This window comes from Zea mays, chromosome 4, assembly GCF_902167145.1.
Source record: "Zea mays cultivar B73 chromosome 4, Zm-B73-REFERENCE-NAM-5.0, whole genome shotgun sequence".
Lineage (NCBI taxonomy): Eukaryota > Viridiplantae > Streptophyta > Magnoliopsida > Poales > Poaceae > Zea > Zea mays.
In genome coordinates this window covers 5,019,789-5,162,678 of record NC_050099.1, presented here as the reverse complement: position 1 = coordinate 5,162,678, position 142,890 = coordinate 5,019,789, and the positions used below count along the sequence as shown (strand labels likewise).

General features: G+C 44.8%; 6 protein-coding genes, 2 long non-coding RNA genes and 2 pseudogenes across 22 annotated transcripts in view; 3 read left to right on the top strand and 7 right to left on the bottom strand.

Annotated features, from left to right (window-relative positions):
* LOC103654575 (long chain base biosynthesis protein 1a) overlaps positions 1-947 on the bottom strand; it is a 2,860-nt gene extending 1,913 nt beyond the window's left edge. The window contains exons 1-2 of the mRNA XM_020551782.2: positions 735-947; positions 466-649 (exon numbers count right to left, since the gene is read on the bottom strand). Coding sequence (XP_020407371.1) covers positions 466-649; positions 735-947 — 397 coding nt within the window. The remainder of the gene's footprint in view (positions 1-465; positions 650-734) is intronic.
* Positions 948-32,846: 31,899 nt separating this feature from the next.
* Positions 32,847-41,438, top strand: LOC109945468 (uncharacterized). The gene is made up of 7 exons (XR_004857663.1): positions 32,847-33,728; positions 34,696-34,874; positions 35,041-36,394; positions 37,750-38,106; positions 39,132-39,225; positions 39,351-39,495; positions 40,702-41,438. It is a non-coding gene; the product is annotated as an uncharacterized lncRNA (long non-coding RNA).
* A 12,307-nt stretch (positions 41,439-53,745) lies between these two features.
* Positions 53,746-55,352, top strand: LOC109945459 (probable LRR receptor-like serine/threonine-protein kinase At3g47570; annotated as a pseudogene).
* A 25,851-nt stretch (positions 55,353-81,203) lies between these two features.
* On the bottom strand, positions 81,204-82,486 carry LOC103652742 (fumarate hydratase 1, mitochondrial). The gene is made up of 4 exons (XM_020552431.2): positions 82,340-82,486; positions 81,916-82,026; positions 81,754-81,837; positions 81,204-81,291 (listed from the first exon to the last, which is right to left on the bottom strand). Exons 1-4 carry the CDS (start codon positions 82,481-82,483, stop codon positions 81,229-81,231), a joined length of 402 nt encoding a protein of 133 aa, XP_020408020.1. The 5' UTR covers positions 82,484-82,486; the 3' UTR covers positions 81,204-81,228.
* A 3,526-nt stretch (positions 82,487-86,012) lies between these two features.
* On the top strand, positions 86,013-89,237 carry LOC103652741 (uncharacterized). 3 transcript variants are annotated; one of them, XR_565037.4, is made up of 3 exons: positions 86,013-86,521; positions 88,301-88,402; positions 88,736-89,237. It is a non-coding gene; the product is annotated as an uncharacterized lncRNA (long non-coding RNA). The 3 variants fall into 3 exon arrangements; XR_565038.4 differs by having other exon boundaries at positions 86,026-86,521; positions 88,810-89,237; XR_004857662.1 differs by having other exon boundaries at positions 88,301-89,237.
* A 4,022-nt stretch (positions 89,238-93,259) lies between these two features.
* Positions 93,260-107,731, bottom strand: LOC103652739 (LRR receptor-like serine/threonine-protein kinase EFR). Of its 3 annotated transcripts, none has more exons than XM_035967162.1 (3): positions 96,737-97,263; positions 94,015-95,201; positions 93,260-93,882 (listed from the first exon to the last, which is right to left on the bottom strand). In XM_035967162.1, exons 2-3 carry the CDS (start codon positions 95,153-95,155, stop codon positions 93,476-93,478), a joined length of 1,548 nt encoding a protein of 515 aa, XP_035823055.1. In that variant the 5' UTR covers positions 95,156-95,201; positions 96,737-97,263; the 3' UTR covers positions 93,260-93,475. The 3 variants fall into 3 exon arrangements, with proteins under 3 accessions (XP_035823055.1, XP_035823056.1, XP_035823057.1); XM_035967163.1 differs by lacking the exon at positions 96,737-97,263 and adding an exon at positions 96,070-96,731; XM_035967164.1 differs by lacking the exon at positions 96,737-97,263 and adding an exon at positions 107,650-107,731 and having other exon boundaries at positions 93,266-93,882; positions 94,015-95,022.
* On the bottom strand, positions 97,370-109,684 carry LOC103652740 (nuclear pore complex protein NUP107; annotated as a pseudogene). 9 transcript variants are annotated; one of them, XR_004549377.1, is made up of 25 exons: positions 108,985-109,200; positions 108,697-108,861; positions 107,755-107,828; positions 107,412-107,481; positions 106,999-107,111; positions 106,825-106,856; positions 106,589-106,714; positions 105,499-105,657; positions 103,171-103,263; positions 102,922-103,089; positions 102,685-102,783; positions 102,395-102,600; positions 102,260-102,317; positions 101,402-101,493; positions 101,184-101,315; positions 100,348-100,470; positions 99,971-100,069; positions 99,673-99,864; positions 99,348-99,519; positions 99,070-99,226; positions 98,609-98,811; positions 98,274-98,415; positions 98,037-98,197; positions 97,787-97,915; positions 97,373-97,693 (listed from the first exon to the last, which is right to left on the bottom strand). The product of XR_004549377.1 is annotated as a nuclear pore complex protein NUP107, transcript variant X6 (transcript). The 9 variants fall into 9 exon arrangements; XR_004857660.1 differs by lacking the exons at positions 108,697-108,861; positions 108,985-109,200 and adding an exon at positions 109,364-109,511; XR_004549373.2 differs by lacking the exon at positions 107,755-107,828 and having other exon boundaries at positions 108,985-109,504.
* Positions 97,484-121,843, bottom strand: LOC100272594 (uncharacterized). 2 transcript variants are annotated; one of them, XM_035966737.1, is made up of 47 exons: positions 121,555-121,843; positions 120,853-121,223; positions 120,032-120,101; positions 119,616-119,731; positions 119,442-119,473; positions 119,206-119,331; positions 118,116-118,274; positions 115,796-115,888; positions 115,547-115,714; positions 115,310-115,408; positions 115,020-115,225; positions 114,885-114,942; positions 114,027-114,118; positions 113,809-113,940; positions 112,963-113,085; positions 112,586-112,684; positions 112,288-112,479; positions 111,963-112,134; positions 111,685-111,841; positions 111,224-111,426; positions 110,886-111,027; positions 110,649-110,809; positions 110,399-110,527; positions 109,880-110,305; positions 109,522-109,750; positions 107,412-107,481; positions 106,999-107,111; positions 106,825-106,856; positions 106,589-106,714; positions 105,499-105,657; positions 103,171-103,263; positions 102,922-103,089; positions 102,685-102,783; positions 102,395-102,600; positions 102,260-102,317; positions 101,402-101,493; positions 101,184-101,315; positions 100,348-100,470; positions 99,971-100,069; positions 99,673-99,864; positions 99,348-99,519; positions 99,070-99,226; positions 98,609-98,811; positions 98,274-98,415; positions 98,037-98,197; positions 97,787-97,915; positions 97,484-97,693 (listed from the first exon to the last, which is right to left on the bottom strand). In XM_035966737.1, exons 1-24 carry the CDS (start codon positions 121,674-121,676, stop codon positions 110,228-110,230), a joined length of 3,300 nt encoding a protein of 1,099 aa, XP_035822630.1. In that variant the 5' UTR covers positions 121,677-121,843; the 3' UTR covers positions 97,484-97,693; positions 97,787-97,915; positions 98,037-98,197; positions 98,274-98,415; positions 98,609-98,811; positions 99,070-99,226; positions 99,348-99,519; positions 99,673-99,864; positions 99,971-100,069; positions 100,348-100,470; positions 101,184-101,315; positions 101,402-101,493; positions 102,260-102,317; positions 102,395-102,600; positions 102,685-102,783; positions 102,922-103,089; positions 103,171-103,263; positions 105,499-105,657; positions 106,589-106,714; positions 106,825-106,856; positions 106,999-107,111; positions 107,412-107,481; positions 109,522-109,750; positions 109,880-110,227. The 2 variants fall into 2 exon arrangements, with proteins under 2 accessions (XP_035822630.1, NP_001306905.1); NM_001319976.1 differs by lacking the exons at positions 97,484-97,693; positions 97,787-97,915; positions 98,037-98,197; ... (18 more) ...; positions 107,412-107,481; positions 109,522-109,750 and having other exon boundaries at positions 110,027-110,305; positions 121,555-121,753.
* A 2,467-nt stretch (positions 121,844-124,310) lies between these two features.
* On the bottom strand, positions 124,311-125,947 carry LOC100383237 (Leucine-rich repeat (LRR) family protein). The gene has a single exon (NM_001175899.1). It carries the CDS (start codon positions 125,815-125,817, stop codon positions 124,618-124,620), a length of 1,200 nt encoding a protein of 399 aa, NP_001169370.1. The 5' UTR covers positions 125,818-125,947; the 3' UTR covers positions 124,311-124,617.
* Positions 125,948-129,036: 3,089 nt separating this feature from the next.
* LOC100193232 (putative protein kinase superfamily protein) lies at positions 129,037-132,517 on the bottom strand. Its single transcript, NM_001138382.1, has 5 exons — positions 131,948-132,517; positions 131,452-131,864; positions 129,973-130,188; positions 129,604-129,768; positions 129,037-129,489 (listed from the first exon to the last, which is right to left on the bottom strand). Exons 1-5 carry the CDS (start codon positions 132,429-132,431, stop codon positions 129,247-129,249), a joined length of 1,521 nt encoding a protein of 506 aa, NP_001131854.1. The 5' UTR covers positions 132,432-132,517; the 3' UTR covers positions 129,037-129,246.
* Between the last annotated feature and the right edge of the window lie 10,373 nt (positions 132,518-142,890).

Sequence of the window (142,890 nt, the reverse complement as noted above, 5' to 3'; positions counted from 1 at the left end):
ATAAAGAAGTTATCTATAATTTTTATATATAACACTTTCACAGAAAACATGATTCACTTCACTAAACTAGCTGCATAATTAAAACTGGACATGCAGTCCCAAACAACAAGCATTACATTCAGCTCCTATTTGGTTTCTACAATTATCATGTTCTTAACACCTCAAATACTCTAACACCTTAACTTAAATTAGAGCTAAAACCTTCTACTTCCCAACCATAAATATATTCAATTCACATTACTTGCAATTTAAACTCAGAGATCATATCACAACCGAAGACCCACTTTCATGACACTATGCATATAATACCTAAACTCCATCATATATATATAGTGTCTATATTAATCATGAACGCCATTATACTGCTGCAAATGATAATATATAACAACAAACACTTTACGCACAACCAGTATATTTATCTAATCCATTCATCAAACTAAATACAAATACCGTGAATCAGCTCACCAAATCGAATCGACTCGATATATTCTGAAACGACGACGACTTTTGGTTTGGACCTTTCACCGAACACCTGGTGTGTGATGTGCTGCAATATTCCACTCCATCTTAAATACCCTAAGTGCCACACAATGGAAGTAGCAGAGGTGACCGGCAACCAGCAGAGAGGGGGCTGGGCGAGCTGGGGCGACTATGAGGTGAGGGCTGGCGTCCATGGGAAGTGGCTGGAACAGGGAAGGGGTATTGGGCAAGCAGAAATGCAGGGGCAAGCTCGCCATGGAGGGGATGGAGACAACCACCAGTAGGAAGCAGGAAGTGCCGCCATGGAAAGCAGGGGCGGCGGTGGCCAGGCGCCATGGCTGAGGGCAGGGGCGAGCTGGGGCTGGAGGGCCATCCCGGTGCGCAGGAAGCTGCGCGCGTGCACCTGGTGACGAGGGAGCAGGGACGCACGGAGAGGGTGCGCAGAGGGAGATGCTCGTGAGCTCCATGGCTGAGGAGGTGAGGGCATGTGCCGTTGGGGGCAGGAACGGCAATCGATTTGGGCGAACTGCTGCTGGAAGAATAACTGAGGGAAAAGAATACGTGGGTGAAGGAAAGGAGATGGCAACTTCAAGAAATTTCCATGGACGTGGAGGATAAGGAACAAGCTAGGGTCTGAACCGGGTATAGTTAAATCGGACACAAAAATATCTGAACTCCAAAACTAGGGTCTGAACCGGGTATAGTTAAATCGGACCATCATGATACGGGTCAACAATACTTGAGATATGATTTTAGTGAGATGTCGACAGATCCAACCAAACGACATCAGAGTCGATATATATTTTAAATAAACATTTAATTTAGTTGAGCCTAGACGATTTCGCCGCTATCCGAACATCTATCTAGAAAACAACTCAATTTATAACTCTATGCCTGATTTTTCTTGGATTCGGATTGTGGTCGAATTTATAAAATCGAATTCTCATATTCGCGTACTAGATCGATCCAAATAGCATAGGTTCAATATCTTGAAAGATTTATCAAATCCAAACATCTCTATAATTTTTGGACGGCTTAGATAGACAGAGACAGATACGATATCAAAATCGCGATAACAAAGATGATTAGAATTTAGTGTCCATTTTATTTTCACTGATATTGCGTGCTTAAGTCCATAGTCGATGTCGAACGGGAAATAAACACCTGGGGTGTTACATCTAACACATGTCCAGCTACGGAGGCATTCTGCAGGCCATGAAACGAGAGTGTGAGCCCATAGGGATTGCAGTTTTAAGAAAGTATACTAGCCGAATTCATTATTTACTACATTTTTTCATAGTACGTTTTACAAAAAATATCATATAAAGACGGTTTATATTTAGAAGTATCTAGTATACCCACTAACATCTAAGACAGTTCTTATAGTCTAGACGACTCTAATAATATCTTTATTTCAGATGGTTTCATATACAAAAGTGTCTAATATACTAACCAGAATCTAAGACAATTCTTGCATTCTTAATGACTCAAAAGGTATATTTATTTAAGACGTTTTTCAATAACAATCTGTCTTAAATCAATATAAGACATTTCTTACGATGAAACTGTCTCAAAATACTTCTTTATTAAAGACATATCTCAAACAAACCGTCTTATCTTACTTATCACTATATGATAAACGACGCTTCTATAAAATGCACTGATATCCATCTTAAAATGTGCGTCTTAAATAAGCATATCTCTACTAGTGTATTTGACTATAAGATGGTGGAAAACCGTCCTGTAGTTGAACAGGCTCATGAAATACAAGCACTGCTAAAGAACTCGAACAATTCCCATGTGTCTTGCCTGACAAGTTCGTGGCCGGCGGTATTATCGCTAAACTGCCACCTTCTTGGACGGACTTTGCTACCACTCTAAAACATAAGAGACAAGAGTTTAGCGTGGCTGAGCTTATTGGTTCTCTTGATGTTGAGGAGAGGGCGAGAGCAAAAGACACTCGTGGAAAAGGAGTTGAGACTTCTAGTGCCAATATGGTACAAAAGAAGAACTCCAATGCATCACATAATAATAAAAAGAAGAACAAGCAACAGAATGCCACGAAGCCCAAGCAGGCAGCCTCGTTCAAAAAGAAGAACAAAGGAGCTGGTTGCTTTGTTTGCGGGAGTACTGATCATTGGGCAAGCGCTTGTCCAGACCGCAAATTTAAGCAAGAGAAAAAACCAGCTCAAGAGAAGAAAACAGTAAACATGGTTGTTAGCGAGACTGCAGAAGGAACATCGGGGTATGGTAATCTTTTACCTACTGTTCTTTCAGTGTGTCAATCCCCTGAGTGGTGGGCTGATACCGGTGCTAATATTCATGTGTGTGCTGATATTTCTTTATTTTCTTCTTATCAGTGCAAAGGGACTGGAGCCTTGCTGATGGGGAACGGATCACATGCGCGTGTTCTTGGTGTTGGTACAGTCATTCTGAAGTTTACTTCGGGAAAGACGGTGCTATTGAAGAACGTGCAGCATGTCCCCTCCATCAAAAAGAATCTAGTTAGTGGCTCTCAATTGTGTCGAGATGGCTACAAAATTGTCTTTGAGTCTAATAAATGTATACTGTCTAAGTATGGAACGTTTGTTGGAAAAGGCTATGACAGCGGAGGCTTGTTCCGCTTGTCTTTGCATGATGCGTGTAATAAGTCTGTGAACAATGTTGTTTCGAATGAGTCGTATATTTGGCATTCACGACTTTGTCATATCAATTTTGGTTGTGTCTCGCGGTTAGCAGATTTAAATTTAATCCCAAAATTTGATTTAGTCAAAGGTTCTAAGTGCTAGGTGTGCGTGCAATCTAAGCAACCTCGCAAGCCTCACAAGGCTGCGGAGGCGAGGAATTTGGCACCACTAGACTTAATACATTCCGATTTATGTGAGATGAACGGAATATTGACTAAAGGAGGCAAGCGATATTTTATTACTTTTATCGATGACTCTACTAGATTTTGTTATGTGTATCTCTTAAAATCAAAAGATGAAGCTTTGCATTATTTTAAGACCTACAAAGCTGAAGTTGAAAATCAACTCGAGAGGAAAATTAAACGGTTAAGGTCTGATCGTGGTGGAGAATATTTTTCAGGTGATTTTTCTGATTTTTGTGTGGAACATGGTATTATTCATGAGAGGACACCGCCATACTCACCACAATCCAATGGGGTTGCTGAAAGAAAGAACCATACTCTAACTGATTTGGTTAACGCCATGTTAGAGACTTCAGGGCTATCTAAGGAATGGTGGGGTGAGGCGATCTTGACGGCGTGTCATGTCCTGAATAAAGTTCCCACAAAGAACAAAGAAATCACACCATTCGAGGAATGGGAAAAGAAGAAATTAAATATCTCCTATTTGCGCACCTGGGGTTGTTTGGCTAAAGTGAATGTGCCAATTAACAAGAAGCGCAAATTAGGACCGAAAACTGTTGATTGTGTTTTCCTTGGGTATGCTTTCCACAGCATTGGATATAGGTTTTTAATTATAAACTCTGGAGTACCGGACATGTTGGTTGGTACAATTATGGAGTCCAGAGATGCTACGTTTTTTGAGGACGAATTTCCCATGAAAGCTACACATGATACGTCTAATGATGAACCAACGATACCCCATGAGCATTTTATTCCGGTAGAACACACTGAGGAATCCCATATACATAATCATGTGGAAAATGACAATGTATCAACTCGAAAGAGTAAGAGACCAAGGATTGCAAAGTCCTTTGGTGATGATTACATTGTATATCTTGTGGATGACACACCAAGTACCATTGAAGAGGCATATTCCTCTCCTGATGCTGACTTTTGGAAGGAAGCAATAAGGAGTGAGATGGATTCTATTATGTCTAATGCAACTTGGGAGGTAGTTGAGCGTCCTTATGGGTGTAAGCCCATTGGAAGTAAATGGGTGTTCAAGAAAAAACTTAGGCCTGATGGTACTATTGAAAGGTACAAGGCGAGGCTTGTAATTAAAGGCTATTCACAGAAGGAAGGTGAGGATTTCTTTGATACTTATTCACCTGTGGCTCGATTGACCACAATTCGTGTGCTACTTTCTTTGGCTGCCTCTCATGGTCTACTCGTCCATCAAATGGATGTTAAGACAGCATTCCTAAATGGAGAGCTAGATGAGGAAATTTACATGGAGCAGCCAGCTGGGTTTGTAGCAAACGGTCAAGAAGGCATGGTGTGTAAATTATTGAAATCTTTATATGGCCTAAAACAAGCACCTAAGCAATGGCATGAAAAGTTCGATAGAACTTTGACATCTGCTGGTTTTGTTGTGAACGAAGCAGACAAGTGTGTATACTATCGGTATGGTGGGGGCGAGGGAGTAATTTTATGCCTATATGTTGATGACATTCTAATCTTGGGGACGAGTCTTGATGTGATTAAAGAGACAAAAGACTTTCTGTCTAATAATTTTGAAATGAAAGATTTGGGAGAAGCTGATGTTATTCTTAACATTAAGCTACTGAGAGAAGGCATTGGTGGGATCACACTTGTGCAATCCCATTATGTGGAAAAGGTTTTGAGTCGCTTTGGTTTTAGCGAATGTGAACCTGCTCCAACGCCTTATGATCCTAGTAAGCTATTAAAGAAAAATCGAAGGATAGCTAGGGATCAATTGAGATATTCCCAAATAATTGGTTCACTCATGTATTTAGCTAGCGCTACGAGGCCTGACATCTCATTTGCTGTGAGCAAACTTAGTCGATTTGTTTCAAATCCGGGAGATGATCACTAGCGTGCTCTTGAGAGAGTTTTGCGCTATCTAAAGGGTACTATGAGTTTAGGCATCCATTATACCGGGTACCCAACAGTTCTGGAGGGTTATTGTGATGCAAACTGGATATCTGATGCTGATGAGATATATGCCACAAGTGGATATGTGTTTTCACTTGGAGGTGGTGCTGTTTCATGGAAGTCTTGCAAGCAGACCATCTTAACGAGGTCGACTATGGAAGCAGAACTCACAGCATTAGATACCGCTTCAGTTGAGGCTGAGTGGCTTCGTGAACTCCTTATGGATTTACCGGTGGTTGAAAAACCTGTGCCGGCTATTTCCATGAACTGTGATAATCAGACTGTGATAATTAAGATAAACAGTTCTAAGGATAATATGAAGTCGACAAGGCACATAAAGAGGCGTTTGAAATCTGTCAGGAAATTGAGAAACTCCGGAGTAATAGCGTTGGATTATGTCCATACGTCTAAAAATCTGGCAGATCAGTTTACTAAGGGGCTATCACGTAGTGTGATAGATAGTGCATCAAGTGAGATTGGCATGAGACCCACCTAAAGTTTATCATAGTGGTAACCTGTTCTATGTGATCGGAGATCCCGTGAATTAGAATGGTGAAACAAGCTAGTGGTAGACTGAGAGGAAAGACCCTTAATAAGGCTCATTTCAGATGCATATCTTTCCTTACTGTAAGGTAGGTTGGTGTTTACACCTTAATATGTTCCAAGTGGCTTTGTGAAGCAAAGATGTTGTCCTACAGAACATCTTTAGAGGAACATACCTATATGGGTTAACTGCTAGTCACAGTTTATGAGATCTGGGTGGTTTCTAGATACCCATGAAAGGCTATGGAGTTTGACTTATATGCTCCAACCAGAGGGGATGCGTTCAGCAATCTAGTACTGGTAAAGAGTTTAGATGAAACTCATTCCACGCAAAACTGCCAATTCAAGGCCTAGTCCATTGTGCAGTTGTGGTCAAGTGTAGTCTAAGTTCTAGGTGGATGTTCAACTTAACAGTCTCCATCGAAACACCAGTATATCAAACGTTTGAGATGATGAGAGCTTTTTTGTGTGACTTAGCATTTGGTGGGGATTGTTGGATTAATGTGGGCTTGGCCCAAATTAATATTCAATAATAGTCAATGCTAATGGCCCACTTTAATGCTATGGTGTACTAATTATTTAGTACCATATTGGAAGTTCAAAGGACAAATCAATCAACTTAAATAGGTGGACCATTGGTGCATCTATTGAGAAGTTGAGAAAAGGATGAAGGACTGCCACACGCGCGCGCGCGCGCCGCCGCCGCCGCCGGCCGTGGCCGTGGCCGTGGCCGTGGCTCGTGGCTCGTGGTAGATCGGACCTTGAATATTCCTTTCAAACGGTTGCGCATTTTGCCTGGAGCGATGACCGTCATGATAACCGTTTGTTTCCTGTCTTATGGCTAGTAACGGACGTCAGTTACTGTCGTCAGTTTCCAGTTCTAATGCGCGACCGTTTCTGTCCGTTGTTCTTCTCCCTCCTTCTGACCGCCTATAAGAATGGAGAGGGAGGGCTCTTCCAGTCACGCGAATTGCAAACAACACATTCCCGTCCCATCTTCTGCGAGCACAGAGAGAGTGGGAGAGCAGGCCTCCGAAATCACCGACCGCACAGATACACTTGCACGGGTGTGCGGGCGATCAGATTTTTGGGGAGCGTCTTCGCGACTGCTCGCGTGATCTGTTTGTCCAGCTGCTTCGTTCACAGCTTGTTGTTCGTCGTCTTCCCGAGTTGACGCGTGCTGCTGTTCTTCTTCCCGGCGACCGTTCGAGGGACTGCACAGCGTACATCTTCCTGCACCGACTTCGTACGGCTACATCGAACAAACACACGAGATGTCTCGTGTGAATGGAGCCACTGGTGCCTTGAGCATCGGTCCCTCCGCTGGGTACACTCTGTTCTTCGTATTTGTGCATGTTTCATTGCTGTTTACTGTTTATACGAGTAGTTATACACACATGCACATACATGTCATCACATATATCGCATTGTTTTCCTGGATTAAATTAAAACTAAAAATGCCTAACTTTCTAACATAATATACTATCCAAAGAACTCCTCGGTGATTTTGAGCCATGTGCTAAACTATTCATCCCGGTAATTTAATGAGCAATTTTCTATCTTGCCATACACATTTTGAAATAAACCTAAGATGTGTGGATTTTCAGATGCTTTTTAAGCTTGTTGTCATAACCGTGCTTGTGATCGCTGAATCTGCAGATACATGCATAAAAACTGTAAGTCATTTACTCATTTATGTTTTGTACTTGATGATGCATTTATTTTACCTCTTTGCTAACATGGAATATTTTGCAGACTCTACAGAATTGCAAGGTTGGTAGGATTCTTCCTCGCATAGTTGACACAACAAAGAATGACCGGAGTGCAATCCTCCGTGCAAGGTAAATGTGTTTGACTATTTTCACATTGTCCATTGGTTTCTTTCCAGTTTTTAAGTTTATTTGTACTATTCCAGGTGCTGTGAGTATGCACTTCTGATACTGGAGTATTGGGCAGATGCCTCAGGGATACAACGTTCAGCTGATTTATATGAGGATATGATAAAATGCTACACTGTAGTAAATGCGATGAGCTTTTCTTCCATTGGTGCTATTTTTAGCCTATCACATATATCATTATTCTGAACTCAATCCCTTCTTGTACGTCCATAAATCCAACACAACATACACATTTTCACAACATTTATCTACTAGTGGAGGTACCGACCATCACTTGTTACTATAACTCGATGGTGATCAGCGGTCGTGAGCTTTTATGTTATGTGTTCTGATACTTGAGACTTTTATTATGACTATGTATAATATGTTGTCTCTTATTTGTACTGGATGAGATGTGTCTTATTATGACTATGGATGAGACTTGTGTGATGTAATTGATGAGACTATGGATTTAAATATTGTTATGTAATTGTGTGTGAGATGTTTTATGTGAAAATATGTTGTGCTATATAGCTGTTGATATATTTGTTATGTTGTGGAATGTGATGTAAAATAAAAATAAATAACATTTGTAATGCTGGTCAAATTAACTTCCTAGAGGCTAATTGGGCCGTAGGAAGTTAGCCAGCTAACTTCCTAGGGGCTATAGTCAGCCGTAGGAAGTTAGCCAGTTAACTTCCTAGGGGCTACAGTCAGCCGTAGGAAGTTAGTCGTAGGAAGTTAATCAGCTGACGGCGCTGACGGCGTGAAGCTACTAACTTTCGAGAACCTACTAACTTCCGAGAGGCTTCCTTGGCTGTAGGAAGTTAGCTAACTTCCTAGAGGGCTATAGGAAGTTAAGCTAACTTCCGACAAAAAAATTCCGAGAGCCAAACTTCCGACGGGATGGCTTTACTTCCGAGAGTTTAGCTAACTTCCTAGAGTTTAGGGCTAACTTCCTAGGGTTTAGGCTCTAGGAAGTTCACTATTTTGGTGTAGTGGGGCGACGGCGTAGTGGTCGAAGGTGAAGGCTGGGCCCGTCACTCCGGCGTACTCCACAAGTCCAGGGAAGTGTTCCCTGCACAGCAGGCCGAGGATGTTGTTGGGGGGCGACGATGACCCCCAGCATAATCCAAAACCGTCCAAGACCTGTCCAAGTGATAAATAAAAAGTATTAGTTTATATTATGATTTTGAACACATAATATGAACAAGAATGAAGAACATAAAGTTACATACCTCTCCCCTTCCGGCCGAATCAGCGGCCGTCTGTCCCGAAGTATGGGACGCGGCGGGAGACTCGCGGGGCCTCGCAGGTAGATGCTCCTCGAACTAGAGCCACCTGAACCTGAGGCGTCCTAGTGCTGGTCGTCGTCGTCCTGCTGCTGGTCGTCGTCGTCCTGAGGCGCCGCCTGCTGCTGCGCTGCCTGCTCTGCCTCGTCCTGTTGCGCTGCCTGCTCTGCATCATCCGCCGTCCTACTCCTCCTCCCCCTCCTCCTCCTCAGGAAACCGCCCACCATATTTGTCCAACAACCTGCAATTAAGAGTAAACAAATAAGCACATATAAAAAGATGTATTTAAAAACAGGTGCGAAATAAAAAGTCATATAGCATTACATCGATTAAAAATAACCAGAGTTTACCTCCATAAACCTAGACGAATTACACTTGGGACAGTACTTTGCCTCCGCGTATTCTTTCCTAAATAGCACGCAACCCTTCGGACAAGCATGAATCTGCTCATACGTCATCTTGAGTGCACGAAGTAGTTTCTGTGCCTCGTACATGCTCTTTGGCAGAACGTGATCATCCGGAAGCAGACTCCCAATAACCGTCAACAAGCCATCGAATGCGTCTCTACTCATGCTGTACTGCGACTTGAACGCCATTACACGCCCAATGGCATCCAGTTGAGAAACCTTTGTTTGGCCGTGAAGGGGCTTCTGTGCCGCGTCGAACATGTCGTAGAACGCCTTTGCAGTCGGCTCTGGCTCGTCATCCATACATCCTCCCGTGTACTGTGCCTCCTGATAGTCGTTCAACATATCCGCTACCCCCGCATCCGCGTCATAATCCTCGACACGTTGTCTCAGCACCTCCTCTCTCGTACGATGCGCTTCACCATGAAATATCCACCGAGTATAGCCCGACGTAAATCCATTCTTCCAAATATGTTCTACCATGGTCTTCTTTGGTTTTCTTTTCCGATTGTCACAATTGCTGCACGGGCATGGGACTAGACTCGCTCCTTTAGCAGCTTCGCCGTATGCCCGTTCCACGAAATCATCGGTCTTTCTAATCCATTCAGTGGTGACATCGTTTCTTCCTCTACGGCCCGTGTACATCCACTCACGGTCCTCCATCCTATAACATATTTAACCAAAGTCTATCAACAAAAAAATCCGGCAGCACCTCCCTGCATGGGGAGGTTTTCAAAGCCTGTAAATATAAGTAGCAGCACGATGACTGACATCCACACATATACATATCCACACATATACATTAATGTCTAAATAACCACATAAACATATTTTGTGCAATTAAAAGACTTACCAAATGCAAGCAAAGTGACCATTAGAAACCTAACTCTATTTCACAATACACAATCACACACAAAAAAAACTAACTCTATTTCACAATACACAATCAAAATGAGTTTGTACCTAGTTGCTCGGCGTGGACGGTGCACGACGGCGAACGGGCGTGACGGCGTGGAGGTCGCGACGGCGTGGAGGGCGCGACGACGGGCTTGCGAGGGCGTGGAGGGCGCGACGGCGGCGAACCGGACGGCGAGGGGCGTGTCGAGGGGCGCGACGGCGGCGAACCGGGCGGGCGCGGCGGCGGCGAACCGGACGGGCACGGCGAGGGGCGCGGGCGGGCGACGGTCCCGGCGCGGCGAGGGCGACGGCGAGGAGCTCGGGCGGGCGAGTGCGACGGCGAGGAGCTCGGGCGGGCGAGGGCGGGCAGCCCCGGCGCGGCGAGGGCGTGGGCGGGCGGCCCCGGCACGGCGAGGTCGAGGGCGGGGGGCGCGGTGGCGGCGAAACGGGCGGCGAGGGCGCGGTGGCGGCGACGGTGAGTGAGAGAGTGAGAGTGAAGTGAGGAAGAAAGGCTAACTGGCGGTATGTATACGGTCTTTGCCGAGTGCCCGCGATCTGGCACTCGGCAAAGATTTTTTTTTTAATTTTAAAGTACGCTTTGCCGAGTGCCCTAGATGTGGCACTCGGCAAAGGCGACTTTGCCGAGTGTCAACCGGGAGACACTCGGCAAAGATTCTGTCATTACACTTTGCCGAGTGTCACCCTTTTGACACTCGGCAAAGCCCTCTTTGCCGAGTGTCACCTTTTGATACTCGGCAAAGTGTATTTTCATTTTTTTTATTTTGTCTCCCAAACTTTTTGTGGTATGTTCCTACACTATGTAGACCTACATGTATCATTTGTGGACAGTTATAACATAGTTTCCATAGTTAGTAGATTTAGTTCGTTTATTTGAATTTCTTCGGAAAATTCAAATTTGAACTGCAGGTCACTCGAAACTTGGAAAACCGTGCATGAAAAAATGATATTCATGTTACTTAGCATAAGTTACGACCGATTGCAGAAGCGTACCGGAAACTTCGAGCAACATGCTCACTAAACATGGTCGTGAACTTGACATCCACATGTTTAAAAATTGTATAAAACACAAACAAAGTCAGAAAATCATGAAACTTGTCCACGTGTCATGATATCATATGTACAGGCTGTGATAAAAATTTTAGAATGTTTGGAGAAAGTTGTGAGACACTATGTGTAGAAACCTAAGAGATCCACATTGAAACTCTTTGATTTCACATTGAAACCCTTGTCTTTGTGGACACACGGTATAGCATCATCGTTCCTGTAATCCGTGCGCAGGTACAAATACAGTTGTTGTGCATACAATTTGTTGGTGTAAATAATGAACATAGTTTTATAGATCTGCTCCGTGTGAGGACTTGTTCGGTTGCACAAGGATTGGAAGGGATTAAGAGAGATTAAATCATTTTCTATTTAATTTTAACTAGCTAGAAAGAGATGTAATCCCCTTCGGGCCTTGTTTGGATACTCTATTATCCACCTCCATAATCCACATGCATGTATTGAAGTGGTTAATTTACACCATAATCCATCTTAATAAATGTAGATTGTGGTGAATAATAGAGTATCCAAACAAAGTCTCAGAGCCTGTTTGATTAAGGGTGAATTGAAAATTGAATTGGAAAGGATTTACTCTCCATAATCCTTTCAATCCACCTTTAACCGAACAAGGTCTCAATCTTCTCCGATCCTAAGCAGTATCCTTTCTATGGCTAGCTAGGGATTCATGTGGGCCATTGATAACCTTTGTTTGGAATAAGATTATGAACTTCACTAACTACTGAAGCTAGCAGCATACATGAATTAATATAATGTTTGAAGGTAGGATTACGCTACATATGCGGGCCTCTCTTCTAATAAAACAGCATAACTTTGTGAAGGTAAGAAGAAAATTTTGTAGCGGCCCCCTGCTGTGTTTACAGTTAAAAAAACATAACAAATTATATATATATATATATATATATATATATATATATATATATATATATATATATATATATATATATATATATATATATATATATATATATATAATGCTATATTTACAGTTCAAAAAATATAACGAATTCCATTCAATTCATAATCCAAAACTCCTACCCACACCCTATATATATATGTAGGGTTACAACTCAGATCCCGATGGATTGTACGTAGCCGTTTGGTGGTACATGATCAACTAATCCTGATGCTAGTAAGTTTCCAAGCTCCGATCCATACGCCTGGTTGCTTGTTGTTCACCATGTCTGAACGACGATCATGCATGCATGGTGCAAGTTTAAAGATGCATGCATGTACTGTACTTCCTCGATCAGTAGATGCCATCGATGAGGCCTTCATAGGCATAGGCATATCCGACGCCACCATGCACGAGCGTCGTCCTCATTACGCTGTAGATGCGGCACGCCGCGTGGCTCTTGGGACCCGCGAGTCTCGGCGGCGCCGGGTGCAGCTGCGGCACGCCGAGGACGGCAGCCACGGTCCTGAGCCCTGCACCGCACAGCTCCGGGCGGCCGCAGTGCTCGGCCATGCACTTTGCGTCGAACACCGAGCCACGAAGCAGATACCTCGCCCGTGCCACCAACTCTTCTGGGGTGTCGGGCAGCGGCTGCCCACCGGACAGCATCTTTACCATATAGGCGAAGTCGAAGGCGCCGCCGAACGCCACCCACGTCGGCGGCTGGCACCAGTGTGGCAGCCTCGCCAGCACGCCGGCGAGCCAGTCCGCGAAGTAGGCGGAGGGGACGCCGTACTCACGTGCGACGTCGAAGTGGAAACCTTGGGACATGAGGAATCGCACGGACTCCGGGGCGTGGCGGCCGCGGGCGATATCAAAATCGCTGAAATTGAACTCCCAGGCAAGCTGCAACGAGCCGCCTTGGTCGTCGATGGCCTCCGGGAGTTTTCCGCCCTCGTCGCAGAGGGTCAGACCGAGCTGCAGGGCGGGGAGCTCATCCACGTTCGCTTTCACGAACGCGTAGTAACGTGCGGCGGTGGTGAGCGCGGGCCCCGCCGGCGCGCCGTGCAAGGTACCCGGGTACTCCGTGTCTATCGCCACATATGGAAACATCTGGAGGAGGAAGCCGATGCGGTTCAACTCCTCGATGTAGTTGCTGGCACCCACGGACACGATCTGGAGGCGGCCCACCACCGTCGCGGGGGCCGGAATCACGGGCGGCGGGATCGGAAACATGGCGGCGTCGGTCGTCGTTGCGACGCGAGTTGGATCGTCGCCGAGGAGCACCCAAGGGCTGCGTGCGGATGGAGAGGCGAGGGCAGTTGCTCGATCGGGCTGCTGGTGGGCGGTGGCTGGTGCTGTGGTCTGCGAGGTCGTTGCCCTGATGCGTCCTCACTTATATAGATAGCAGGTTCGGAGTCCGGCATGCGATGAGACATCCGTTAAGTTGGATTGTGCTCATCCGATCCGGTTCGTTCCTACACAACGACCCAATTTTATTTCCAAACGGTAAGCTCACAAAAAGATAGTATTTAATTAAAAAGAAATCTATTAGTAGCTAGATGACAACTTCGCGTACATGTCCTTAATTAATAAATATTTATGTCATAATATTCGCTGTGTACCCCTATACATGTCTAAGTGATCCTGCTGAGGGGCACATGACGCGAGCACAGCATGATCCGACCCGACCCAGTTTTATTTTTTTTCATAAAAATTTCTATATTATACCTGAGTATATATAGAGTACAAAAACATGTATACTGTTCTTATGGTTAGGTAGATACACTACCAGAATCAGGTGCTTTGCCGAGTGTCTAGAGGTGGTATGGGACGAAGGAGGCCTTGACAGTCCCGTGCATGGTCCGCCGAACGGGCTGCTCTCGGGAATTTCAGCTTCTGTCTGCTATAATTCATCGGACCGTCTGCACGGAGCATCGGACAGTCCGGTATGCCAGCTAGCCAACGTCTAGTGGCCACGTCGGCTGGAGGACAATTGTCACATGGAGCACCAGACAGTCTGGTGCCACCCACCGGACGGTCCGGTGCCCCCCCAGAACAGGAAACCAGCCAATCAGTTGATTTGTAGTCGTTGCACTATGCAGTGTCCGGTGCGCACCGGACAGTCCGGTGCGCCTGCGGACAGAAAGGCAACCAGGGACTTCCAAATGGAGCTTCAACAGATTCTAGGTCACTTAGGGCTATAAAAGGGACCACTAGGCGCATGGAGCACAACACCAAGCATCCTTTGAACATCCTACGACACCGAGACACTGCGACCACGCTAGAGCATTGATAGTTTGAGATTCGAACAAGTGTTTGAGCAGTAATTCCGTTGTGTTGTCTCTTGTGCTCCTCTCTCAACTTGTGTGCGTGTGTTGCTTTGAATTTGTCTCTTGTGTGTGTGTTTCTACTCCCCTTACTCATGTGGTTTATTTGGAATCCACTATGTAAGGCGTGAGAGACTCCAAGTTGTGGAGATTCCTCACAACGGAAAAAGCTTGTGATAAGAAAGAGAACCATGGTACTCAAGTTGATCGTTGGATCACTTGAGATGGGTTGAGTGCAACCCTTGTCCATTAGGACGCCATAACATGGAGTAGGCAAGCATTTTACGCTTGACCGAACCATGGGCTAAAATTGTTGTGTCACTTGTCTAAGTTACTTTACGTTATTGTGATTCTACTCTTTCTAGCACTTCTCTTCACTTACAATATTGTTTAAGTTTAATACTCACCTTATGAGAGCTATTAAGTGAAGAAGTTCTCTCCTCTCATCCTCTTCATTCGTACTTGGTTTTTTATCAAACTAATTCAATATTAGACCAAGTTTGTTTTGTTGAGCTATTTTTACAGGATCACCTATTCATCCCCCTCTAGGTGTCCTCAATTGGTATCAGAGTCGTTCTCTTCTTCAAGGGACTAACGGCCCAAAGAGATGGATCCTAAGGGCAAGGGGACCGTGATCAACGACAAGGAGAAATAGATTCTCAATGTCGCCGAGCCAAAAGGTGACAAGATCACCGACTTAGGTTCGAATAACAAGAGGAAGGACAGGAAGAAGAAAAGGCACATCAAGAAGATCATCTACCACGACAGCGACACCTCCTCTTCTTCACTGAGGGACGACGACGATAAAGACTCGTCTACAAAAAAGAAAATGGTTAATCAAAATTATTCGTTTGATTATTCTCGCATTCTGTGCAATTCAAATGCTCATTTATTGTCTATTCCACTTGGCAAACCCCCTCACATTGATGGGGAAGACTATTATTTCTGGAGTCATAAAATACGTAGTCGTTTATTTTCTCTCCATCCTAGTATTTAGGAAATAGTGGAAAATGGAATGCAGTTTGATAGTAGCGATAATCCCGTATTTATTAATGATCAAATTCATAAAAATTCCTAAGCTACTACTGTTTTGTTAGCATCTCTGTGCAGGGATGAGTACAACAAGGTCAGTGGCTTGGACAATGCTAAGCAAATATGGGACACCCTCAAGATTTCTCATGAGGGAAACAACATCGCCGTGATCACCAAAATGGAGTTGGTGGAAGGTGAACTAGGGAGGTTCGCCATGAAAAGGGGAGAGAAGCCAACTGAAACCTACAACAGGCTCAAGACCCTGGTGAACAAGATCCGAAGCTATGGAAGTACAATATGGACAGATCATGATGTTGTTCGACTCATGCTAAGGTCATTTACCATTATTGATCTTCATCTTGTAAACCTTATTCGTGAGAATCCCAGGTACACCAAGATGACGCCTGAGGAAATCCTCGGAAAATTTGTAAGCGGGCGCATGATGGTGAAGGAGGCAAAGTACGTTGATGACATCACCAACGGACCGCTTCCCCTCTATGAGTCGTAGCACGTTCTCAAGGCTACAAGCATCAAGGAGGCGCTACCTAACAAGGTTGCACAAGTGGAGGCTACCGAACTCAACGAGGAAGAAATGGCGCTTGTAATCAAGCACTTCAAGACTGCATTGAAGGGATGCAAAGAGTACCCCAATAATTGCAAGTCAAGGGGAAAGCGATCTTGCTTTAAATGTGGTAAGTCTGGTCATTTTATTGCACAATGTCCCAATAATGAAAATGACCAAGGACAAGAAAAGAAATGGAAGAAGGAGAAAAAAAGAACTACCAGAAGGCAAAGGGCGAGGCTCACATTGGCAAGGAGTGGGACTCGGACTGCTCTTCATCCGATTTTGACGATGAGAGACTTGCTGCTTCCGCCTTCAACAAGTCCTCCCTCTTCCCCAACAAGCTACACACTTCTCTCATGGCTAAGGAGAAGAAGTTACGTACACGAGATACTCCTAAGTACACTTCGTCCAATGATGAGGGTTCTGATGACGATATAGAGTATAGCGATCTCTTTAAGGGTTAGATGGATCAAAAGTTGACAAAATTAATGAATTAATTGTTGCCCTTAATGATAAAGATAGATTATTAGAAAACCAAGAAGATATCCTTTATGAATAACATTATAAATTTGTTAATGTTGAAAAATCTCTTGTTTTAGAGGTTAAGAAAAATGAAATTCTTTCTACTGAATTGTCTTCTTGCCATGAGTCTATTTCTAGCCTTAAAGATTTAAATGCTGATTTAAATGCTAGAATAGAAAAATTAAATGTTGCTGGTCCATCATTAGAGCATGTTTCTATTTGTAATAGATGCAAAGATGTTGATATTGATGCTTGCAAAAATCATGTTTCTACTATCTCTAAGTTGAATGATGAAGTTGCAAATCTTAATGCTCAACTTAAAATTTGCAAGAATGAATGTGAAAAAATAAAATTTACCAGAAATGACTACACCATTGGTAGACATCCCTCCATTAAGGATGGGCTTGGTTTCCAAAAAGGAACCAAGAATTTAACAAGCCAAAAGGCCTCCAATCTCCTCAAGGAGAAAGGGAAGGCACCTTTGACTAGTAGTTCACATTCTTTACATGACAAGAAGAATTATGCTTATTTATATGCTCATGTTAAGAATTCCTCCAATGTTGCTCATCATGATGGTTGCTATGATCATAATGTCTTACCTATGTGTCATGATATTGTTTTTGATTCTCATGCCATGTTTACATCGTCTAACTCTTCATATGTTCATGGTAGGAGTAGACCTAGGCATCATGTTCATCATGTTTCTCATGTGCCTAGAAATGCATTTAATGGTCCAACTATGATGTATCATACTTATTATGCCTCATATGAGATGCTTTGTAAGAATGATAAAGTTGTTGCTAGAAATGTGGGATCTACATGCAAGGGACGTAAGACTTGCATTTGGGTTCCAAAATCTTATGTGACTAACCTTGTAGGACCCAACAAGAGTTGGGTACCTAAATCTCAAGCTTAAACTACCTTGCAGGTTTATGCATCCGGGGGCACAAGCAGGATTATTGATAGCGGATGCACAAACCATATGACAGGGGAGAAGAAGATGTTCACCTCCTAAGTCAAGAACAAGGATTTCCAAGACACATTTATCTTTGGAGTTGGCAATTATGGCAAGGTCAAAGGTTTGGGTAAGATAGCTATCACTATCGAGCCTTCAATTTCTAATGTATTCTTAGTGGAATCGCTTGGTTACAATTTGCTTTCTGTAAGTCAATTATGTCATATGGGTTATAATTGCTTATTTACAAATATTGATGTATCTGTCTTTAGAAGAAGTGATGGTTCAATAGCTTTTAAATGTGTATTGGATGGCAGGCTTTATTTAGTTGATTTTACTAAAGAAAATGCTGATCTAGATGCATGTTTAATTGCTAAGACTAACTTGGGTTGGCTCTGGCATCGCCGCCTAGCACATGTTGGAATGAAGAACCTTCATAAGCTTCTAAAGGGAGAACATGTGTTAGGACTAACATATGTCTGTTTTGAGAAAGATAGACCTTGTCGAGCATGTCAGGCAGGGAAGCAGGTGGGAACAAATCATCCAATCAAGAATGTGATGACGACATCAAGACCACTGGAACTTCTTCATATGGATCTCTTCGGACCCATTGCTTACCTTAACATCGGGGGAAGTAAGTATGGTCTTATAATTGTTGATGATTTTTTCGCTTCACTTGGGTATTCTTTTTACAGGATAAAACAGAAACTCAAGGTATATTAAAGTGCTTCCTAAGGAGAGCCCAAAATGAGTTTGAGCTCAAGGTGAAGAACATCAAGAGAGACAATGGATCTGAGTTCAAGAATCTTCAAGTGAAAGAATATCATGAGGAGGAAGGCATCAAGCATGAGTTCTCCGCTCTCTACACACCACAACAAAATGGTGAGTAGAGAGAAAGAACCGGACTCTCATCGACATGGCAAGGACGATGCTAGGAGAATACAAGACGCCGGAGAGGTTTTGGTCAGAAGCCGTGAACACGGCTTGTCATGCCATAAATCGACTCTATCTTCATCGCCTCCTAACCGGTAACAAACCAAATGTTTCGTACTTTCGTGTATTTGGGAGCAAATGCTACATCTTGGTTAAGAGAGGTAGACATTCAAAGTTTGATCCCAAAGTTGTAGAAGGGTTTATACTAGGTTATGACTCAAATACAAAGGCATATAGGGTCTTCAACAAATCTTCGGGTTTGGTTGAAGTCACTAGTGACGTTGTATTTGATGAGACTAATGGCTCTCCAATTGAGCAAGTTGATCTTGATGATATAGATGAAGTTCTAACGGCCGCAATGAGAATTATGGCAATAGGTGATGTGCGACCATAGGAACAACAAGAACAGGATCAACCATCTTTCTCAACAATGGTGCAACCCCCAACTCAAGATGAGGAACATGTACCACAAGATGAAGGCATGGTTCAAGGGGTTGAGTCCGGGCCACCATTCAAAGGAATCATCCGGTGGATCAGATTCTTGGTGACATCAGCAAGGGAGTAACTACTCGTTCACGATTAGCTAATTTTTGTGAGCATTACTCGTTTGTTTCTTATATTGAGCCTTTTAGGGTAGAAGAAGCCTTGCAGGATCCGGACTGGGTGTTGGCCATGCAGGAGGAACTGAACAACTTCAAGAGAAATGAAGTGTGGAGCCTAGTGCCAAGTCCAAAGCAAAATGTTGTGGGAACCAAGTAGGTGATCGACAACAAGCAAGATGGGCACGGATTGGTGACAAGAAACAAGGCTTAACTTGTGGCAAAAGGATATGGCCAAGCCACAGGTTTGGATTTTGAGGAGACTTTAGCTCATGTAGCTAGGCTTGAGTCGATTCACATTTTATTGGCCTATGTTGCTCACCATTCCTTTAAGTTGTTTCAAATGAACGTGAAAATCCACCTATCTTCTTCTTCTACCAATGCAAACAATAATTCTTAGTGAAGACCTCAACAGACGGTTCCTCACCATACGAAGTCACCGCCCAAACATACTTCGCTAACGCCACAATAGCATTCGGCGTCAGCTGATGAATCTGAACCTCGAATTTCCGCAGCACTTCCACTATAAATCAATGTGCCGACAAGAGAAGTCCAGCATGATGGTCGACAATTACATCTATCTATCTATCTATATATATATATATTCAATCCATGAGAGATAGCACAACAAGACTACATAACTACATAGCCACATGCAAACTATATTTATATTATAATGAGATGCCTCTAGCTAGCTCTGTCAAACACCCTAATCATTTCATATATATCATGCAACAATGTTAGTGATGGCACTTTGGCAAGTCCTGAAATGCAGATAGAGCAACAATGTTAGTTCAAAACTGGATCGATTGTCGATCATCACATCCCTTTAATAGCACAAAAGGTCTGAGTAGTGGTAAGAGGCATTAGATGAAAAAATATGGTGGATAATTCAAAAGCACTACAATTCACTGGCAGAACAGTTGAAAAGACCAAACTGACCTTGCTCTTGGCATTCTGATAGCCACGGGTAAATGTGATCGACAATTTGCTTTCTTACTTTCTTCAGATCTTCGGGAGGTGAGCACTTGCATGAATCACCTGGTGGGCAGAATATAACAGGGTTGCTGGCACCATAATTGACTATTCAAAATCCAAGCACTAATGAGAATTGAATCAGGTACACCAGATAATGGCAACTTCTTTTTCATAAAAGAGAGAGAACGTTATACCCCAAAGTCAAAAAGCAACAAATGGGAATAGTTTCAACGAACAACACATGTCAACTTTTAGTTTATGCTATGATGGGAAAATCAAAATAAACACATGAATATGTTAGATGTAGGAGAACATTTATCCAAAAAAGGACTCATGTAAACACAAGTTTTGAGCATTAAGAAGTGAATTACCTTAAATGAGAAGGCAAGTGAAAATAACACATCTGGATCTATTGCCTCAGGGAAATATCTCAAGGCATATAATAGTTTCTCAAAACGTAGTTTGACCTAACGGTAAGATAGCAATTCAGTATTTCTCTATCTGTCTAAAATATAGTTTAAAGCAAAAGTGCCACAAGATACAAACTACTCACCAAATCACTATGACTGAATCTCAATAGAGCCAATCCAACTTGGAATACAACCTGAAGACCCTATTAGGTATCAACCAGCTATAAGAAATAGCAACCAGATAAGAAAGTGCACAATACAATAAGATTTTTTTGTATTACATCAACTACATATTGGTAGATTAGTGATAGTCGGCTAGAGGGGGGGTGAATAGGGCGAAACTGAAATTTACAAATATAAACACAACTACAAGTCGGGTTAGCATTAGAAAGATAATTGAGTCCGCGAGAGAGGGCGCAAAACAAATCGCAAGCAAATGAAGAGTGTGACACGCGGATTTGTTTTACCGAGGTTCGGTTCTCGCAAACGGTTCCCTCTCTCAAACGGTCCCTCGAACCGAATGAGCTTCTCTTCTCAAATCAAAGCCGGGAACAAAACTTCCCCGCAAGGGCCACCACACAATTGGTGCCTCTTGCCTTGATTACAATTGAGTGTTGATCTCAAGAACAAGTGAGAAAGAAAAGAAGCAATCCAAGCGCAAGAGCTCAAAAGAACACGACAAATCTCTCTCGCTAATCACTAAAGCCTTGTGTGGAATTGGAGAGGATTTGATCTCTTTGGTGTGTCTAGAATTGAATGCCTAGCTCTTGTAAGTGGTTGAGAAGTGGAAAACTTGGATGCAATGAATGGTGGGGTGGTTGGGGTATTTATAGCCCCAACCACCAAACTTGACCGTTGGTGGAGGCTGTTTGTTCGATGGCGCACCGGACATGTCCGGTGCCCCAGCCACGTCACGAGAGCCGTTGGAATCTGACCGTTGGAGTTCTGACTTCTGGGCCCGCCTCGATGTCCGGTGGCGCACCGGACATGAACTGTTCAGTGTCCGGTGCGCCGGTATGGGCGCGCCTGCCTTCTGCGCGCGCATTTAATGCGTTGCAGGTAGCCGTTGGCGCGAAGTAGCCGTTGCTCCGAGGATGCACCGAACAGTCCGGTGCACACCGGACATGTCCGGTGAATTATAGCGGAGCAGCCTTCGTGAAATCCCGAGGCTGGCGAGTTTCTGAGCCGCGTCCCGTTGGAGCACCGGACACTGTCCGGTGTACACCGGACAGTCCGGTAAAATTTAGCGTGCCGGCTCTAAGAATTTTCCGAGACTGAGGAGTTCAGAGAGAAGTCCCCTGGTGCACCGGACACTGTCCGGTGCGCCACCGGACAGTCCGGTGCGCCAGACCAGGGAGCCTTCGGGATGCCTTTAGCTCACACATTGGAACCCAACTTTGGTCCTTTTAATTTGCATGTTGTGAACCTTTGGCACCTGTATAACTTATACACTAGAGCAAAATAGTTAGTCCAATTTGTTTGTGTTGGGCAATTCAACCACCAAAATTATTTAGGAACTAGGTGTAAGCCTAATTCCCTTTCAATCTCCCCCTTTTTGGTGATTGATGCCAACACAAACCAAAGCAAATATAGAAGTGTATAATTGAACTATTTTGCATAATGTAAGTGCAAAGGTTGCTTGGAATTGAGCCAATATTGATACTTACAAGATATGCATGGATCGTTTCTTTCATTCTTAATATTTTGGACCATGCTTGCACCACATGTTTTGTTTTTGCAAACTCTTTTGTAAATCCTTTTCAAAGTTCTTTTGCAAATAGTCAAAGGCAAATGAATAAGATTTTGCAGAGCATTTACAAGATTCGAATTTTTTTTTCCTGTTTAAAATGCTTTTCCTTTGACTAAACAAAACTCCCCCTAAATGAGATCCTTCTCTTAGTGTTCAAGAGGGTTTTGATATAACATTTTGAAATACTACTTTCTCCCCCTTTTGAACACAATAGGATACCAATTGAAAATACTCTTTTGAAAAACTAAGTTTTTGAAATTGGTGGGTGGTGCGGTCCTTTTGCTTTGGGCTCATACTTTCTCCCCCTTTGGCATGAATCGCCAAAAACGGAATCATTAGAGCCCTCGAAGTGCTTTCTTCCCCTTTGGTCATAATAAATGATTTAAGATTATACCAAAGACGAAGTCCTTTTGCTTTCTCCCCCAAAGATGGAGAGTGGCACGGAGCGACGACGAAGGATGAGTTACGGAGTGGAAGCCTTTGTCTTCGCCGAAGACTCCAATTCCCTTTCAATACACCTATGACTTGATTTGAAATAGACTTGAAAAACACATTAGTCATAGCATATGAAAGAGACATGATCAAGGGTATTCAAATGAGCTATGTGTGCAAGTTAGCAAAAGAAATTGCGCGAATCAAGAATATTGAGCTCATGCCTAAGTTTGTTAAAAGATTGTTCATCAAGAGGCTTGGTAAAGATATCGGCTAATTGATCTTTAGTGTTAATGTAAGAAATCTCGATATCTCCCTTTTGTTGGTGATCCCTAAGAAAATGATACCGAATGGCTATGTGTTTAGTGCGGCTATGCTCGACGGGATTATCCGCCATCTTGATTGCACTCTCATTGTCACATAGCAAAAGGACTTTGGTTAATTTGTAACCGTAGTCCCGCAGGGTTTGCCTCATCCAAAGCAATTGTGCGCAACAATGGCCTGCGGCAATGTACTCGGCTTCGGCGGTGGAAAGAGCGACCGAATTTTGCTTCTTTGAAGCCCAAGACACCAAGGATCTTCCCAAGAACTGGCAAGTCCCCGATGTGCTCTTCCTATTGATTTTGCACCCCGCCCAATCGGCATCCGAATAACCAATCAAATCAAATGTGGATCCCCTAGGATACCAAAGCCCAAACTTAGGAGTATAAGCCAAATATCTCAAGATTCGTTTTACGGCCGTAAGGTGAGCTTCCTTAGGGTCGGCTTGGAATCTTGCGCACATGCATACGGAAAGCATAATATCTGGTCGAGATGCACATAAATAGAGTAAAGAACCTATCATCGACCGGTATACCTTTTGATCCACGGACTTACCTCCCGTGTCGAGGTCGAGATGCCCATTAGTTCCCATGGGTGTCTTGATGGGTTTGGCATCCTTCATTCCAAACTTGCTTAGAATATCTTGAGTGTACTTTGTTTGGCTAATGAAGGTGCCTTCTTGGAGTTGCTTCACTTGAAATCCTAGGAAACACTTCAACTCCCCCATCATAGACATCTCGAACTTTTGTGTCATGATCCTACTAAATTCTTCACATGTAGACTCGTTAGTAGACCCAAATATAATATCATCAACATAAATTTGGCATACAAACAAGTCATTTTCAAGAGTTTTAGTAAAGAGAGTAGGATCGGTCTTTCCGACTTTGAAGCCATTAGCGATAAGGAAATCTCTAAGGCATTCATACCATGCTCTTGGGGCTTGTTTGAGCCCATAAAGCGCCTTAGAGAGCTTATAGACATGGTTAGGATACTCACTGTCTTCAAAGCCGGGAGGTTGCTCAACATAGACCTCTTCCTTGATTGGTCCATTGAGGAAGGCACTTTTCACGTCCATTTGATAAAGCTTGAAGCCATGGTAAGTAGCATAGGCCAATAAAATTCGAATTGATTCAAGCCTAGCTACGGGTGCATAGGTTTCACCGAAATCCAAACCTTCGACTTGGGAGTATCCTTTGGCCACAAGTCGAGCTTTGTTCCTTGTCACCACACCATGCTCATCTTGCTTGTTGCGGAAGACCCATTTGGTTCCTACAACATTTTGATTAGGACGTGGAACTAAATGCCATACCTCATTCCTAGTGAAGTTGTTGAGCTCCTCTTGCATTGCCACCACCCAATCCGAATCTTGGAGTGCTTCCTCTACCCTGTGTGGCTCAATAGAGGAAACGAAAGAGTAATGCTCACAAAAATGTGCAATACGAGATCTAGTAGTTACCCCCTTATGAATGTCGCCGAGGATGGTGTCGACGGGGTGATCTCGTTGGATTGCTTGGTGGACTCTTGGGTGTGGCGGTCTTTGTTCTTCATCCTCCTTGTCTTGATCATTTGCATCTCCCCCTTGATCTATGCCGTCATCTTGAGATGGCTCATTTGATTGATCTTCTTCTTCATCAATTTGAGCCTCATCCTCAATTTGAGTCAGTGGAGATGCTTGCGTGGAGGAGGACGGTTGATCTTGTGCATTTGGAGGCTCTTCGGATTCCTTAGGACACACATCCCCAATGGACATGTTCCTTAGCGCGATGCACGGAGCCTCTTCAATACCTATCTCATCAAGATCAACTTGCTCTACTTGAGAGCCGTTAGTCTCATCAAACACAACGTCACAAGAAACTTCAACTAGTCCTGAGGACTTGTTAAAGACTCTATATGCCCTTGTGTTTGAATCATATCCTAGTAAAAAGCCTTCTACAGTCTTAGGAGCAAATTTGGATTTTCTACCTCTTTTAACAAGAATAAAGCATTTGCTACCAAAGACTCTAAAATATGAAATGTTGGGCTTTTTACCGGTTAGGAGTTCGTATGATGTCTTCTTGAGGATTCGGTGTAGATATAACCGGTTGATGGCGTAGCAGGCGGTGTTGACTGCCTCCGCCCAAAACCGATCCGAAGTCTTGTACTCATCAAGCATGGTCCTTGCCATGTCCAATAGAGTTTGATTCTTCCTCTCAACTACACCATTTTGTTGTGGCGTGTAGGGAGAAGAGAACTCATGCTTGATGCCCTCCTCCTCAAGGAAGCCTTCAATTTGAGAGTTCTTGAACTCCGTCCCGTTGTCGCTTCTAATTTTCTTGATCCTTAAGCCGAACTCATTTTGAGCCCGTCTCAAGAATCCCTTTAAGGTCTCTTGGGTTTGAGATTTTTCCTGCAAAAAGAACACCCAAGTGAAGCGAGAATAATCATCCACTATTACAAGACAATACTTACTCCCGCCGATGCTTATGTAAGCAATCGGGCCGAATAGATCCATGTGGAGCAGCTCAAGCGGCCTGTCGGTCGTCAAGATGTTCTTGTGTGGATGATGGGCACCAACTTGCTTTCCTGCTTGGCATGCGCTACAGATCCTGTCTTTCTCAAAATGAACATTTGTTAGTCCTAAAATGTGTTCTCCCTTTAGAAGCTTGTGAAGATTCTTCATCCCAACATGTGCCAGTCGGCGACGCCAGAGCCAGCCCATGTTAGTCTTAGCAATTAAGCAAGTGTCGAGTTCAGCTCTATCAAAATCTACCAAGTACAGCTGACCCTCTAACACTCCCTTAAATGCTATTGAATCATCACTTCTTCTAAAGACAGTGACACCTATATCAGTGAAAAGACAGTTGTAGCCCATTTTGCATAATTGAGATATAGAAAGCAAATTGTAATCTAATGAATCTACAAGAAAAACATTGGAAATAGAATGGTCAGGAGATATAGCTATTTTACCAAGACCTTTGACCAATCCTTGATTTCCATCCCCGAATGTGATAGCTCGTTGGGGATCTTGGTTTTTCTCGTAGGAGGAGAACATCTTCTTTTCCCCTGTCATGTGGTTTGTGCACCCGCTGTCGATGATCCAACTTGAGCCCCCGGATGCATAAACCTACAAAACAAGTTTAGTTCTTGACTTTAGGTACCCAAATGGTTTTGGGTCCTTTGGCATTAGACACAAGAACTTTGGGTATCTAAACACAAGTCTTTGACCCCTTGTGCTTGCCCCCAACATATTTGGCAACTACCTTGCCGGATTTGTTAGTCAAAACATAAGATGCATCAAAAGTTTTAAATGAAAGACTATGTTCATTTGATGCACTAGGAGTTTTCTTCTTAGGCAACTTAACATGGGTTGGTTGCCTAGAACTAGATGTCTCACCCTTATACATAAAAGCATGATTTGGGCCAGAGTGAGACTTCCTAGAATGAATTCTTCTAATCTTGCTTTCAGGATAACCGGCAGGGTACAAAATGTAACCCTCGTTATCCTGAGGCATGGGAGCCTTGCCCTTAACAAAATTAGATAATCTTTTAGGAGGGGCACCAAGTTTGACATTGTCTCCCCTTTGGAAGCCAATGCCATCCTTGATGCCAGGGCGTCTCCCATTATAGAGCATACTTCTAGCAAATTTAAATTTTTCATTTTCTAAGTTATGCTCGGCAATTTTAGCATCTAATTTTGCTATATGATCATTTTGTTGTTTAATTAAAGTCATGTGATCATGTATAGCATCAATGTTAACATCTCTACATCTAGTACAAATAGCGATACATGCTCAATGATAGATGTAGAGGGTTTGCAAGAATTTAATTCTACAACCTTAGCATGCAATATTTCATTTTTACTTCTAAGGTCGGAAATAGTAGCATTGCAAACATCAAAATCTTTAGCCTTAGCAAGCAATTTCTCATTTTCTATTTTAAGGCTAGCAAGAGAAGTGTTCAATTCATCAATCCTAGCAAGCAAATCAACATTATCATTTCTAGGATTGGAAGTTGAAACAATACAAACATGAGAATCAACCTTAGCTAATAAATTGGCATTTTCATTTCTAAGGTTGTCTATAGTCTCATGGCAAGTGCTTAGCTCACTAGACAATTTTTCACATTTTTCTACTTCTAGAGCATAAGCATTTTTAACCTTAACATGCTTCTTATTTTCTTTAATAAGGAAGTCCTCTTGGGTGTCCAAGAGATCATCCTTTTCATGAATGGCACTAATTAATTCATTAAGTTTCTCTTTTTGTTGCATGTTGAGGTTAGCAAAAAGGGTACGCAAATTATCTTCCTCATCACTAGCATTATCATCACTAGAAGATTCATATCTAGTGGAGGATTTAGATTTAACCTTCTTTTTGCCGTCCTTTGCCATGAGGCACTTGTGGCCGACATTGGGGAAGAGGAGTCCCTTGGTGACGGCGATGTTGGCGGCGTCCTCGTCGGAGGAGGAGTCAGTGGAGCTCTCGTCGGAGTCCCACTCGCGGCACACGTGGGCATCGCCGCCCCTCTTCTTGTGGTACCTCTTCTTTTCTCTCCTCTTTCCCTTCTTGTCGTTATCCCTGTCACTATCACTTGATAATGGACATTTTGCAATAAAGTGACCGGGCTTACCACACTTGTAGCAAACCTTCTTGGAACGGGATTTGTAATCCTTCCCCTTCCGTTGCTTGAGGATTTGGCGAAAGCTTTTGATGATTAAAGCCATCTCCTCATTGTCGAGCTTGGAGGCGTCAATAGGTTGTCTATTCGGTGTAGACTCCTCCTTTTTCTCCTCCGTCGCCTTAAATGCCACCGGTTGTGCTTCGGACGTGGAGGGTTCATCAAGCTCGTTGATCTTCTTGGAGCCTTTGATCATACATTCAAAGCTCACAAAATTCCCGATAACTTCCTCGGGGGTCATTTGAGTGTATCTAGGATTACCACGAATTAATTGAACTTGAGTGGGATTAAGGAAAATGAGAGATCTTAGAATAACCTTAACCACCTCGTGATCGTCCCACTTCTTGCTCCCGAGGTTGCGCACTTGGTTCACCAAAGTCTTGAGCCGGTTGTACATGTCTTGTGGCTCTTCCCCTTGGCGAAGTCGAAAGCGACCGAGCTCCCCCTCGATCGTTTCCCGCTTGGTGATCTTTGTTAGTTCATCACCCTCGTGCGCGGTCTTGAGGAGGTCCCAAATTTCCTTTGCATTCTTCAACCCTTGCACTTTGTTGTATTCCTCCTTGCTTAGAGAAGCGAGGAGTATGGTTGTAGCTTGAGAGTTGAAGTGCTCGATTTGGGCAACCTCGTCCTCATCATAATCTTTATCCCCTACGGATGGTACCTGTGCACCAAACTCAACAACATCCCATATACTTTTGTGGAGTGAGGTTAGATGAAATCGCATTAAATCACTCCACCTAGCATAATCTTCACCATCAAATGTTGGTGGTTTGCCTAATGGGACGGAAAGTAAAGGTGTATGTCTAGAAATGCGAGGATAGTGTAGGGGAATCTTACTATACTTCTTGCGCTCTTGGCGCTTAGAAGTGACGGACGCCGCGTCGGAGCCGGAGGTGGATGGTGATGAAGAATCGGTCTCGTAGTAGACCACTTTCCTCATCCTCTTTTTCTTGTCCCCACTCCGACGCGTCTTGTGAGAAGAGGATTTCTCCTTCTTCTCCTTTTGGTGTGAAGAAGACTTCTTCTCCTTCCCTTTGGAGGAGTTCTTCTTCTCCTTTCTCTTGGTGCGGGACTCTTCCGATGAAGTGCTCCCATGGCTTGTAGTGGGCTTTTCGCCGGTCTCCATCTCCTTCTTGGCGTGATCTCCCGACATCACTTCGAGCGGTTAGGCTCTAATGAAGCACCGGGCTCTGATACCAATTGATAGTCGCCTAGAGGGGGGGTGAATAGGGCGAAACTGAAATTTACAAATATAAACACAACTACAAGCTGGGTTAGCGTTAGAAAGATAATTGAGTCCGCGAGAGAGGGCGCAAAACAAATCGCAAGCAAATGAAGAGTGTGACACGCGAATTTGTTTTACCGAGGTTCGGTTCTCGCAAACCTACTCCCCATTGAGGGGGCCACAAAGGCCGGGTCTCTTTCAACCCTTCCCTCTCTCAAACGGTCCCTCGGACCGAGTGAGCTTCTCTTCTCAAATCAAAGCCGGGAACAAAACTTCCCCGCAAGGGCCACCACACAATTGGTGCCTCTTGCCTTGATTACAATTGAGTGTTGATCTCAAGAACAAGTGAGAAAGAAAAGAAGCAATCCAAGCGCAAGAGCTCAAAAGAACACGGCAAATCTCTCTCGCTAATCACTAAAGCCTTGTGTGGAATTGGAGAGGATTTGATCTCTTTGGTGTGTCTAGAATTGAATGCCTAGCTCTTGTAAGTGGTTGAGAAGTGGAAAACTTGGATGCAATGAATGGTGGGGTGGTTGGGGTATTTATAGCCCCAACCACCAAACTTGACCGTTGGTGGAGGCTGTCTGTTCGATGGCGCACCGGACAGTCCGGTGCGCACCGGACAGTCCGGTGCACACCGGACATGTCCGGTGCCCCAGCCACGTCACCAGAGCCGTTGGAATCTGACCGTTGGAGTTCTGACTTCTGGGCCCGCCTCGATGTCCGGTGGCGCACCGGACATGAACTGTTCAGTGTCCGGTGCGCCGGTATGGGCGCGCCTGCCTTCTGCGCGCGCTGCGCGCGCATTTAATGCGTTGCAGGTAGCCGTTGGCACGAAGTAGCCGTTGCTCCGAGGATGCACCGGACATGTCCGGTGAATTATAGCGGAGCAGCCTTCGTGAAATCCCGAGGCTGGCGAGTTTCTGAGCCGCGTCCCGTTGGAGCACCGGACACTGTCCGGTGTACACCGGACAGTCCGGTAAATTTTAGCGTGCCGGCTCTAAGAATTTTCTGAGACTGAGGAGTTTAGAGAGAAGTCCCCTGGTGCACCGGACACTGTCCGGTGCGCCACCGGACAGTCCGGTGCGCCAGACCAGGGAGCCTTCGGGATGCCTTTAGCTCACACATTGGAACCCAACTTTGGTCCTTTTAATTTGCATGTTGTGAACCTTTGGCACCTGTATAACTTATACACTAGAGCAAAATAGTTAGTCCAATTTGTTTGTGTTGGGCAATTCAACCACCAAAATTATTTAGGAACTAGGTGTAAGCCTAATTCCCTTTCAATTAGCATCTAAAAATCCTGGAATCTACCGACAAGGGCTTCAAATCAAACAAAAGAGAAAATAACAGGGCTGCTGGCACCACCTGAACTCGACGAGCATGGAGGGGCCGACAGGAGTTGCTGTGGTGGGGCACAAAGGGGGTTTGGAGGTACTGTTGGTCGGGGTTTTCTAGGGTTGGGCGACGGCGGCAGCCCGGCAGTAGTGCAACAATAGCACGCCGCCTGCCACATGGGGCGGCGGAGGGGTAGCGGATGGCTGGAGCAGGTGGGAGCTGGTCTGCAGCAAGCAACGCGTGGATGGTCAGAACAACGGAGCCAGTGGCACACGGACATTCGGAGGCCTAGAACAGGCAAGCAGATGGTCGAAGGGATGCGGACCGGAGGCGGCATCATGTCGATCGTCGAGGGTGGCACTCGCAACAAGCTCCTCGTGACGCGGGTGGGGAAGGCGCTCAACAGCACGGAGACTGTCTTGACGAGGCAGGAGGCAAGCTAGGTGATTAACGAGACAGAGGGGAGGAGGTCGGGGCGGAACGACGACGTGTATTTTGGGCGACGCCGACGATAGGCGAGGATGGCGGGCGCGACATGTGGGCGAGAATGGCGCGATAGCTATGGACCGTGGCAATGCGCCACATGGATGGAAGGGCCGCATGTGAATTGAAGGGCGACAACAAGGGCGAGGATGGGGGTGCAGCATCCCAGGAATGGCGGTCGTGGGGTGGGGGCGGGGGCACGGTGTATCTGGACGCCGGCTGAGGCAAAGGGCAGGGGCGCAGATGGGGCGCGACAACGCTAGAATCGCGGGCGCGAGCGTCAGAGAGGAGGCGGGGGCACGGTGAAGGTGTGGACGACCACACGAGACACTTATAGAGTATAGTAGAGATTATATATCAGAGCACGTTCAAAATGCGACACATTGTTACCTTGTAGATGTAACCTGAGCTTTCACATATCTTCCAGAGAGATATTTACTGTTTGGTTAAGATCCAACGGCTGATATCGCATTGGAGCCTAAATTGACGGTACCCATACATCGTGGTGACGTATTAACGTGGAGGGCTTTCTTGGATGCGAATGTGCGCTGTTTCATTTTAAGAGATTATATAAAAATAATAGTGCAGAGTGAGCACTTGAACCCACCCTTTCTACTCCAAAAATTTAGGGCTACCCACCAAACCACACATACCTTACTATTTTACAATAAATAATAGTTATATTTGAATAAATATCGCAATACCTATTTATGTGACATATAAAAACTGTAGCAAAGCACAGACAACTAGTTATTAACAACCATAAGTCTGAATAACAGAAAAAAGAAGGTGTATACTTTCTATTCGACACCTTGCAATTATCTAAATTTTGCTTCGAGTCTAAATTTTAAACACACTCAAACATGTCTTCCGGTTGAAACATGTCCACAACACACATATAAAGAGCAATGAAAATCTGTGTAGGATATCATACGTATTGGGTAATCACAACACTCCTACTCATTTTCGACGGCCGCTGTTATTTTCGGCGGCCAGGTCGAAGCCGTCGAAAATAACCGCTTACTTTTGGCGGCTGGATCTGACCGCCGAAACTAAGCTTATTTTCGGCGGCTTCTGACACGGCCGCCGAAAATAACTTCTTATTTTCGGCGGTCGTACCCTGGCCGCCGAAAATTAACGGATTTATACCGTGGGTGTCGGCTTCTTCTCTCTTTCTTCTTTCCTTCCTCTCGCCCGAATAGCAGCCACGCCGTGCCACCGCCCCTGGCCTCGGCCCCATCGCCGTCCTCCCCGGCCCCGGCCCCAGCCCCGTCTAGCCGGCCGCCGCCCTAGCCCCGGCCACGTCTGTCGAGCTCTCCACCCGCACCACCGCTCCATGTCCGAGCCTTCTCCATAAACAAGTTAATTTTTTTAGTATTTTATTTCATAGTTTCAGCAGTCGTTATTTAATTGCCAACGAATATTGGTATATATTTGTAATTGTGAATTTTTTTAATAATATTGGAAATATGACCGAATAGCAAATTTTCTTATTTTTCAAGATATTTTATGTTTATCGCTGTGATCGATTCGACGGAGTTGCGGTCTCGTGGCGACTCTTCGTCAGCCATAGTCGAAGCTCTAGTATTTTGGTCATAGTTCGTGACAATGAAAATCTTTGTAGGATATCACACGTATTGGATAATATCATTGTTTTTAACGTCTTGGATAATGGTAGTTGGTGCCAAAGTAATAACATCCCATGGATTTAATTTTTTATGGTAGTTGGTGCCCTTGTCTTTGTGGACACACGGTATAGCATCATCGTTCCTGTAATCCGTGCGCAGGTACAAATACAGTTGTTGTGCATACAATTTGTTGGTGTAAATCTCTACTACTTATTAAGATAGCAAGGGTAGCCTGCCGTTCTGCCATCTATCGATCTGCACCGTCGGTCCGTTCTATTAGCAACACCTTCCATCGGATGCCGCCCTCCGCAATCAGCCAATCACCGCAGAGCCTCCGCGCCCTCTCCCCTGCGAACAACTTTCGCTCACACCGTTGGATGTCGCGCCAGCCATCAGCCGCGTCCCTCCGCACAACCACCAGATCCATTTGTGCGTTCACATCATCTCCCTCTTCTCCTTGGCAACTGCTTCCGTCATCTCCACCATCGTCCCCACGTTCTCCTCCCTCCGCCTCTCGCTCTGCGCACATCCCATGCCCACGCCGAGCGCTTGCGCCTCACCACCCCCGTCGCAGCCGCGGCCGTGGCGGCGTCGACGACCTCCCCCGACTTTCTCGCCGTGGGCGCCGTCTTGGGGAAGCCCACAATGCTCGTGGGTAGTGGCCGAGAAGATCTTCCCTCGCCGTCCCGTTCTCTCGCCTCCCCACCATCGGCGTCGAGGTCTACTACTTTCTCGTTGGCTAGGGCGAGCAGTGCTCCAGCACCTGTCACCATCACCGACATCAGCCTCGCCGCAGACGACAAGACCGACGAGCTGTTCGCCAAAATCTCCCTCAGGCTAGGCCCCCCATAATGCCTTCTTCAGTTTCCTTCACTCTTGGTGTCCACCATACTGCCTTCTTCAGTTTCCTTCACTCTTGGTGTCTCAGACTCTGGGCTCGGTGGAACGCATTGCGACCGACCCGATCCATCCTCTTCGGCAGCCATCCACTCTCTCCACGGCTCCATCGCTAGACTAGAGAGAGAAACCCTAGTACCCGTGTTCCTTTTCATCCCCCATTTCTCCGAGTTTTCGGGCCCATCTCCGAGCATCGAGTCCAAGGAAGCGGAGCCGGCGGAGAAGGGGAGATTTGACTTTCCCGTTGGGTGCCTAGGGAGCAGGAGGGATGCAGCAGCGAGGGGGGCACACGTGGGCAGGGATGGGGAAGACGGCCCAGGCGGCCGCGGCGCACGCCGCGCTCTTCTGCTTCATTCTCCTCCTCGCGCTCAGGGTCGACGGACGCACCGCATACTCCTGGTGGTACGCGCTCAAAACCCTAACCTCCTCGTCCCCTCTCACCCGGCTCTCGTCCCTCCCGCCCCGCCTCAGTTCGATCTGATTAGTTTGGTTTCTACGAGCTGGGAGGCTTCAAATTGTGTTGCGTGGTGATTTTTGGGATAGCGCTCCCCTGCGATGGAGATGTAGTTTTGGGATTGGGCGATTCCTATGCTTGCCTTTTCGAGTATTGCATGCGATTCAGGGTTATCTGTCGTGTAATTCAGCTACCTGTCTGGGGCTCAGATGAATGTTGACAGTTTTTGGTAGTGTTCAATTGATGCCCGTTCAGTGACCCAGTTATAATCGAGCTGATTTTGGTTAGCATTTCCTTCGTGTCCACCATACTTGATTGTGTATATGGAAAGCTACCATGACCATATGGATCGGTATAAAGCTTACTGTCTTGTGAGGTTTTGGATTAGACTTTTGACTGCATTATGATAGAAAACAAAAACAAATTTCAGTTTTGGGGATTGAAATTCGTTGCTATTTTTAACTACATTTCCTTGCTACTGATGTGTAATGTTTTTATTATTTTGATACTCATGTGTTGACAATCCAGTTGATGATTTCTTTCTTGCTGGCTGGAATCGGACTGACTTCTTGCTGGCACATGGACTTTAGATTCCCATCGTCTAGGGCTAGATTAACTATCCAGCTATAGATAATTTTTGTAACATTGAATATAAAAGGAAGACAAGCAGTCTGTCCTAGAGCCTTGGAATAAACTTTGCATTATCTTAAATCACTGGCTAGCTGCTTTATTCATTAGTTTTCGGCTTCATATGCTGTTGCAATGCCTGAATTCCTTATAAATAGGCATATGATTGTTCTTTGCTGTAACTTATGTGCAGTTAATGGAATTCACTTTTACCCTGTCTGGTGATGGTGCTTTTTAGCACATTAAAGTCGAGTATGAGGTCCCTTTACTAACGTTTCACGTTTTCAGGGTGCAATTGTAGATTGAGGATGATGTCAGAACTCAGAAGCTTCAGCTTACATGCTTATTGCTATTGGAAACTTGTCAATGTAAATTTCAGTGTAACTGGGCAGATGGGTAAATTTCAGTGTAATACCATGAGACTATAGATTACTACCAGACTCAAAGCAACTTAGGTCGGGAATCATGTAATGATATTTAGACTCATTAAATAACTTTATTGTTATTGACACTACTATTGTTTTTTGAATTTTAGTAACTTATGTGTACCATATACGGTGATCTGATTAGTGTCACCTGATGAGCTGTGTTTCGCGACAATAATGTCCTGTTGGCTTTGATAACTTTTTTTAGGGCTCTCAAGCTTGCTGAACACGAAGGGCGAGGAGGGGTGTGCACCTTTTCACTCTCCGACAACTCTCTCTCTAATCATTGACATCCTGCTAGAGCGAGGTATGACAATTGCAGTTCCTAATGCTTTTATTAAGTTTCGACATGCCATTGCATTTAGACAAACAATTATGCATTAATTAGAGCTCCTTGAAATTTAAAATTTTGTCAAGTCATTTCTATTTGTTAATGGTCAATTTCAGAATTTATCCAAGCTTTTACCACTGTTCTTAACTGTAAGTTGATTTGGCTTGTTCAGGGATATAGCTTTTGCTATGCATCTATATTACACTATATCTAGATACATAGTAAACCTACATTCAGTGCTTTAATTTAGTTTTCAAATTTCGTTTGCACCTTCAATTCATAGTGAGACATCGAGTTATAGTTCTAGCAAACTCTCTGTATGACTGCACCTAAACATTTTTATTTGAAGGTTATTTGATATTCATTTTCAGCTCGCAGTTTATAAATGGTCTTTGGATTCCCTGGTAGCCAAGGTTACTGAAGGGTAATAGAACATCTTGACCAACAGATTTGTAATATTTACTCTGTTTGGTTATCAATGTTTACTTGCTATTTAAGTTTTGTTTGATCGTCAACTTTTTCTCAATGTTTGATTGTCAACTTTTTCTATACCAGAATCGATGTACAATCGTGTGAAATTGTATTAAAGGAGTGCACATGTATCTGCTGAAGTTTTTAGAAGTTGATAGTTTTATATACTTTATTGTTATGACAAAATTGTTTTATTCTTAAAGAAATCTGTCGGTGTATTGCTACCAAAATCCGCTATTAAGTTTGAGAGGTATCTGATGGATGAGGTGAGATCTTAAAGGCACTACTATATGTTTCTGTAATTGTTAATTTTAGTAGGATATAGTCTCACCACATTGTTATTGTCCATGTTAGATTCTATCGATCGATGCTGATGTTAGTGAAGTTGAGTTTGGGAAGAAGGTAAGTGTTGGCACCGATCCAGGCGCCAATGAGAAGGGCAAGTCGTTGTGCCTAGCAGACGCCCTCCGCGCGCACCGCGGCTGTGATAGACACTGGATCCAGGCATGCCATGTTCGTCCACCTGCACGGAGAATCTGCTAATGACAGAGGCAAGTCCTCCACCTAGATCTATTATCGAGGAAGGACATAGAGATCTGACGATGTGTTCGTTTTAATGGCAGGACGGCATGACAGGCGACGAAATCCAGTCATCTCCTAAGGGAGCGACATTGTATGATGGCCACTACGGGTGGTGGAGCTGGGCGTCGTTCTCGCCGCGGCGCACGTGATCCAGGACCGCCATGTCGCGACGCACGAGGTAGAACGCAGCTTCCTGGAGCTCCACCAAGGGTTCCTTGACATGGCACTCCTCCCCTTCTTTCTCTCCCCTCGATCGACCTTCTCAGCGTGAACAAGTGATTTGTTGTTTCTGTATGGATGGGGTCATGACCCAAGACATAGCCACCCTTTCGCTGTGTTAAGATGATGGATGCATACACTCAGGGAAGCTCGCTCCTGTTGCCCTCCTATGAACTCCCTAACTTCTATTTATTTATGTGGGGATAACTAACTAGGAGTAACTAATAACTATCTGTCATGGTTGTCAACTGATGTAGACAAACTAAGAGGAATCGACTGACTGTGTATCGATTATGTCTAATTTGAGTTTTCATCGTCATTGATTTTGTGTGTTTGGTGTCTCTTGCTAGACAAGATGTATAAACAGAATTATGAACTTTCTAGGATGATGAAACAATGGTTGCATTGATTCACTTTAGTTTGTAGTATTTGTGTTGCTGCTGCGTACTTCGATTTGATCATAGGATATATTTCTAGCAAATGATTTCTTGTAGGGTATCATAGGATATATTTCTTGTGTGAAAGGTCTTGATAGTTCAGGGCTCAGTTCTTCTGCGGTGATAAGCTTACTGATATTCTATACATTTACTTTGTTGATGTTACTTCTAGGCATATCTATTGTTTGTTGGTCGAATTAAATTTGGTGCGCGAAGGTGTCAATAAATATTTATATGTGTTTTCATCTCAATGAACTCCGATATATAACCTGGTTAACTTCACAAGCATATAGATTGGAATTTGTCTTAGATCACTGATTGGTTAATGATTGAGCTTTTAAATAAATAATTAATCCTTGATATATTTTTTTAAAGTTGTATTCCCGGCGGTCATCAAGGAATGATCAGACTGAAAGGCAAACAATTATCATACACTGTATTAAATGAGAGCAATTGAGATTAAAGTTAGTTTTTCTAGGAGTGTATTGAATCACTCCGTAGCTTTCCAAAGGCTAGGATAGACTTATTTCTGAGCAAAAATATATATGCAGTCATTGTAAGTAACCATTTGGTCATTGAATTTGGAATTTGATCATGTGGAACATTTTAGAATATTTGCCAAGCATATACCTACTTAAACAAAAAGGTCTACACATTTGTACAACTGTTAACCAACTGTTTTCTGCAATATTGTGTATTGCCAGAGCTGATCATTCAGTATAAGCTCATCTATAATTTTCTTTGCTTATTTTCCTAGAACAAGCAGGAGAACCACACCTCATTGTATTAGAGGAGAATATGCTTCACTTGTTGTTTTGTTTTATTTTTTAATGCATGTTCTTGCTAACTGATACTGACTTGTATATTGTTTTGCTAGACCTGCTTTGTGCCAAGACAAAGGTTGCCAAAGTTTGACTTGCATCTCCAGGTCGCAGCGACAAAGAAAGGTGGGCGATGCGGTGGCGACGCGGGAGCACAACCACCAGGTGCAGTTGTTCCACCTACTACTCTCCATTCCTGCAGAGCACAACCTTTAGGTGTAGCGGTCCAGACTACTACTAAATAGTAATACATTTTACCAATCGTTTACAATTTTGAATGATGAGCTCCCTAATTTTCTAAATGTTGACTAATAAATAGTAATATACTAGGTATGTATGGTATTGATTTGGGGACAATAGTGGGACTGGAGCTTGACGTCGACATCGTGGTGGCGAACGCAACGACAAAGAAGGTGAACACTACATTTATCTCGTTTTGTAGGACATTGAGTTGTCCAAAGAAATAAATGATTCATTTAGGCAATCATCTCGAGCTAGGACAAGGCTTCCCTCCAGCATTGAAATAAGTGGCCATGTGTTTACAATAGGGTAAATATTTTTTGCCACATTGCTTTGATACTAGCTCTTGTTACAACATGTTCATAGTTTTGGAGACTTGATCTCATTCATGTGCTTTAGAGTCCTAGCATGACAAGCTGGCTTTTTGATGTTGTTGGTCATGTTTGTGTAGTTCTGATAAAATATATTTGCTTTACAGCTATTGGCCTACATATCTACCAATGGACGTATATCGGGTCAGTGTATGGCCTTGGTGGTGGTAGTAAATATTTTACTATCAGTCCGAGTATTTAAATCAATGGCTTTAACATTTGTTCATGCCATGCAACTTAGCTTAAAAATGGTTCGGCGTTTCTAGCTCCTTATACCCACTGTTCAAATCTCATGTCATGCAGAGTGACTTCTACTTTCTTCTTATCACATCAAATTAATTAATGCATTATGGAGCTACTGAATGGTACCAATAGGAATCTTTCACCATGTTAGGTATATGCATCTTTCACCATGTTAGGTACAGAGGAAACAATTAGTGCTTCCCTTTGCCCTAGAATGCTAGCACTGCAGTTTTTTATGCTTTGAAAAAAATCAGCCATCACAATACTAAATACTAATAATCATAGCTGCTTACCAGTAAATTTAGAAATTTATAATCTGAGGCGTAGTGATAAGTTTGTTAGACAGGATGACCATCGCTTTTGTTTTTATGTAGAAATGCTCAAATGCATTATAAAAGCAAAGTAATGTACTCTTGGTTTTCTAGATATGACATGTTGTTCGACTAATAGATGTCTTGCTTCCTGTTCTGTTATTTTCTTTTGTTATAGCCTGTAATAATAGTTGGAAAACTTTAACAATTTCAAGGTTCCAGTTAATTTGCATGTTGGTTATTTCATTGACCAAACAAACCTTTTCCTTGCAGGAAGACAGTCCTGACTTATTTACTAATGAAGAAAAAAATCGATGAAGTAGAATCAATGGACATAGGATTGCTGCTGACTCGTCTTCTAAGCATGGTGAAGTTGACATATCACATTAGCAATGAACTATCAGGGCATTGATCATGATTTTGTACACTACTTTGGTGTATCATTGCCTAATAAAGTATCCACAAACTCATGAGCCTTTTTTCTGGTTCCAGCTGCAGACCCCAAAGCAGAACCTGTAGTTCTAGCAAATAAGTCTAAATGGTCACCAGAGCAGGGGCAACACAGGATCTAACGCCCATTCTATGTTGCTGAAGTTGAAGCACATGTGCTCACAATCGAAAAGCATGGAACAAGAAGGTATAGTTTATTATCTCCCCCATGCGACCTAACAGAATTCCTTGGCTTCTGTATTCTCACTAAAGCAAAAATATGTCTTTGCATGTACTCGTCAAAGCTGATAATTAGTTTCCTTGTTGTCTTATTGATTGGTCCTCTTGATTTCCTTCTTTTGCCGAACCTTTTTAATTGTTGTGGAAGGAGTTTTTTTGCACGGGATTGTATACTTATGCTTTATGCAAAATCTTTAGCGGGGTTAGATTACTTGGCCAATTTAACCAATAGTTTGGCACTTGTGGGTTTTAGTACTAGAATGGTTCACCAAAAACAAAGGAGACACATTCTTGCACGTTAACTAACCTGATCCGGTACACAGAGCGAGCATCTCGCTGCAACAGCGACTTGGCGAGCCGGTGCTTTAGGAGCTGCTCGACTGGGTCCTGGCAACCTAGGTCTACTGGTCCCGGCAGCAAGCCAAGCTCGCCTAAGAAACTCTCTTTGCTGAGGCTCACTTGCTCACCTAATAACTTGACGATGATCCTGGCTGATGGCCTTCTCTAAGGCTGTTGCAGCTTTTGTATAAAGTTAGTAAGTCAGCCAATCTCTTCATAGGAGGTTTAAGAAAGATATATTATAAAAAAATAATGCATATATAAGGTACATGAGGCATTGATCGATTTGTCGTAATATCTACTCATCACCTGATATTCTTTAAGCCAGATTTATTATTAAATAAATAGCTAAGGAGATACTTGGTTACTGACTGTAATGTTTAGCAGAGCTACACACCTGAGAGAAGTGGTGTCTTGCGTTCATTGAATTTTGAACTAAAACGAATACTTGTCCTTAAAAAAACTATTTGTTGAACTTATGCAGTCTATTTCATGAGTTAAATTGTGAGTTTTTGTTTCTGTCCGTGATACGTGTCCTAATGTTGATAATAGCATAAAATGGAATATCTCTTTTTTTTGTTTACATCACCATATTCTCCAGATGTGTGATTGTTAATGTTTTATAAGCTAAACATTGTGTTTGACATCATAGTGAATGATTGGCTATACTCCAACCTTGCAGGCTGGAATTAACTGAGAGGAGAAAATTTGAATGTGCATGAGATATCTTATTGATTACAACTACTAAAGAAGAAGTTTACTTTTTTCTTACCATAGTACTAATACACTTATTCATATGATTTATTTGTATCTATTGAAATTTTATGTTTTTCAGCAATGTAGGCTACTGGCAGTTTTGGTGACTGCAACAGCCAGCAATGGTCTAATGCCATCAAGGGGGTGTCAAGCAAGGCGTTCATGGTATTTAGTCCTTATTGTTTATGTGGTCGTAGATTGTTGTGCGTAATAATGGTCGCTTCTATGCCGCTGCAAGCAAACATCAACGGTGTGTGAGGAGGTTCTATCATGCCTACCAAATTTGTAAGAAGGCTCTTCTGATATTCCTAGATCCCTGGCCCACTATTGTTTATTTTAAAAAATTTATTGGCACACTAAGGTCTAACACAACAACACCCTCTGTAAACTATTAACAAATTCATGGTGGGATGACGATGGTGTGAACTGCAAAGAAGCATGTGGCCCAACTTCTAGATCCAGTGGTGCCAAACCTCAATCAACATTGTTCAGGATGTTGTCAGCCATATTCAGCAATAGTAGTAACCCACGACTAATTTGGCTGCCCCAAAAAACATCAGCAAAAATATCAGGTGGGGCATGAGTAGGGAAGATACAAACAATGTACATGGCCTGGTTAGGTGGCCTGGTTAGCTGTGAGCATTCCGAACTCATCATATATGTGAGACACCATGGATTGGATTTGCAAGTGAACAAAAAAACTCTAGAATTTGATGGTTCTTTCATCTCAATCCTTCTATGTAATGGCAAAATTGATTTGTTTTAGAAATATTGATGCTTGCCTGCATTATCTATCTAATGGCAAAATTGATTTGTTTTAGAAATATTGATGCTTGCCTGCATTATCTCTATGATGACTTTGCATGATCAAAATTTTGTTTTGTGTCCTGCATTCCGTAGCTTGTTGGTGATTCATGTACAAGAGACATCCAGTTTCCACCGTTTTCACGGGCGTCGTGCGTCAACCAGCTCCTCACATTTAAATGGTAAAAAAACAAATTATGCACAAACGAAAGATTCAAACATTATTATTGGTTCCAAATCCATATTTGCACCCACCTAGACAACAAGATGAGTATAAATGGAAACCGTGGCAACGTACGGGCATTTAACTAGTAATGAACATAGTTTTATAGATCTGCTCCGTGTGAGGACTTGTTCGGTTGCACAAGGATTGAAAGGGATTAAGAGAGATTAAATCATTTTCTATTTAATTTTAACTAGCTAGAAAGAGATGTAATCCCCTTCAGGCCTTGTTTGGATACTCTATTATCCACCTCCATAATCCACATGCATGTATTGAGGTGGTTAATTTACACCATAATCCATCTTAATAAATGTAGATTATGGTGAATAATAGAGTATCCAAACAAAGTCTCAGAGCCTGTTTGATTAAGGGTGAATTGAAAATTGAATTGGAAAGGATTTAATCTCCAGAATTCTTTCAATCCACCTCTAACCGAACAAGGTCACAGTCTTCTCCTAAGCGGAATTTACACCCAATCGAGCTTAATACATATGGATAAAGGTTGATAATAGAGTATCTAAACAAGCCTATTCGGGTAGGGGTGAATTGAAAATTGAATTGAAAAGGATTTAATCCCCCAATCCTCTCAATCCACTTCTAACCGAACAAGATCTCAATCTTCTCCCAAGAGGTATCCTTTCTATGGCTAGGGATTCATGTGGGCCATTGATAACCTTTGTTTGGAATAAGATTATGAACTTCACTGACTACTGAAGCTAGCAGCATACATGAATTAATGTTTGAAGGTAGGATTACGCTACATATGCGGGCCTCTCTTCTAATAAAACAGCATAACTTTGTGAAGGTAAGAAGAAAATTTTGTAGCGGCCCCCTGCTGTGTTTACAGTTCAAAAAAACATAACAATTTATATATATATATATATATATATATATATATATATATATATAGATATAGTATTTAGAGCCCTGGGCTCTATTTAACTACAGGAAGCCCTGACCAGGTGTGCAGACCGCACCGGAGCCCTGGGCTTATTGTACCTACCCGTGCTTACGCTAATTTATAATACGAGTTACGCTGATGTGTGTATCAGTTTATGCAAATATAGTCTGCGCATATTACGTGAATCGGGCCCACGCCGTCACTATAAAAACACCCCCACGCCGCCAGAGATTAGGTTTTAGCGGCGGCGGCGGTTCCCTCGGGCGTGCGAGGAGGCGCCCGTGAGCAGGAGAGCCCCGGCCGCCGCGGCGCTCTCCAGCCGGCGGGTTGGCGGTCGTGGAGGGGGCGCGAGGAGGAGCCTCAGCGTCCGCGGCGGTACAGCTTCAGGAGGCACCGGTCGGGCGCGGCGGTGGTGCTGTTCATGGTGCTTGCAGTCGTGGTGCTGCTGGGCGCCGTGGCCGTCCTTGTGGTGGTGGTGCTGCTGCAACCCCGCGTGTCGTACGTGGCGGTGCAGGCGGGCTGGCGGTGCTCTGCGCCTACCCGTTCCGCGTGCCCGCCAGGGGCGTCCTCCCGCTGGCGTACGTGGCGCGCGCAGGGCGCCCCGCTGGGCGACGCCGGCAGCGCCGCCATGGAGGCCGCGCTCCGCGACGGCGTGGTGCCGTTCCGGGTGGATGGGGAGGCCCGGACGCGATGGAAGGTCGCGGGGATCATCGGCGTCGACCAGTGGAGCGCGATTTTGACGTCGTAATTTAGGCCACATTCGTTGTTACGAAATAGATTGATGATGTACGATAAAATTTGTACCCATTTACGTTGTTTGGTTCACGTTTTACGCTGAAATTTGACCAAGCCAAAATCTGTGCACGATCGAACGTGATCAATCTACGCTGTTTTAGCTAATATAGGATTTACGCTAAATTTCGTATTCATTTACGATGTTTTAGCTCAAGTTTTACGCCGGAATCTGCCCTAGCCAGAACCCGCGCACGATTGGGTGCACGCGATTTTCACGCCGTAATTTTGGGCTTCGTTTGCTGTTACAAAACAGATATATGATCTACGCTAAATTTCGTACTCATTTACGATGTTTTAGCTCACGTTTTACGCTGGAATCCGCCCGAGCAGAACCCGCGAACTGCGGCTGTAAATTAAAATTTATTTCCTTCTATTAATGCTCATCGAACAGTAACTGTCCCTTTATTTACGCGATTATACATCACGTCTTTCCTTATATCAAATTGGTCAAGATTTATATAATGCATGGTTTATACTATCATGTTACACATCGTTATGCAGTCGTAAACGGTGTGCACATGGTAATATTCGTTTCCGTGAGTCAAGGTACAAAATATCCCTTCTATGCATGATTTATGCACATTATTACATATATTTATGTGTGCGTATTTGTTTTCTCCCGTAACTGCGCCTTTATTTACGCGCACGAAGAGCACGTCTTTCCTTATCTCAAAACCGGTGGGAGATTTTAAATGTTTGCATGGTTTACGCTATCATGTATCACAGCATTATGCAGTCGTAACATGCAAGCACATGCAAATATTCGTTCCCGTGATTCCTGGCATGCAAAGATTCCATTTATGCATGAGTTATGCACATTTGTACACACATTTATGCTTGCGTAATTGCATGTCGCGTGTAAGGCGGGATACGTGGTTATCCTTTGCATAAATGGCGCAGGCTGGCGTCCAGTGGGCCTAACACGACCCGTTCGGTCTCCCTGGCTGGGGCTTCGCCCACTAACGGAAGCCCAGGGCTTCCATTACCTCTTCCCTATATATATATATATATATATAATGCTATATTTACAGTTAAAAATATATATAACGAATTCCATTCATAATCAATATATAACTCCTACCCACACGTACCTATATATATCCCGATGGTACATAATTAACTAATCCTAATGCTAGTATGTTTCCAAGCTCCGATCCATACGCCTGGTTGCTTGTTCACCATGTCTGAAGACGATGTATCTCATCTTCACCAACTTGAACGACGATCATGCATGCATTGTACTTCCTCGATCAGTAGATGCCATCGATGAGGCCTTCATAGGCATAGGCATAGCCGTCGCCACCATGCACGAGCGTCCTCATTACGGTGTAGATGCGGCACGCCGTGTGGCTCTTGGGACCCGCGAGTCTCGGCGGCGCCGGGTGCAGCTGCGGCACGCCGAGGACGGCAGCCACGGTCCTGAGCCCTGCACCGCACAGCTCCGGGCGGCCGCAGTGCTCGGCCATGCACTTTGCGTCGAACACCGAGCCGCGGAGCAGATACCTCGCCCGTGCCACCAACTCTTCTGGGGTGTCGGGCAGCGGCTGCCCACCGGACAGCATCTTTACCATATAGGCGAAGTCGAAGGCGCCGCCGAACGCCACCCACGTCGGCGGCTGGCACCAGTGTGGCAGCCTCGCCAGCACGCCGGCGAGCCAGTCCGCGAAGTAGGCGGAGGGGACGCCGTACTCACGTGCGACGTCGAAGTGGAAACCTTGGGACATGAGGAATTGCACGGACTCCGGGGCGTGGCGGCCGCGGGCGATATCAAAATCGCTGAAATTGAACTCCCAGGCAAGCTGCAACGAGCGGCCGTAGTCGTCGATGGCCTCCGGGAGTTTTCCGCCCTCGTCGCAGAGGGTCAGACCGAGCTGCAGGGCGGGGAGCTCATCCACGTTCGCTTTCACGAACGCGTAGTAGCGTGCGGCGGTGGTGAGCGCGGGCCCCGCCGGCGCGCCGTGCAAGGTACCAGGGTACTCCGTGTCTATCGCCACATATGGAAACATCTGGAGGAGCAAACCGATGCGGTCCAACTCCTCCATGAAGTTACTGGCACCTACGGACACGATCTGGAGGCGGCCCACCACCGTCGCGGGGGCCGGAATCACGGGCGGCGGGATCGAAAACATGGCGGCGTCGGTCGTCGTTGCGACGCGAGCTGGATCGTCGGGAGAGGCGAGGGCAGTTGCTAGCTTCTTCGATCGGGCTGCTGGTGCGTCCTCACTTATATAGATAGCAGGTTCGGAGTCCGGCATGCGATGAGACAGCCGTTAAGTTGGATTGGTAGCCTCATGCTCATCCGATCCAACTTTATTTCCAAACGGCCGGTAAGCTCACAAAAAGATAGTATTTAATTAAAAAGAAATCTATTAGCAGCTATACGACAACTCTGCATGTCCTTAATTAATAAATATTTATGTCATAATATTCGTTGCCTACACAACGACCCAACTTTATTTCCACACGGTAAGTTCACTAAAAGATAGTATTTAATTAAAAAGAAATCTATTAGTAGCTAGATGACAACTCCGCGTATATGTCCTTAATTAATAAATATTTATGTCATAATATTCGTTGTGTACCCCTATACATGTCTAAGTGGACCTGCTGAGCGGCACATGACCCGAGCACAGCATGGTCCGACCCGACCCAGTTTTATTTTTTTCATAAAAATTTTTATATTAAACCTGAGTATATATAGAGTATAAAAACATGTATACTGTTCTTATGGTTAGCTAGATACACTACCGGAATCAACTGCTTTGCCGAGTGTCTAGAGGTGGTATGGGATGAAGGAGGCCTTGACAGTCCCGTGCACGGTCCGCCGAACAGGCTGCTCTCGGGAATTTCAGCTTCTGCCGGCTATAATTCACCGGACCGTCTGCGCGGAGCGTGGACAGTCCGGTGTGCCAGCTAGCCAACGTCTAGTGGCCACGTCGGCTGGAGGACAACTGTCACATGGAGCACCAGACAGTCTGGTGCCACCCACCGGACAGTCCGGTGCCCCCAGAACAGGAAACCAGCCAATTAGTTGATTTGTAGTCGTTGCACTATGCAGTGTCCGGTGTGCACCGGACAGTCCGGTGCACCCACGGACAGAAAGGCTACCAGGGACTTCCAAATGGAGCTTCAACAACTTCTAGGTCACTTAATTAGGGCTATAAAAGGGACCCCTAGGCGCATGGAGCACAACACCAAGCATCCTTTGAACATCCTACGACACCGAGACACTGCGACCAAGCTAGAGCATTGATAGTTTGAGATTCGAGCAAGTGTTTGAGCAGTAATTCTGTTGTGTTGTCTCTTGTGCTTCTCTCTCAACTTGTGTGCGTGTGTTGCTTTGATTTTGTCTCTTGTGTGTGTGTGTTTCTACTCCCCTTACTCTTGTGGTTTATTTGGAATCAACTGTGTAAGGCGTGAGCGACTCCAAGTTGTGGAGATTCTCACAACGGGAAAAGCTTGTGATAAGAAAGAGAACCGTGGTACTCAAGTTGATCGTTGGAGCAATTGAGAGGGGTTGAGTGCAACCCTTGTCCATTAGGACGCCACAACATCGAGTAGGCAAGCATTTTACGCTTGACCGAACCACGGGGTAAAATTGATGTGTCACTTGTCTAAGTTACTTTACGTTATTGTGATTCTACTCTTTCTAGCACTTCTCTTCACTTACAATATTGCTCTAAGTTTAATACTCACATTATGAGAGCAATTAAGTGAAGAAGTTCTTTTCCTCTCATCCTCTTCATTCGTACTTGGTTTTTTTTATCACACTAATTCAATATTAGACCAAGTTTGTTTTGTTGAGCTATTTTTTACAGGATCACGTATTCATCCCCCTCTAGGTGCCCTCAATTGGTATCAGAGTCATTCTCTTCTTCAAGGGACTAACCGCTCGAAGAGATGGATCATAAGGGCAAGGGGACCGTGATCAACGACAAGGAGAAAGAGATTCTCAATGTCGATGAGCCAAAAGGTGACAAGATCACCGACTTAGGTTCGAATAACAAGAAGAAGGACAGGAAGAAGAAGAAAAGGCGCATCAAGAAGATCATCTACTACGACAGCGACACCTCTTCTTCTTCACCGAGGGACGACGACGAAAGACTCATCTACGAAAAAGAAAACGGTTAATCAAAATTATTCGTTTGATTATTCTCGCATTCTGTACAGTTCAAATGCTCATTTATTGTCTATTCCACTTGGGAAACCCCCTCACTTTGATGGGGAAGACTATTCTTTATGGAGTCATAAAATATGTAGTCATTTATTTTCTCTCCATCCTAGTATTTAGGAAATAGTGGAAAATGGAATGCAGTTTGATAGTAGCGATAATCATGTATTTATTAATGATCAAATTCATAAAAATTCCTAAGCTACTACTGTTTTGTTAGCATCTCTATGCAGGGATGAGTACAACAAGGTCAGTGGCTTGGACAATGCTAAGCAAATATGGGATACCCTCAAGATTTCTCATGAGGGAAACGACGTCTCCGTGATCACCAAAATGAAGTTGGTGGAAGGTGAACTGGGGAGGTTCGCCATGAAAAGGGGAGAGGGGCCAACTGAAACCTACAACAGGCTCAAGACCCTGTGAACAAGATCCGAAGCTACGGAAGTACAAGATGGATGGATCATGATGTTATTTGACTCATGCTAAGGTCGTTTACCGTTATTGATCTTCATCTTGTAAACCTTATATGTGAGAATCCTAGGTACACCAAGATGACGCCTAAGGAAATCCTTGGAAAATTTGTAAGCGGGCGCATGATGGTGAAGGAGGCAAAGTACGTTGATGACATCACCAACGGACTGCTTCCTCTCTATGAGTCGCAGCACGTTCTCAAGGCAACAAGCATCAAGAAGGCCCTACCTAACAAGGTGGCACAAGTGGAGGCTACCAAACTCAATGAGGAAGAAATGACGCTTGTAATCAAGCGCTTCAAGACTAATTGAAGGGACGCAAAGAGTACCCCAATAAGAGCAAATCAAGGGGAAAGCGATCTTGCTTCAAATGTGGTAAGTCTGGTCATTTTATTGCACATTGTCCCAATAATGAAAATGACTAGGGACAAGAAAAGAAATGGAAGAAGGAGAAGAAAAAGAACTACCAGAAGGCAAAGGGTGAGGCTCACATTGGCAAGGAGTGGGATTGAGACTGCTCTTCATCCGACTCCAACGATGAGGGACTTGCTGCCTCCGCCTTCAACAAGTCCTCCATGTTCCCCAAGAAGCTACACACTTGTCTCATGGCTAAGGAGAAGAAGTTACATACACGAGATACTCCTAAGTACACTTTGTCCAATGATGAGGGTTCTGATGACGATATAGACTATAGCGATCTCTTTAAGGGTTAGATGGATCAAAAGTTGACAAAATTAATGAATTAATTGATGCCCTTATTGATAAAGATAGTTTATTATAAAAAGCAATAAGATATCCTTTACGAATAACATTATAAATTTGTTAATGTTGAAAAATCCCTTATTTTAGAGATTAAGAAAAATGAAATTCTTTCTACTGCATTGTTGGTCCATGAGTCTATTTCTAGCCTTAAAGGTTTAAATGCCGATTTAAATGCTAGAATAGAAAAAATAAATGTTGTTGGTCCATCATTAGAGCATGTTTCTATTTGTAATAGATGCAAAGATTTTGATATTAATGCTTGCAATAATCATGTTTCTACTATCTGTGAGTTGAATGATGAAGTTGCAAATCTTAATGCTCAACTTAAAATTTGCAAGAATGAATGTGAAAATATTAAATTTGTCAGGAATGACTACACCATTGGTAGACATCCCTCCATTAAGGATGGGCTTGGTTTCCAAAATGGAACCAATAATTTAACAAGCCAAAAGGCCTCCAATCTCATCAAGGAGAAAGGGAAGGCACCTTTGGCTAGTAGTTCACATTCTTTACATAACAAGAAGAATTATGCTTATTTATATGCTCATGTTAAGAATGCCTCCAATGTTGCTCATCATGATGGTTGCTATGATCATAATTTCTTACCTATGTGTCATGATGTTGTTTTTGATTCTCATGCCATGTTTGCATCGTCTAGCTCTTCATATGTTCATGGTAGGAGTAGACCTAGGCATCATGTTCATCATGTTTCTCATGTGCCTAGAAATGCATTTAATGGTCCAACTATGATGTATCATACTTATTATGCCTCATATGAGATGCTTTGTAAAAATGATAAAGTTGTTGCTAGAAATGTGGTATCTACATGCAAGGGAGGTAAGACTTGCATTTGGGTTCCAAAATCTTATGTGACTAACCTTGTAGGACCCAACAAGAGTTAGGTACCTAAATCCCAAGCTTAAACTACCTTGCAGGTTTATGCATCCAGGGGCACAAGCAGGATTATTGATAGCGGATGCACAAACCATATGACGGGGGAGAAGAAGATGTTCACCTCCTATGTCAAGAACAAGGATTTCCAAGACACATTTATCTTTGGAGATGGGAATCATGGCAAGGTCAAAGGTTTGGGTAAAATAGCTATCACTATCGAGCATTCAATTTCTAATGTATTCTTAGTGGAATCGCTTGGTTACAATTTGCTATCTGTAAGTTAATTATGTCATATGGGTTATAATTGCTTATTTACAAATATTGATGTATTTGTCTTTAGAAGATGTGATGGTTCATTAGATTTTAAATGTGTATTGGATGGCAGGCTTTATTTAGTTGATTTTACTAAAGAATATGCCGATCTAGATGCATGTTTAATTGCTAAGACTAACTTGGGTTGGCTCTGGCATCGCCGCCTAGCACATGTTGGAATGAAAAACCTTCATAAGCTTCTAAAGGGAGAACATGTGTTAGGACTAACATATGTCTGTTTTGAGAAAGACAGATCTTGTGGAGCGTGTCAGGCAGGGAAGCATGTGGGAACAAATCATCCAATCAAGAATGTGATGACGACATCAAGACCACTGGAACTTCTTCATATGGATCTTTTCGGACCCGTTGCTTACCTTAGCATCGGGGGAAGTAAGTATGGTCTTATAATTGTTGATGATTTTTCTCGCTTCACTTGGGTATTCTTTTTACAGGATAAAACAGAAACTCAAGGTATATTAAAGCGCTTCCTAAGGAGAGCCCAAAATGAGTTTGAGCTCAAGGTGAAGAAAATCAAGAGCGACAATGGATCTGAGTTCAAGAATCTTCAAGTGAAAGAATATCATGAGGAGGAAGGCATCAAACATGAGTTCACCGCTCTCTACACACCACAACAAAATGGTGAATAGAGAGAAAGAACCGGACTCTCATCGACATGGCAAGGACGATGCTAGGAGAATACAAGACGCTGGAGAGGTTTTGGTCGGAAGCCGTGAACACGGCTTGCCATGCCATAAATCGACTCTATCTTCATCGCCTCCTCAAGAAGACGTCATACGAGCTCCTAACCGGTAACAAACCAAATGTTTCGTACTTTCGTGTATTTGGGAGCAAATGCTACATCTTGGTTAAGAGAGGTAGACATTCAAAGTTTGATCCCAAAGTTGTAGAAGGGTTTATACTAGGTTATGACTCAAATACAAAGGCATATAGGGTCTTCAACAAATCTTCGGGTTTAGTTGAAGTCACTAATGACGTTGTATTGGATGAGACTAATGGCTCTCCAAGAGAGCAAGTTGATCTTGATGATATAGATGAAGATGAAGTTCTAACGGTCGCAATGAGAACTATGGCAATAGGCGATGTGCGACCACAGGAACAACAAGAACATGATCAACCATCTTTCTCAACAATGGTGCAACCCCCAACTCAAGATGAGGAATAGGTACCTCAAGATCAAGGCATGGTTCAAGGGGTTGAGTCTGGGCCACCATTCAAAGGAATCATCCGGTGGATCATATTCTTAGTGACATCAGCAAGGGAGTAACTACTCATTCACGATTAGCTAATTTTTGTGAGCATTACTCGTTTGTTTCTTCTATTGAGCCTTATTGTAGAAGAAGCCTTGCAGGATCCGGACTGGGTGTTGGCCATGTAGGAGGAACTCAACAACTTCAAGAGAAATGAAGTGTGGAACCTGGTGCCAAGTCTGAAGCAAAATGTTGTGGGAACCAAGTGGGTGTTCGACAACAAGCAAGATGGGCAAGGATTGGTGACAAGAAACAAGGCTTGACTTGTGGCAAAAGGATATGGCTAAGTCGCAGGTTTAGATTTTGAGGAGACTTTCGCTCCTGTATCTAGGCTTGAGTCGATTCACATTTTAATTGCCTATGCTGCTCACCATTCCTTTAAGTTGTTTCAAATGGACGTGAAAATCCACCTATCTTCTTCTTCTGCCAATACAAACAATAATTCTTGCTGAAGACCTCAGCGGGCGGTTCCTCACCATACGAAGTCACCGCCCAAACATACTTCGCTAACACCACAATAGCATTCGGCGTCAGCTGATGAATCTGAACCTCGAATTTCCGCAGCACTTCCACTATAAATCGATGTGCCAACAAGCGAAGTCCAGCACGATGGCCGATAATCATATATATATATTCAATCCATGAGAGATAGCACAACAAGACTACATAACTACATAGCCACATGCAAGCTATATTTATATTATAATGAGATGCATCTAGCCAGCCCTGTCAAACACCCTAATCATTTCATATATATCATGCATGTAATATACCTAGCTGTCACATATATATAAATTTGATTTAATATCAAACCTAATCATTTCATATAAATCATACATGTAGAACAAAGAGGTTCTTTAATTAAGATATCACAAAACAGAAGGAAGCAATCACCTCGGGGGCGCGGGCGCGACGGTGGGGGTCGCGGGCAAGACGGCGGGGCGCGGGGGCCGACGTGGAGGCGGGGGTGGCGGCCGACGGCGTGGAGGGCAGGCGCGTGGGCGGCAGCCGGTGTGGAGAGCGTGCGCAACGGCGGCGTGGGCACTTGGCGGTAAAGAAGTAGAGCAACGGCGTGGTAAGTGAAGAAGTAAAGAATGAAGTCCTGGGGTAGATCGGCTAAGTAAATGTTCTTTGCCGAGTGCCAGATCGCGGACACTCGGCAAATATTTTTTAAATTTAAAAATACACTTTGTCGAGTGCCCATGATCTGGCAATCGGCAAAGCGATCTTTACCAAGTGCTAGATTGCGGGCACTCGACAAAGATTGTTTACCATTTTTAAAATAACTTTGCCGAGTGCCGCCCTGGTGGCACTCGGCAAACTATCTTCTTTGCCGAGTGCCATCCTTGATACCCGGCAAAGTATTTTTTTATTTTTTCCCAACCAAACGTTTTATGGGATGTTCCTACAATATGTAGACCTAAATGTTTCATTTTGGCATAATTATAAAAGTGATTGCTATAACTATTAGATTTAGTTCGTTTAATTGAATTTCTTCGGATAATTCAGATTTGAACTGTAAGTCACTCAAAAAATGAAAAATTGTGAATGCAAAAATGATATTCATGTTAGGTGACACAAGTTACGACCGATTTCAGGAGCAGACCAGAATTTTCGAGCACCATGCTCACTAAACATGACCGTGAACTTGTCATCAAGTTGTTTAAAAATTGTATAAAACACACACAAAGTCAGAAAATCATGAAACTTGTCCACGTGTCATGATATCATATGTAGAGGATGTGATAAAAATTTGAGAATGTTTCGAGAAAGTTATGACGCGGTAGAAATCTAGCCGGTCTACATTAAAACTCTATGATTTCATGTGTAGGCGACATAGGTTTCTACACATAGTGTGTCACAACTATGATTTTATATGTTAGTTCAATTTTTTTGGATTATATAATCTAGGCAGATTATAATCCCAAACAAATACTCCCTTAATCCCTTATTATTTAATTTTGAATAGAAATGGATATAATCTCTTTTAACCCCTCCAAACCCATGTAACCGAATAAGGTCTAATGACATTGGGATAAAAGTGGATTGGAGGGGAGTAAATCTCTTGCTAGTCAAAAATAAATAGAAGATGATTTAATCGTCCTCAATCCATTTCGATCCATACGCAACCGAACAAGGCTAAAAAGCTTGTTTATTGGTTACATTCAGATCGGAGGAGATTGAGATAGATTAAATTCATTTCTATTATCTATTTCTATTCAATTTTAACTAGCAAAGGATTCAATCCACTCCTAACCAAACAAAACCTAAGAGTGCTTTCGGTAATACACTAAAAACCGTTCTAGCTAATCAAATTTTATATAAATGGGAGAAACAATCTAAGTAGGAATTGTGCGCATCATATATTCTTAAAAGGCGGCTAAAGAAGTCCCAATAAAGTCCAGCGACCTTGACTCTTGACTCTTGACCAAACTAGCATATATAGCTTTGTAGTTGGGTAAGGTTACCATCAAATATTTCTCTAGTTCCATTCCAAGTTCTACCCAACATTGTTCCCTAGCCATGGTAAGCAGATTCTGCAGCCGCTTGCCAGTTCTACTCAACATCGTCGTCCTCCTCTTGTCCACAACCATTTCTGACTCCATAAACAGCAACAGCGATCTCAATGCACTCTTGTCATTCAAATCCCTCATAACAAAGGACCCAATGGGTGCACTGTCATCTTGGGATGGGGACGCTTCTAACAGGAGCGCTCCTCATTTCTGCCGGTGGAACGGCGTGACGTGCAGCAGCCACCAGCACGGCAGCCATGTCACTGCCCTGCGCCTGCGAGCCTTCGGTCTGGAAGGCAACATCTCCCAGTCGCTTGGGAATCTTAGCCACCTCCAAACCCTGGATCTGTCGAACAACAACCTAGAAGGCGATATACCTTCCAGTATCGGTAACTTGTTTGCTCTCCATTTTCTCAACCTAAGTGTTAACCACCTGTCCGGCCGGGAACGTTCCTCAGTCCATCGGCCGTCTTTCCGAACTCGAAATTCTGAATTTCCGCCACAATGACATCGTAGGAAGCATCCCTTCTTCAGTGCTGAACCTTACAGGACTCACAATCCTTAGTGCCACCGAAAATTACATGACAGGGAGGATTCCAGATTGGTTGGGAAACTTGACAGATCTGACAGATTTGAACTTGGCATGGAATAACTTCAGTGGACAGATCCCACAAGCTTTAGGTAAGCTAACTAACCTTGCTAGATTGACTACGCAAGGTAATCAATTGGAAGGTTTAATCTCTCCTACACTGTTTAACATTTCATCCCTTGAGATTTTAGATCTCGGCTATAGCAAGCTTTCAGGTTCTCTACCTCCAGATATTGGATTTACACTTCCAAATATTGTAGTATTTAGTGTATGACTGTATGCTATACCAAATTTGAGGGTCCAGTTCCATCCTCTCTGTCCAATATTTCTGTGCTCCAACAGCTCATCCTCCATGGGAACAGATTTCATGGCCGAATTCCACCTAATATTGGTGTCCACGGCAGCTTAACTGATCTTGAATTAGGCAACAATCAGCTTCAAGCCGTGGATACTAAAGACTGGGATTTTCTAACCCCTTTGGTCAATTGCAGTCATCTGAAATATCTTAATCTTGAACTAAATAACATTTCTGGCATTTTGCCAAATGCTGTTTCTAATCTCTCCTATGAGCTGGAATGGTTAATGATGGGTGGAAACAAAATAACTGGGACCGTACCTTCGGGGATAGGTAGGCTTCAAAAACTCAAAGTACTTGATCTGTCAGCAGTGGCGGAGCCAGAAATTTTTAGAAGCCTGGGCAACTTTAAAAGATCATATGATGTAAAAAAATAATACATATACTATAAAGTGGTTAAAGAATTGCTTACATGTATATAATGTGCTAGTCTCGTATAACACGAGGTAGACTCATTTTTCGAGTCTTTATACTCTGAAAGCGTCGTGTTATAGTAGAATTATCAAGTGCTTTGAATAATTCCCGCTCTGTGTAACACACCATCAAGTGATTGAACCATTCATCTGAAATCCTGTTGCGCAGTTTGTTCTTAATTATTTTCATTGCAGAGAAGGCTCTTTCAACTGATGCTGTTGAAACTGGTAGTATTAATGACAACTCAATAAGCTTGTAGACTAAAGGAAAAACCATATGCTTTTCAGTTTCAACCATCTTTACTGCCAAACTTCCAATATCCATGCAACTAGAAAAGGCAGAATGTCTTCTCACATGATGAATATAAGTCTCAAGTTGGCTTCTTATTATTGCACGATCACCATCCGAGAAATCTGTATCATAAATTTCAACAACTTGTATATCTGCATCATAAATTTCTCACATGTAATATATCTGATGCAGATTTATGATGCAGATTTCTCGGATGGTGATCGTGCAATAATAAGAAGCCAACTTGAGACTTATATTCATCATGTGAGAAGACATTCTGCCTTTTCTAGTTGCATGGATATTGGAAGTTTGGCAGTAAAGATGGTTGAAACTGAAAAGCATATGGTTTTTCCTTTAGTCTACAAGCTTATTGAGTTGTCATTAATACTACCAGTTTCAACAGCATCAGTTGAAAGAGCCTTCTCTGCAATGAAAATAATTAAGAACAAACTGCGCAACAGGATTTCAGATGAATGGTTCAATCACTTGATGGTGTGTTACACAGAGCGGGAATTATTCAAAGCACTTGATAATTCTACTATAACACGACGCTTTCAGAGTATAAAGACTCGAAAAATGAGTCTACCTCGTGTTATACGAGACTAGCATATTATATACATGTAAGCAATTCTTTAACCACTTTATAGTATATGTATTATTTTTTTACATCATATGATCTTTTAAAGTTGCCCAGGCTTCTAAAAATTTCTGGCTCCGCCACTGCTGATGGAGATACTTACTAAACTAAGACCAACAGATCATACGTCTTTTGATGGGGCCACAAGCCTTGTAAAGCATGTCGAGATGGCATACCCTTACAGGCTGCTGGAAATACTGGATGCTACAATGCTACAAGGCAGCACAAGTCACAGCACCCAAGAGACGATGGATATGGTCATCATTCCTGTCGTGAGAATAGGACTAGCTTGTTGCAGGACTGCTGCAAGCCAGCGAATTAGGATGGACGAGGTGGTGAAAGAACTCAATGACATTAAGAAGACATGGGAAGACCATTTCGCAAAAATCACCGGGGCAACCGGCAGAGCAGCGGATGGACGAGCACTCCATTGATGGAAGGTGGCACAAGCGCAATGGCAAAGCACACGCTCAGCCTGTGCGCTTGCCATCATGCTCCGAATAGAGAGAGACAGCCAGCCCACACACGGCTGCTGGTTCTACTCAGTATTTTGCCTAGAAAATTGAGACTATCATGTCACGCCCCTGGTAAATCTACTACTACTACTTGTATGGTTTAGTAAGTCGGTTGAAGAGGAAGGGGATTAAGGAAGGATTACTGTTGGGCTGGCCCATTAGGGTTCCAAGCCGTATAATAGATCCAGGCGATTAGGCCCAGATTAGCATCTATAAATACCTGCAACTGCTTCTGGAAGAGGACGCAATTTGAATAAAGAACACATCCCACCAAAATCTGGAACTTATCTGAGCGAGTCTGGGAAGTCTTCTTCTCCAGTTGGTCGACTTCTCACGCTGCCGAAGCTCGCCGTCAGCCACGGGACGTCGATCCTTACACCTGGTATCAAAGCTCTCCTTCCTTGGTGTGGGTTGGTGATCACAAGGGGGCTAGGTTGGCTGTAGGAAGAAGAGGAGGTGATCACCACGGCGCCCTCTGTCAAACCTTCGGCGCAGTCCAGGCTGGTGTTGGAAGCCATGGCGACAGAAGCTAAACAAGGGGAAGCAAGGTGGGACAAGATGATGGTGATGATGGAGAGGTTGACAGGGAAAGTTGAGGCTATGGAGAAGGTGCATCACCAACTATTGGGACAGTCAGAATTGACTGCCGACTTGGTGAAACAGACTGCAGATGAGAGGACACTTCTATCCAGGCTCGTGGAGGAGAATGGGAAGGCGTTGGCAAGGATGAGGTTGGAAGCTATGGCGAGAGAGATGGAGGATGTTGGCACGAGACCAGAGTCATCGGATACAGGAGGTAGAAGAGGAGCCATACCGAACCAGGATCAGGGAGGAAGGGAGTTGCAACAACATGTACCTAAGATGCTTTTCCCCAAGTTTGGAGGCAATGAACCGACGATTTGGTTGAATCGATGTGAGGACTACTTCAACATGTATCAGGTCCCAGGTGCAATGAAGGTACCTGCGGCGTCGATGAACATGGAGGGAAATGCAGCTAGATGGCTGCAGATTCTGAAGTTGAGGGGAGACTTGAGAGATTGGCCAAATTTCTCTAGAATAGTGTTGCAGAAATTCGGTGTGGATGAATATCCAAAGGCCATGGAAAGAATGTTGCACCTGCAACAGAAAGGGGGTGTCGAAGAGTATGTAGAAGAATTTGAGGAGACCAGATATGCAACAGCAGTACATAATCCAGAACTGGGGGAGGTGTTCTTTGTTGCTCAGTTTATGGAAGGCTTAAAGAATGAGATACAAGGTCCTGTAAAGTCTCAGATTCCTTCCACTGTTGATAGGGCTATTAGGTTGGCGCTGGTGCAGTAGGAGATTTTGGTCAAGAATAGTGGTCGGAATAGTAAGATAGGCCAAGGAGGTAGGGGAGTGACAGGAGTTAGGACTGAAGGGAAGGTAGGGGATCAAGGAGTATGGAGTAAGGAGAGACAAGTGAAAGAATACAGGAGGATAAATGGACTCTGCTATACCTGTGGTGAGAAGTTTGAGCTAGGGCACCAGGCTAAATGTCCAAGAAGAGCAATCCCTCAACTCAATGTATTGACTACTGAAGATTTGGAGATGGTATTGTCTGAGGAGCAGCTGGGGCAGATAGAAAAGGAGGAGGTACAAGAAGAGGAGAATCACAGATTGTCTATTCATGCCCTCAGTGGAGCTGATAGTTCACAGTGTATCAGGTTTAGAGCCTTGATTCAGAATCAGTTGATGTTGATGCTGGTAGATTCTGGTAGTTCTACCAGTTTCATCAGCCAAGCTATGGTGGACAAGTTGAAACTAGCCACTGAACCCTGTTCTCCTGTCTCTGTCAAGGTGGCCAATGGAGAGGTGTTGAGAAGTGACAGAAGGGTGAAGGATATTAGATGGTGGATAGGGGGACACACTTTTGTATCTACCATGAGGGTGTTGGAGATTGGGGTGTATGATGCTATACTTGGGTTTGATTGGTTAAGAGCTCATAGTCCAATGGAATGTGACTGGGATTAGAAAGTGTTGTCATTCCATCATCAAGGGGAAAGGATTTGGTTGAAGGGAGATTCAGTTGCGGTGACAGAAGTGCCCCAGGTTTCCGCCCTGAAGGTTCAAAAATGGTTGAAGGGCAATGAGGTGTGGGTGTTTGTCTTGTTGGAACCGGTGGCAGGGAAGGAGGGGTTTCCAGAGACAGGCCCATTGGGTGAATTGTTAGATGAGTTCAAGGACATCTTTGAGTCACCTAAGGCTTTGCCACCTGTCAGGCCATATGACCATCATATTCCTCTTATGCCAGGATCAGTGCCAGTGAATGCTCGACCCTATAGGTACTCACCCTTGCATAAAACAGAGATAGAAAGGCAGGTGGTAGAACTATTGAAAGATGGACGTATAGTGCCAAGTGTGAGTCCTTTTGCATCACTTGTGTTGCTGGTACAGAAGAAGGATGGAACCTGGAGGTTCTGTATTGATTACAGAAAGCTCAATGAAATGACAATCAAGAATAGGTTCCCAATGCCTTTAGTAGACGATATATTGGATGAGTTAGTGGGAACTCAATATTTTTCTAGTTTGGATATGACAGCAGGATACCATCAGATTAGGATGGGCTTGGAGGATGAGTACAAAACGACTTTCAAAATCCACCATGGGCACTACCAGTTCAGAGTAATGCCTTTTGGGCTTACTAATGCCCATGCAAGTTTTCAGTGTGCTATGAACTCCATTTTGGAGCCCTATTTGAGAAAGTTTGTGATGGTGTTTATAGATGATATTCTGATATACAGTGCAGATCTGACTCAACATTTGGAACACTTAAGATTGGTGTTCTCTACTTTGAGGGCTCATCAGTTTTACCTCAAAAGAAAGAAGTGTGTCTTTGCCAAATCTGAGTTGCAGTATTTGGGTCATATTATATCCAAGGATGGGGTGTCTACTGACCCAGCAAAGACTCAGGCGATGGTGGATTGGCCAGTTCCTTCCTCACTTACTGAGTTGAGAGGTTTTCTAGGGTTGACAGGTTACTATAGGAAATTTGTCAGGCATTATGGTGCTATTGCCAAGCCCTTGACTACTCTTCTTCAAGGGAAGAAAAGATGGGAGTGGACAAAAGAAGCACAACAAGCTTTTGATAAGTTGAAGCAGGCTATGATTCAGACCCCAGTGTTGGCCCTACCAGATTTTGAGCTTCCTTTTGTGGTGGAGACTGATGCCTGTGAGAATGGGATTGGGGCTGTTTTGATGCAACAAAATAGACCTGTGGCTTTTTTAAGCAAGGCTTTGGGAGTTAAGAATAGTCAGTTGTCCATATATGAGAAGGAGTTCTTGGCTTTAATGATGGCAGTGGATAGGTGGAGGCCATATCTTCAGAGATCTCAGTTTGTGATAAAGACGGATCACCAGTCTTTGACCTTTTTGGGTGAACAACAATTGCAGTCTGAATGACAAAAGAAGGCTATGGCTAAGCTGATGGGTTTGCAATTTCAGATTGTCTACAAGAAAGGGAAAGAGAATGTGGTGGCAGATGCCTTGTACAGAGTGGGAATGGCGATGGCTATATCCACAGTTACAGAGTTGCAACCTGTTTGGATCCAAGAGGTTACTAATTCCTATGTAACGGATTCACAGGCTCAACAATTGCTACAAAAGCTCGCGGTGCATAGCCCCGATGAGGCAAGGTTCTCTTTGCATCAAGGAGTTATTAGAAAGCAGCAACAAATTTGGATTGGGCAGAATTCAGCTCTTAGAACTAAAGTCATTTATGCTTTTCATGACTCAGTGGTTGGTGGGCATTCGGGTATTACCGCTACTTATCAAAGGGTTAAACGAATGTTTTGGTGGCAAGGGTATAGCCCCGATGTGGAGAGTTTTGTCAAACAGTGTTCGGTGTGTCAGCAGGCCAAAAGTGAAAAACAGCTGCCTACTGGTTTGTTACAACCCTTGCTGGTGCCAACAGGGGCCTGGAAGGATATTACCATGGATTTCATTGAAAAATTGCCAAAGTCAGAAGGCTATGATACTATACTGGTGGTGGTGGATAGATTTTCAAAATATGCCCATTTTTTACCTCTGAGACATCCATTCTCTGCTCAAATGGTGGCACAGGTGATATTGGACAATGTCGTTAAGCTACATGGGGTCCCTAATTCAGTGGTGTCTGACAGGGATAAAGTGTTCACCAGTGCATTTTGGAGACATTTGTTTGATATGCTGAAGATTAAGCTAGCTTTGAGCACAGCTTATCATCCACAAACTGATGGGCAGAGTGAGAGGGTTAACCAGTGCCTTGAAATGTACTTAAGGTGTGCTGTTCACGCAACGCCCCACAAGTGGAAGTCTTGGTTGGCTATGGCTGAGTTTTGGTATAATACTACCTATCACTCTTCATTGGGATGTTCTCTGTTCAAGGCCCTTTATGGGTATGAGGCTTATGTGCTTGCTGCACCAGATTTCCTGGGCACAGAGGATACTGAAGCTGGGCAGTGGGTTAACCAGCGAGATGCTTACAATGTGCTGCTCAAGGAACAATTGTTGAAGGCTCAGCATCGTGCTAAACACTTTGCTGACTTGAAAAGAAGGCCCGGAGAGTTCCAAGTAGGGGAGCAGGTGCTACTTAAACTCCAACCTTATGCTCAATATTCGGTGGTAAATAGAGCTTGTCCAAAATTGTCCTTTAAATATTTTGGACCCTATACTGTGTTGGACAGGATAGGGGCGGTGGCTTATAAGATTCAGTTACCAGAGGAGGCCCAAGTTCATCCAGTTTTTCATGTCTCCCAATTGAAGCCATTTACTCCAAACTATGTTCCTGTATTCTCAGAGCTCCCTCACATAGCAGATCTGGAAAATGTGAATGTGCAGCCTATGGAGATATTGGACAGACGTCTGGTGAAGAAGGGTAGCTCAGTTGTGACTCAAGTTCTGGTTCGGTGGTCTGGAATTCCGAAGGAGGCTGCTACTTGGGAAGATTTCAATGGGGTGCGCACAAGGTTCCTAGATTCTCTTGCTTGGGGTCAAGCAAGTGTTCAAGGGGGGGAAATGTCACGGCCCCTGGTAAATCTGCTACTACTACTACTTGTATGGTTTAGTAAGTCGGTTGAAGAGGAAGGGGATTAAGGAAGGATTACTGTTGGGCTGGCCCATTAGGGTTCCAAGCCGTGTAATAGATCCAGGCGATTAGGCCCAGATTAGCATCTATAAATACCTGTAACTGCTTCTGGAAGAGGACGCGATTTGAATAAAGAACACATCCCACCAAAATCTGGAACTTATCTAAGCGAGTCTGGGAAGTCTTCTTCTCCAGTTGGTCGACTTCTCACGCTGCGGAAGCTCACCGTCAGCCACGGGACGTCGATCCTTACATATCAGTGGGCTTGCCAATCATGGGATCCAGTTATATGTATATGTTATATGGGTGCTTGTTGAATATTGCAACCAAAACATGTTATGGTAAAAACATTATTTTTCATGTCCAGTGGATGGGTTCCCCTTATTCATTATATATTGTATTAAAGAACAAAACAGAACAGTCTTCGGACCAGTTATCAAAAACTGACGCTAGAAATGTTTCCAAAGGCAGTTCACTCTAAAAATTGATTTATATTGCTTCCAATCGCCTTACAAACTTCTACATTTTCATGGATGGATCTGCAACACCAATGGCTCGACACGTTATTTCTATGGATGGTTCATGTTTTGGGCCGCCCTTACAAATCCCCACAAAATAGGAAGGGCTGTCATTTTTTTGACAACCCAAAGATTAATATCTGGCATGTAAAAAAACTACACAGTAGTAATTGTATAATATATAATAGATATAAAAGCCAAACTGAGCATCGATATAATATATATAGATATATAGTTTATATATTTAGAGTCCTGGTCTTCCAACAATTAGAGAAGCCCTGGCTCAACGGTGTCATCCGGTTTAGCCGCACAAGGTTCAGACGGCTATAAAAACACCCCCAGGCCACCAGGGATTAGGTTTTAGCAGGGCGTCGATTCCCTCCTGCGAGCGAGCGGTGGCGGCGGTTTCCTCGGGCGTGCGAGCAGCGACGATCCCGGGGCCAGCGGTGGTGGCGCCTCGAGGAAGGCGATTGACAGCGGGTCGGCGACGCTCCCCCAGGATCGAGCGACGGCGACCTCCCCCAGGACCGAACGACGACGACGTTCCCCCGGGATCGAGCGACGGCGGCACTCCCACAGGATCGAGGATCTAGGAGGCGCGCCCACGGCGGCGGATCTGGGAGGCGCGCACGACGTCGGCTCCTCGGAGGCGCGCTCCCCAGAGTGGCGCCCGCTGGCGTCCCACGGCCGGCGACGACGCGTGGCCTTCCCTAGGCGCGAGCGGTGGTGGATCAGTAGCCCTGTTTTTATGCTATTTTGTATGCATATTTATTGAAAGTTGTCTAGAGGGAGGGTGAATAGGCAAATCTGAAATTTATAAAGTTTAAGCACAACTACAAGCCGGGGTTAGCGTTAGAAATATAATCGAGTTCGAAAGAGGGTGAAAACAAATCACAAGCGAATAAGAGCGGATGACACGGTGATTTGTTTTACCGAGGTTCGGTTCTTGCAAACCTACTCCCCGTTGAGGTGGTCACAAAGACCGGGTCTCTTTCAACCCTATCCCTCTCTCAAACGGTCACTTAGACCGAGTGAGCTTCCTTCCTTAATTTCCTGGGTCACTTAGACCCCGCAAGGACCACCACACAATTGGTGTCTCTTGCTTCGCTTACAAGGTTTTGAGAGTACGAATGAGAGAAAGAAGAAAGGCCAACCAAGCAACAAGAACAACAAAAGAACACAAGTCGATCTTCTCATAAGCCTAAAAACTAGAGTTGAATTGTGGACTTTGATTCGATCGGTGGCTTTGGTTTGTGTCTTGGAGTGTTGTGTATTGCTCTTGTATTGAATGAGGAGTAGTGAATGCTTGGATGCCTTGAAGAGTGGTGGTTGGGGGTATTTATAGTCCCAACCACCAAAATGGCCGTTGGGGAAGGCTGTTGTCGTATGGCGCACCGGACAGTCCGGTGCGCCACCGGACACTGTCCGGTGCGCCAGCCACGTCACCCAATCGTTAGGGTTCGACCGTTGGAGCTTATGACATGTGGGCCACCGGACAGTCCGGTGGTGCACCAGACAGGTCCTGTTCACTGTCCGGTGCGTCATCTGGCGCCTGCTCTGACTTCTGCGCGCGCAGTTGCATTGTTCACTGTTCACTGTAGACTTTTGCAGACGACCGTTGGTGCAGTTAGTCGTTGCTCCGCTGGCACACCGGACAGTCCGGTGAATTATAGCGGAGTGGCTCCCAGAAAACCCGAAGCTAGCAAGTTTGAGATGATCCACCCTGGTGCACCGGACAGTCCGGTGCGCCAGACCAGGACAGCCTTCGATTTTCTTTGCTCCTTTTTATTTGAACCCTTTCTTGGACTTTTTATTGGTTTGTGTTGAACCTTTGGCACCTGTAGAACTTATAATCTAGGGCAAACTAGTTAGTCCAATTATTTGTGTTGGGTAATTCAACCACCAAAATCATTTAGGAAAAGGTGTAAGCCTATTTCCCTTTCAATCTCCCCGTTTTTGGTGATTGATGCCAACACAAACCAAAGCAAATATATAAGTGCAGTATTGAACTAGTTTGCATAAGGTAAGTGTAAAGGTTACTTAGAATTAAACCAATATTCATTTCATGAGATATGCATGGATGCTTTCTTCTAATTTAACATTTTGGACCATGCTTGCACCACTTGTTTTGTTTTTGCAAATGTTTTGGAAATTCTTTTTCAAAGTATCTTGCAAATAGTCAAAGGTATATGAATAAGATTTTGAGAAGCATTTTCAAGATTTGAAATTTTCTCCCCCTGTTTCAAATGCTTTTCCTTTGACTAAACAAAACTCTCCCTTAATGAAATTCTCCTCTTAGTGTTCAAGAGAGTTTTAGATATTAATTTTTAAAGGGGTTATAACAATTTGAAATTATATAAAAAATAAGATACCAATTGAAAAACTCCTTTAATACAAATTGAAAGACTATAAATTTTTGAAATTGGTGGTGGTGCGGTCCTTTTGCTTTGGGCTAATACTTTCTCCCCCTTTGGCATGAATCGCCAAAAACGGATACTTGTGAGTGAAATATAAGCCCTTTTTAAACTTTCTCCCCCTTTGGTAAATAATATAGGAGTGAAGATTATACCAAATTGGAGAGCGGTGTGGAGTGACGACGAAGGATGAATAATTCGATGGAGTGGAAGCCTTGTCTTCGCCGAAGAACTCCATTTCCCTTTCAATCTATGACTTATCATGAAATACACTTGAAGACCACATTAGTCATAGCAAATGAAAGAGATATGATCAAAGGTATAAATGAGTTATGTGTGCAAAACATCAATCAAAATTGCGAGAATCAAGAATATTTAGCTCATGCCTAAGTTTGATAAATGTTTTCTCATCTAATGGCTTGGTAAAGATATCGGCTAATTGTTCTTTGGTGCTAACATATGCAATTTCAATATCCCCCCTTTGTTGGTGATCCCTCAAAAAGTGATATCGAATGGCTATGTGCTTAGTACGGCTGTGCTCAATGGGATTATCTGCCATGCGGATTGTACTCTCATTATCACATAGGAGAGGAACTTTGGTTAATTTGTAACCATAGTCCCTAAGGGTTTGCCTCATCCAAAGCAATTGCGCGCAACAATGACCTGTGGCAATGTACTCGGCTTCGGCGGTAGAAAGAGCTACAGAATTTTGTTTCTTTGAAGCCCAAGACACCAGGGATCTTCCCAAGAACTGACAAGTCCCTGCTGTGCTCTTTCTATCAATTTTATACCCTGCCCAATCAGCATCTGAATATCCAATTAAATTAAAAGTGGATCCCTTGGGGTACCAAAGGCCAAACTTAGGAGTATGAACTAAATATCTCAAGATTCGTTTTACGGCCCTAAGGTGAACTTCCTTAGGATCGGCTTGGAATCTTGCACACATGCAAATGGAAAGCATAATATCCGGTCGAGATGCACATAAATATAGTAAAGATCCTATCATCGACCGGTATACCTTTTGATCTACGGATTTACCTCCCGTGTCGAGGTCGAGATGCCCATTGGTTCCCATGGGTGTCTTGATGGGCTTGGCATCCTTCATCCCAAACTTGGTGAGTATGTCTTGAATGTACTTCGTTTGGCTAATGAAGGTGCCCTCTTGGAGTTGCTTTACTTGAAATCCTAAGAAATACTTCAACTCCCCCATCATAGACATCTCGAATTTCTGTACCATAATCCTACTAAACTCTTCACAAGTAGATTTGTTAGTAGACCCAAATATGATATCATCAACATAGATTTGGCATACAAACAAATCATTTTCAATAGTTTTAGTAAAGAGAGTAGGATCGGCTTTTCCGACTTTTAAGCCATTAGCAATAAGAAAATCTCTTAGGCATTCATACCATGTTCTTAGGGCTTGCTTGAGCCCATAAAGCGCCTTAGAGAGTTTATAGACATGGTTAGGGTACTCACTATCTTCAAAGTCGGGAGGTTGCTCAACATAGACCTCCTCCTTGATTGGTCCATTGAGGAAGGCACTTTTCACGTCCATTTGATAGAGCTTAAAGTCATGGTAAGTAGCATAGGAAAATAATATACGAATTGACTCAAGCCTAGCTACGGGTGCATAGGTTTCACCGAAATCCAAACCTTCGATTTGGGAGTATCCCTTGGCCACAAGTCGGGCTTTGTTCCTTGTCACCACACCATGCTCATCTTGATTGTTGCAGAAGACCCACTTGGTTCCTACAACATGTTGATTAGGACGTGGAACTAAATGCCATACCTCATTCCTCGTGAAATTGTTGAGTTCCTCTTGCATTGCCAACACCCAATCTGAATCCCTTAATGCATCTTCTACCCTGTATGGCTCAATAGAAGACACAAAGGAGTAGTGTTCACAAAAATGAGCAACACGAGATCGAGTGGTTACCCCCTTTTGAATATCACCGAGGATAGTGTTCACGGGGTGATCTCGTTGTATTGCTTGGTGGACTCTTGGGTGTGGCGGCATTGGACCATCATCATCTTCCTTGTCTTGATCATTAGCATCTCCCCATTGATCATTGTCTTCCTCTTGAGGTGGCTCCTCTTGATCTTCATTTTCATCATCTTGAGCTTGATCCTCATCTTGGGTTGGTGGAGATGCTTGATTTGAAGATGATGGTTGATCTTGTGCATGTGGGGGCTCTTCGGATTCCTTAGGACACACATCCTCAGTGGACATGTTCCTTAGCGCGATGCACAGAGCCTCTTCATCATCTAGCTCATCAAGATCAACTTGCTCTACTTGAGAGCCATTAGTCTCATCAAACACAATGTCACAAGAAACTTCAACTAGTCCAGTGGACTTGTTAAAGACTCTATATGCCCTTGTGTTTGAATCATAACCAAGTAAAAAGCCTTCTACAGCCTTAGGAGCAAATTTAGATTTTCTACCTATTTTAACAAGAATAAAGTATTTGCTACCAAAGACTCTAAAATATGAAACATTTGGCTTTTTACCGGTGAGGAGTTCATATGATGTCTTCTTGAGGATTCGGTGAAGATAGAGACGGTTGATGATGTAGCAAGCAGTGTTGATTGCTTCCGCCCAAAACTGGTCCGAAGTCTTGTACTCATCAAGCATGGTCCTCGCCATGTCAAGTAGAGTTCTATTCTTCCTCTCCACTACACCATTTTGTTGTGGCGTGTAGGGAGAAGAGAACTCATGCTTGATGCCCTCGTCCTCAAGGAAGCCTTCTATTTGTGAGTTCTTGAACTCCGTTCCGTTGTCGCTTCTAATCTTTTTTATCCTTAAGTCGAACTCATTTTGAGCCTGTCTCAAGAATCCCTTTAAGGTCTCTTGGGTTTGTGATTTTTCCTGCAAAAAGAACACCCAAGTGAAGCGAGAATAGTCATCCACAATAACAAGACAATACTTACTCCCGCTGATGCTTATGTAAGTTATCGGGCCGAATAGATCCATGTGGAGTAGCTCAAGCGGCCTGTCGATCGTCATGATGTTCTTGTGTGGATGATGAACACCAACTTGCTTCCCTGCTTGACATGCGCTACAAACCCTGTCTTTCTCAAAATGAACATTTGTTAGTCCCAAAATGTGTTCTCTCTTTAGAAGTTTGTGGAGATTCTTCATCCCAACGTGGGCTAGTCGGCGATGCCAGAGCCAACCCATGTTAGTCTTAGCAATTAAGCAAGTGTCGAGTTCAGCTCTATTAAAATCAATTAAGTATAACTGACCCTCTAACACTCCCTTAAATGCTACTGAATCATCACTTCTTCTAAAGACAGTAACACCTATATCCGTAAAAAGACAGTTGTAACCCATTTTGCATAATTGAGAAACAGAAAGCAAATTGTAATCTAAAGAATCTACAAGAAAAACATTGGAAATAAAATGGTCAGGTGATATAGCAATTTTACCAAGTCCTTTGACCAAACCTTGATTTCCATCCCCGAATGTGATAGCTCGTTGGGGATCATGGTTTTTCTCGTAGGAGGAGAACATCTTCTTCTCCCCTGTCATGTGGTTTGTGCACCCGCTATCAATGATCCAACTTGAGCCCCCGGATGCATAAACCTACAAAACAAATTTAGGCCTTGTTCTTAGGTACCCAAACGGTCTTGGGTCCTTTGACATTAGAAACAAGCACCTTGGGTACCCAAACACAAGTCTTTGACCCCTTGTGTTTGCCCCCAACATATTTGGCAACTATTTTGCCTGATTTGTTAGTTAAAACATATGATGCATCAAAAGTCTTAAATGAAATATTATGTTCATTTGATGCAATAGGAGATTTCTTTTTAGGCTATTTAACATGGGTTGATTGCCTAGAGCTAGATGCCTCACTCTTATACATAAAAGCATGATTAGAGCCCGAGTGAGACTTCCTAGAGTGAATTCTCCTAATTTTGTGTCCGGGATAACCGGCAGGGTATAAAATGTAACCCTCGTTATCCTGAACCATGAGAGCCTTACCCCTAACAAAATTAGACAATTTCTCAGGGGCACTAAGCTTGACATTGTCTCCCTGTTGGAAGCCAATGCCATCCTTAATGCCAGGGCGTCTCCCACTATAGAGCATGCTTCTAGCAAATTTAAAATTTTCATTTTCTAAGTCATGCTCATTAATTTTAGCACTAAGTTGAGCTATGTGATCATTTTGTTGTTTAATTAAGGCTAGGTGATCATTAATAGCATCAACATTAATATCTCTACATCTAGTGCAAATAGTAACATGCTCAACGGTAGATGTAGAAGGTTTGCAAGTATTTAATTCAACAATCTTAGTGTGTAAAATAGCATTCTCATCTCTAAGACTGGAAATAGACACATTGGAAGCATTTAAATCTTTAGCCTTAGCAATTAATTTTTCATTCTCAATTTTAAGGCTAGAGAGAGATGCATTCAACTTGTCAATCTTAGCAATTAAATTAGCATTATCATTTCTAAGATTAACAATTGAATCATCACAAATATCTAATTTCTCAACCTTACCAATCAAATTAGCATTTTCACATCTAAGGTTGGAAATGGTGTCATGGCAAGTGCTTAGCTCACTAGTTAATTTCTCACATTTTTCTATCTCCTGAGCATAAGCATTTTTAACTTTAACATGCTTCTTATTTTCTTTAATTAGGAAGTCCTCTTGGCTATCCAGGAGTTCATCCTTCTCATGAATAGCACTAATCAACTCATTCAACTTTTCTTTTTGTTGCATGTTTAAGTTGGCAAAAAGGGTGAGCAAATCATCCTCATCATCACTAGAGCTAACCTCATCACTAGATGTTGCATATTTAGTGGAAGCTCTAGATTTTACCTTCTTCTTTTTGTCGTCCTTTGCCATGAGGCACTTGTGGCCGACGTTGGGGAAGAGAAGACCCTTGTTGACGGCGATGTTTGCGGCATCCTCGTCGGAGGAGGAGTCGGTGGAGCTCTCGTCAGAGTCCCACTCCCGGCAAACATGGGCATCGCCGCCCTTCTTCTTGTAATACTTCTTCTTCTCCTTCCTTCTCCCCTTCTTGTCGTCGCCCCTGTCACTATCACTTGATAATGGACATTTAGCAATGAAATGACCGGGCTTACCACACTTGTAGCGAACTTTCTTGGAGCGAGGCTTGTAGTTCTTCCCCCTCTTTGCTTGAGGATTTGGCGAAAGCTTTTGATGATTAAAGCCATCTCCTCATTGTCGAGCTTGGAGGCGTCGATGGGAAGCCTACTTGACGTAGACTCTTCCTTCTTCTCCTCCGTCGCTTTGAAGGCGACGGTTTGCACCTCGGATGTAGAGGTGGCGCCTTGCTCGATGATTTTCTTGGAGCCTTTGATCATCAATTCAAAGCTCATAAATTTTCCTATCACTTCCTCAGGAGACATTAGTTTATATCTTGGATCACCACGAATTAATTGAACTTGAGTGGGATTAAGAAAAACAAGTGATCTAAGAATAACCTTGACCATTTCATGGTCATCCCACTTTGTGCTCTCGAGGTTGCGCACTTGGTTCACCAAGGTCTTGAGCCGGTTGTACATTGCTTGTGGCTCCTCCCCTTGATGAAGCATGAATCGACCGAGCTCCCCCTCGATCGTTTCTCTTTTGGTGATCTTGGTCACCTCGTCTCCTTCGTGTGCGGTCTTTAGCACGTCCTAAATTTCTTTGGCACTCTTCAACCCTTGCACCTTATTATACTCCTCTCGACTTAGAGAGGCGAGGAGTATAGTGGTGGCTTGGGAGTTGAAGTGCCGGATTTGGGCTACCTCGTCCGAGTCATAGCCTTCATCCCTCACGGATGGTTCCTGCGCCCCAAACTCAACAATGTCCCAAATGCTAGCGTGGAGTGAGGTTAGATGGTGCCTCATTTTATCACTCCACATACAATAATCTTCACCGTCAAAAACCGGTGGTTTGCCTAGTGGGACAGAAAGTAAAGGGGTACGTTTGGAAATGCGAAGATAGCGTAAGGGGATCTTACTAAACTTCTTGCGCTCATGGCGCTTAGAAGTGACGGAAGGCGTGTCGGAGCCGGAGGTGGAGGGCGACGAAGAATCGGTCTCGTAGTAGACCACTTTATTTATTTTCTTCTTCTTGTCGCCACTCTAGTGCGACTTGACGCGGGGAGGTGATTCCTCCCTCTTCTTGTTGCCGGACTCCCCCGATGGAGCCTTCTCGTGGCTTGTGGTGGGCTTCTCGCCGGTCACCATCTCCTTCTTGGCGTGAGCTCCCGACATCACTTCGAGCGGTTAGGCTCTTAATGAAGTATCGGGCTCCGATACCAATTGAAAGTCGCCTAGAGGGGGGTGAATAGGCAAATCTGAAATTTATAAAGTTTAAGCACAACTACAAGCCGGGGTTAGCGTTAGAAATATAATCGAGTTCGAAAGAGAGGGTGAAAACAAATCACAAGCGAATAAGAGCGGATGACACAGTGATTTGTTTTACCGAGGTTCGGTTCTTGCAAACCTACTCCCCGTTGAGGTGGTCACAAAGACCGGGTCTCTTCCAACCCTTTCCCTCTCTCAAACGGTCACTTAGACCGAGTGAGCTTCCTTCTTTGATTCCCCGGGTCACTTAGACCCCGCAAGGACCATCACACAATTGGTGTCTCTTGCTTCGCTTACAAGGTTTTGAGAGTAAGAATGAGAGAAAGAAGAAAGGCCAACCAAGCAACAAGAACAACAAAAGAACACAAGTCGATCTTCTCACAAGCCTAAAAATTAGAGTTGAATTGTGGACTTTGATTCGATCGGTGGCTTTGGTTTGTGTCTTGGAGTGTTGTGTATTGCTCTTGTATTGAATGAGGAGTAGTGAATGCTTGGATGCCTTGAAGAGTGGTGGTTGGGGGTATTTATAGCCCCAACCACCAAAATGGCTGTTAGGGAAGGCTGCTGTCGTATGGCGCACCGGACATTGTCCGGTGCGCCAGCCACGTCACCCAACCGTTAGGGTTCGACCGTTGGAGCTTCTGACATGTGGCCCACCGGACAGGTCCTGCTCACTGTCCGGTGCACCATCTGGCGCCTGCTCTGACTTCTGCGCGTGCGGTTGCACTATTCACTGTTCACTGTAGACTTTTGCAGACGACCGTTGGCGTAGTTAGTCGTTGCTCCGCTGGCACACCGGACAGTCCGGAGCTACTCCGGACAGTCCGGTGAATTATAGCGGAGTGGCTCCCAGAAAACCCGAAGCTAGCAAGTTTAAGATGATCCACCCTGGTGCACCGGACAGTCCGGTGCGCCAGACCATGGCAGCCTTCGGTTTTCTTTGCTCCTTTTTATTTGAACCCTTTCTTGGACTTTTTATTGGTTTGTGTTGAACCTTTGGCACCTGTAGAACTTATAATCTAGGGCAAACTAGTTAGTCCAATTATTTGTGTTGGGCAATTCAACCACCAAAATCATTTAGGAAAAAGTGTAAGCCTATTTCCCTTTCATTTATGCCAATGTCAATATGTTTTTATGACACATTGTCAGTTCATGACTCTTCTTCCATCTTTTATATGTTTCTGATATTTCTATTCACATTTTATGTAAACATTTGTTGTTTTTTACGTAGTGTACCACGATCCATAAATAACTTCCACATGTAGCATAGTTAGTATCAGTATATATCATAAAGTAGTTATAACGAGCCTAACTGCATGACCATCGGAGAGGTCCTATATTTGTGGACGAAATAAAGCATTGAAAATCATATTTTTGTTTCTATGCATGACAATCCATTTTCTTTCAACTCACATTCTTGCCATCCTATTTTTATGCGCATGCAACAGGAAATATATTTTGTACATAGTGTATCGCATTGCATAAATATTTTCACCGTGTACTATAATTAGTCTTAGTATATATCATAAATTGGTTCTAACGAGACTAAATGCATGGTTGTTGAAGAGATCCTATATTTATGGAGGAAATTAAGCATTTAGATCAGATTTTTTGTTTCCATGCATGCCAACCCATTTTCTTTTAACGCACATTCTTTTCTAAATTTGTGTGCATGCAGCAGGAAACAGGTAATGGAAGCCCATGGCTTCCAATAGGCATGGGAAGCCCCAGTCAGGGTAGTGCTCACGCGCGTGGTCACGTCGGTCCAGTGGGGCGCGTGCGTCCGTGTGATTGTGGGGCACGTTTATGCATGTGTAAAGATGTGTTATGTTTTGCATAAGCAGAAGGTGCGCACGTGGTGGGGTCAAATTGGGATGGACGAAGGTGGGCCAGCGTCGTGTTTGCTGGTATGGTAGTTGGTTCCTACTCGTGTTTATGCTAGCATATTTAATGGTTCAGACTTGCATAACAGGAGAGTGGCAACAGACCGTTCATTGGTTCATTCAAGTGGGTCCACACATCCCCGTGATTAGCGTGCCCACGAAGCTGGAAGTTACCGTATATATCGGAACAGAAGATATGGAGCCAATCGTGCATGGGAGCTCAGGCGGATTTTAGCGTAAAACGTGAACCAAAACAGCGTAAATGGATATGAATTCTAGTGCAAATTATCGATCTATTTCATAACATAAACATGTATGGAAACAAAAAACTGATTTAAATGCTTTATTTCCTCCATAAATATAGGATCTCTCCAACATTCATGCATCAAGACTCGTTAGAACCAGTTTATGGTATATACTTATACTAATTATACAACACGGTGAAGTTATTTATGCACTACGGTAGACTGCGTAAAAATTTGTTTTCTACTGAATGTGCATAAATTTAGAATGGTAATAATGTGAGTTAAAAAGAAAATGGACCGACATACGGGAGATTTATGGAATCGTGGCAAATGACCTCATTTCTTAGAGCGATTACCTTTTTCTAAATTTCTATTTTGTTTCGTAAATGTGTGGGTCGTAAATATATCTTATACATATGACATAAATGGTAGGAACCTAATACACACTGGATAAAATAAACGAGATAATGCATAAAATCAATAAATCGTTTGCGTAAAATGTGAATAGAAATATCATAAACAGACAAATAGATGGAAGCGGAACCATGAACTGAAATATAGGTCGTAAAAACCTATTGACATTGGCATAAATATGTATACAAAATAGCATAAAAATAGGACCACCGCCCTGCGGAACCGCCGCCTCGCATCTAGGATGCGCCACAACTTCCACTGCCGATGTCGTTGCTCACGTGCCCCCAAGATCCGCCGTCGCGCCGACGCAGCCGCTCCCACCTCACTGTCGTGCGTAACTCAAGGGGTCGCTGCCGCGTGCACCTCAAGGAGACGCTGCCGCGCTCATGCCCCCCGGGATCCGCCGCCGCGACCGCTACCACCTCGCCGTCGTGCACACCTCATGGGGTCGCCGCCACGTGCGTGCCCTCGAGATCTGATGTCGCATCCGCTCCCACCTCGCCGTCGTGCACGCCTCAGGGGGGCCATCGCCGCGCGCTGGCCTCGGGGATCCGCCGCCGCGAGCGTGTCCCTCGGATCCGCCGTCGCGAGCGTGTCCCCTAGATCCACCGTCGCGCGCTTGCTCCCAGGGTTCGCCGACGCGCGCGACTCTCGAGGTGGGGGTGTAACTGTCGGTGTCGCTAAAACTGAACCCTAACGATGTGGTGCTTATTTTATAGGCGCTTTGGACCTGGTGCGGCTGAATCGGTTGGCAACATCGGGTCAGGGCTTTCGCCGAGCTATTGGAAGTCCAGAGCTCCATATACATATACTATATATAAGCTAAGTAATTGGGCCAAGCCCATTACACTAATGGTATGCAAGTAATTACATAGGGACTAGCCCCAAAACCCTAACAGTAGTCTTGAAAGGGAATTAGGCTTACACCTACTTCCTAATTGATTTTGGTGGTTGAATTGCCCAACACAAATAATTGGACTAACTAGTTTGCTCTAGTCTATAAGTTATACAGGTGCCAAAGGTTCACACTAAGCCAATAAAAAGATCAAGAAAAGGGTTCAAACAAAGAGAGCAAGGGACAACCAAAGTGTGCCCTGGTCTGGCGCACCGGACTGTCCGGTGTGCCACCGGACAGTGTCCGGTGCACCAGGGGACTCCAAGCTAAACTTTGCACCTTCGGGAATTCTCAAAGGCGCTTCGCTATAATTCACCGGACAGTGTCCGGTGCTCCAAGGGAGAGCGACTCTGAACTCGCCAGCTTTGGGAATCCGCTCCGCTATAATTCACCGGACTATCCGGTGAGTCACCGGACAGTGTCCGGTGCACACCGGACTGTCCGGTGTGACAGCGGAGCAACGATTACTTCGCGTGCAACGGTCGACTGCAACGCATTAAATGCGCGCCTGCGCACGCAGAGGACAGAGCACGCGTGGGTGGCACACCGGACAGTCTACAGGACTTGTCCGGTGCACCACTGGACAGCCAGGCGGGCCCACAAGACAGAGCTCCAACGATCGGAACCCAACGGCCTGGTGGCACCGGACAGTGTCCGGTGGCGCACCGGACTGTCCGGTGCGCCATGCGACAGCAGCCTCCACCAAACGGCTAGTTTGGTGGTTGGGGCTATAAATACCCCAACCACCCCCACATTCAAGTCATCCAAGTTTTCCACCTTCCAACTACTTACAAGAGCTCTAGCATTCAATTCTAGACACGCCCAAGTGATCAAACCCTCTCCCAATTCCACAAAAGCTTTAGTGTTAAGTGAGAGAGATTTGTTGTGTTCTTTTGAGCTCTTGCGCTTGGATTGCTTCTTTTTCTCATTCGTTCTTGAGATCATCTCAATTGTAAACAAGGAAAGAGACACCAATTGTGTGGTGGTCCTTGCGGGAAGTTTGGTTCCCAATTGATTTGAGAAGAGAAGCTCACTCGATCCGAGGGACCGTTTGAGAGAGGGAAAGGGTTGAAAGAGACCCGGTCTTTGTGACCACCTCAACGGGGAGTAGGTTTGCGAGAACCGAACCTCAGTAAAACAAATCCGCGTGTCACACTCTTTATTCGCTTGCGATTTGTTTTGCACCCTCTCTCTCGGACTCGTTTATATTTCTAACGCTAACCCGGCTTGTAGTTGTGATTAAGTTTGTAAATTTCAGTTTCGCCCTATTCACCCCCCCTCTAGGCGACTTTCAAGTCTAACACCCCACCCCCTGTAGTCTCAACTATATCGTGTACAGGTGTTGAGATTGGATCCAAAGTTGGCGAAGACACTTGACGGCAATCCCTTGGTGAAGATGTCGGTGAAATGCAGCGTGGTGGGACACTGAGAACCCGAAAGTCACCGACAGCGACCCGCTCACAGACAAAATGCAGGTAGATCTCCACGTGCTTCGTGCGCTGATGCTCCACGGGATTGGTGGAGAGATAGATTGCGCTAATGTTGTCGCAGTAGACAAGGATGACACGCTGGAGGGGGGCTGTGGAGCTCCTGGAGAAGCTGGCGCAGCCAGGAGGCCTCGGTCATGTCGTTGGCCACATCACGGTAATTGACATCTGCGCTGGAGCGAGAGACGACATGTTGTTGATATTGACTACATAAAAAATGTTTCTTATAATAGAAAAACATTAGACTACAAAAATAGTTAAATAAGACCAATTATATTATTTATTTTCATTTGCAAGGAATCTTAATTATCATAAAAGAGGAAGGCATTATGGTAAACCAAAACAGAAGATAATGAGTTGTCTTTCTCTAATAAAATAGGGAAGCGTAATTTATGATAGGTCATAAAACTATGAATATAAGTAGCACAACAACATATATGCACGTTGAGAATATGTCATCAGACTTTGTAAAGCTCCTCATCAAACTAGGCCAACTGGGCACAATTTGCTATGGTTTCCTTTCTCAAAAAAGAGAGTTTATGTATCAATGTATTTTATCATATTAATCACTACTAGGTGTATGACCGTGCGTTGCTACGGTAAACATGTTATGGTAAAATATATTGAGATGTAGAAACAATAATTGTCGTCCTATGCTGTGAGGGCATTCGGAGTTGAGGTTCTTGATGGAGTACATGGCTCATTTTGTGGCCTCTTTATCGTCTGAGGAATATTTGGAATCATTGACAACAATGTTGAGTTCCGAAACATTGATGGGTGCTATTCGTACTTCAACTAACTTGATGCCTCAAGGGCAGTCTAGCCGATGCATAGAGGAGCTTACATCGGATCTCACAGAAACATTGAATTGGATGGCATATTGCAATTTTGAAGATGATGTAAGCAAACTTAGAGAGCCATCTTCGCTGGGAAGTCTATTTTTTGTCAGAAAGACAAACTTCTTGGCAGACACTTATCTGAAGTATATGTTAGCATTCTTGATTCAATAATTGTCACTGCTTGAAATAGTACACTGGTAGAAAAATCTGCTGAAAGGTTAGTCTATGCAGTCTGGCGAAACTTCAGTCACTTGATCAGAAACAAAAAAATAAATGGATTTATTTCTTCAATTATGGGAAAATGTATCTAAAAACTACATGTCAACTGGCAGAAGATCCCAAGTTTTTCCTGGATTTTTTGCCTACTCTGTCGCCTATATATATCATGTACAAGCTTGTATCAGCAATCTATTGGCCTCATGCCTCCAGATGTAGCCACAGACGCAACAAAGTTAGTGGGGAATCCATTCATTATATTCTCAGGAAAGGAATGGTCCAATCCAGCTAATATTATTGGAAAGGGTTATTTTGCATTGATTGGTGAAAATTCAAACTCCCTTTTGGATGTTACTGAGAGTTTATCAAAGTCTCTCTCAACAAATTGTGCTTCTTTTATCATGGCTCTGCAGAGACTCAATGACCTTAACAGACAGATTAAGGCATTTTATTTTTTACTTGAAGATGATGCTTGCAAATAGATAATAAAGATATAGGAAACACTCAACTATTCAAGGAATCTTGCAGCCTGGAGGCTACTAAATTGATGAGTTTTATGATGAATTATGTGAAGCTATTATCTTCAGGAGAAAATGGCCCTTTTGAACACTCCGAAAGTCCTACACAATCTGAGTCTTCAAGGTTTCTAAAAACACTGTAGCTGTCTTATATAGGTGTAGACAGAAGCCAGGGATTGTGCAATTTTTTTCACACTTGTTTTAGCTTAGCATATCCTTTGAGATTGTTCGAAATGCCCATGTTGGATTAAAGCCATTTGCATTCCCATTCTTATCACTTGGACTGCACATTTGAACTTTTGTGCAGGACTCCTTTTTTGGAACTGAGATATGTGCAGTACTTTTCCTTTGAGTGAACAATTTTCAACAAATTGACCATATTTATATGGAAATATATGTGATGTAAAATGATTACTTAGACCAAATATTTATATGGACTACAACAATCGTGAAAGTGCAATCCAGAATGTTTGCTAAATGTATGACCTTTTGCTATATTAGCTTTATCTTGTTCACTGACTGATCATCGACATATGTGACATTAATGGCAGTTCAATGCACACATGCAATTTTTAGGGAAAACACAGTAGGGGATCCCCTAATGTGCAATTTTTTATTATAGAAGGAAAGAAGAGAAAGAGAGTTACAGGAAAAAAAGACAAAACCTATACAGTGGGGCGAAACCTGTATTGTGATATGTGCAGTACTTTTCCTTTAATGTTGAAGGTAGTCTTAAGGCAAAGTTCATGTACGGGAATTCATCTAGAGGACCACGACCCTACAAACAAGAGGGAAGGCATTAGAATGCAGGATAGTCAATTCTGCATCAATGTTTGACTGAAAGTCTAAAAAATAATTGACCAACAAATCAATGTGCCATGATCAAAATTGAACTATTTTAATTCCTATATAAAAAAGCGATGGCTCATCAAGTTCATGATTAGGGGAAGGAAACGACCTGGTTAGCGATGTTATGTATGACAAGAACGGGGCGAGTGTACTGCATTAACCCATGGTCTCTGTAATATGCCTTCAGATAAATAGGTAGAAGTGCAGTGTGCCAATCATTAGCAATGAACACCAAATTTCCATCTCAGTAGCACACACCGCCACATGGAAATGACAAGGAACCTATAGGTTATTCAATAGTCACATATATAATAACAAAACAATATTCTAGTACAAAATATGCAGGAATGAGTAGGGAGAAATCAAGATAATAAAATTTCATTAGAGCAAAAGTTGAGCACAGTAACCCAATTATTTAACATTTGGTTCAGATTCGGGATTACTTATGCTGCACTTAGCACCAAAATACCGACATGTGTGAAACCGACAAAATTAAGAAATTTTTAATATGGTTGACAGGCGAGTTTAGGGGAATACCTCAACAGCAACCTTGTAAAACAAAATCATGTGCTTCATGATTTCTGAAATAAAATGGGAATTCTTATAGGCTTTGGTTAGATTAAAAGTGCAGTGGAAGTCGCTTGTTGTCCTTCGTGACAAGCTAGCTAATGTCAGTTGTGGTACATGGTGGTTAATTGGTGGTGCAATGCAAGTTTAAGAAGAGATCGATAAAATATAAACTTGCATATAAATATTACCATGACACTTGACACACTGTACAACAGGTTTAAGATATCTTTCTCAGTTGATGTATACGGTGGGGACTGGATGCATCATACACTTTGGGAGAAACACATTTAGCTTGCCTACCACTGAATCCCCACAAATATCAGATTCAGATGGCTTCTCGTGCCATCCCTTTGTCTGCAGCTCAAAGCTTCTTGAGAACAATGCACCAGTTGGATTTGTCATAGAACTGGTCAACAATATCAACATTCTTTATGCCAGAAACCAATATGAAATTAAGACAGTTAATGATATGAGCTACTCTGAATCAAAAGAGCTAACATTCATCGAAAAGAAAGTAATACAGCTTATGAAGTGCAAGCAGTAGATTGTTCTTCTTTCTCTATAATTATTGTTAGCAGATTCTTTCTCTATAATTATTCTTAGCAGATTCTTTCTCTATAATTACAATTACATAATGACCAGAATAAAGCTCTTATAATAGTTTCTCATGTAGGTACCACAAAGTTAAAAAAGTTAAAAGTGCCATTTCACATAAACATAAAAGACTATCAATTTAAGAGAAAACATATAGGAAACACATGGCAGCTCCTAAGGCCAATTACAAAGAATGAGTAATCGAGGATTTAAGAATTTGCAAAAAATCAGAAAACTTAGAAAAATGCATAATCTATGAAACTATATAGGAAACACATGGCAGCTCCTAAGGCCAATTACAAAGAATGAGTAATCGAGGATCTAAGAATTTGCAAAAAATTATAACCACCTCCCCACAAAATTCTGCTAGTCAACACTGAATATGTATGTATAAAAGAAGTCTATCACATTCACATATTTTTAAATAAAGGGAAAAAAGAGATGTTCAAAGCTGAGATGTCTCTTCATAGCCCATGTCAGTGAGATCACATGTTCACAGTTAGTAAAATTTGACTTAAGCTAAAGCTAAAGTAAACTATGATTTGGAATGTGGAGATTGTGAAATTATGATTGTTTATTTTCATACTTTGTGCTTCGCTTTTCTTTAGGATGCGGAGACCTTGAAGTGCCATTGCTGACTGGTGTCAGAATTTCTATTGTTAAATATTTTGGAAAAAGCATTCTTTGGCACCTAATTTATATGTGTCAGCCTTTATCTCTAATAGTTTATGTGGTCATTTCTAGGATGATCCATTTCTATGGCTCCTGTATGTATGCAGTATGTAGAGGTGGTTCCGCCTATGGACAAGCAGCGGCGCCTAGAGCAGATTCTTAGAGATCAAGAAATGGGCTCAAAAATCATCATATTTTGCTCAACTAAGAAAATGTGTGACCAGCTTGCTCGTGGCATTGGTCGCAATTTTAATGCTTTAAGCATCCATGGTGATAAATCACAGGCCGAAAGAGATAATGTTCTCAATCAGTTTCGAACTGGCAGGGCTCCAATATTAGTAGCCACAGATGTTGCTGCTCATGGACTTGATATCAAAGATATCAAATGAGGCTTATTTGATTGTGAGATATTAAATCCTTAAAGTATTTTAGTGTCCAACTGTCCAATATTACCTTACTGAAAACTGACAAATTTCTGTTGCTCATTTGTATTGCACAATGTGTTTTTTCAGAGTGGTAACTAATTATGACTTCCCAACTGGGATAGAGGACTATGTGCATCGCATAGGGTGTACAGGAAGAGCTGGCGCTACTGGAGTCTCGTACACCTTTTTTCTCTAAACAAGAGTGGAAACATGCTGGTGATTTGGTGAAACTCTTGCAAGGTGCCAACCAGCATGTCCCTCCACAGCTACGTGACATGGCTGCACGCAGTGCTTCTGGAGGTCCAAGAAACCAGGCTGCTGGGATGAGTCGCTGGGATGGGCCTGGTGGTAGTCGTTTTGAACCTGGTGCTGGTGGCTCTGTTGGTTATGGTGGTGTTAGGGAGGGTCCTAGAGGTTTTGGTGGTCGTGAGGGCCCAGGTGGATTTGGTGTCCAAGAAAGCCCAGCCATGTTTGGTGGTCGGGAAGCCGCAACCCAGGCAGAGGCCGGTCATGGGGTTATGACAGAAGAAGTGATGGCAGGAGCATTAGTAGGAGCAGGAGTCGCAGCAGGAGCTGGTCACACAGCAGAAGCCGCAGCAGGAGCTGGAGCCGTAGTCGGAGCTGAAGCAGTAGCCGGAGTCGCAGCAGAAGCAAGAGCCGTGACCATGGTTAATAAATAAGACAACAAAAGATGATAGAATAAATCCTACCTATGTAGTGTAACCACTGAATTCTTGGCCAAGAGTCAATGGGGTGGCATCTGGGTATGTGTACGTCCAATTTTAATTATGTCTTTAAACTCAACAGTCTGCACAGTCAGGTTAGCTGATCCTACACATTAGCATTAGCATGTACAAATTGGTATGAAGTGGTCACCAGGCTATGGGTTACCTAATTAACACCTAATTATTAATACGAACTTCAATCAGGAAAAGAATTAAGTGACTCTAATGAACTGCTACAGAACTTGTACAGAGTTAGGAGCCACGTTATGTAGTTCTTGTACAAGCAATGCCGAAATATTAAGATCTTTGATGATTTTCTAAATTTCTAATGTTTCAACTTCAATCTGAATCCCTAATAAGCAGATGGATATAATCAATAGGCACAAATTCACAGTAGGATAATATAATATTAATAGGTCATGATATAGTTATACAAAAGGCAATTAACAACTAACAAGCATAGTACAAAAACGGTCATAATATAATTATGGAAGGCATTTGACAAGCATAGTAAAATAATTCCTAAGGAAAGGAGAAGTTAATACTTTCGAATGAAGTGAATCATGCAACTGTTGCAAACTTGGGATAAACCTTGAATGTATCTCAACGGTCGTCGCTATATGCATTACCTGGAAATGTCAACGCCATGAATAATAAACATCTACAGTAGTAATAGTAATAGTGAAATAAAAATAGTTAAAGCTTACAGTGGGAAATGTATCATTTGAAGATTGTGACCTATTCACATGGTCATTTGGGTGCACAAACTTCTGACCGCCCTTGTGTCCAAGGATCTCAGATGCCCTATTTGCAATTACCTGAATTCGGAAAAGAGATCATAAACAATATAGCACAGCTGGCAGAAACATGCTAGGTTCATAATAAAATTCACATGAACATTAGCTTACAGGAAAACTAAATACTATTTTGCATAGAGATTAGAGAATTAGAGATAATCAGCAGAGTGGAGCACAAATGGAGGTTGGTTTAGTTTACCATGTGTTTGGACACTGAAGTTTAACTTTCCACACTTTAGCAGGGACTACCATTCCAAACAACAGCTATACTACTTTAAAATTGACGTTTTATGGAAGATTTGGAGTAAAAATATTGGATATGTAGGACACCAACCTCATTGGCATTCATGTTGCTTTGTGTGCCACTGCCAGTTTGCCAGATAACAAGTGGGAAGTGATCATCTAACTTTCCCTCTGCGACCTCCTCAGCTGCCTGTATTATGGCCTTCCCTATTGTTGGATCAAGGCCATAGTCCATATTCACCTTCAAAAGAAAAAGGAAAAGGATCCATTAATCCATACATAAATGATAGTACTTCCAAGTAGCCTACAAAATACCAAAGTGAAATGTTGGAAGTATATAGAAAAGTTCGAGCTGGCACTAAATAACTGTGTCTAATGTGATCTACAGAGCAATCTGAAATTGATAAAGAAAGTGAGAGCCACTGTGGACTGTAGACGAGGGAAACCATCTGATTATATTACAAGACTTCATTCTCTGAATCAATATGAATTAGAGATAATCAGTAGAGTGGAGCACAAATGGAGGTTGGTTTAGTTTACCATGTGTTTGGACACTGAAGCTTAACTTTTCACACTTTAGCAGGGACTACCATTCCAAACAACAACTATACTACTTTAAAATTGACGTTTTTATGGAAGATTTGAAGTAAAAATATTGGATGTGTAGGACACCAACCTCATTGGCATTCATGTTGCTTTGTGTGCCACTGCCAGTTTGCCAGGTAACAAGTGGGAAGTGATCATCCAACTTTCCCTCTACGACCTCCTCAGCTGCCTGTATTATGGCTTTCCCTATTGTTGGATCAAGGCCATAGTCCATATTCACCTTCAAAAGAAAAAGGGAAAGGTATCCATTAATCCATACATAAATGATAGTACTTCCAAGTAGCCTGCAAAATACCAAAGTGAAATGTTGGAAGTATATAGAAAAGTTCGAGCTGGCACTAAATAATTGTGTCTAATGTGATCTACAGAGCAATCTGAAATTGATAAAGAAAGTGAGAGCCACTGTGGATTGTAGACGAGGGAAACCATCTGATTATATTACAAGACTTCATTCTCTGAATCAATATGTTCTTGTTCTTGCGGATCTTGCTCGGGAAAAGGTACCACTACTGCTATGCTGGAAACTATGACTGTGGCCCTAAACTTCATGTTCATCATCATTATGTCTTCGTGTGCTTTTACAATTCAATATGAATATCAGGTCAGGCTTAAACTTCACAATGTGTTTTTATGTAATCTCAAAGTTGTGGTCTTCAAAATAGATTGTTTTAATATTCTTTGGCAATAAAGCCATGGTATTTTCAGTCGAACTCTTCTCCTTTAATACATATTAGACATATATTTGTTTTTTTAATGCTATTCATTTCCAAACTTCAACTGGATGTACATTATAGAGTTTTCAATTGGAGTTTAATAAGAAGTACATTATAGAGTTTTCAATCACAGTGTTTGCCGGTATTATCACATCCTAGACAAGTATGGAAACTCTATGACCAGACCAGACTAGCTTAGTGAAGGGCAACATAAACTATTTTACCTGACGAATTAAGGGACCATTGTAAAGCAGTTGTTGTTGACATACTTATCTAAGTCAATCATTCAATCACATTCTATATAAGGGGACCTGACCTTACATGATGATCCCTAATAAATCAAGATTTAGTTGAGTAAAGAAAAACAGCAAAAGAAAGCTATAAATGTAATTCAATTATGTATTAATCTAGAACTTACTAAAGCACCATCCAAATTGATTTGCCTCATTGAACCACCCTCAATACTTGGACCCTTGAAAGAACCCCCTTTGCTTTGAATAACAACTTTAGTCTTATTTGCCCACTCAACCTTGTCAGCCATGCTCTTAGCCTTTAACACAACATCACTGTGAGCTATAAAATTAATAACAAAGAATTATAAAAAACAGAAGCACAAAGCAAATATAACTTCGTACACTACAATTCAAGGGTATATCAACCTTTGATGACTGTTTTGTATGCAACCCTGTTAGTAATCTTCTTAAATACAAGACTTGAGATTTTTTGTGGTGTGTAGATGTGGCTGCAAGTTGTAACCACCATCATCCTGTCCACCTTTGCCGGCTTCAGCATCGCCAGGCAGACCTTGAGATCGCTCTGCCTCCTGCACTTGCACTTGCATCTGAACCTGCCCCTGTGTAGATTATCATACAGCTCCAACTATACATCTAGTATGTGTGTCTATATACAGGCAGCTCCACCATTTATTTTTTGAGACCTCGATCCATGTATAGTGAAAGAAAAAGTAAAGACAACAAAACACATGCATACACATTGAATCAGCAACAAAGCACATCACTTTAAACAAACATGTATGACTTAGTGCATTTAATTAATTGAATCAGAGATCAAATATTTAGAGATCAGACTAATAGAATCCAAAGTGCACCTCCTGCAATTTCTTTCTGATTCCTTTCGAACCTACATGAAAATGTTGCAACATCAGGAATAATCTACAGAAACATAAAAATGTCAATAGCCATCTCAATTAATAGGGCTAAATACATACTTAGGATGGTAAAATACGCCTACAGGCATCCTAGAATAGCAAAGTGTGATTTATGGCTAGAGACTTCTTTACCTATTCAGTTCAACTACATATTGCCCCCAATGTTTCCTCAGAGAAATATTACTACTGTCTGCCATCAAACTGTGATACCAAGGAACACAAATCTCTCCCTGAAAACCATAGAGACTGCATAGAAAACAAAACCAGAATCAGCTACATTAGCACAAACATCACCCACAAACAGACCAGAACTCCCTGCAACGCCTTCTTTATCAATAAATTCCTCATGTAAGGGCTCCACCCCCTCCTGTAAGAGAAAGGTGCCGATAGAGGCAGGCAGGAGGATTGGGAAGGAGAGAGAGGGTGCGACCGCCGTCGGTCGGCCTGACATGGGGAGAGGCAAGATCGAATCAAGGTTTTTCTACGTATAGTGGGTGTTGTACGAGGGAGAAGGAAATAGCGGAGGTTGTTGTTTACTATATCGGGAGGAGATCGAGTAGCACAAAGGATTTCATGAAACCCCTACTGGGCCAATCCCATGGATCGCGGCCACGATGGAGCAAGAGAAGACCCGGGCGCCACCATCCATCAGCGTCAAGCCTCCTAGACCCCAACCTTGTTCCTACAGCACCCATCCACCGTCGGCACTTGCCACAGCCGGAGTGGCGATCCAAAAACTCTCGGTTCTCCTTCTAGACCTCGATGTCGCTGTACACCTCCTTCTTCCATATGTACACCACCTTCTCCATGACGTCAGCATGGTGTGTGGTGGAGGCGGCCACAAACATGCTGGCTTGCTTGGGGCATGCGCGTGGGGAGGTGGGGGCATGGGGGAGATCTCCACTGGAATCACGGGGGAGGTGGTTGCGCCGACGGCTTGCTCGGGGTGTGCGCGCGTGGAGGCGGGGACACGGGGAGAGATCTCCACTGGAAGCGCTAATGGGGTAGGCGGTCGCGCTTGCGACGGCGGCTTGGTCGGGGGGGCTTCGAGGAGGGGGTTTGGAGCATTGGAATCGCAGGGTAGGGGCGTACGGGGGGCACGAAGAGTTCGCAGAGACGGGGCACGCGCAGAGAGGGAGGCGGGGGCATCCGGGGCAATCTACACTAATGACTTAATAGTTAGTAGAGATTCATATAATGTCTTGTTCTGCCTCTCGCCTGCGTGAGTCATTGGCCGACCAGCCTAACATCCTAGCTCACGTCTGTTGCCCTCGACTCTCGCGCCACACTCTCCCTCGCACACCGCCGAACGAAGCCCAAACGTTAGGGTACTCAGAAATTCAACCTAAAATACTTCTGGCGTTCTCCCTCCCTATCTAACAGCCCAACGAAGCCCAATGGCCGGAGGCCCAAATTTCCCCCAACCCAATCGGCCCCAATCTCCGCTTCTCCCCTCTCCTTTCACATTTCGCGAAACTGTAAGTGGCGGCCGGCGGACACCGGCGAGGAGGCGACGGACCGACGGCGCACTCCGTCGAGGGGACGCGGAAGAGGTATTCGGCAACCTACGAGCCAAGGAGGCGACGCGGTGCGGCGCTGAGCACGGTGCCGGAGGCCCGGAGCGGCGGGCGCAACCGGCTTGGCGGGGCGGTGTCCGTGCTTGAGGCACCGAGCGGAACGGAGGCCGCAGGGCGGCTGCCACCGGGGCTGTCGGCTTCACCTAGTGGCTGCTATCGGAGAGGCGTTGGGCGGGGCTAGTGGACAGCCAGCGGCTAGAAGCCATATTGTAAGTTAGCTTGGTCAATTAGCTTACCGTTTCAGAAATTTGCTACTGTTTGTGATACATTGAAACTGAAACAGAAAGGCTAAGGCAGCAAGTACTCTTTAGAGTAAGCCACTGTAATTTACTGATTTGGTCGATATGGTGTACTTGTATAGTTGTATATGTTAAACAATTTCAAGTTTTGTTCAGTTTTATGAATATATATATATATATATATATATATATATATATATATATATATATATATATATATATATATATATATATATATATATCAATGCTCAGTTTTGCTTTTATATCTATTATATATTATACAATTACTACTGTGTGGTTTTTTCTTACATGCCAGATATTAATCTTTGGGTTGTCAAAAAAATGACAGCCCTTCCTATTTTGTGGGGATTTGTAAGGGCGGCCCATAACATGAACCATCCATAGAAATAATGTGTCAAGCCACAGATGGTGTTGCAGATCCATCCTTGAAAATGTAGAAGTTTCTAAGGCGATTGGAAGCAATATAAATCAATTTTTAGAGTGAACTGCCTTTGGAAACATTTCTAGCGTCAGTTTTTGATCGAGCAACACCTAGAACTGGTCCGAAGACTGTTCTGTTTTGTTCTTTAATACACTACTAGGTGTATGCCCGTGCGTTGCTACGGAGTCAACATATAATGATAAAATATATCGAGATACAGAAACATTAATTATCGTTGCTAGGTGAATGCCCATACGTTGCAACGGAAACATATCGTCAGTATAGGGAACGCGGCTCCTACCAATCTGGTATCAAAGGTCTCGACGATCATGAGTTCTGTCGCTGCCCCTAGGCAGTAGCCGCCGCCAGCATCAGGCGGCCCCCCAGCAACGTCCAGTGCGCTGGTCGCAGCCCCTGCTTCGTCGGGAGCCATGATGCTTCGCCGACAATCCCCCAAATACCCAGCCTCCTTGTCGGGCAGCGCCACTGGGGGCATGGCGGCCCCGCAGCCAATGGAACGTTGTACGGCGTGCTTTAGTCCTCACCTCCAACATCACCATTGAAGTCAAGACAGCCATCTGCACATGTTCGGTCATTGTATGATAAACTGCAGAATATGCCTCAAGTTGGTGTGATACAATTGGCTCTTCAAAATAATTCAACTGGTTTAGTATTGAGGTATCTTTCACATGCTTCAGCAATTTTTATGTTGTTGCTGGTTTTTAGTTGAGTATGACACAAACTACTGTTGCAGTTGGCAGAATGATGTATTTGTGGTCGCTGAACCCGGGGAACTTGCAGACAGGTTTCTGCAATCTGTCAAAACTATCTTGTCAACCTTGTTGCGTGGGTGTAATAGAAAGGGTGCATATTCGCTGTCCAAGATTTCATGTTTATCTGAGTTGGTTGCTGAATGGCCATCTTTTGAAATCGGTGGGATACACCACCGCTATATAGGTCGACAAACACAAGTAGGAATTGCCTTTTCTGGCTCCTCGTTTCCAACTAAGTCATTGTTATGCATACTCATCCTTTTGCCGTAGGTAATGGATTAGTGGATTGAGAATGATTATTGTTCAGGTCATCTTGTTTTGGTTGGATTTTGGTAGTATGACTGTATCTGTTTTCCATGATGTTTTCTTTAGTTTATTGAAAACTACCAAGTTATGAAGAGAAATCTACTATGTGGATTCATGAATTCCTTTTCTGATGCTAGCAGCCAGCATTGGTCTCATTGTGACATCCTTTGTGTTTTATTCTATCCATGATTTACTGATGGTGTTGTTGTCTGCTTGACTTTACTGCAGTTGGTCTTAAATCGAGTTCTCATGCTTGGTTCACAAGCTCAAACAGTTATTGGGAGGCCAATACTACCTGATGCTGTTGTTCATGCTGTTGTAGAAGAACATGTAAGATGAACAGTTGGAAACTAAATTCTTGAACTCTTTTGTTTTTGTTACCACAACATTTTGCACTGACGAAATTTATGAAATGGTTACTAAACTCAATTTAACAGAAACAAGTCAGTGAGTGTATTTGCTCGATTAGCGGAATTTTAGTTTGCAATATATGTGTCAGACACTTTATGTGTATCTATGTAGATTTCAGATTTATTTGAGTGTATTTATTTTAGCAATTCAGTTGGTATGCATGCTCATTTACTTACTGAGTAGTGACTATTTTAACCTACGGAGTACTGATTTTGATGCATTTGATGCATTCCTGCTCGCTCATCTTGTAAGTACCGGGCTGCATGCATGATGCCTGTGAGCTGAATGGTCGTGGAACGCATGCCTAAGCTGTGCCTGCTCATCAGGTACTTACAACACTTTAGCAGAGATTTGGGTGGGTAGCGCAAAGGATATGGAGGCATTGCTGGTCGATTACCAATACTGTGTTTCCCAAGTCAACTTGAAGGAGGAAGAGACCAAGGTCTGCAGTGAGTCCTTGTATTGTAGTATGAAGCCAGGGACATGGATGAACTTCAGTCGAAGCTGAACCAAGCGATGCAAGAGTTGGGTGAGCTTCTGCAAGATAGAAGAAGCCTAGCTGCTTGCAACGGGAGTACGCTGGAATGGTGCATTTCCTGATCTGTTGGCTTGCAAATCTTGTAAGCTGGTAACCCTACTGTGCAAAATTGATAATGAGTGTTTTCTATTTGAGCAGTAAATGGTGTTTGTTCTTGTATTTAATGGCAGATCCAAAAAAGAAGGAAGAGAAGCATGTGAGAAAGAGAATTGTGAACGGATGCAACTCACCGTACACAAATCATACTATTAGCTAAGCCTTCCCACTATCATTAGATGAATAGCATCAACCTCTATAGACAGGAAGCATGCATATAAACTTTACACTACCCCAATAAATACCCGAAATACACACAAGTTTGGAATATTATACTAATTACAAATTACTGTGTCAATTAGTACTCGACCAATCAAGTGTTTCTGAATATTGTCTATACTTAGATTAAATTACTGTTTACGCAGTTGTAGACATTCAGCAGAGAAATGCATCGACTCATTTTTTTTTGTCTAGGTTGGGCCGTGGAGATCCACTTGCATTAGTGATTGTTTGGTTCCTAGCATGTAATTTGTCTCGCATAAAAGAATATTATAATTGATTTTTTAATATAAACACATGCCAATTTAGTCCAACATTTCATCATAGTATGACTAAAAACAAACACATTTGGCCATTCATTAAAGGAGCACCAATATTATATCACCAAGCAAAACTTAAAAAATGACTGAATCGATAGAAGTTGATATATTTGGGAGGGAAAGAAGCATACTTTAAAAGGAAGAAGTAGCAACAAACCTCAACGAGTAGAAAATATATGTCGACTCTTTTGGGCGCAAAATGATTGTTGAACCGAAGATCAATGCGAACTGCAAAACAAGAACAAAAAACATGGAATTATTTGATATAGATGGCATCTTTATTCCTGAACCACAACATAGTATGACTAATAAACAAACACAATACCCTAAGCGCACAAAGATTGATATAATGCTTATTACTTTTAGAAGGTATGCACACCAATCTGGAACAGATGCACTCCTCTGTATAAGAGAGAAGGATTTTGCATATGATCAAGTAAGGGAACTACAGGATCAGTTGAGAATTAAGAATGAGGAATTTGAAGTGTTAGCAAAGTCACATCAACTGCAAGCAAACAGCTATGAGAAACAAATTTATTATCTACAAGAGAAAAACCATTATATGGAGGAGGTGCTTGAACATCGCAGTGGCATCACGAGGAACCAAGAAACTCGGAAACAAATGTTCTCTCTAATATTCCATGATCCAGTGCTCATCTGTAGTCTGCAGTGTCTGCAATGAACACTAACGCTGCTGCTGAAGCGCTACTCTGCTGGATGACATTGGCATTGACCTTCCTAAAGCTCCAGCACAATTAGGTATGGAGCACTTTGGAACCTAGAATTCTTTTCACCCTTTAGGTCACCAAATTGTTTTCATGAAAACCTTGGAAGCAAACCCATCAGGTTAGGTTATCTTAGGCTCGCCTGCTGCTGCTGCTGTAATAGACGCTTGCAACAGCCTTTTGGAATAATCTTCCTAGCAGCTTTGGCCTATCAACCTTTTTAGTTTTTGTATCTTGCGAAAGACGGTCTCGTGTATTCTCTATAGTTTAGGTGTAGAGGAATTGAGGAACAGACAATTTGGAGCTGTATAATTTTGCGAGATCAGATGAGTGTTGATTGTTATTGTTTCGGCCAAGAAGGAAAGACAGAAGCCATGAATTTTGGTCTTGGGCGACCAGCTTAATTTGTAGGAGTCCTAGATGAACAAGGCTAAATATGCTAACGTCGAAATGAAATAATAAATCTTGCAGATGGATTGGAGAGAAAACCGACATACTGCCTCTGCAACCAAGTCAGCTATGGTGAGATGGTGGCATGCGACAATGATTTCAGAAGTTTTAGACATGAATTTGTCTTGCAGCCATGTCAAAAAAATCATTATAGTACTGTGCAGAAAACAGTGGGACAATTAAACCCAATGGCAATGGCAGGGCCTACTTTCATGCATGCACGATAAACAGATACCAAAGTGACAATCCATATCTATGTTGATCTAATCTTCCAATATACGTTAAGGAAGAACAAGAGTTATTGTAGATTACTTACCATACTTACAGCCATTGTGTCCTTGCAACCAACTTAAATAATAAATAGTATGCACCCAAAAACAAATAATCCAATATGCTCCCACTGAACATACTGGGATACTTGGTTTAGCAGTCACAATAGAATAATAATACAGGTTTTGGCAGTAGAGACCTAAAGGGTGAGAAGAATTCTGGGTTCCAAAGTGCTCCATACCTGAATTGCACAACACTACAAATTCTAAGTGGTAACAGCAAAAGCCAAATAACTAATAATGTGCTCCCAAAGTGGTGTCTCCGCTGCTCCGGTACAACACATACTAAAAACGAAAAAAAACCTCTAACGCCACTAAAATTGCCGTCCAATTCCTACTCACACAGCACATGCATTCGGTACTTCTGCTACCGCCGATATACAAATATATCATGTGAATACTTAGTGGCGAACTGCTATTGCAAGAGCAGAAGCGACAGACCATAAAATAGTGATGAACTTAGTCTGAATACACTAAAGCTAATAGTTAACTGCTAAAATTTGATGTGCTGCTATCAATTAAAATGTATGAAATACATGAGTCTGCTGACAAATTTGACATGTTGGGATATTTGTTTTAGCATTCCCAATAGAAGCATAATATAGGTCTTAGATAGTACAGCCCTAAGGAGTGAGAACAACTCTGGTTCCAATGCACTTCATACCTAACTCGGACAGCACAAATATGTTCTCAGATTACAGGAAGACCAATAACTAATAATACAGTGATATAATCTTCCAATAATATCAAGGTAAATGCTAAAAAAATAAAACCAAGGAAGAATAGAGTAATTTTGATTGCCCACCATACTTACAGCCATTGTGTCCTTGCAACCAACTTAAATAATTAATAGTATGCACCCAAAAACAAATAATCCAATCTGCTCCCACTGAACATACTGGGATACTTGGTTTAGCAGTCACAATAGAATAATAATACAGGTTTTGGGCAGTAGAGACCTAAAGGGTGAAAAGAATTCTAGGTTCCAAAGTGCTCCATACCTGAATTGCACAACACTACAAATTCTAAGTGCTAACAGCAAAAGCCAAGTAACTAATAATGTGCTCCCAAAGTGGTGTCTCCGCTGCTCCGGTACAACACAGACTAAAAACGAAAAAAAAACCTCTAACGCCACTAAAATTGCCGTCCAATTCCTACTCACACAGCACCTACTTAGCTAGCCACAATCAATTTTAGGGAGCAATTGGTGCCAATCATCTTTAATGCTACTTAATCTGAAAAATGCAATCCACATAAGCCGTAAATGCTCAGAATTAATCAAAACAGTACATGGTATACAATTTAAAAAATGGCTCCTAGCTAACTTAGTATGAACCATAGCCGAATGATGAGTCGATCATACCTTGGTCGAGGCCCGCGCGGTTGAGCAATAGCAGTTCCTATCCGTCGACGGGGCAAGCTACTTCACCTTCGTCCTTCCTCTCCAGCGGCACAATGTCGGGGCAATGAAGTGGCGCGGGGCTTGATGGGTGCGGATGTCTGTGGCTTGTTCGGGGCCACGAGGGGTATTGAGATTGGGGGCGAATCACACGTGTGCGTACGGTTGTTTGTGGCGTTTGCGGCTGAGATGGGGTTAGCGAGGGCACGGCGCACAGGGGTTTCTCCGCGGGCGTTTGAGGTTGGGGTGGGGTTCGCGTAGGCACGGCTGGGGTGGGGCAGTTCCGCGGGCGTAGGGGCCATGGCTGGCGGCGTGGGCGCAAAATCAGCGGCGGTCGTGGGGATTCCAGCAAAATCACGGCGGTCGTGGCAGGCTGCGGCGCGCGGGGTGCGCGGGAGCAGGGGTTTCACAGCGGCTGTGGCGCGCGGGCGTGCGGAGGACGGCGTGGCGTGCTGTGCGGGAGGCTGTTGCAGGTGCGGGCAGGGAGCGGGGGTTTCACAGCGGTTGCGGCGCGTGCGGAGGACGGCGTGGCGTGCTGTGCAGGAGGCCGTTGCGGGTGCGGGCAGGGAGCTGGGGTTTCGCGGCGGCTGCGGCGCGCGGGTGCGGGAGGCAGTTGCTGGTGCGGGTAGGGAGCGGGGGCAGTCTACACTGCCCCCTTAATAGTTAGTACAGATATAATGAATAAGGGGAACCCCTCCACTGGACATGAAAAATAATGTGTTTACCATAACATGTTTTGGTTGCAATATTCAACAAGTACCCATATAACATATACATATAACTGGATCTCAATTTTCTAGGCAAAATACTGAGTAGAACCAGCAGCCGTGTGTAGGCTGTCTCTCTCTATTCGGAGCAAGCTGGCAAGTGCACAGGCTGGGCGTGTGCTTTGCCATTGCGCTTGTGCCACCTTCCATCAATGGATTGCTCGTCCATCCGCCGCTCTGCCGGTTGCCCCGGTGATTTCTGCGAAATGGTCTTCCCATGTCTTCTTAATGTCATTGAGTTCTTTCACCACCTCGTCCATCCTAATTCGCTGGCTTGCAGCAGTCCTGCAACAAGCTAGTCCTATTCTCACGACAGGAATGATGACCATATCCATCGTCTCTTGTGTGCTGTGACTTGTGCTTCCTTGTAGCATTATATCATCCAGTATTTCCAGCAGCCTGTAAGGGTATGCCATCTCGACATGCTTTACAAGGCTTGTGGCCCCATCAAAAGACATATGATCTGTTGGTCTTAGTTTAGTAAGTATCTCCATCAGCAGCACTCCATAGCTGTATACCTCGGCCTCTACACCAACTCTGAGTCCCATGGCATGCTCTGTGTTGATGAAGCAATGTAGAGTTAGCTAAATAATATGCTACACCGATGGAGAATTTATATAAGATACATGATTTCATTTATCATTTACAAATATGGATTATTTTACATATAATTGAAGTCGTTGCCAACCTGGTGCAAGGTACCCAATTGTGCCTCGAATTCCAGCCGAGCTACTTCCACCAGAATTATGTTCACATGCATCCATGTTTAGAATTCTTGCTAAACCAAAGTCACCAACATGTGCAGTCATATTTTCATCAAGTAGAATGTTGCTTGGTTTAATATCGCAGTGGACAATTGATGGATTGCTGTGGTGATGAAGATATGCCAATGCTTCTGCCACATCAAGAGCGATGTTTAACCTCTGAATGATGCTTAGACTCCCAGTTGCTCTGTTGGTGACAAGTGCACTTGGGTGCAACCATTCATCCAAGGTTCCATTGGGAATGAATTCCAGCACAAGCGCCTTGAATTCATCACCGTTGTTATCCAAGCTGTCGCACACAGTTATAACCTTGACCAGTTTACGATGTTTAATTCTTTTGAGGGCATCACACTCAGTAAAGAAGGTCCTACTAGCTCCTTGTTGCTTAAGATCGAGTACCTTTACTGCTACAGTTTCTGTATTACTGTCATCATGTAGAATTCCTTTATATACAGTACCAAATCTTCCACGACCAACCAGATTTGAATCGGAAAATGAATCTGTAGCTTCATATAACTCAGCATATGATATCCTCTTGTATTTGTTTCTAGGAAGCGTAACTAACCCATGCTCAGCATCACTTGCTTTGTCAGATGCCCTTTTCATGAAGTAGCATACAGTGATGCACACAAAGACTACTAAAGCTCCAGTAAAGGAAAAGGCCAAGACATGCATTCGTTGATGATTGGAACGGCCATAGGTTGCTTGAGTTGAGCATGGTGGAAGTTGAAAGAAACCAGGCCCTCCACAAAGCATGGCATTACCAGAAAGTGAAACAGAGGTGGCATTATTGTGGAAGATACCTCGATCAAGCACCGGACCAGATAGGTTATTGAATGATAGGTTCAGCTTCTTGAGAACTTGGAAGTCACCAAGAAAATCAGGAATGGGTCCTGACAGGTTGTTGCTTGAGATATCCAAAACTTCTAAGCCTCTTAGTGCATTCAGTTCCACTGGTATTTGACCTTGTAGGAGGTTTCCTTGCAAATACAGGAACTGCAGTGTAACACAGCTACCAAGGGTATGTGGAATCTCACCAGATAAATTATTGCTTGAGAGATCCATTGTACCAAGACTGATCAAGAGCCTGATCTGTTGGGAAATGGGTCCGCTGAAAAAATTGTTGGAGAGATTTAGAAATTTTGTAAGGGAATACATGCTTAAGATCTCTTGGGGAATTTGGCCACTGAGGCGGTTATATGAAAGGTCGATGGATTCTAAGATTGTCATATTACCAAGGCTTGGAGGCATGCTCCCATGCAGGTCATTGGAATGTAAAACTAGCTCGGTTAGTTTTGTAAGATTTCCAAGTGATGAAGGGATCTCCCCGTCAAATTTATTACTGAATAGCACAAGGCTGTCTAGGCTGGAGAGTTTACCTATACTCGAAGGTACGGCGCCTGAAAACAGGTTATCTGACAGATCAAGTATTTGGAGCTTTTGAAGCCTACCTATCCCTGAAGGTACGGTCCCGGTTATTTGGTTTCCACCCATCAGTAACGCTTCCAGCTCATAGGAGAGATTAGAAACAGCATTTGGCAAAATGCCAGAAATGTTATTTAGCTCAAGATTAAGATATTTAAGATGACTGCAATTCACCAAAGGGGTTAGAAAATCCCAATCTTTAGTATCCACGACTTGAAGCTGATTGTTGCCTAATTCAAGATTAGTTAAGCTGCCGTGGACACCAATATTAGGTGGAATTCGGCCATGAAATCTGTTCCCGTGGAGGATGAGCTGTTGGAGCACAGAAATATTGGACAGGGAGGATGGAACTGGACCCTCAAATTTGTTATAGCATACACTAAATGCTACAATATTTGGAAGTGTAAATCCAATATTTGGAGGTAGAGAACCTGAAAGCTTGTTATAGCCGAGATTTAAATTCTCAAGGGATGAAATGTTAAACAGTGTAGGAGAGATTAAACCTTCCAATTGATTACCTTGCATAGTCAATCTAGCAAGGTTAGGTAGCTTACCTAAAGCTTGTGGGATCTGTCCACTGAAGTTATTCCATGCCAAGTTCAAATCTGTCAGATCCGTCAAGTTTCCCAACCAATCTGGAATCCTCCCTGTCATGTAATTTTCGGTGGCACTAAGCATTGTGAGTCCTGTAAGGTTGAGCACTGAAGAAGGAATGCTTCCTACGATGTCATTGTCGCGGAAATTCAGAATTTCGAGTTCGGAAAGACGGCCGATGGACTGAGGAACGTTCCCGGACAGGTGGTTAACACTTAGGTTGAGAAAATGGAGAGCAAACAAGTTACCGATACTGGAAGGTATCTCGCCTTCTAGGTTGTTGTTCGACAGATCCAGGGTTTGGAGGTGGCTAAGATTCCCAAGCGACTGGGAGATGTTGCCTTCCAGACCGAAGGCTCGCAGGCGCAAGGCAGTGACATGGCTGCCGTGCTGGTGGCTGCTGCACGTCACGCCGTTCCACCGGCAGAAATGAGGAGCGCTCCTGTTAGAAGCGTCCCCATCCCAAGATGACAGTGCACCCATTGGGTCCTTTGTTATGAGGGATTTGAATGACAAGAGTGCATTGAGATCGCTGTTGCTGTTCGTGGAGTCGGAAATGGTTGTGAACAAGAGGAGGACGATGATGTTGGGTAGAAGTGGCAAGCTGCTGCAGAGTGTGCTTACTACCATGATTAGGGAACGATGTTGAGTAGAACTTGGCTTGTGTGCGCCTTCGCAGCCTTTGGGATGGAACTGCAGAAATATTTGATGGTAACCCAAACTACTTGCAAACCTATATATATGCTAGTAACTCACAGAAACCTTGCAGTTTGGTCAACACCCACCATCAATGGATATTCTTCTTTATAGCCCGGATTGGGAACAAGAGTCAAGATCGATGGAATTGGGTGTTCTTCTTTATTGGAACTTCTTTAGCCGCCTTTTATGAATATGAGGCTTTGAGTAGGAATTGGAACTTGTTTAGCCACCTGGTCGTTGTCGGCTTGTCATACTGCGTCCAGGCAGTGCTCAGAAGTCAGGAAACGAAGTCGTTCTGTGAGTTGACTTGAGAGGATGCTGAGGAAGACCGGTAAAGAGAAAGAAGATTATCAAATTCATCAGATGATATGTCCATTGAACAGCGCGGTTAGATCCACATAATAGCGTTCAAATGTTTCCGTGGACGGAGAGCGCGGTTAGATTCGAGTATCAAGTCGACGAGGCTACCGGTGACAATTGTCAGGTGCAGCGTGTCCAGGGACGGCAGATCGATGCAAAAGCGGCCGAGGCGGAGTGCGGGTAGCACGGGCGGGACAAAAAGGCTTGCCGAACATTGTTTTTATCATGAACAAAAATCTTGGATTTCGACTTGAATAATCTTATATTGACTCTCCAAAACGGGCCAATTCTCGTGCACAAACGGGCAGAACCACGTTACGCACTAAATTCCATCTTTTCGCTTTGAAATGGTGTAGCGATACATCACAGCAGGTTCTTGGGTCACGGCGCCACAAAATGCACATGCCGGTCATGTCTCATGGATTAGTCAGCAAGTGGGGAAAAAGCTTAGCCATCACAAGGCAACCGGTCCTCCTCAAACTCCATTGTACATATGAGATATTCCCTCTCGAAAATCAGGAACTCCTGACAAACAATTGAACAACAATTTTGTTGGCGTCAGGGTGGGCAGAATAAGGGCCCGAGTGGATTAACAAACGAAAGGTCATTAGAAGTGACCTGCAACTGCTGCTGGCTGAACAAATGCATCATTCCAGACTCGGCTGAACCAACTAACTCAACAAGTTCGTCACATTTATCTAGAGAGTAATCTAGATCATCACCAGCCGCGGAGAGTGCGATACATGCCTGCCAAATAAAAGCAACAAAAATTAATGTAATCGTCTACACTGGTGAGGGGCACGCCAAGAAACTACATGTATTTTGTACAACAATACGATTGCACAGATCATTTGCTCGATCGCCTCACCTGCATAGATCTTAGAATTGTTTCAGGAAGGCAGCACCTCCGACACAGCCCTCGAATTATGTAAGCAGCGGTGCTCTCCACGGAACCACTCCGGTCAGAATACCAAGCATCAAGCCGTGAAATTGCCATCGAAACTCCAGGTTGGAACCGACTGAGTTCACCTGCCATAACAGATCATTTAAAAACACCGCACGAAATATTTCAAACAGTGGTCTCCCTTTAGAATAAAAAAGGTACCTTTAAAGCCAGCAGCCATGACTGCAGCAAGAAGACCTCCATCGTTGGCTTCATGAAGCCCATATCCATCACCTTCTGCTGCTAAGCAGCGAAGAGCAACTTCAATACAGCAGGGGTCTCTAGAAGAGACCTGGACATCCACCTGCCCATTTGCTCAATAGATAATACACATTTAGAATTTGCACAAGTCTACTAAAATATATTGAAGCTGGTGTGCTGTGAACAGTTCTTACTAGGGACTATAACTATTTTGATTGACTTACATGTAACAAGCCAGACGTAACAAAATTTGTTTTCAAAGCCAAAAAAAATTTCTTCGAGCAAAAGGACCAAACCTTCAACAGGCGATGCAGCACATCATCTTCACTGACAGTTGAATATAGTGCACTTGTCAAAGCTGTGCATGATGTTGCATCTGGTAACATACATTCTCCAGAAGGTAGGCAGAGCATTGCAGAAGCATGCAGCTCAAGGAAAATAACATCGGGGGATTCAAATGGACTGCTCTCGACAGCATACAGCCATGGTCTTCCATCCCCTGATTTTGCTTACAATATAATATCAAAAAAATAGCAGCAGTGAGGAGCATATTTTCACACAGGTGAATCTAGGGGTGGTAATGGATCTCGATCCAAATGGTTCTTCATAATTTGTTTGAGCCCTTAATTAATTTTAGTTCAAAAATGAATACAAATAGAGCTCGATCCTAATCCGATTCGATCCTTAAACTTTATAGTGTAAAATTTATAGCCCATTACCAGCCCTAGGTGCATCAAATAAAACATTTATGACTTACTGCGTAGTAACGAACATGCCAAGTTCAGTGTTTCTTTAGCTGCAGCAACAGCTTGACCCTTTTCCTCTGCCGAAAGCATCTCAGGAGAAACAGCGGCATTCATCATCTCAATTTTAAGCCAACTGCGGTAAGTCGCGTCAAGGGAGTAATATTCATGCTGTTTGGCCATACAAAAGCAATACTTGATTAAGAATACTTATTAGATTCATTACATAAAAATAACAATATTATTTGTATAAAGAAAATATGTTCATTGGTATTAACAACAGAGACTATACCCAATCTTCAAACTCCGGCAAGTTATCAGATACCTCCGGATCTTCCCGTGAAATTAAATTTTCTTTTTGCTTTAACGGTTCAGCTAAAATGGCAAGCAACTTGTGTGGCCCTGCTGGTAGCTCAGGGACTCTCCTCATTGATATCAGAGAAAACTCCCTGAACAGTGTATTGCTGATTGATAAAGAAATAATATATAAGTTTCATGATAATATATTTTTTGGAAAAGAAAATAAAACTGTCCCACAAATAAATTTGCAATAATAATTATAGTGATGGCATGAAAAAAATATGAATCTATGTTTCTCTTGCACAAGAACTAATTACCTATGTGTCAATGCCCGTATCAGAAGCTTCCAACTGATCATTTGAAAGTCTGGAATCGAGGATGGTGGTGTGAAGCAAAGCCACTGAATAACCATAGCCTTTTGAAGTGATTGCAGGTGATGTTGATGCGCAACATCAGAGAAATCCCCATCATACTTAGTGGGTTTTGTTTGCCGAGATCTTGAAAGCACCCTGCATTAAATTTCAAAACTTCTTAAAATATATCGACAAGACAAAATATACAAAAAGTCTGAAACTCGGTGGATTTTATTGCAACATATTCACAGGATCAACAAACCTCTCGATGATCTCTTCAAAACAAGCCTTGGATACATTATCAGATGAGAATGGCAGATACTCCACAGCAGAAAGGAAGAGCTTGTACATAGTATGCAAACTGTTGCCGGAAAAAAGAAGTGTGAGCATGTACATTGAATTCATTTAAAATTACTGAAGTAATTCCACTTTCTTAATCTGTATTGTGTGCTGCCACCTTGATTTACCAACAAGGCAACAATCAAAGGACAGGCAAGATCAAATCGAACAACCAAAAATAGTACTGATATAACCTGTGTCCATTATTATGAAAAACAATGAACAAGCGAAAATAAAACTGATATACCCAGATACTCATAATAGCAGAGAATTACTTCGATAAGCACATGATAACAATACCTGCTATTTAACCTTAGTTCCATCATTTCTACAAACAAAGTAATGCAAAGGTCATGTTGAAGCTGTGAGGCATATATTCCAACCAACTCCTCTTGATCCTCTGAGAACAAATACCTCACGTACCTGGAGTCATTAAATTTTCATTTATTATGTTAAATAAGCCATATCAAGAAGGCATACACAGCATCTGGACTAAGGTGAAATGTAAGATCAACAAAAAATAAAACTGCAATGCTTGATTTAGATAAAATTATACTAGAAATAAAGGGCCAAGCCCTTGATAGATTTGATGGAACGATGCATGCTACTTATGAAAAAACTCGCCCGGGGAGGGAAAGACCACCCTCCCGGTATTATATAAAGAAGAGACCGAAACATGGCCCCAGCCGAGAAAACCCCAGAACCCTGCCCCCCCCCCATCACTAACGGGTCAATCAACTGCCCACTCTGCAACGGCCCAACTGGAGGGTGGGGCGCAGGATTCCGATCCCCGAGAGCGGGTGGGACATAGCGAGGGGATTTTTTTAACCAAGCCCGAAATTTGCCCTCAAGGGAGATCGAACCCAGGACCTAGAGGTGTTACTCAAAAGCCTTAACCATTACGCTAGAGACCCTTTCGCTGCATGCTACTTATGTAACTGTATTATGGAAATTATTATGCTATAGTACCATACAATTGAAATTTAAAATCACCCAAATGGATACTAAGGACCATTAATGCTGGTTGATTAAGCTCCAAGAGTTTCAAGAAAAAAAATTTAAGCCCCAAGAAGCAAAAATTGAATAGTTGGTGCTCATTGCCAATGCAAGATTAGTTCTTCATAAATAGTACTTACATGTTGATGATGAGATCACCGACAGTAACCAGTTTTTCATCTAACTCATCATCCATCCCATCACTGAAAAGGTGCCTCAGCACAAGAACAATATGCGCCCCGAACCGTATCATCTCAGGGTCATCAAGGGGCCTAGATGAACACAAAAGTTATTGAAAAGTGATATGATAAACGGATTCAAGTATTTGAGATTATCACATAAATCACAAAGACTCTACCTTGCAGTATTATTATGGTTCTCTTCAGCAGGTGATAACCATGACCATAGAAGGTCAAGAAGATGAGATATATTTCCACTCATGAGATTCATCTGCAGTTAAACAATTATTAGAGGATCGCAGGTCCAAATGGGTAATGATCTATCAATTTTAATTGGAGGGGTCTTTCAATGAAGTGTGTTTTCTCGCACATGATCATATGTGCCTTCCAGTTAAAAAAACTCGGCCGGGAGGGAAAGACCATCCTCCCGGTATTATAAGAGACCAAAACATGGTTCCAGCCGAGAAAATCACACTAGCCCACCATCACTAGCGAGCCGTCACTGCCCACTCTGCAACAACCCAGCCGCAGGGTGGCGCGCAAGACGTAACCCAGGAGCTGGCGGGGCACGGCGAGAGGATTTGTTTAACCAAGCCAGAAATTCGCCCCCAAGGGAGATCGAACCCGAGACCTGAAGGTGCTACTCGAAGCCTTAACCATTACGCTAGAGGCCCTTTCACTATGTGCCTTCCAGTTAACACGGATCAAGAAATTGTAAATTGTAAAGTTACCGAGTTAGAAAAGAATTACTACCTACAATTCTCCAAGGCAGAAAGGTAACAAAGACATGTTCATATGCTTGGAACTTTGGAATTTGGATCCACACACATGTACAGGTGTTTTTACTAGAAGAGCCTTGGTTAATGTGAAACAAAAACTGGCATATTGTCAGAACAGCTCATAAAAATAGCTCAATTCGAGTGCTGTCATGTAGAGAAATTTACTCAGTTCAGAAAATCCCATTAGAGAAAACATAGACAAAATGTGTGATGCAGAGAACAGAGGTCCTTTAACGTTCATCCTTGGAATAAAATTACCTGAATTTGTCGATGCTGCTCTCGGCATGCTCGAGAGACAGTTTCATGAACAAGGTCACTGCATCACATGAGTGAATAATAATATAAGTAACTAGGAAATGGATAGGATCATAGGAAGCACTAAATATTTAATACCTTGAGTGGAGTTTCTGCAGAAGAGCAGTTAAATCATGAGGTTGCTGATCAAGAACATGGTATGGCCAACTTTCTGGACCAACTGAACTTTGGGCTCCATTCATGTCGTCATCAAGTTGCTTTTCTGGTCTACTTGTTTGGTACTGAGATAATTCTAGATCCACTTGAACATCTAGCCAGGATCTTGCCATTGCCCAACAAGCTGACTAGGAAAGAGAATGAAAAAAGATGCATCACAAACCAGCAATCGAAGCCTATCTGGAAAGAATAACATCAAATCTACAACGTACCTCCCAGTCAGTACAGATTGGCAAGACACGCTTTAAGTTACTGCATTGTAAAGCATATACAGCCATCTCATAACGGCCTCCATCTTGCTCAGCGATTTTCTGAAAAAATAATATCAATTCAGAGTGCATGTAGAGAAGCAGCAAATTTAAAGAATGAAACAGACCTGTTGTCCAATAAGTACAGCACTGCTAAAAAACACAGAAAGAGGCATACTCTAGAGAGTGAGTAGAGTTCACCTCTGAAGCACAATATGATGCCCATTTCCAAAGACGCCACTGCCGCCCAACACCACTTTCTAATTCCATGGCTTGTAGTGTTCTGTACTTTCCATTTTTGTGCAATGCATTCAGGGAAGGGAACATATTTATGCCGCCAAAAGGACAAAGAGTGGCAACTCTCCATGCCTGAAAGTATACTCAATAGTCAGCATCAGAAAACAATAGAGAGAATAATAAAAATAATGCAATCTACACAGACCGATCTACCTGGCCAGCAGAACGGCACAAGTCAGATGCCTCTTCTAATCTTCCTGCTCTTAAAAGAGTCCATATATCTTCTAGAAGCAATTCATCTTGCTTCTGCTTATAGAAAAACAAAAGGAAATTCGGTATTACTATACTTGAGGCACTAAATGAAAGGGAAATTTTGCTGGTAGACATCGTTCTTTAATGAAATTAGCTGTTCAACACCGCTATTTTGTGTGTTTATCCATTACCATTACAAAAACTGGTTATTTTGATCCTGGACACCGTACACATTTTTTATTAATTTTCTTGGATCTGAAGAAAGAGGCGGTGAAAAGTTGATTTTGCCCTCTTCTTCATCCTCGGACTCTCTTGCTCCTGATGCTTGCCATCTAGTCCAGTACTCCAGTCACATGGAGGCTGCCATGAATCAGATGGAACAGTGTTGGACGAGCTCCAGCAGCCGGAGGACCAATCATCCTCAGAGAGGGAGAATACCAACCAATCCATCTTGACTTCCTCTCATCTCCACCCATCCAGACAAGGTAAATCCCACCCACAATCCCTGCCACAGTGAGCCAACGGCAGCACTGCTACGCTACTCCTGTCACTTGCGCCGGCAGTCGTGTGACGAGGCTGATGCTAGAAGGCTTCGTCCTGTCCGGCACCGCCGCGCTCCTGGCGCTCGCAAGGATGGATGACCTCCGCGAGCTCAGCCTCAAGGGCAACAATTTCTCAGGCTAAACACCGACCTTTCGCCACTCACGGGGCTGAGGTTGCTGTTCCTCATGGGGAACGAGCTGTCTGACCCAATTCCACCATCGCTGGGGGTGTTGCACCGCCTGTACCGGCTTGATGTCCAGGAGGATTCCAGCGGTGATGGCGTCGTTTCCAGTCACAATGTTCGGCAGGAACATCCATCTGTGCAGTGCGCCGCTCCCAATGCAAGGACAAAGCGCAGCAGCCCAATGCGTCGGCAATGGTGAGCACGTCTGCGGCAAGGGGCTGCCCTCCGGCTTCTACCATGGTGGTGTCCTCACCTTCGATGAAGCCAGCGCCCAGCGGGCACCAGCAGGGAGAGGCAAACATCAGGAGCAAGAGAGCCAGAGGATGAAGAAGAGGGCAAAAGCGACATTTCACCACCTTCTCTTTCCTCAGGTCCAAGAAAATTAATAAAAAAAATGTGTATGCTGTCCAGGAGCAAATTAACCAGTTCTTGTAATGGTACTCGGCAAGCACACGAAATAGTGGCGTTGAACAGCCAATGTCATCAAAGAACAGTGTCCGCCAGCAAAATTTTCCTAAATGAAAAGGATTTCAGAAGATAAGTGTTATTTTGTATATAGCAGTGTTATTAAAACTACGTTTAAACGTCAAAACTCTAATGAGAGGTTGATACCACGTTTTAGCGTTTTGGCGTTCTAAACTGTAAAACGCAGTGTTTTATGCATTTTAGACCATTAGCTACTTTTGGGCCCAGTCTATTAGTTACTTTTGGGGTCCAATGCAGCGCATGGGTGAAGTTTTGGTTAGCCACTAACCTCTCTATCTTGGTATTTAACTTCATGTTATTGTCTGAAATTATGATGTATTGGTATTTTTCCTATGTTGTTTAAAACTACGTTTAAACTTTATTTAAACATTTAAAAGTCAAAATTTCACCCATGAGTGTTTCAACGTTTTATCGTTTTAATAACCTTGGTATATAGTGACATTAGTCAATTTCACCCATGAATGTACATGAAAGTTTTTTTTTCGAACACGCAGGAGAGCTGCGTATCATTGAATTAAGAAGAAGGGTCTAAAATTAGACCAACTACAAAAACAACAGAAAAAAAAGAAATAAAGAAGAAAAAGAAGAAAGAAAATAAACAAGGCCTACTGGACTCTCTACTAGAGCCCTACATGACACCTGGAATGGAAGCTGTAATAAGGGCAAGATGCTTGGCCCCCGCAAAATTCCAAATACTAATTTCTTCCTCAGCTCTTCTAATAGCACCCTCCATACTAGGTGTAACTCTATCAAAAACACATTTATTTCTATGGTTCCAGAGAGTCCAAAGCCCAAGGGTAATCAAGTAATTGAGCCCTTTTTTAGCAATTCCCTGCAACTGCTCACTGCTTCTGCTCCACCATTCCATCGGTTTAGTTTCTCCCACCACAGGAGCAAAGGCATACATGAAAGTTGACTAGTTCAAATAAGTGAAAGAACGGTCCAAGAAAGGTCAAATGGAACCAACTGCAATGCACATTTCTAGCATCAGCATAAAAGATTATATGCACCATAAAAGCCTTGGGCCCTCTGAGAGGATCTTCACGCTATATTGGTAATGGCTGGCAATAGCCTACCTTGTCATCAGGAAGAAGTTGGGCCCCTTCACGAGTTGGAGCATCAAAATCCACATGCTTCACTATAGTAGAATCAGCATTGTTCCTTTTTAGGTACCTCTGTGTACGGTGCCAAACACCAGAACTTGGTAGGTACGAACCAACATGAGGTCCTCTCACCTACATGAGTGAATAATCAGGATGTCAACTTATTAAATTTGCTCACAGATATAAGTCGATCAGCTACTCTATAGTTTGTTCTATGACTAATACCAACAGAAAACAGTCCAAAGGGTAAAGAAATAACTGAATCAAGAAGATCAGGACAAATCGTTACGAATGAGCCATGGATATGTCATAGCTATGTTGTAGCTCTCGATAGCTTAACTTCTAAGACTATATAAGACGTCCATATGTGTAAATATAAAAACTCGGCCGGGGAGGGAAAGACCGTCCTCCCGGTATTATATTAAGAAGAGACCCAAACATGGTCTTGGACGAGAAAATCCCCGAACTCTGGCCCCCCATCACTAGCGGGCCGTCACCGCCCACTCTGCAACGGCCCAGCCAGAGGGTGGCGCGCAGGACGTAACCCGGGAGCAGGTGGGGCACAACGAGGGGATTTTTTTTAACCAAGCCTAAAATTCGCCACCGAGGGGGATCGAAACCAGGACCTGGAGGTGCTACTCGGAAGTCTTAACCATTACGCTAGAGGCCCTTTCGCCATATGTGTAAATATAGAATTACAGATTACTATTATCTTTACTCACCTGTCATGGAAATCCTAAAAAAATACTCCCTCTGTCACAGAAAACTTTATTTTTAGTTTAGACACTAGACTGAACCCATATCAGCCTGAGATTGCAGCCTGCATGCCTCCATGCATTCTTTTAATTGGGGCTTATTCCTTCATTAGTGTGGATCACCTTCAATAAATAAGGAGACATGTGTAATTTCTATTGAGCACTAATCTGCCCTAAATATCCTAAAACATCAAGTGTTTGGGACCGAGGGAGTATATTAGTGGAAGGTTGCTCCATTCCATGTCGATCACATGACACTACAGAACTCCCACAGAATAGATGATAATAGTCATTAAAAAATACCTTACCTTCTTCTCCAAATCAAGAGCTTCAGAAGCAAGACCTTCAAGCCAAAGTATGATCCGCAGACACAGTTGTGCTGTAATGTCTGCTGCAACAAAGCGGCAAGCCTCCTGATGAGATGTAATTGGCGGCTGTTTACAAGCATATCACAAAACTTAGGTGAATATACATATCAGAGGACAATAATTTAAAGGAAAAAAGGACTTGAATCCATTGGTAGCTATAACTTAATATGTCTTACCACCAACAGCTCTCCAGAAAGCTCCTCATGTTCTGCCATGAAGCAGATCAAATAGTCAAGAAAATACAATAAATTAGTTACTCCAGAAGTACTCATTTGTAGTTTACGATACTGCTAATGAAAATCATATGAAGAATGATCTGTTTCTAAGTATCCAATAATTGGAACTATTACCTTTGCCATATATGTGCCAAAGTGACCAGGAAGCAGCTTCGTCCAGTAAAAGTTGAGCATTTTGCTGCATAAGTTTCTCTTCCACCACACGAAGCTTTCCAGTTGCAGCAGATCTGAAAATTTAAGAGTGTGTCACAGATATCCCAAAGTTAGTATATAAGCTATAATAAAGGCATCTCATCAATTGACCTTAGCAGCCTTGTGCTTTGGTTCAAACAAATAGGGAAAAGAACTATGTTCAGTCAGTGATAACATAGCTGTGAAGAAATGAATGGCAGACTAAGTCCTTAAAAATCTAATCAGCAATTTGACTAAGTAACAGTTAAATTTTAACAGGCAAGTGTCGCTTCTAAGAGTTTGGGAGAAGTAAAATACTAAAATCTAACAGCTGATATGAAGTTTGCGATGACAACCTGATTGACTCCGAAGCATTTCGACATGTCCTCTCAAATTGTTGAATTACATCAGGGAAGTGCATCAAACCTGAAACAGAACAGAGACATTAAATAGCACAAGCAATGAACTGGAAAATGGAAAGGAAGTGAAGGGTGTTGCTTTATCTCATGCAACCCAAGAACATAGCTAAGACCTACACACTCCCTAAATTTGGATTGCCAGTCAGTGCACAAATAAGGATGGAGATTTCTAAGCCTCTTAGTGCATTCAGTTCCACTGGTATTTGACCTTGTAGGAGGTTTCCTTGCAAATACAGGAACTGCAGTGTAACACAGCTACCAAGAGTATGTGGAGTCTCACCAGATAAATTATTGCTTGAGAGATCCATTGTACCAAGACTGATCAAGAGCCTGATCTGTTGGGAAATGGGTCCGCTGAAAAAATTGTTGGAGAGATTTAGAAATTTTGTAAGGGAATACATGCTTAAGATCTCTTGGGGAATTTGGCCACTGAGGCGGTTATATGAAAGATCGATGGATTCTAAGATTGTCATATTACCAAGGCTTGGAGGCATGCTCCCATGCAGGTCATTGGAATGTAAAACTAGCTCGGTTAGTTTTGTAAGATTTCCAAGTGATGAAGGGATCTCCCCGTCAAATTTATTACTGAATAGCACAAGGCTGTCTAGGCTGGAGAGTTTACCTATACTCGAAGGTACGGCGCCTGTAAACAGGTTATCTGACAGATCTAGTATTTGGAGCTTTTGAAGCCTACCTATCCCCGAAGGTACGGTCCCGGTTATTTGGTTTCCACCCATCAGTAACGCTTCCAGCTCATAGGAGAGATTAGAAACAGCATTTGGCAAAATGCCAGAAATGTTATTTAGCTCAAGATTAAGATATTTCAGATGACTGCAATTGACCAAAGGGGTTAGAAAATCCCAATCTTTAGTATCCACGACTTGAAGCTGATTGTTGCCTAATTCAAGATTAGTTAAGCTGCCGTGGACACCAATATTAGGTGGAATTCGGCCATGAAATCTGTTCCCGTGGAGGATGAGCTGTTGGAGCACAGAAATATTGGACAGGGAGGATGGAACTGGACCCTCAAATTTGTTATAGCATACACTAAATGCTACAATATTTGGAAGTGTAAATCCAATATCTGGAGGTAGAGAACCTGAAAGCTTGTTATAGCCGAGATTTAAATTCTCAAGAGATGAAATGTTAAACAGTGTAGGAGAGATTAAACCTTCCAATTGATTACCTTGCATAGTCAATCTAGCAAGGTTAGGTAGCTTACCTAAAGCTTGTGGGATCTGTCCACTGAAGTTATTCCATGCCAAGTTCAAATCTGTCAGATCTGTCAAGTTCCCCAACCAATCTGGAATCCTCCCTGTCATGTAGTTTTCGGTGGCACTAAGCATTGTGAGTCCTGTAAGGTTCAGCACTGAAGAAGGGATGCTTCCTACGATGTCATTGTCGCGGAAATTCAGAATTTCGAGTTCGGAAAGACGGCCGATGGACTGAGGAACGTTCCCGGACAGGTGGTTAACACTTAGGTTGAGAAAATGGAGAGCAAACAAGTTACCGATACTGGAAGGTATCTCGCCCTCTAGGTTGTTGTTCGACAGATCCAGGGTTTGGAGGTGGCTAAGATTCCCAAGCGACTGGGAGATGTTGCCTTCCAGACCGAAGGCTCGCAGGCGCAAGGCAGTGACATGGCTGCCGTGCTGGTCGCTGCTGCACGTCACGCCGTTCCACCGGCAGAAATGAGGAGCGCTCCTGTTAGAAGCGTCCCCATCCCAAGATGACAGTGCACCCATTGGGTCCTTTGTTATGAGGGATTTGAATGACAAGAGTGCATTGAGATCGCTGTTGCTGTTCGTGGAGTCGGAAATGGTTGTGAACAAGAGGAGGACGATGATGTTGGGTAGAAGTGGCAAGCGGCTGCAGAGTGTGCTTACTACCATGATTAGGGAACGATGTTGAGTAGAACTTGGCTTGTGTGCGCCTTCGCAGCCTTTGGGATGGAACTGCAGAAATATTTGATGGTAACCCAAACTACTTGCAAACCTATATATATGCTAGTAACTCACAGAAACCTTGCAGTTTGGTCAATACCCACCATCAATGGATATTCTTCTATATAGCTCGGATTGGAAACAAGAGTCAAGATCGATGGAATTGGGTGTTCTTTATTGGAACTTCTTTAGCCGCCTTTTATGAATATGAGGCTTTGAGTAGGAATTGGAACTTGTTTAGCCACCTGGTCGTTGTCGGCTTGTCATACTGCGTCCAGGCAGTGCTCAGAAGTCAGGAAACGAAGTCGTTCTGGGAGTTGACTTGAGAGGATGCTGAGGAAGACCGGTAAAGAGAAAGAAGATTATAAAATTCATCAGATGATATGTCCATGGAACAGCGCGGTTAGGTCCACAGAATAGCGTTCAAATGTTTCCGTGGACGGAGGCTGCTCGGGCACCTACCTGCCGGTGACCCTTGTCAGCTGCAGCGTGTCCAGGGACGGCAGATCGGATCGATGCAAAAGCAGCCGAGGCGGAGTGCGCGTAGCACGGGCGGGACAAAAAGGCTTGCCGAACATTGTTTTTATCATGAACAAAAATCTTGGATTTCGACTTGAATAATCTTATATTGACTCTCCAAAACGGGCCAATTCTCGTGCACAAACGGGCAGAACCACGTTACGCACTAAATTCCATCTTTTCGCTTTGAAATGGTGTAGCGATACATCACAGCAGGTTCTTGGGTCACGGCGCCACAAAATGCACATGCCGGTCATGTCTCATGGATTAGTCAGCAAGTGGGGAAAAAGCTTAGCCATCACAAGGCAACCGGTCCTCCTCAAACTCCATTGTACATATGAGATATTCCCTCTCGAAAATCAGGAACTCCTGACAAACAATTGAACAACAATTTTGTTGGCGTCAGGGTGGGCAGAATAAGGGCCCGAGTGGATTAACAAACGAAAGGTCATTAGAAGTGACCTGCAACTGCTGCTGGCTGAACAAATGCATCATTCCAGACTCGGCTGAACCAACTAACTCAACAAGTTCGTCACATTTATCTAGAGAGTAATCTAGATCATCACCAGCCGCGGAGAGTGCGATACATGCCTGCCAAATAAAAGCAACAAAAATTAATGTAATCGTCTACACTGGTGAGGGGCACGCCAAGAAACTACATGTATTTTGTACAACAATACGATTGCACAGATCATTTGCTCGATCGCCTCACCTGCATAGATCTTAGAATTGTTTCAGGAAGGCAGCACCTCCGACACAGCCCTCGAATTATGTAAGCAGCGGTGCTCTCCACGGAACCACTCCGGTCAGAATACCAAGCATCAAGCCGTGAAATTGCCATCGAAACTCCAGGTTGGAACCGACTGAGTTCACCTGCCATAACAGATCATTTAAAAACACCGCACGAAATATTTCAAACAGTGGTCTCCCTTTAGAATAAAAAAGGTACCTTTAAAGCCAGCAGCCATGACTGCAGCAAGAAGACCTCCATCGTTGGCTTCATGAAGCCCATATCCATCACCTTCTGCTGCTAAGCAGCGAAGAGCGACTTCAATACAGCAGGGGTCTCTAGAAGAGACCTGGACATCCACCTGCCCATTTGCTCAATAGATAATACACATTTAGAATTTGCACAAGTCTACTAAAATATATTGAAGCTGGTGTGCTGTGAACAGTTCTTACTAGGGACTATAACTATTTTGATTGACTTACATGTAACAAGCCAGACGTAACAAATTTGTTTTCAAAACCAAAAAAAAAAAAAAACTTCGAGCAAAAGGACCAAACCTTCAACAGGCGATGCAGCACATCATCTTCACTGACAGTTGAATATAGTGCACTTGTCAAAGCTGTGCATGATGTTGCATCTGGTAACATACATTCTCCAGAAGGTAGGCAGAGCATTGCAGAAGCATGCAGCTCAAGGAAAATAACATCGGGGGATTCAAATGGACTGCTCTCGACAGCATACAGCCATGGTCTTCCATCCCCTGATTTTGCTTACAATATAATATCAAAAAAATAGCAGCAGTGAGGAGCATATTTTCACACAGGTGAATCTAGGGGTGGTAATGGATCTCGATCCAAATGGTTCTTCATAATTTGTTTGAGCCCTTAATTAATTTTAGTTCAAAAATGAATACAAATAGAGCTCGATCCTAATCCGATTCGATCCTTAAACTTTATAGTGTAAAATTTATAGCCCATTACCAGCCCTAGGTGCATCAAATAAAACATTTATGACTTACTGCGTAGTAACGAACATGCCAAGTTCAGTGTTTCTTTAGCTGCAGCAACAGCTTGACCCTTTTCCTCTGCCGAAAGCATCTCAGGAGAAACAGCGGCATTCATCATCTCAATTTTAAGCCAACTGCGGTAAGTCGCGTCAAGGGAGTAATATTCATGCTGTTTGGCCATACAAAAGCAATACTTGATTAAGAATACTTATTAGATTCATTACATAAAAATAACAATATTATTTGTATAAAGAAAATATGTTCATTGGTATTAACAACAGAGACTATACCCAATCTTCAAACTCCGGCAAGTTATCAGATACCTCCGGATCTTCCCGTGAAATTAAATTTTCTTTTTGCTTTAACGGTTCAGCTAAAATGGCAAGCAACTTGTGTGGCCCTGCTGGTAGCTCAGGGACTCTCCTCATTGATATCAGAGAAAACTCCCTGAACAGTGTATTGCTGATTGATAAAGAAATAATATATAAGTTTCATGATAATATATTTTTTGGAAAAGAAAATAAAACTGTCCCACAAATAAATTTGCAATAATAATTATAGTGATGGCATGAAAAAAATATGAATCTATGTTTCTCTTGCACAAGAACTAATTACCTATGTGTCAATGCCCGTATCAGAAGCTTCCAACTGATCATTTGAAAGTCTGGAATCGAGGATGGTGGTGTGAAGCAAAGCCACTGAATAACCATAGCCTTTTGAAGTGATTGCAGGTGATGTTGATGCGCAACATCAGAGAAATCCCCATCATACTTAGTGGGTTTTGTTTGCCGAGATCTTGAAAGCACCCTGCATTAAATTTCAAAACTTCTTAAAATATATCGACAAGACAAAATATACAAAAAGTCTGAAACTCGGTGGATTTTATTGCAACATATTCACAGGATCAACAAACCTCTCGATGATCTCTTCAAAACAAGCCTTGGATACATTATCAGATGAGAATGGCAGATACTCCACAGCAGAAAGGAAGAGCTTGTACATAGTATGCAAACTGTTGCCGGAAAAAAGAAGTGTGAGCATGTACATTGAATTCATTTAAAATTACTGAAGTAATTCCACTTTCTTAATCTGTATTGTGTGCTGCCACCTTGATTTACCAACAAGGCAACAATCAAAGGACAGGCAAGATCAAATCGAACAACCAAAAATAGTACTGATATAACCTGTGTCCATTATTATGAAAAACAATGAACAAGCGAAAATAAAACTGATATACCCAGATACTCATAATAGCAGAGAATTACTTCGATAAGCACATGATAACAATACCTGCTATTTAACCTTAGTTCCATCATTTCTACAAACAAAGTAATGCAAAGGTCATGTTGAAGCTGTGAGGCATATATTCCAACCAACTCCTCTTGATCCTCTGAGAACAAATACCTCACGTACCTGGAGTCATTAAATTTTCATTTATTATGTTAAATAAGCCATATCAAGAAGGCATACACAGCATCTGGACTAAGGTGAAATGTAAGATCAACAAAAAATAAAACTGCAATGCTTGATTTAGATAAAATTATACTAGAAATAAAGGGCCAAGCCCTTGATAGATTTGATGGAACGATGCATGCTACTTATGAAAAAACTCGCCCGGGGAGGGAAAGACCACCCTCCCGGTATTATATAAAGAAGAGACCGAAACATGGCCCCAGCCGAGAAAACCCCAGAACCCTGCCCCCCCCCCCCCCCCCCCCATCACTAACGGGTCAATCAACTGCCCACTCTGCAACGACCCAACTGGAGGGTGGGGCGCAGGATTCCGATCCCCGAGAGCGGGTGGGACATAGCGAGGGGATTTTTTTAACCAAGCCCGAAATTTGCCCTCAAGGGAGATCGAACCCAGGACCTAGAGGTGTTACTCGAAAGCCTTAACCATTACGCTAGAGGCCCTTTCGCTGCATGCTACTTATGTAACTGTATTATGGAAATTATTATGCTATAGTACCATACAATTGAAATTTAAAATCACCCAAATGGATACTAAGGACCATTAATGCTGGTTGATTAAGCTCCAAGAGTTTCAAGAAAAAAAATTTAAGCCCCAAGAAGCAAAAATTGAATAGTTGGTGCTCATTGCCAATGCAAGATTAGTTCTTCATAAATAGTACTTACATGTTGATGATGAGATCACCGACAGTAACCAGTTTTTCATCTAACTCATCATCCATCCCATCACTGAAAAGGTGCCTCAGCACAAGAACAATATGCGCCCCGAACCGTATCATCTCAGGGTCATCAAGGGGCCTAGATGAACACAAAAGTTATTGAAAAGTGATATGATAAACGGATTCAAGTATTTGAGATTATCACATAAATCACAAAGACTCTACCTTGCAGTATTATTATGGTTCTCTTCAGCAGGTGATAACCATGACCATAGAAGGTCAAGAAGATGAGATATATTTCCACTCATGAGATTCATCTGCAGTTAAACAATTATTAGAGGATCGCAGGTCCAAATGGGTAATGATCTATCAATTTTAATTGGAGGGGTCTTTCAATGAAGTGTGTTTTCTCGCACATGATCATATGTGCCTTCCAGTTAAAAAAACTCGGCCGGGAGGGAAAGACCATCCTCCCGGTATTATAAGAGACCAAAACATGGTTCCAGCCGAGAAAATCACACTAGCCCACCATCACTAGCGAGCCGTCACTGCCCACTCTGCAACAACCCAGCCGCAGGGTGGCGCGCAAGACGTAACCCAGGAGCTGGCGGGGCACGGCGAGAGGATTTGTTTAACCAAGCCAGAAATTCGCCCCCAAGGGAGATCGAACCCGAGACCTGAAGGTGCTACTCGAAGCCTTAACCATTACGCTAGAGGCCCTTTCACTATGTGCCTTCCAGTTAACACGGATCAAGAAATTGTAAATTGTAAAGTTACCGAGTTAGAAAAGAATTACTACCTACAATTCTCCAAGGCAGAAAGGTAACAAAGACATGTTCATATGCTTGGAACTTTGGAATTTGGATCCACACACATGTACAGGTGTTTTTACTAGAAGAGCCTTGGTTAATGTGAAACAAAAACTGGCATATTGTCAGAACAGCTCATAAAAATAGCTCAATTCGAGTGCTGTCATGTAGAGAAATTTACTCAGTTCAGAAAATCCCATTAGAGAAAACATAGACAAAATGTGTGATGCAGAGAACAGAGGTCCTTTAACGTTCATCCTTGGAATAAAATTACCTGAATTTGTCGATGCTGCTCTCGGCATGCTCGAGAGACAGTTTCATGAACAAGGTCACTGCATCACATGAGTGAATAATAATATAAGTAACTAGGAAATGGATAGGATCATAGGAAGCACTAAATATTTAATACCTTGAGTGGAGTTTCTGCAGAAGAGCAGTTAAATCATGAGGTTGCTGATCAAGAACATGGTATGGCCAACTTTCTGGACCAACTGAACTTTGGGCTCCATTCATGTCGTCATCAAGTTGCTTTTCTGGTCTACTTGTTTGGTACTGAGATAATTCTAGATCCACTTGAACATCTAGCCAGGATCTTGCCATTGCCCAACAAGCTGACTAGGAAAGAGAATGAAAAAAGATGCATCACAAACCAGCAATCGAAGCCTATCTGGAAAGAATAACATCAAATCTACAACGTACCTCCCAGTCAGTACAGATTGGCAAGACACGCTTTAAGTTACTGCATTGTAAAGCATATACAGCCATCTCATAACGGCCTCCATCTTGCTCAGCGATTTTCTGAAAAAATAATATCAATTCAGAGTGCATGTAGAGAAGCAGCAAATTTAAAGAATGAAACAGACCTGTTGTCCAATAAGTACAGCACTGCTAAAAAACACAGAAAGAGGCATACTCTAGAGAGTGAGTAGAGTTCACCTCTGAAGCACAATATGATGCCCATTTCCAAAGACGCCACTGCCGCCCAACACCACTTTCTAATTCCATGGCTTGTAGTGTTCTGTACTTTCCATTTTTGTGCAATGCATTCAGGGAAGGGAACATATTTATGCCGCCAAAAGGACAAAGAGTGGCAACTCTCCATGCCTGAAAGTATACTCAATAGTCAGCATCAGAAAACAATAGAGAGAATAATAAAAATAATGCAATCTACACAGACCGATCTACCTGGCCAGCAGAACGGCACAAGTCAGATGCCTCTTCTAATCTTCCTGCTCTTAAAAGAGTCCATATATCTTCTAGAAGCAATTCATCTTGCTTCTGCTTATAGAAAAACAAAAGGAAATTCGGTATTACTATACTTGAGGCACTAAATGAAAGGGAAATTTTGCTGGTAGACATCGTTCTTTAATGAAATTAGCTGTTCAACACCGCTATTTTGTGTGTTTATCCATTACCATTACAAAAACTGGTTATTTTGATCCTGGACACCGTACACATTTTTTATTAATTTTCTTGGATCTGAAGAAAGAGGCGGTGAAAAGTTGATTTTGCCCTCTTCTTCATCCTCGGACTCTCTTGCTCCTGATGCTTGCCATCTAGTCCAGTACTCCAGTCACATGGAGGCTGCCATGAATCAGATGGAACAGTGTTGGACGAGCTCCAGCAGCCGGAGGACCAATCATCCTCAGAGAGGGAGAATACCAACCAATCCATCTTGACTTCCTCTCATCTCCACCCATCCAGACAAGGTAAATCCCACCCACAATCCCTGCCACAGTGAGCCAACGGCAGCACTGCTACGCTACTCCTGTCACTTGCGCCGGCAGTCGTGTGACGAGGCTGATGCTAGAAGGCTTCGTCCTGTCCGGCACCGCCGCGCTCCTGGCGCTCGCAAGGATGGATGACCTCCGCGAGCTCAGCCTCAAGGGCAACAATTTCTCAGGCTAAACACCGACCTTTCGCCACTCACGGGGCTGAGGTTGCTGTTCCTCATGGGGAACGAGCTGTCTGACCCAATTCCACCATCGCTGGGGGTGTTGCACCGCCTGTACCGGCTTGATGTCCAGGAGGATTCCAGCGGTGATGGCGTCGTTTCCAGTCACAATGTTCGGCAGGAACATCCATCTGTGCAGTGCGCCGCTCCCAATGCAAGGACAAAGCGCAGCAGCCCAATGCGTCGGCAATGGTGAGCACGTCTGCGGCAAGGGGCTGCCCTCCGGCTTCTACCATGGTGGTGTCCTCACCTTCGATGAAGCCAGCGCCCAGCGGGCACCAGCAGGGAGAGGCAAACATCAGGAGCAAGAGAGCCAGAGGATGAAGAAGAGGGCAAAAGCGACATTTCACCACCTTCTCTTTCCTCAGGTCCAAGAAAATTAATAAAAAAAATGTGTATGCTGTCCAGGAGCAAATTAACCAGTTCTTGTAATGGTACTCGGCAAGCACACGAAATAGTGGCGTTGAACAGCCAATGTCATCAAAGAACAGTGTCCGCCAGCAAAATTTTCCTAAATGAAAAGGATTTCAGAAGATAAGTGTTATTTTGTATATAGCAGTGTTATTAAAACTACGTTTAAACGTCAAAACTCTAATGAGAGGTTGATACCACGTTTTAGCGTTCTAAACTGTAAAACGCAGTGTTTTATGCATTTTAGACCATTAGCTACTTTTGGGCCCAGTCTATTAGTTACTTTTGGGGTCCAATGCAGCGCATGGGTGAAGTTTTGGTTAGCCACTAACCTCTCTATCTTGGTATTTAACTTCATGTTATTGTCTGAAATTATGATGTATTGGTATTTTTCCTATGTTGTTTAAAACTACGTTTAAACTTTATTTAAACATTTAAAAGTCAAAATTTCACCCATGAGTGTTTCAACGTTTTATCGTTTTAATAACCTTGGTATATAGTGACATTAGTCAATTTCACCCATGAATGTACATGAAAGTTTTTTTTTCGAACACGCAGGAGAGCTGCGTATCATTGAATTAAGAAGAAGGGTCTAAAATTAGACCAACTACAAAAACAACAGAAAAAAAAGAAATAAAGAAGAAAAAGAAGAAAGAAAATAAACAAGGCCTATTGGACTCTCTACTAGAGCCCTACATGACACCTGGAATGGAAGCTGTAATAAGGGCAAGATGCTTGGCCCCCGCAAAATTCCAAATACTAATTTCTTCCTCAGCTCTTCTAATAGCACCCTCCATACTAGGTGTAACTCTATCAAAAACACATTTATTTCTATGGTTCCAGAGAGTCCAAAGCCCAAGGGTAATCAAGTAATTGAGCCCTTTTTTAGCAATTCCCTGCAACTGCTCACTGCTTCTGCTCCACCATTCCATCGGTTTAGTTTCTCCCACCACAGGAGCAAAGGCATACATGAAAGTTGACTAGTTCAAATAAGTGAAAGAACGGTCCAAGAAAGGTCAAATGGAACCAACTGCAATGCACATTTCTAGCATCAGCATAAAAGATTATATGCACCATAAAAGCCTTGGGCCCTCTGAGAGGATCTTCACGCTATATTGGTAATGGCTGGCAATAGCCTACCTTGTCATCAGGAAGAAGTTGGGCCCCTTCACGAGTTGGAGCATCAAAATCCACATGCTTCACTATAGTAGAATCAGCATTGTTCCTTTTTAGGTACCTCTGTGTACGGTGCCAAACACCAGAACTTGGTAGGTACGAACCAACATGAGGTCCTCTCACCTACATGAGTGAATAATCAGGATGTCAACTTATTAAATTTGCTCACAGATATAAGTCGATCAGCTACTCTATAGTTTGTTCTATGACTAATACCAACAGAAAACAGTCCAAAGGGTAAAGAAATAACTGAATCAAGAAGATCAGGACAAATCGTTACGAATGAGCCATGGATATGTCATAGCTATGTTGTAGCTCTCGATAGCTTAACTTCTAAGACTATATAAGACGTCCATATGTGTAAATATAAAAACTCGGCCGGGGAGGGAAAGACCGTCCTCCCGGTATTATATTAAGAAGAGACCCAAACATGGTCTTGGACGAGAAAATCCCCGAACTCTGGCCCCCCATCACTAGCGGGCCGTCACCGCCCACTCTGCAACGGCCCAGCCAGAGGGTGGCGCGCAGGACGTAACCCGGGAGCAGGTGGGGCACAACGAGGGGATTTTTTTTAACCAAGCCTAAAATTCGCCACCGAGGGGGATCGAAACCAGGACCTGGAGGTGCTACTCGGAAGTCTTAACCATTACGCTAGAGGCCCTTTCGCCATATGTGTAAATATAGAATTACAGATTACTATTATCTTTACTCACCTGTCATGGAAATCCTAAAAAAATACTCCCTCTGTCACAGAAAACTTTATTTTTAGTTTAGACACTAGACTGAACCCATATCAGCCTGAGATTGCAGCCTGCATGCCTCCATGCATTCTTTTAATTGGGGCTTATTCCTTCATTAGTGTGGATCACCTTCAATAAATAAGGAGACATGTGTAATTTCTATTGAGCACTAATCTGCCCTAAATATCCTAAAACATCAAGTGTTTGGGACCGAGGGAGTATATTAGTGGAAGGTTGCTCCATTCCATGTCGATCACATGACACTACAGAACTCCCACAGAATAGATGATAATAGTCATTAAAAAATACCTTACCTTCTTCTCCAAATCAAGAGCTTCAGAAGCAAGACCTTCAAGCCAAAGTATGATCCGCAGACACAGTTGTGCTGTAATGTCTGCTGCAACAAAGCGGCAAGCCTCCTGATGAGATGTAATTGGCGGCTGTTTACAAGCATATCACAAAACTTAGGTGAATATACATATCAGAGGACAATAATTTAAAGGAAAAAAGGACTTGAATCCATTGGTAGCTATAACTTAATATGTCTTACCACCAACAGCTCTCCAGAAAGCTCCTCATGTTCTGCCATGAAGCAGATCAAATAGTCAAGAAAATACAATAAATTAGTTACTCCAGAAGTACTCATTTGTAGTTTACGATACTGCTAATGAAAATCATATGAAGAATGATCTGTTTCTAAGTATCCAATAATTGGAACTATTACCTTTGCCATATATGTGCCAAAGAAGTGACCAGGAAGCAGCTTCGTCCAGTAAAAGTTGAGCATTTTGCTGCATAAGTTTCTCTTCCACCACACGAAGCTTTCCAGTTGCAGCAGATCTGAAAATTTAAGAGTGTGTCACAGATATCCCAAAGTTAGTATATAAGCTATAATAAAGGCATCTCATCAATTGACCTTAGCAGCCTTGTGCTTTGGTTCAAACAAATAGGGAAAAGAACTATGTTCAGTCAGTGATAACATAGCTGTGAAGAAATGAATGGCAGACTAAGTCCTTAAAAATCTAATCAGCAATTTGACTAAGTAACAGTTAAATTTTAACAGGCAAGTGTCGCTTCTAAGAGTTTGGGAGAAGTAAAATACTAAAATCTAACAGCTGATATGAAGTTTGCGATGACAACCTGATTGACTCCGAAGCATTTCGACATGTCCTCTCAAATTGTTGAATTACATCAGGGAAGTGCATCAAACCTGAAACAGAACAGAGACATTAAATAGCACAAGCAATGAACTGGAAAATGGAAAGGAAGTGAAGGGTGTTGCTTTATCTCATGCAACCCAAGAACATAGCTAAGACCTACACACTCCCTAAATTTGGATTGCCAGTCAGTGCACAAATAAGGATGGAGATTTCTGGTGCTTCTATTAATCATCTGGTAACTAACAGATGGTCGCACAACATGTGCTGCGACGCTCAAGATGAAGGGAGCAAACTGATGATAGAATCCACAGCCACCCAGTAATAAACTGCTATATTTTGCTACTCGAAATACGTGTGTTTATTTCTGAAGGACAAGTTTAATTAAGTATTCACTATTGGTTAGAATCAAATAAAACATAAAGGGAAACAATAAGGGGGTGCTTGAATGCACTAGAGATAATAGTTAGTGGCTAAAATTAGCTAGAGACATCCAAACACCCTACCTAATAGTTCAACTATTAGCTATTTTTAGTAAACTAGCTACTAGTTAGCTAACTATTTGTTAGCTAGCTAATTCTACTAGTATATTTTTAGCTTACTAACTATTAGCTCTAGTGCATTCAAACACCCCCTAAGACTGACGAAAACCACGTACAAATAAAGCTTTGTAACAGAATGCTTCATCACCTTAACAAAAGAAACCATCCCAAAAATTTGGAGAGAGAGAAAACAATAGCACATGCCATAGTAACTACTACTCCTACAAGCAGCTCAATAACCAGACCACTTTAATCCTCTAACCTTGGATCCCAGAATCAAGGAGAGTTGCAAACATTGTAGAAGGCGTTTCTCCTTCATGTGGCACATACATATCGTCCTCCAGTTTGACTGGCTTCAGCGTCTGCCTCACTGCTTGCCTGCCCGAACTGTAAGCTGCGCCTGATGCAGAACCGCCATCGAGAGATGTCCTTTTCGGCGAACCGAACAGTCTCAATCCATCCAAGCTTTCTACGTTGGAATAATCGGCAGCTTCCTGCTTTATGTCTTCAAGGAGTAAACCGGCATTAGGCTGTCTTGGGATGCTTTCTCCATCATATAACAGCCTTGGTCCAGAGGTCTTGGAGAGTGATCTTCCCAGCAGAGGAGAGACATTTGAAGAAGACAACCTCTTCCTGTAAATTGCAAAGCGAAACACATAATTAGCAACAGCAGTGACTAAGGTGACAGGACACTAGTGCAGCATATGCCTGGGGTATCGATGAACTGACACATCTTATAACCAATGAACCCATGGAGGCTCGAATTGGCACGCGCAAACCCAGAGCACATCTGGACGAGGCCAGAGACCATCGCAAATCAACCAATCCCCAAAACCCCACTCCCTCCCACCCACAACACATTTGAACCTCAACCATCCCGAATCAAAACTACACCGCCACACCCGCATCACCTACTCAGCAGCGCAGCATTTGGGAACGCAAATGGAGGAAGAGAACACCCGACCTGTAGCGGCGGTACTCCTCCCGACGGCCGGACGACTCCGGGTCGAAGTAGCTCGGCATCGCCGCCAGCGGCGGAGGCGGCGGCCTGGGCGAGCGCGACGACGGCGAGGGGTCCACCTCCATGGACGCAGTTGCTGCGCGGGCCGGGAGGGTTCAGCTAGGGTTTTGGTCCCTCGCTCGCTGGAGTCTGTGACTGACTGACTGCACGCCGAGATAGAGATGGCAACCCCACCGCCACCGGCTATATCGCATATCATACACACACCAAAAAAAATAGTCTCTCGTCTGTCACTCCTGAGCGTACCTATATCATATAGATATAGATCATTCGTACTCACAAAGATTAAGAGTGTGTTTGGTTTGACTTTTGGTTTTGACTTTTATCCCCTAAAAGTCAAAAGCTAAATCAAAGGACTGGATCAAGAAAGCAGCTTTTTTCAAAAAACTGACTTTCTCGCAGTGCAAAATTGAAAGCACCACTAGACCTGTTTTTAGTGACTTTTAGATGGAACTGTGAAAATGTATATCGAATAACTTTTAACGATTTTTATTAGTTTCGACCAAACGGTTTTTAGCTTTTTAACAGCTAACAACCCACAGCAGCTTTTCCCATAGCTCACAGCCCACAGCAGTTTTTTTCACAGCCACAGCCCAACCAAACATACCCTAAACATTTTACGGTTCTACATTATACAAATTTCTAATATATCCATCTAAATACAAAATTTCTAGCATCATTCGATCATCTATTTAAGAACACCATGAATAATTGAATAAAATAGCAACACTGGAACAGTATAATGTAACAGATTACATGTTTAATTGCATGGTTATCGTATAGATGTTAAGCCTACTATGACATTATCGCAAAAGGTTGTTAAACAGTTAAAAGATATAGATGACTTAATCACAAGTTCATGTTTTTAGACTAAGTTTATACCGGATATTTTATACCCACAGGTTTAACGGAAATGAAAAAGGTAGCACGTCTTAACGCACATTTACTCATTAGGCGAATGTTTTTGCCTAATAAAATAATTTAACCCATATACCTACTTAACAGAGTAAATAGTCATCGAATATCATTTTGGGCTTCGCTTGCTTCGTGGGCCTAATTGCTGGAAGACCTTTTTCTTTTATTTTAGATTGGAGAAGAGATTTATACAAGCAGTCTGCAAATTCAGCAGCTAATAATGCTTATCACCAAGAGCAGGGGAAGGTGGTGAACAACTGACAGACAGACGGCAGCACGCGCCACACAACCCGTGAGGCCCTGAAACCAACGTGCAATGGCTATCTCTATCTCACATTCCGCAACGGGCCCGTCAGGCCAGGGCCGTCGCTACTTGCTAGCAGCAGCGCCCAAGGCACGCCAGACAACCAGGACATGCTGGCTGTGCCGATGCAGGTTGCAGGGGTGGGCTCAGCTCAGGCGTTCAGGATTCAGATTCAGACGGCGCCTTGAATGGCAAGCCAGCAGAGACAGACAGACAGTGACGTACTACCATGGCATCGACGATCAGGCATGCTGTATCAGTATCATCATCAGTGAGCGCAGGCTGTTTATTAAGCAATCAACGGCGCTCATTAGCCTGACTGGTCCATCCACCCTCTACTAATACTAAAGGCTCTAACTGACCATGGATGATGGGATCTAGAGGGTTGTCGCCGCTGACGCCCAACGACCATGATAGCTTCTGCTTCTGCTTCTTTCGGGCACAAGCACAACACAACGGCTGCACTGCAGCACGGCCAATGATGCCTCATCATGCGGACCAAAGCCATGGGGCTGTTGGCTTTAGATTAAAGCCGACAGTATAGAAGTCGGTATGAATTAAAGCCAAACAAACAGAATGTCGCAGCTCAAACACACCTATCCAAAAGAGCAAAACAGGCTTTTGCTTCGGCCTTCGGCTAGGGCCTAGGAAACCATGTTCTGGCTGCCATCATCCCATCCCTTCTCGCCAAACAGGGGAAAAGAGATCTGTGGCCATGAATTGGGGGGATCCCTCGGATTCCAAGAGATTTTTGGGTCGTCGAATCTACCGCTCTTTGTTCTCTAATCTCTAGTAAGTACTCGTAAGCACTGCTCCTCCTGCTCTACTTCTCTCCATGCTTTTTTCCTTGTCAAAAGGTTACAAAGGTCTCTCGCTAATAAGAATATGGAGATGGAAGACTACTGTCGTCGTTGTGTGTGAGACTGGCCGACTGTGACTGGACTGACACGAGATCCGTTCGTTCCCTGTCAGTTCCCAGCCTCTTCCAAAAGCGGAGGACTTGGGGAGGAGGGAAAGACGAGCAAAGCGAAAGCTGGACGACGGACGGGGTCAAACGAGGAGGACCAAAAAGGGAGGGAGGCAGGAGGAGCCGATAACGGTTTCGAAACGAAATTTTAAACTTTTAGGCGTTAAAACAGCAGGATTTGAGTGAACTTCGTATGGACGGACAGCAGGTTGTGTTGTTGCTGTGTACTAGTAGTAGTATCTGTCCCGCTGGATTTCGATATCAAATAGCCTCGACACCGGTACATACAGATCGTATTGTATGTACTGGTACCGCGCATAAGAATTCAGGAACAACCATATCGCTCTACTTATCTATTACTATTACAGCTTTGTAGTACCTAGTGCAGAGGCGTAAAAACAGAGCTCTCGCATTTGCTTTACCATCGACAGACAGAAATGCATTAGATATATATGGTGCAAATCAAATGACAACAAAAAAAAAGTACAAGTTCTCGGAGATGAGAGTGAGAGTGAGACCAACCAACAAGAATCCTAGCTTTTCCTTTACACAAACTTTTCCCTATGCAGTGCAGTAGTAGTGATCTCCGACATCGACATCATGTGTCCAGCCGACAAAATCATCCCAGGATTAACCGCGAACTAAAAAATGTACACCAAAAATTATTGCTAATCACTTGTGGGTCTTCATCTCATGAGCAATGAGACGACGTCCTGTCCTGACCATCATCATCATTCATCACTAAACCCACCCACTAAACCCCCTCCTCCTCCTCCTCCTCGATCTCGATTGGGTGTGAATAACAGAAGAAACAAGCAACTCACCCCGTCCGGCCGCGGCACTGCGCCTGCGGCCGGCGGCGTCCCCTGCCGCCCTTGGCGGGGCACGCGGCCACCACAGCCGGCGGCGGCGCGACGCAGTTCCAGTGCGCGCACACGGCGGCGCTGGCCGGCAGCGCGCCGCCCACGCCGACCCCCGTCAGGAAGTTGTCCTGCAGAAACAGCACGCGCATCCGCCCGGCCTCCGCCGCCGCCGCCACCTCGCGCGGCACCTCGCCCGCGAGCCGGTTCCCGTTCAGGTAAACGGCGCCGGCGGTGGCCAGCTCGGGCGGCACGCGCCCCGACAGCGCGTTGTGGCTCAGGTCCACCGTGGCGCCCGCCGGCACGCGCCCCGCGGGCCGGAGCTCGCCCGAGAAGGCGTTCTTCCGCAGCTGCAGGTACGCGATGCGCCGGAACGCGAACACCTCGCCCGGGACCTCGCCCGACAGCCAGTTCCGGCCGAGGTCGAGGAACGTCAGCCTCGGCAGGCGCCGCAGCACGCCGCCGACGGGGCCCGACAGACGGTTCCCCGCCAGCGACAGGTACGCCAGCGTGCCCGGCAGCGGCGGCACCCCGCCCGACAGCCGGTTCCCGCGCAGGTCGAGGTGGAGCAGCGGCGCCCGCACCGACCGCGGGATCTCGCCCGAGAGGGCGTTGTGCGAGAGCACGAGCGTGCGCAGGCCCCGCAGCTGGAGGAGCGGCGCCGGTACCGTCCCCGTGAACCCGTTCTTGCTGAGGTCGACGGTGCGCAGCGCCGGCGCGAACGCGCGCGGGAGGTCGCCGGAGAGCAGGTTCCCGGCGAGCGCGAGGAAGCGGAGCGCCGGGAGCGCGGCCACGGCGGCGGGGAGGCCGCCCGTGACGCGCCCCGGCACGAGGGACAGCGACGTCAGCGCCGGCAGCCTGGCGACGGCCGCGGACGGGAACGCGCCCCCGAGGCCCGGCGCGCCCGCGCGCGGGTCGCCCAGCGCCAGCGTCTCCACGCGGGCGCCGTCGGCCGTGCACGACACGCCCGCGAACGAGCAGGGGTCGCCCGTGAAGTCCCACGACGCGAAGAAGCGGGAGCCCGGCAGGTCCGACAGCGCCCGCCGCACCGCCTGCAGCGCCAGGTAGTCCACCGGGTGCAGCGTCGCCTCGGACGACGCCGCCGTCAGGAGGAGGAGGAGGAGGAGCGCCGCGACCAACGGCAGGAGCCGCGACGCCATTGCCTCGCTTGATGAGGCGTGGGCGTGGCGGCGGCAGCGGTGACAGTCAGACAGCAGGCAGCAGCTCACTGCGCGGCGCACTGGCGGAGTGGGGTGGTGGTGGACTGGTGGCTGCTACCTGCTGCTGCTGTGCTGAGCTTGGGGGGAGAGAGGTCTTTGGGGGAATGGGGGTTCTGTGCTTTGAAGCGCGTGCGTGCGGCCGAGGCGGTGGGGGCTCCGCTTGGCGAAGAGTGTTTCCCACCGACGCCCGGGTCCCGGATACCTCCGGCCCCGCATGGCAGCTTCAGGCATTGCTGGACGAGACGAGCCCGTGCATCGGAAGCCGTGCTGGTGGAGTCGGAGCTGGAGCCTGGAGGGGACACAGGGGATGGAGAGAGAGGTCAATGTGTTGCTCCACAAGAACGGTGAACATTCACCTGATTCTTTCTAATCGAATTGGGTGTGATCGGGCAGACAATTATATGTGTATATTATTTTTTCTTCGAAAAAAATATACACATAGTATTAATATATAGCTAGCAGAATAAACTTCGATGTATACACACATAACTTCAACGTGACAAAGCTATAGCTTATACATGTGATTTGCTACTGTATGACAAAGTACGCATAATAACTACGTGTAGTGTTTTACGCTTAAGAAGCTATCAAATTATACGTTTTTTTACTATGAGAATATGCAAAAAAAAAACATCATAACTTTGTAGTCTATTTTTTGTTATTTTTTAGCTAATAAGATATGGTGAGGTGTGATTCAAGAACTTGGTGTGATTGTGCAGGTGCCATATTGATCTTGAGCCATTTGTTATTTTGTCACTCTCACTTGTGAACTTTTTCAGGTTTATAAATCAAATCATAGACATAGACGATCTCACAAATTATAGTCACGGTGAAGAGTCCAAGCTGGAATTGACAAAATAGCGAATTTTCCTGTCTTGAGTGGGTACTCTGTGTCTTGGGGTGGAAGGAAAGGTAACAACGTGTCCGGTGTGTTGGGTGGCGCGCACCAATGACGATCGGGCCCGCTCGTCTGTGCCCGCACGTGACAGCGTGCGCGTGGGCCCAGGAGCCTTCCTTCTTCGCTCATCGTGTCGCCGCGTTGGCGCGCTGGCCAGCCTCCTCCGCCCAATGAGCTGTGGACCCCACGTGCCAGCGGTCACTAGCTGCCACTGCCACTGCCACTGCTACTGCCAAGTGCCACCCCACGGTCGGAGGGAGTGCAGAGGTGAGAGACGCAGCGCAACAACGGAGGCAGGCAGACAGCAAGGCGGCTGGCGAAGGAAGAAGGATCGTCACTTGGTCAGCCCGTGCGCTTCACAACCGCGGCTGCGGCCTGCGGTCGCCAGCACGAATCTCCACGCGCCGCCCGCGGTCCTGACTGATGATCGTGCTTGCCACGGTGACGAGCCAGCCAAGGCAGTCAGGCAGGCGGGCGGGAAAAAGGTTTGTTGCATTGCAGCAGATTCTTTCGTCATGTTGTGCTTTGTTTTGCCCTAATCATGGGTAAGCGAGAGCATCAAGTCTCTGGCAAGGGGGGACAAAAAATAAAGATGGACTACCAAGGCTAGCTACGGCATGACGACGACCACCTTTATCCAAATCCAAATGTCCCGTCGTCTCGCGCGTTGCATGCGATAATAATGCGCCTTCACGGAGCTGCGGGGATGGATTTTTAATTAGTACCAACTTCTTCTACGGTGTTTTATTTTATGTTTTATGGATTATATCTGCAGCAGTACGAACAGTTGGTTTTAATCTGAAGTGAACATCCTAATACATCATGAGCGCCATCATACCAACTTTAGCGTTTATTCTGATTAATATGCATAAATAGTAGTACTATTATGTATATACCTACATATGTATGTATGTATACACACGCGGTGATGGGTGCCGGTGCCGCATAAGATTCAGGTGCTGGTGCTGTCTCGTATTGTTTGGAATAGTAATTAATTTGGTAGGTCATGAATGTTTGATTGTTGTGTTTGGGATACTAGTACGTGACAAGACGATCTTCATTACTCCGGGTACGATGACCATAAATTGTGCCGTACGTCTTAAACAGGACGGCCACCGTGCCTAATTTGTACTACCACCTTTAACCCAAGTAAAAAAAAAAACCCACGAACAATGGGTTTTTTCCGACAAGGTTTTATTAGAATCTGACTGCGAGGAGAATCTAAGTATTGTTAGGATTACGTAAGAAGAAGATTAAAATAAACATGTTCAATATATAGCGTGGTCCGCAGCAGCTTCTGGCGGCCGAAATTTTAAAAGAAAATTAATTCAAACAACAAAAAAACATCCTCTTCTCTCTTTTTTCCCGTTCTGGAACGCGGATGGCAGTAAATTTCTCAGGACAAAGAATCTAGCATTTAATACCCTAAAGTGAGGCACCCACCAATGCGGCGGCTAATTCAGAGGTGCTTGTGGGTTTTTAATAATACACATGGTGCAGAAGGAATAATGAAGCCCCCCTACTACCAACTGTTAGAGACAAAGTTTTCACAGGTGCAGTCACGCTCGCATCACGTACGGTGGGTGTGGCAAAACAAGATTTTTTTTGGTTTAATGCAATAATAATACTCTATAATCCAGGTGTACGTACGCAGTGATCGATCTTGGCATATATATACTGTAGTAATTAAGCCAGTGACTCCAGCGCATGGTTTTAATCGTTGTGTGTGTGTGTTTTTTTTTTTTTGTGATACTGCTCTGGCACGAGAAGCTTCGTCACTCGTGGTACAATGATTGCCATGCAGCGTGTGGGGAACAAAGCACGACCCCGGTTAATAATGTTGCCAGCTAGTAGCTTTAAGATCATAGGACTGTCTCCAGCGACTGACGTGATCTAAATTTTGTCCTCTAAGGACATGTTATTCAATTTAAATAGTGATGGGATTTTGAAAAACTGATATGATGTGTTACATAGTTCCCTGAACTCTTAAAACCAGAATAACTGGTCCTCCAAACTTACCTGACCATCCAATACTAAATTTAGTTAAATCGGATAACATGATGTGCCATGTTGCACGGTTGAAATCAATTGGATCCTCAAACCTGACTCATGGTGTCACTTGGATCCCGAACACTTAGCATTCTATGTCACCTCAGACTTTCATTAGTGCGCTCCATCGTGACACGCAACGTTGTCATCCGGTTCGAACAAATTCAGTTTTAGATGGACGACCAAGCTCAAGAGTCAAGACTCGTTTTACTGGTTTTGGCAGTTCGGTGACTCAATATGCCAATTTTCAATTACCCCTTTGATTTCCTCAGCTTCTTCCTCACTCGCACCATACACAATGCCGCAATCTGACAATTCTTTCCCTTTAATTTTGTATATACATATGCAAAATATACACATCATCACAGGCACGACAAAAAAAAGAGGATGTCGTTGCCGCCCGCCCGTGCGACCGTGCCCAGCTACACTTCACGAACAAACGTGGTGGCGGGTGCGTGTCGCACTGGTGGCGTGGAATCCTCGTCCGAGTCCACGTCGACGTCGACGGCGAAGGCGAGCGCCTTATGGCGGCTCAGATCATCCACGTACCCAGGCGCCGCGTCGCCGTCGTAGCCGTCCGTCTCCGGCAGCAGCTCGTCGTCGACCCCGTGGGCCCCCCTGCCGCCACGTAGATGCGCCCCCTCTCCTGCTAGTATCTGCACCACCTGTACGTGTTGCATTGCATGGTACATTATTCCTCCAGCCATGCATACTAACGACTGATGCAATGCAAGTACTGTGGCAGAAGAGGAGAGGGTCGTAGTAGTAGACAGTAGTACCTCGCTCATCTGTGGGCGCTGGTGCGGGGAGGCGTGGACGCAGAGCTTGGCCGCCCACGCCATGTTCCGGAGCTGCTCGGCGTCGTACCGGCCGCCCAGCGCTGGGTCGGCCATCTTGAGGGTCTCGTCCTCGTCGTCGTCGTCGACTTCGAGGTACTGCTTTGCCTGCATGCACATGCATGCATGGTTGCAATTGCAACGACGAGACACGCGCCCGCACGCGAGATGGATCGTCGTCAGAACTCAAAAGTCAGAACCATGCATGCATTATCGGATAGATCATCTATCAGATCGAGTGCTCGCTCACCGCCATGCGCAGCGCAGCTAGCTAGCAGTGCATGCATGCAGGTGACATACATACATACATACCCATGCGACGAGGCTGAGCTTGGCGGTGTCGACGGCGCGGCGGCCGGTGAGGAGCTCGAGCAGCACGACGCCGAGAGCGAACACGTCCGTCTTCTCGCTGAACACGCCGTGCGTCGTGTACTCGGGCGGCACGTAGCCGAAGGTGCCCTCGAACACGCTCACCTGCAGGTGCGTCAGCTTCGCCGGCAGCCACCTCGCCAGCCCGAAATCGCAGATCTGGCATATGCATGATCGAATGAGGACGAGGACGTACAGTAGCTCGGTCGGTCACATGTGCATGTGCATGTCGATCGTACGTAGAACAATTGAATCGAGCAGCAATGCAATATTAGTGACTGAACCAGTCCGATCCAATGATTGCTAACTAACACGGTACGGCTACTATAAAGGATGAACCATGCATATGCATGTGGTACCTATATATGCTAGCTAGCTAACTACCAGCAGCTGCGGCATGCAGTGCTCATCGCCCAACACCACATGTACACGTCACACTGGTACATCCTTTCCCGACCCCCTTAATTAACGTTAGTTCGACGACATGTCTGCCAACCTTTATTTACATATGCATGCATCTACATCTCTTGTGTTTGTGTCCTTATTATTGGGTAGCTTCAAGCCCACCGCCATCACTCGATCAATACCATGCATGCATGCTCCCAACTCGATCTCTACCCACACAATGCCTTCCACTCATTGGTGTCTGTCGCCTTTAGTGTTAGAGCATCCCCATTTACAACTACCACACTAGCTTCGCTATGACATGATGTCATTATGCCCTTGCCCTAGCCTTGCAAGCAGTGGTGGAGGACCCGTTATGGCTTAGTATCATACCTCAACTTTTAAAACCTTTATATATTCCTTTGTAATTACTAATGCATATGTAGTGCGGCGTTATGCTTTAGTGTTTAAATCAGCAGGTTGTGTGTTCGATTCCTACAGTGTGCAACATTGTCCTACTTTTTTCCTTAATAAGTTAGAAAGGCCTTGACCCCAAACCCTAGCCCTCTCATAACTCTCTAGAGAGACGGTGAGGATGGGGTGAAGAGGACGAAAAGAAAATTTAATTTACGATATTTGAGCACGTTTGATTCACGACTACACAACCACCGATTCTAAACCGTTATCACTGTCAGTTTTTTACTTTGTATGGTAGAAGTTGGGGAATATAATCAATTTTATCGCTAATCGTTCAACTTTTTATTAGCTAGGGGCGCACATTAATTTGTCATCAAATAGAGAAAGCCGTATGAATGATTTAAATACTCTCTATCTATTCCAAGTTATTCACTTTAGTTTTGTTTTAAATAGAGTTTCTCTAGCTTTGTCGAAGTCCTTATGCTGTAGATCTTGGTGCATTATATTTTTCTATAAACAAGATAAAAGATACAAAAAGTTCTGACTAAGTTGGAACAAAACCTAGAATGATGGTATAGTTTGTTAGATAAAGTATTTGATTTGAAAATCATGCATGCATACCAGGGGTTCATAGTTGTCCATGAGGAGGATGTTGGCGGGCTTGATGTCCCTATGCACGATTCTCCGGGCGCACCTCTCGTGCAAGTATTCTAGCCCGCGCGCAGTGCCCAGCGCCACCCTGTACCTCGCCTCCCACGGCATGGGCTCTGCGCCGCTGTTGCTGTGGAGCATCCCGGAGAGGCAGCCGAGGCGGGAGAAGGGGAACACGAGGTGCTCGCCGCCGTCGACGCCCACGCCCACGAGCCTGGCGATGTTGGGGTGGCTCACGTTCACCACGTGCCCCAGCTCCGACAGGAAGCCCTCCATCCGTTCGGCCCCCTGCGTTGCCGTCAGCTTCTTCACCGCCACCAGCTCGCCGCCGGGGAGGCTGCCTCGATACACCTTGGCGAACCCTCCCCTGCCCACCACGTTCTCTGCATGTGTGTGCACCCAAATAGGTGTGTCGATCCATGCATGGTGAACAGAACTAGGCTGATGGTCGGTGATGATCATTCACCTTTGCTGAAGTTGCGGGTGGCCTTCTTGAGCTCGGCGAGGGAGAAAGTGCGGAGGGTCGGCTTGAGGACGCAGAACTCGTGCACCTCGATGTTGTCCGTCCGGCGGCTGCTCAGACGCCGCAGTGTCGACGACATCGTGGGCCCTAACGACGGGATGCGGACAGAGAGCTGGCGCTTGGCCCTGGACCGCCACGCCTCGGCCACGGCCTTCCACGGCGGCGCCGCCGACCCGTCGCGCCGCCCGGCCGCCTTCAGTAGCGCGGATGGGTCGGTGTACGTCGTCACCGCCACCGTTGTAGCTGGAGACGACGCGCTCGTCGTTGCTGGGGTACTGCTGCCGCTGGCCATGGTGGTCGTGGTGCTACTGCCGGCGTTGCTGGTGCTCATCCTATAGCCGCCGTCGTCGAGGACGCACCTCGGGGAGACAGACTCGTCGCTGTTCTGTCGCGCCGACGTGCCGCCGGTGTTCGTACGCGACATCATCGCTTCGATCTCCTCATGCGATTAAAACAAGACGACGGTGCGTTGCGATCTAGCAATGAATTCTCCACACAGGAGTCACAATTCTCTGAATCCTCAGAGAAGAGATGCAAATATTTTTTTTTCTTATTTTCGTTTCTCTTCCAGGCTACTTTTCGAGGATCTTCTGCATGCAGAAAACATGTAGTCCTAACGACCAAACAAAGCCAGACAGCGGTTTCTGCGTTAGTGCTTCGTAGCTGGACCTGTAAGGGTGTCATAAGATAGCCAAATTAAGGATTTAGTTGTGTTGACCTATAAAAGTAAAATAGACGTTAAAACATGCGTGTATTTGGGTAGTGTGCTTATCAGTCTCGCTGCAAACTCATTAGTCTAAAAAGAACTCCAGCTATATGTAGCAAACTCTTAGACAGAGGATCTGAGTTCGACAAATAGGTTAGCTAACAATTTCACTAACGCCCCGTTTAGATCATTAGAATTGAATTCCATTCTAATAAGGCCTCGTTTGTTTCCTTTCATTTCGAGGAATTAGAATCTTACTAATGGAATATGCTATTTTTTAGAATATGACATTCCACCACTTTCCAAAGTTATTATATAAGTCTATCTCAAATTCATGGGGTGAGAGATGGAAATTGATTCTATAGATTTACATGCTAATTTTCCGATGTATAACTTATAGCATACTCTTCTACTTGCGTCTCTATAACATAAATGTACTATATAACTATCTCTCTCATATGATTTAGGATAATATACAAATATATTACATATATAAATATATAAACTTAATTAATTTTATCTAAATTATAATTATTAAAATAGAATTCAATTCCAACGAAACAAACGGGCCCTAATAGTAATTTAGGCATATATTAATTAAGCTAATTCGGTTTTATGCAAAATATATTTGTATATTATTATTAGCAAGATGTCGGAGATATTTATGTGCTACATTTTTACTATAGAGGAGTGAGAAGAAGAGTGTCATATAAGTTACAAAGTAGAAACAAATTCTACTAATGCATAAAATCATTTCCCACCATCCACCTCATGAATTTGAGATAGCCTTATATCTGAACTAATGCATAAAATCAAATTCCAAACTAAATAAGTTATTTTATTGAGTGAATTCTAATTTCTCTAAATGAATGGATCTAAACGCCCTGTAATAAAAATGTATTAGGTGGCATGTATTTACTAGTAGCTATTTTGACATTAACGAGCACGGTAAAACCTAGCTCACATAACCATCTTAGATATTTAATTGCTTTGGTACTAGATGGTTGCTTTGATATGTTTTGCATTTGTCATTAATTTCTCACTGATCATTCACACGAATGTCAAGATCGTCTGAAAACAAAATGCATGGCAAAACAGTTTAAACGACATGTTATGGCTCCATCTTCCTTTTTTCCTCTATAAATATGTGGCTCTATCTATCAACTTCAGTATAGGGTAATCATTTTCATATATAAGATATTGGAGAAAACCAATACAATCTTAGGTGCTATGATGCAAAATTTGATATGCTACTGTAAAACATGGTAACCATATCAATTATTAACCGCCATATATGTCGGTTATCTATCAGCATAAAAATATCAAGATATACACTTATTGTCACAAAGATATGTATAGCACTAATATCATTTCTAGCAGTAATCATTCGTCAACATGCAAACCAAATCTTATTTTTTTTGCTTTTTCTGATTTTGCACATCAAATGCATGTATAAGTAAACTAGTACTATTAGATACAAAGTTCATACACACTAACTAGTAATAATCTAAATACTATCTTAAATGGATCTGTATGGTATATAATAATGGGTCATTATAAATTGGCGGTATTATAAAATCTGAATTGTGATCAATAGATGGTGTCACTAATAAAAAATCATTAGCTGACATCTGTCTGCTAGTAGCTATTTATACACTGAACACTGAGACCTATCTTACGGAATCCTATATGGTAGGGTGTATTTATGGAATCATATATGAGAAAGTGTGTGCTAGATGATTGGTCTAATATGTATCTGTGAAGAATATGTACTGGGGTACCTAGAACATGTCAATAGCAACGATTTTCTTTTTCTTATTTTTGTTTCTCTGTTTATCTTTCAAGCTCTTGGAGAATCTTGTCCATGCATGGGACATCTAGGTCTAAAGACAAAACAAAGCAGACAACAATTTCTGTGTTAGGTCTGTTGTTGAGAAAGATACATAGACTTATCAATGGTGCCACAAGATGGACAAATTAAGAATTTATTTATGTTGAGCTGTAAAAGTAAACGAGACGATATATCGAACATGAGTGAATTTGAGTATTGTGCTTAACAGTCTCACCATTTATGTATGCAACATTCACATACATCTACAAACTTATTAGTCTTGGAAAAATTCTCTATGGCCTGACAACCTTTACCATACACTCAAGAATGTGAAGCCTATTTGGATAATTGGATCTGTAGTGCTGCAACTAAAACTAACTAGTAATAGTAGATCTAAAGTTTAAACAAGCTAACTAATAATAGTCTAACTGCTAGCTCAAATGGAATCATCTTGTCGGGGACCATAATTAGGGGTACCCTCAAGACTCCTAATTCTCAGCTGGTAACCCCCATCAGCATAAAGCTGCTAAGGCCTGATGGGTGCGATTAAGTCAGGGATCAGTCCATTCGAGCGACTCGATCACGCCTCGCCCAAGCCTAGCCTCGGACAAGGGCAGCCGACCCCGGAGGATTTCCGTCTCGCCCGAGGCCCCCCTCCAACGGCGAACGTATTTTCGGCTCGCCCGAGGCCCTGCCTTCGCTAAGAAGCAACCCTGACTAAATCGCCGCACCGACCGACCAAATCGCAGGGGCATTTAATGCAAAGGTGGCCTAACACCTTTATCCTGACGCGCGCCCCCCGGCAGAAGCCGAAGTGACCGCCGTCACTTCGCCGCTCCACTGACCGGCCTGACAGAAAGACAGCGCCGCCTGCGCCACTCCGACTGCGGTGCCACTTGACAGAGTGAGGCTGACAGGCAGTCAGGCCCTGCCGAAGGCACCATAGGAAGCTCCGCTCCGCCCGACCCAGGGCTCGGACTCGGGCTAAGTCCCGGAAGACGGCGAACTCCGCTCCGCCCGACCCAGGGCTCGGACTCGGGCTAGGTCCCGGAAGACGGCGAACTCCACTCCGCCCGACCCAGGGCTCGGACTCGGGCTAAGTCCCGGAAGACGACGAACTCCGCTTCACCCGACCCCAGGGCTCGGACTCCGCCCTGGCCTCAGACGACGACCTCCGCCTCGCCCGACCCAGGGGCTCGGACTCGGCCTCGGCCACGGAAGACAGACTCGACCTCGGCTTCGGAGGAGCCTCCACATCGCCCAACCTAGGGCGCAGGCCAGCCACGTCAACAGGAGGCGCCATCATCACCCTACCCCGAGCTGACTCGGGCCGCAGGAAACAAGACCGGCGTCCCATCTGGCTAGCTCCGCTAGATAGGCAATGATGGCGCCCCGCGCACTCTGTGACGACGGCGGCTCTCAACCCCCTTACGGAAGCAAGAGGACGTCAGCAAGGACCCAACCGCTCCGACAGCTGTCCCTCCGCCAGGCTCCATCGCTCCTCCGACGGCCACGACATCACACCAGCTGGGTGCCAAAATCTCTCCGGCTGCCACAACGGCATGTACTTAGGGCGCTAGCTCCCCTCCGCTAGACACGTAGCACTCTGCTACACCCCCCATTGTACGCCTGGATCCTCCCCTTACGCCTATAAAAGGAAGGACCAGGGCCCTCTTAGAGAGGGTTGGCCGCGCGGGGACGAGGACGAGACAGGCGCCCGCTTGGAGCCGCTCGCTTCCCTCTCCCGCGTGGACGCTTGTAACCCCCTACTGCAAGCGCACCCGACCTGGGCGCGGGACAAACACGAAGGCCGCGGGATTCCCACCTCTCTCACGCCGGTCTCCGGCCGCCTCGCTCTCCCCCCTTCGCGCTCGCCCTCGCGCTCGACCCATCTGGGCTGGGGCACGCGGCGACACTCACTCGTCGGCCCAGGGACCCTCCGGTCTCGAAACGCCGACAGTTGGCGCGCCAGGTAGGGGCCTGCTGCGTGTTGACGAACAGCTTCCCGTCAAGCTCCAGATGGGCAGTCTCCAGCAACCTCTCCAACCCGGGACGGTGCTCCGTTTCGGGAGTCTTGAGTTCATGTCCTTCGACGGCAGCTACGACATGATAGTCCTTCCACCGCCGCGCGACAGCGACAATGGCGGCCGACAGCCCGCCCGCCGGTGGCGGAATCGACGATGTCTTCCCCGCGTGGTGGAAGAACGACCTTCGACCTCGTCCCGCCTTCTTCCCCGCCGACGGAGGGGAAGGCAGGGCAGCCAAGGCCAAGCAGGAGGCAGCGCCTCGTCGGCTGTCGAGCAAGTCGACGGTGCCGGCACCCCAACGGGGGGCGCACCGGGTATCGACTTCGCGCTCGAGACGAAGACGAGCGCCGTCTCCCCGCGACGCGCCAATCCCGAGCAAGCGGATGACGCCAGCGCACTTGCGAAAAGCTTGCTGGACGTCGCCCTCGTACCTGAGACGACGGAGCAGTCAGTCCCCGACGTGACTTTGTCGCCGCTCGTCGACCAAGAGGTACCGACCGATTCCCATCCCACGTAATTTGGATTCAGCCTCAACCCACCTGGCGACCTTGCTTTGGCGGGCGCTCTCGTAAAGGCGAGTCCAAACCCTCTGGGGTTTCGCATGCGGTCGCCTTGGGACCGGCTGACGGGCGTCTCGACCTACGGGCCTTCTGGGTCCGAGGAAGACGACGACCCCAGCATCTGTTGTGATTTCTCTGGACTTGGCAACCCCAGTGCCATGCGGGACTTCATGACCGCATGTGACTACTGCCTCTCCGACTGTTCCGACGGTAGCCACAGCCTCGACGACGAGGACTGCGGCCCAAGCCGCGAATGTTTCCACGTCGATCTAGGGAGTCCCTCCGAAGGCAATCATCTCGGCATGCCGGAGGACGGTGATCTCCCTAGGCCGGTGCCCCGCGTTGACGTCCCACGGGAGCTAGCTGTGGTCCCCGTTCAGGCGGGGGGCCATGACCCACAGCTCGAGCAAATCCGCGGGGTGCAGGCCAGGCTCGACGAGGGAGCAGGAGCGCTTGAGCCGATCCGCCGGGACGTCGGGCAGGCATGGGCGGGCCAACCCCCGGCCGGAGAAATACGTCATCTGCCCCAGGGTTTCCAGCACCGCGTCGCCGACGACGTCAGGGTCAGGCCACCACCCGCATCTAGTGGGGTCGGCCAGAACCTGGCTGCAGCAGCGATGCTTCTCCGCGCGATGCCGGAGCCATCAACCACCGAGGGTCGGCGAATCCAGGGGGAGCTCAAGAATCTCCTGGAAGGCGCCGCAGTCCGACGGGCCGAGAGCTCTGCCTCCCGAAGGCAGTGGTACCCCTCGGAACCTCATGCCGCGACTTCCCGATTCATGCGGGAAGCCTCGGTCTACACCGGGCGCACGCGCAACACCGCGCCTGCGGCCCCGGGCCGCCTCGGCAATGAGCACCATCATCGCGACCGTCGGGCCCACCTCGACGAGAGGGTGCACCGAGGCTACCACCCCAGGCGTGGGGGACGCTACGACAGCGGGGAGGATCGAAGTCCCTCGCCCGAGCCACCCGGTCCGCAGGCCTTCAGTCGGGCCATCCGACGGGCACCATTCCCGACCCGGTTCCGACCCCCGACTACTATCGCAAAGTACTCGGGGGAGACGAGACCGGAACTGTGGCTCACGGACTACCGTCTGGCCTGCCAACTGGGTGGAACGGACGACGACAACCTCATCATCCGCAACCTCCCCCTGTTCCTCTCCGACACCGCTCGCGCCTGGTTGGAGCATCTGCCTCCGGGGCAGATCTCCAATTGGGACGACCTAGTCCAAGCTTTCGCTGGCAATTTCCAGGGCACGTACGTGCGCCCCGGGAATTCCTGGGACCTTCGAAGCTGCCGGCAGCAGCCGGGAGAGTCTCTCCGGGACTACATCCGGCGATTCTCGAAGCAGCGCACCGAGCTGCCCAACATCACCGACTCGGATGTCATCGGCGCGTTCCTCGCCGGCACCACCTGCCGCGACCTGGTGAGCAAGTTGGGTCGCAAGACCCCCACCAGGGCGAGCGAGCTGATGGACATCGCCACCAAGTTCGCCTCCGGCCAGGAGGCGGTCGAGGCTATCTTCCGGAAGGACAAGCAGCCCCAGGGCCACCCATCGGAAGATGCTCCCGAGGCGTCTGCTCAACGCGGCGCCAAGAAGAAAGGCAAGAAGAAGTCGCAAGCGAAACGTGACGCCGCCGACGCGGACCTTGTCGCCGCCGCCGAGTACAAGAACCCTCGGAAACCCCCCGGAGGTGCCAACCTTTTCGACAAGATGCTCAAGGAGCCGTGCCCCTATCACCAGGGGCCCGTCAAGCACACCCTTGAGGAGTGCGTCATGCTTCGGCACCACTTCCACAGGGCCGGGCCACCCGCGGAGGGTGGCAGGGCCCGCGACGATGACAAGAAGGAAGATCACCAAGCAGGAGAGTTCCCCGAGGTCCGCGACTGCTTCATGATCTACGGTGGGCAAGCGGCGAATGCCTCGGCTCGGCACCGCAAGCAAGAGCGCCGGGAGGTCTGCTCGGTGGAGGTGGCGGCGCCAGTCTACCTAGACTGGTCCGACAAGCCCATCACCTTCGACCAAGCCGACCACCCCGACCACGTGCTGAGCCCGGGGAAATACCCGCTCGCCGTCGACCCCGTCATCGGCGACGTCAGGCTCACCAAGGTCCTTATGGACGGAGGCAGCAGCCTCAACATCATCTACGCCGAGACCCTCAGGCTCCTGCGTGTTGATCTGTCCTCCGTCCGAGCAGGCGCTGCGCCCTTCCATGGGATCATTCCCGGGAAGCGCGTCCAGCCCCTCGGACGACTCGACCTTCCCGTCTGCTTCGGAACACCCTCCAACTTCCGAAGGGAGACCCTGACGTTCGAGGTGGTCGGGTTCCGAGGAACCTACCACGCGGTACTGGGAAGGCCATGCTACGCGAAGTTCATGGCCGTCCCCAACTACACCTACCTGAAGCTCAAGATGCCGGGCCCCAACGGGGTCATCACCGTCGGCCCCACGTACAAACACGCGTTCGAATGCGACGTGGAGTGCGTGGAGTACGCTGAAGCCCTCGCCGAGTCCGAGGCCCTCATCGCCGACCTAGAAAGCCTCTCTAAGGAGGTACCAGACGTGAAGCGTCATGCCGGCAACTTCGAGCCAGTGGAGACGGTTAAGGCCGTCCCCCTCGACCCCAGCGGCGACGCCACCAAGCAGATCCGGATCGGCTCCGGGCTCGACCCCAAATAGGAAGCAGTGCTCGTCGACTTTCTCCGCGCGAACGCCGACGTCTTCGCGTGGAGTCCCTTAGACATGCCCGGCATATCGAGGGATGTCGCCGAGCTCTCGCTGGACATTCGGGCCGGAGCCCGACCCGTCAAGCAGCCTCTGCGCCGATTCGACGAAGAGAAGCGCAGAGCCATAGGCGAGGATATCCACAAGCTAATGGCGGCAGGGTTCATCAAAGAGGTATTCCATCCCGAATGGCTTGCCAACCCTGTGCTTGTGAGAAAGAAAGGGGGGAAATGGCGGATGTGTGTAGACTACACTGGTCTCAACAAAGCATGTCTGAAGGTTCCCTACCCTCCGCCTCGCATCGATCAAATCGTGGATTCCACTGCTGGGTGCGAAACCCTGTCTTTCCTCGATGCCTACTCAGGGTATCATCAAATCAGGATGAAAGAGTCCGACCAGCTCGCGACTTCTTTCATCACACCCTTCGGCATGTACTGCTATGTCACCATGCCGTTCGGTTTGAGGAATGCGGGCACGACGTACCAGCGGTGCATGAACCATGTGTTCGGCGAACACATTGACCGCACGGTCGAGGCCTACGTCGATGACATCGTAGTCAAGACAAGGAAAGCTTCCGACCTCCTTTCCGACCTTGAAGTGACATTCCGATGTCTCAAGGCGAAAGTCGTCAAGCTCAATCCCGAGAAGTGTGTCTTCGGGGTACCCCGAGGCATGCTCTTGGGGTTCATTGTCTCCGAGTGGGGCATCGAAGCCAACCCGGAGAAGATCGTAGCCATCACCAGCATGGGGCCCATCAAGGACTTGAAAGGCGTACAGAGGGTCATGGGATGTCTCGCAGCTCTGAGCTGCTTCATCTCACGCCTCGGCGAAAGAGGTCTGCCTTTGTACCGCCTCTTGAGGAAGGCCGAGTGCTTCACTTGGACCCCTGAGGCCGAGGAAGCTCTCGGGAACCTGAAGGCGCTCCTCACAAAGGCGCCTATCTTGGTGCCCCCAGCTGCCGGAGAAGCCCTCTTGGTCTACGTCGCCGCGACCACTCAGGTGGTTAGCGCCGCGATTGTGGTCGAGAGGCAGGAAGAGAGGCATGCATTGCCCGTTCAGAGGCCAGTTTACTTCGTCAGCGAGGTACTGTCCGAAACCAAGATCCGCTACCCGCAAGTTCAGAAGCTGCTGTATGCAGTGATCCTCACACGGCGGAAGTTGCGACATTACTTCGAGTCCCATCCGATAACTGTGGTGTCATCCTTCCCCCTGGGGGAGATCATCCAGTGCCGAGAGGCATCGGGTAGGATTGCAAAGTGGGCGGTGGAAATCATGGGCGAGACAATCTCGTTCGCCCCTCAGAGGGCCATCAAGTCCCAGGTCTTGGCGGACTTCGTAGCCGAATGGGTCGACACCCAGCTACCGACGGCTCCGATCCAACCGGAGCTCTGGACCATGTTTTTCGATAGGTCGCTGATGAAGACGGGAGCCGGCGCAGGCCTACTCTTCATCTCGCCCCTCGGGAAACACCTACGCTATGTGCTACGCCTCCATTTCCCGGCATCCAACAATGTGGCTGAGTATGAGGCTCTGGTCAACGGGTTGCGGATCGCCATCGAGCTAGGGGTCCGGCGCCTCGACGCCCGCGGTGACTCACAACTCGTCATCGACCAAGTCATGAAGAACTCCCACTGCCACGACCCGAAGATGGAGGCCTACTGCGATGAGGTTCGGCGCCTGGAAGACAAGTTCTACGGGCTCGAGCTTAACCACATCGCTCGGGGCTACAACGAGACTGCGGACGAGCTGGCTAAAATAGCCTCGGGGCGAACAACGGTTCCCCCGGATGTCTTCTCCCGGGATCTACATCAACCCTCCGTCAAGATCGATGACACGCCCGAGCCTGAAGCGCCCTCGGCCCAGTCCGAGGTACCCTCGGCACAGCCCGAGGCACCCTCAGCTCGGCCCGAGGCGCCCTCGGTTCAGTCCGAGGTACCCTCGGCCCCCGAGGGTGAGGCACGGCGCGTCGAGGAGGAGCGAAGCGGGGCCACGCCTGATCGAGACTGGCAGACCCCGTACCTGCGATATCTCTACCAAGGAGAGCTACCCCTCGACCGAGCCGAGGCTCGGCGACTGGCGCGGCGCGCCAAGTCATTCGTCTTGCTGGGCGAAGAGAAGGAGCTCTACCACCGCAGCCCCTTAGGCATCCTCCAGCGATGCATCTCCGTCGCCGAAGGTCAGGAACTCCTGCGGGAGATACACTCGGGGGCTTGCGGCCATCACGCAGTGCCTCGAGCCCTTGTTGGGAATGCCTTCCGACAGGGCTTCTACTGGCCGACGGTGGTGGCCGACGCTACTAGAATTGTCCGCACCTGCGAAGGGTGTCAATTCTATGCGAAGCAGACCCACCTGCCCGCTCAGGCTCTGCAGACGATACCCATCACTTGGCCCTTTGCTGTGTGGGGTCTGGACCTCGTCGGCCCCTTGCAGAAGGCACCCGGGGGCTACACGCACCTGCTGGTCGCCATCGACAAATTCTCCAAGTGGATCGAGGTCCGACCTCTGAACAGCATCAGGTCCGAGCAGGCGGTGGCGTTCTTCACCAACATCATCCATCGCTTCGGGGTCCCAAACTCCATCATCACCGACAACGGCACCTAGTTCACCGGCAGAAAGTTCTTGGACTTCTGCGAGGATCACCACATCCGGGTGGACTGGGCCGCCGTGGCTCATCCCATGTCAAATGGGCAAGTAGAGCGTGCCAACGGCATGATTCTACAAGGGCTCAAGCCTCGGATCTACAACAACCTCAACAAGTTCGGCCAGCGATGGATGAAGGAACTCCCCTCGGTGGTCTGGAGCCTAAGGACAACGCCGAGCCGAGCCACGAGCTTCACGCCGTTCTTTCTAGTCTACGGGGCCGAGGCCGTCTTGCCCACATACCTGGAATACAGCTCCCCGAGGACAAGGGCCTACAGCGATCAAAGCAACCAAGCTAGCCGAGAAGACTCGCTGGACCAGCTGGAAGAGACTCGGGACAAGGCCTTACTACACTCGGCGCGGTACCAGCAGTCCCTGCGACGCTACCACGCCCGA

Excerpts from the sequence above, each read along its gene's own strand:
- LOC100272594 (XM_035966737.1), bottom strand. The coding sequence starts at position 121,676 with ATGGAGGTGGACCCCTCGCCGTCGTCGCGCTCGCCCAGGCCGCCGCCT. Across the intron at positions 119,332-119,441 it reads TTTCTGGAGAGCTGTTGGTG|CCGCCAATTACATCTCATCA; the intron begins GTAAGACATATT and ends GCTTGTAAACAG. Across the intron at positions 110,528-110,648 it reads CAATTCTAAGATCTATGCAG|GCATGTATCGCACTCTCCGC; the intron begins GTGAGGCGATCG and ends TTTATTTGGCAG.
- LOC100383237 (NM_001175899.1), bottom strand. The coding sequence starts at position 125,817 with ATGGCGTCGCGGCTCCTGCCGTTGGTCGCGGCGCTCCTCCTCCTCCTC.
- LOC100193232 (NM_001138382.1), bottom strand. The coding sequence starts at position 132,431 with ATGATGTCGCGTACGAACACCGGCGGCACGTCGGCGCGACAGAACAGC. Across the intron at positions 130,189-131,451 it reads TGGACAACTATGAACCCCTG|ATCTGCGATTTCGGGCTGGC; the intron begins GTATGCATGCAT and ends TGCATATGCCAG. Across the intron at positions 129,490-129,603 it reads AGCGCCCACAGATGAGCGAG|GTGGTGCAGATACTAGCAGG; the intron begins GTACTACTGTCT and ends CAACACGTACAG.
- LOC103652739 (XM_035967162.1), bottom strand. The coding sequence starts at position 95,155 with ATGGATCTCTCAAGCAATAATTTATCTGGTGAGATTCCACATACCCTT. Across the intron at positions 93,883-94,014 it reads AATTGGGTACCTTGCACCAG|AGCATGCCATGGGACTCAGA; the intron begins GTTGGCAACGAC and ends TCATCAACACAG.
- LOC103652742 (XM_020552431.2), bottom strand. The coding sequence starts at position 82,483 with ATGGACTATGGCCTTGATCCAACAATAGGGAAGGCCATAATACAGGCA. Across the intron at positions 82,027-82,339 it reads GCAACATGAATGCCAATGAG|GTAATTGCAAATAGGGCATC; the intron begins GTTGGTGTCCTA and ends TTCCGAATTCAG. Across the intron at positions 81,838-81,915 it reads CAAATGATACATTTCCCACT|GTAATGCATATAGCGACGAC; the intron begins GTAAGCTTTAAC and ends TGACATTTCCAG.